The sequence below is a fragment of the Centroberyx affinis genome, unplaced genomic scaffold (assembly GCF_046629955.1).
Source record: "Centroberyx affinis isolate AG114_WGS23_722 - 3 ecotype Tasmania unplaced genomic scaffold, CSIRO-AGI_Caff_v1 ptg001333l_1, whole genome shotgun sequence".
NCBI lineage: Eukaryota > Metazoa > Chordata > Actinopteri > Beryciformes > Berycidae > Centroberyx > Centroberyx affinis.
This window is the reverse complement of record NW_027279830.1, coordinates 373763-517941: the sequence shown is the minus strand read 5'-3', so window position 1 is coordinate 517941 and position 144179 is coordinate 373763. Positions and strand designations below refer to the sequence as shown.

The 144179-nt window shown below is 41.8% G+C and overlaps 6 protein-coding genes across 9 annotated transcripts; 5 read left to right on the top strand and 1 right to left on the bottom strand.

The window, feature by feature from the left end:
* The first annotated feature begins 38755 nt into the window (after positions 1 to 38755).
* fam189a1 (family with sequence similarity 189 member A1) lies at positions 38756 to 60063 on the top strand. Its single transcript, XM_071525736.1, has 12 exons — positions 38756 to 38866; positions 41597 to 41728; positions 48841 to 48948; positions 52085 to 52245; positions 55219 to 55354; positions 56657 to 56735; positions 56831 to 57129; positions 57244 to 57616; positions 57826 to 57897; positions 58125 to 58139; positions 58550 to 58848; positions 59842 to 60063. Exons 1-12 carry the CDS (start codon positions 38768 to 38770, stop codon positions 60046 to 60048), a joined length of 1980 nt encoding a protein of 659 aa, XP_071381837.1. The 5' UTR covers positions 38756 to 38767; the 3' UTR covers positions 60049 to 60063.
* A 4052-nt stretch (positions 60064 to 64115) lies between these two features.
* On the top strand, positions 64116 to 77431 carry golm2 (golgi membrane protein 2). 4 transcript variants are annotated; one of them, XM_071525726.1, is made up of 10 exons: positions 64116 to 65155; positions 69059 to 69113; positions 69341 to 69443; positions 70153 to 70243; positions 70537 to 70660; positions 71787 to 71867; positions 72011 to 72307; positions 72817 to 72954; positions 74808 to 74975; positions 76327 to 77431. In XM_071525726.1, the coding sequence occupies exons 1-10, from the start codon at positions 64829 to 64831 to the stop codon at positions 76401 to 76403; spliced, it is 1461 nt and encodes a 486-aa protein (XP_071381827.1). In that variant the 5' UTR covers positions 64116 to 64828; the 3' UTR covers positions 76404 to 77431. The 4 variants fall into 4 exon arrangements, with proteins under 4 accessions (XP_071381827.1, XP_071381826.1, XP_071381829.1 ...); XM_071525725.1 differs by having other exon boundaries at positions 64117 to 65155; positions 71784 to 71867; XM_071525728.1 differs by lacking the exon at positions 74808 to 74975 and having other exon boundaries at positions 64119 to 65155.
* Positions 77432 to 77964: 533 nt separating this feature from the next.
* On the top strand, positions 77965 to 92820 carry ctdspl2b (CTD (carboxy-terminal domain, RNA polymerase II, polypeptide A) small phosphatase like 2b). The gene is made up of 13 exons (XM_071525733.1): positions 77965 to 78118; positions 80843 to 81034; positions 84297 to 84435; positions 84520 to 84669; positions 86885 to 87109; positions 87277 to 87373; positions 87825 to 87936; positions 88112 to 88198; positions 88511 to 88573; positions 88662 to 88741; positions 88968 to 89094; positions 89287 to 89382; positions 89561 to 92820. The coding sequence occupies exons 2-13, from the start codon at positions 80867 to 80869 to the stop codon at positions 89624 to 89626; spliced, it is 1410 nt and encodes a 469-aa protein (XP_071381834.1). The 5' UTR covers positions 77965 to 78118; positions 80843 to 80866; the 3' UTR covers positions 89627 to 92820.
* Positions 92821 to 94876: 2056 nt separating this feature from the next.
* On the top strand, positions 94877 to 113872 carry strc1 (stereocilin 1). Its single transcript, XM_071525720.1, has 28 exons — positions 94877 to 95591; positions 95702 to 95726; positions 95830 to 97192; positions 97349 to 98158; positions 98698 to 98763; positions 98872 to 98982; positions 99189 to 99343; positions 101726 to 101912; positions 102445 to 102560; positions 102844 to 102973; positions 103486 to 103668; positions 104230 to 104268; positions 104359 to 104529; positions 104943 to 105083; positions 105910 to 105971; positions 106440 to 106575; positions 106926 to 107014; positions 108911 to 109046; positions 109226 to 109422; positions 109756 to 109846; positions 110160 to 110340; positions 110900 to 111075; positions 111601 to 111756; positions 111951 to 112093; positions 112281 to 112429; positions 112787 to 112884; positions 113067 to 113217; positions 113775 to 113872. The coding sequence occupies exons 1-28, from the start codon at positions 94877 to 94879 to the stop codon at positions 113870 to 113872; spliced, it is 6075 nt and encodes a 2024-aa protein (XP_071381821.1).
* Positions 113873 to 115305: 1433 nt separating this feature from the next.
* eif3jb (eukaryotic translation initiation factor 3, subunit Jb) lies at positions 115306 to 119847 on the top strand. Its single transcript, XM_071525732.1, has 8 exons — positions 115306 to 115413; positions 115575 to 115684; positions 117024 to 117078; positions 117194 to 117285; positions 117407 to 117503; positions 117745 to 117924; positions 118044 to 118117; positions 118647 to 119847. Exons 1-8 carry the CDS (start codon positions 115401 to 115403, stop codon positions 118776 to 118778), a joined length of 753 nt encoding a protein of 250 aa, XP_071381833.1. The 5' UTR covers positions 115306 to 115400; the 3' UTR covers positions 118779 to 119847.
* A 151-nt stretch (positions 119848 to 119998) lies between these two features.
* Positions 119999 to 127749, bottom strand: cilp (cartilage intermediate layer protein, nucleotide pyrophosphohydrolase). The gene is made up of 9 exons (XM_071525730.1): positions 127686 to 127749; positions 126424 to 126586; positions 125095 to 125145; positions 124600 to 124866; positions 124207 to 124386; positions 123639 to 123944; positions 123304 to 123412; positions 123010 to 123158; positions 119999 to 122790 (listed from the first exon to the last, which is right to left on the bottom strand). The coding sequence occupies exons 2-9, from the start codon at positions 126485 to 126487 to the stop codon at positions 120422 to 120424; spliced, it is 3495 nt and encodes a 1164-aa protein (XP_071381831.1). The 5' UTR covers positions 126488 to 126586; positions 127686 to 127749; the 3' UTR covers positions 119999 to 120421.
* Between the last annotated feature and the right edge of the window lie 16430 nt (positions 127750 to 144179).

The following is a 144179-nucleotide window of genomic DNA, read 5'->3' as shown; positions in this document are numbered from 1 at the left end:
CGTATGTACTCTGTGTCTCAGGCTTGGTGGGGAAGACAGGTCACATACCCGTGCACATATACAGTACATGCACACACATACACACACACACACACACACACACACAAACTCGCGCATACAAGCACACACACACACATCTTTTACGGCATACTCATGGCCAAGAAAGGTGGTTTGAAGGTCACAGCAGAAATTGTCACGCAAGCATCAGGAGTGCAGCAGCTCCCCTGATGCTCCTGCTCACCTTCATCTCTCTTTCATTTGGGAACATCTACATGCGCACACACACACACACACACACACACACACACACACACACACACACACGCACACACACACACACACACACACACATATACATACACATTCACACACTAGCACAAAGAAATGTTCTACAAGGTGAAACACAAGGTGACGTATCAAATTCCATCATATCCATGTTAAGGTTTTCATTTTCTGCCCTTCTCTGAACTTGCCTGTTATGCCAATGGTGGAGTATCATCATATTTTAGATTGTGTTTTTCAAGTGGAATGTGAATGTGATGGGGCCTCATGGAACCAGATACAAGGCAGGCCTTTTCCTTCTTATGAGCAATAGACACCTTATATATATATTTTTATTTTCAAGAATATTGTAACACATGAGCCAAAGTAAAAAAAAAAAAAAAAAAATGCATAGGAATATGCAAAAAGAAATGACCTGGCTGGACACATGTAGAAGGCAATTAAGGAAAGAGAGACAATAAAAAAGCAAATAAATAAACTAAACTAAATATATAAATAAAAAAATAAAATACAACGCAGCCAGACTAAACCACAACTAAGATGTCAGCCCACATCATACCATGAGGAATATGAGAAATAAGTTCAATCATTATAGCAGATCATAGCAGGGAGGCAACCTTTTACTCTGCTCTATTTATGTGATTAATAATTGGGCACCAGATCTTCTGAAATGTTTTATCAGTGCCTGACTTGCTACAGCGTATTCTCTCAAGCTGTATAGAGAAGACCATTTTGCTGATCCAAGACTTAGACACCTTGAATGACAATCTCAATCAGCGCTGGTCTCACTAAAAGCTGGCTTGATATTTTGCCATATTTTGCGAATGACCTCTCTGCAGCTGACTGAGCAGGCGATACAGTAAAAGATCTTCCGCCATACACTCACATGGAGCAGACGTCAATTCCAGTGTCAGCCCCTTTTAAAAGAGAGCTCCCTTTTAGACACCCATTTAATCAGCAGCGCTCCATTTCATTAAAGGCCAGGACAGTAAGTTTCCCCTGACACACTCTATTCAGCTCAGGATAGTGGCTCAGCTATATTCTGCAGATTTACACATGCCAGCACTTAGAGGCAGGAACACACACGCACACACACACACACACAGAGCTTGAAACATAGAACCACACACACGCACACACACACACACACAGAGCTTGAAACATAGAACCACACACATGCACACACACACACACACGTATGCTTTGACACACTGTGAGATTACGGTGTGCTAAGAGACTGAAGAGGAGAAGGCGCTTTGGGAGAGAGAGGCTGTCTCTGTAGGAAGACTTTTTTCTCTTGTCCAACATAAACGAAGAGTGAAAGGAAATGAAAGGAACGGTTTCACTTGAAAGAGAACAGAGCAGCAGAGGAACTGACTGAGAGAGGTTTTACAGACAGTTTGTGCATTATGTGTCTGTGTGTGTATGATGGGGGGTCTTTATCTTATTGTGTGTATCTGTTATAGTCAAGGAGATGTGAAAGGAATATCTGCATCACATGGAAATAGCTATTTTTAGGCTCCAATGTTAGGTTTTACCATGGAATTTATTACAAGACAGGGACTCTGTATAAGTGTGTGATGTCTACAAAAGTGTGTGTGAGTGTGTAATATCTACAGAAGTGTGTGTGCATGCATGCATGTGTGCTGTTGTGTGATGAGGTTACAGAAGGTTCTTGTGTCATATACAAGCGTCTGAACCAGTGAGGGTCCCTGCTCCTCTCGGTGCAGCAGCTGATGGGAAATCATTATGGGTCTTGGCAAATGGCCAGTTCGTGGTTACCACGGCAACCGCACTGGCTCCATCCATCTTGGCTGTGATGATGTTTGAGAAACGGCCTGCTTTCTAAACCCTCACTCTCGGTAATGGCTTCTTTGATTGGCGCCATGCATAAATGAATAAGAATAGGTCAAGTCTGTAATTTAGGTAGAATCCATAGCAGTTTCAGCACTTGCGTATCTGTTTGGTTATCAGGTGTATGGAGTCATAAACACCTCCACTGCCTGGTTATTGTGGAGGTCTTTTCTATGGATATAGAGTAGGACCTTGTTTATCTGTTCCCCTTGGAAATGGAGTTTTCGGGGGGAAAATGATTTGTTTTTGAAATACAAAAAAATGCCAGGCCAAAGGTTGTAAATGTAATTTCCCCTTCAGTTTCATATTCAAAAGCTTCAATGGTGCTAAAAACACCTTAAACTGCATCACCGCACTGTCATTGCATATATTTCCCTTATTATCTACATTTCCCTCTTAGCTCAGATGACATTTGATATAATAGGAAACCTTAGAATCTCTACATTAATGTAAAAGTGAGAGCTGTGGATCTGGACAAAGTCTGGTTCTGCTAACGGTGTTGTGATGCTCATACCTTTTGAAAGGGTTAAAAAAGTACAAATGTCCAAAGACCCTACTGATCTGAATTTGAATGATTTTTATATTATAAATTAAGAAATTTCCACCAATTGAGTATATACAGTATACTGGCAGCATATTTTGTTCTCTATGCCTATGCAATGTAGATAAATCGCTCCACTGGTACAAATAATACACTGCGTGATTTTGAATTAGCTTAATTGGTATCACATCTGTCTGTCGGAGATCAGCACTAGAAAGAGTCGTGTGTGCATGAGTGGGGACATTTGTGTTATATGTGTAGTGAACGGTACAGAGGCCAAGTGACTGCAGGGTGCCTTCTCAGTGTGATAAGCCGATATCTGTAGGAAGCTAATGTAATCACCTCACACACACACACGCATGCATGCACATGCACATGCACATGTACACAAAGGGTGTGCACAGGGGTAACACTGGTGTTCAAGCTTCAAGACTATCACTGACAGAATACAAGAGGAGGTCCCATGTGGACTGTCTGCTTAATTGTAAATAAGTAATTCTCACTGTCAGTGAAAATCCGATTAGCCCAATGAATATTTAAAAAAAAAATAAAAAAATTAGACAGAACCAATGTTGCATCTGCCATTGACAGGAACATCAGCCTCAGGTTAGGATGCACAAACACATAAGCAATATTTGGGTTAATTGTTATTTGTGATTTGAAAATAACAACAACCAAAAAACAACAAGCTAATGCTATGGCTAAACCAATTGCTGGCTATATCGTGGGTGGGCACGTTTCACTGTCATACACCACTGAAAATAACCAGAGTGCAGACTCTAGCCTCACCACAACCTCCACTACAGCCATCGAGCCGCAGACATTACCATCAGTCATCAGCCATCAGCCATCGAGGGAACGCTTCCTTTGAAACTGATGAAAGCCGTTCCATGCTCAAAAATTGCTGAGGTTCAAACTCAATGGCTGCAAACTCATCTTCATATAGTCCATTGAAGTAATGGGAAATAAAGTTGATAGTGGTTGTTTTCTAGTGTATTGACTCAACAAATCATATCATACAATGAAAGGCAATTTTCATAGGCTATGATGTTCATTTAGAAAAAAGAATACAATATTTATTTTTCAAAGTGACAAGCATTTTCTAAAAAGCAGATAACTGTAACCTACTATGCTAGTGTCAGGTTGGAATTTCTGGCAGTAATCTAGTTTGTTTGATCGCAGCTTTTGTTTACATTGGTGCAATTTCAATAACAATTACAATTTCCCATTTGGCAGACACTTTTATCCAAAGTGACGTACATATGAGATTTTAATACAACACAAGCAATGATCTAGTCAGGAGAGAACAACGAGAGTAAGTGCCATAAAGCTAAGTTCTGGTCCAACAGGACATAGGTGCTACGAGGCAGTGCACAGTGCATAGAAGCAATGCATAGAGGCAGATAAAGATTTTTTTTTTTTTGGATTACACAGTCCATCAGGTGAGAAGGTGTTCACTAAAGAGCTGGGTCTTTAGTCTTTTCTTAAAGATTGAGAGGAACTCTGCGGATCGAATGGAGTTTGGTAACTCGTTCCACCACCGAGGAACCACAGAAGAGAAGAGTCTGGCTAGAGACTTAGGGCCTTGTTGAGGTGGCAGCACCAGGCGCCACTCCTTGGCAGAGCGTAGTGGGCGGGAGGGAGCGTAGACCTGAATGAGGTCTTGAGGACTTAAACTTGATGCGGGCAGCAACTGGGAGCCAGTGGAGGGACATGAACAGCAGAGTGACATGTGCTCTTTTGGGTTGGTTGAAGATCAGATGTGCCACCGCGTTCTGGATCATCTGCAGAGGTTTGAGCGTACATGCCGGGAGCCCTGCCAGTAGTTGCAGTAGTCAAGGCGTGATATTACAAGCGCCTGTACTAGGAGTTGTGCTGCATGCTCAGACAGGTAGGGTCTGACCTTCCTGATGTTGTACAGGGCAAATCAGCATGACATTGGTGACATGACATCGGCATTGGTGCACGTAACAAATAACCAGAGCTACCCTCTGCTCCTCTTTCAAAACAACGCTCTCTGTGGAACAACTAGAGTGTCACATTAACGTGATACTGACAGTGATTCAACACAGCGTGTTTAGTGGAATTGACTTCGCTTGCTTGCTTATTCAAAAATGCCACCTCACATTCCTGAAAGCTCTTTGAATAGATATTGTCATAACCCGGCCCATGACAAAAACGGGAAAAGACACCGAATGCCAATAAATACAAATTATTTATTGTAATAAAGAAAATAAACTGCAGGGTAACTTTGGATATGAGGTGTGTTAGTCAGTGACATCAGTAGTGTTCATGTGGGTGTGTGTGGATAGTGTAGTGTAGGGTGTTGTGGAATAAATGTAAAACAAAGGCTAAGTAAAACAAAAGGGTGCAGGCGTTGGCAGGGAAGAGAGAGTGAGCCCCGCTGGAAGCTGGGACTTTTATATCCTGTAGAGCACTAGGCCCAGGTGCTCCTGATCTGGTTGGACACAATCAGCTCCTGCAATCACCCACTGTAATCAGCTCTTCTGGCACCTCAAAAGCAACATGGGTAGACACAGTAACTGGCACAACACACACAAGCAGACAGGGGCTGTCACAAAAACAATGAAGTACATAAATAATGGGTAGTTTTGTCAAAAGACTTTTAACTTAGTCTGATAAGGGTATTCCTGCATTCTATATCAAATCAGTTGAGCTGCTAAAAACTCATATGTGCTCTCTGAAGCATGGAATACAGAGGTAAACAGTAAATCCTAAATAAGCATCTGGTTGTGTTCAAAACTCAGAGTAAAGGCTTCTCAAAGGGAATTTCATATCAACTGTAACATCTTCAATAAATCCAAAGTTTGAAATGTGTTGATAGATCCACCTATTTGAAAGGTGAAAATGCTAAAAATGTGGTGACAAAATTTGCAAACCATAATCTCAAAACTGAGGTATGCACTGAACATACCAAGTACTGTCAGACTCTCCTGTGTTTGTCTAATTAAAAAATGATTTAAAATGATTTAAATGATGTTACCTGAGCCATTTGAATTGCCATATTGGCATCATGAAGCTACCTAGCTAATGTCATTTAACAGAGCAAACCTACAGTACATGCATGCATGTTAGGCAGCCAAGTGGATGTGAATGTAAGCCAGTAGTCTACTATCTGATACTCTGTACCACTGAAATAATTTGTGCCTGTATGCAGAGAAAAGAGGCTCACAATGTTACCAAATAAATAGGATTTAAAATGTAATCCTGACTGTTGGATAAAGCTGGTAATGATCCTAAGGCAATAGCTTTTAAATGGCTTTTGTTTTTCCACTACTTTCCTGTCAATTATTTCAATTTTTAGGCAGCAATGAGGCTACATGTAGCAGCAGTAGAGCTCAGAGGGATTCACTGCAGCCAGAGTGCAAAATGTGAATCTCACCATAGCACAATTGATGCTGCAACATCCACCCAGCTTATGATAAAACACGCCAACCCTCTGCTGCTGTCAACTTTCATATGGATTTCTGACACTATTACTTACTTGCTATGAGTAATCTTCTTGGCAAACTATTTATAGTACAAGCAAAGCATGCATATAAGTTATTATACGAGATAAAGATAAAGAAAGAGAAAGACTGGGTTGCAACTTGAGTTACCAGTCGGGAACAAAAGCTCTTGATTTTTTAAGACAGTGCTCTCTGCAAAATTTATTTTAATGCTCTTATTGTTAAAGAGAATCAAAACAAGGAAACACAGTGAGAAAAAAAAGGAAAAAAAGGAAATGACTGGTTGCTCTATATTGTCAAACTAGGATAAAAAATGTGTCGGGTGCTCTTGGAAAACGGGGAAAAAAAGAGTGCTACAACAAACAAAAGGACAATCCAGGCACTCCAAAATATAACCACGAGGAAGGAAATATTTAAAGAGCCTTTATTGTAGTGGCTAAATCGTTAAAAAAGCCAACATGTTTCGACCACTGTAGGTCTTCTTCAGGGCTTTAAACACAAAGGAGACAAAATTTGTTTTGATGAAATCCTGCAATTAAGCCTGAGGAGGCGATAAACAATGAACATGTCAGCAGCAAATGGTCATACTGGTAATAGGTGGTAGAGCTATCTCAAAGTGTAAAGTATGTACACCCATATTAAAGAGGGAGAAAATATTTTCAAAAGGCCAAGAAGAAATCCTTATCGCTCCCCTCAGATACCAGCCTCCCCATTACCTTAGAACAATAAAATTAAAAAGTAACAATAAAAATAAAGAAAAATGGGCTAATTAGTTACATGAACTCATACCTTACCAAAGTCTTCAGCAAAATATGATGTTTGTTGGTTTACTGATATCTATTGTACATCGGTGGCTAATCTAGTACCATTTAAATACTCCCATTATTTAGTTTTTGTCCACAAATTGCACTTTTCAGAATGTTTGTCTTGTTTTATTTCCCTGATGACTTCCATAGTAAATTGTATTTTTTTTGGTCTATGATTGCAGTCATAACATAACTCTTCCTTATGGGCTGGTTGGGAATCTGTTCTAGTGAAGGTGTGTATTTGGTTGTGAATGTTTTTTTTTTTTTTTTGTGGGGTGTGTGTGGAATTTGCAGGGGCCACTAGACAGAACTGCCGCTTATGGGCTTCTGAGTAAATGACATTCCCATCAATGGATCTAGCAGGGTTTACTTGGCTTTGTCTGTCAAAAAGCAGTTTGAGTTTCGCCTTTTACCTTCTCACACTGCCTTTGAACTAAGTTGTTGAACTGTAAAAAGTGAATTGTAAATTGTTGCAATCTCAAATGTTTGCTTTGTGGTGGGCTTTATGCGGCATGTTGTCTCTGCAAGTCATTGAGTGTGTGAGTGAGTGTGTGTGTGTGTGTGTGTGTGTGTGTGTGGCTGTTAGTTGTCACTGTCAGAGTATCAGAATAATGCATTCTTTCATGTTTATGACACTGACCTGTCTGATCCATTCCTGTGAAAAGCCAGACCTTGCTTTTATCTCTCCATTTCATTAACAGATGTGTCATTGCTCTCTCTCTCTCTCTCTCTCTCTCTTTGTGTGTGTGTGTGTGTATGTGTGTGTGTGTGCGTGTGTGTGTGTAGGTGTGTGTGTGTGTGTGTGTGTATCAGAGACACAGAGAGAGTATCTTCATGGTTCCACATAACAATATGATGTTGAAGCATCTTTCATTATATTATGATATTCACTGCAAAAAAATCTCCTTTTTAACAAGTCCTTTAGTCTGTTATTGAGTCCTAAAAAAAATAAGTGAAAAAAATGTGCCAATGGGGTTTGATAATTTCACTTGTTTCCAATACAAATCAACTTGTTTCAAGTGTCATTTTCTTGATAGTAGTGCAGTGATCTGCCTTATTCTGAATTGTTTCAAGATATTGAGACTCATTTCTAGAATTATCTCATCTTAAAATCTTTGTCTAGTAATATTTGAAGGCTGAATATGAGACTACATGACTTGTTAAGATGGATGTTTGTATAACTTGCTCCTATAGAGTATAGTATTGGTTTGAGCTAATTGGGTGCGTACATCTGTGCGTACATGCATGCGTGTGTGTGTGTGTGTGTGTGTGTGTGTGTGTGTGGTTTACCAATACAATACTAACCATCAGTCTATAGGTCTGAAATGTCAGCTGATCAGCTACCCAGGTCTCGGTGACTAATGCTGCTAAGTGTTGCATGTTAACCTTGTTTGGAGAGCAGCCAAGAGGAAACGCCTCCACTGATTGACATAAAGCTTTCACATGGTTCCTGCCTTCATATCACTTCTCCTCAGAGCACAGACAGACATACACACACACCGGCGCTCACACACACACACACACACACAGACTTTCACATACACATGCATGGACACACAGACATGCGTTGCATAGTGGCAAAGCTGGCAGAAGTGGAGGAACAGGATGCTGTGAGGGAAAAGTCAGGAGAAGAGAGAGAGGTTCTTTGAAAAGTTCCCCGCCTTTCAGTTATAGTATCCTGCATCTGTCCTGCGTCTCTACTGCAGCAGCAATGATCATTCATCCGTCAATTGATTCATACAATATATGGCATGGCTGAAGGAAATGTACGCTTGAATGATGTATGTATCTCTTTCTTCAATCTTTGTCTCACTTTATGTTGCGACAGAATGCAGAGTCAAGTATTTAAAGCAGGAGAGACTAGGATGAATGCTCAAATGAAAAACTTTATTCATGACACGAAACATGATGGAAACTGGGAGGAGGGACGAAAGAAAGCACAGCGACTGGAATGACAGCAGCATACAGCACAGATCTGAGAGAAGCACAACAGCGTAGCAGGTGACGTGTTTATACTCCCGTCACTTAGATGATTGGCTCTTTGAAAAAGAGAGGGACGGCTAACTCTGATTGGTTCTATGGAAAAAGAGGGAAAGTGTTCGCCAACTCTGATTGGGTAAAGAGAAAGCATGAATGAATGAATGATTTAGGTAGTCTTCCTGATTAGAAATTGCATAATACTTCACTTGTATGACTAGTTGTGAAAAGTGAAGCACATTTTCTGGTCCATGCTTCAAAATGGAAGATAATAAGATAGGGCAGGACAAGACATGACATCTTGACAACTTTAGGCCTGATTTAGACATTGACTTAAGTTGTTACTACACTTCACAGATACATGTGGGGATATGATATGATATATGATGATGAATATGTAAAATGTGGCGTGTTCACAATCGCATACGCAGATCCTGACTCTGACTTAAGTCATGGTGTAGGTTCTCTTACTCACCTGAAACGCTAAAATCTAGTCTAGCGTCCCCATTGGTTTCATGCTTGCCAAGCAAGAAACCAGTTCCGTGAATTGGAATACACGTTGTCTTTGTAATATGGTTTTATTTTGCTTCTTTATTTTGGTGGGAGTTTGAGTGGAGATGCGGATTTACTGCAGCAGCAGCAAGGCAGCAGCTGATGCTAAACAAGTAAAAATTAGAAATTCTGGTTGTATATAAGTGTAAGTACATGTGCACAGTGTGTGTGTGTGTGTGTGTGTGTGTGTGTGTGCCTCCATGTGCCTGTCTCTATTTGGATCTGAGATTGAGCAAGGACTTGTTATGTGTGTTAATTTCTGCTGCTCTACTTTCCTTTGCTTCCTAATCTACCGTCACCGATCCTCTGAGCTAGTTTAGATAAAACAAAATAATATTAATCCTGTAGATCTGAATAGTAATTGATGTGCTAGTCTGCCTCGACTCAGCCTCTAATCTGAAATCAGGAACACAGTGTGAAATAAACTTATTTAATACACTTACCCACCATATTTCCATAGTTAATCCTGGTTTATATTTATTTGGCTTCCCAAACCTCTATCAAATAAAGTGTGTTAGTGTTTGTGTGTATATGCACAAGCATGTATCCATGCCTGTGTACTTGTGTACAGTGCATTTTTGTGTGTGTGTGTGTGTGTGTGTGTGTGTGTGTGTGTGTGTGTGTGTGTGTATGAGTGTGTGTGCTTAAATGAAATATTGACTTTTCTGTTCCTGTGGGTATCAGAGTGAGTGAAGAAGTGGGAAAATTGAGTGGCGAGTGGAAAGTGGAAAAAGAGGGAAAGGGAAAGAGAAACAAGAAGGAAAAGGAGAAGGATTGGAAAGAGAGTGAAAGCGAGTGTGAAAGTGCAGGAATATACTGAGACAGTGGCTGAGTGGGCGAGCAGAGTGGGAGCAAGAAACGGAGATAGAGACGGCGTGAGATATACAGGGGAGAGATTGGGAAAGGAAAGATGGCAAAACACAGAGAGAGAGAGAGAGAGAGAGAGAGAGAGAAGGTAGATATCAAGAAAGTCAGTGAAGAGAAGAGAGGGAAGGAGGGAGGCAAGATGGGGGAAATGGGGAGGGTTAGTGTTGGTGTTTAATGGAGGGTGAAGGAGGGTGAAAGGCAGAGAGAGACCATGGAGGAATAGAGCGCCGGAGGCTATGAGTACCCTTTGTTCACATGCATTCTGATGATACGTGAGTTCACACCAAGCAGACACTGTGAAAATGCAGCACCACGCCCCGGTGAGCCATGCTGAGAAAACCAATACATGTTTTCTGCCTGTGTGTGTTTTTTTTTTTTATCCTGCCAGGTATGTCAGGCAGGTCAATTAAAAAAACAACTGCTGTTTACAATGACATCCTGGCAAATATGCAAAAAAAGAAATACCTTTTGAGGTGGAGTTGTTTGGATTGAAATGAAATATCAATGCGGAGGCATTGATCAATAATAGATAGGAGTAAGAGTAACCACAGTTGGGAAACAACAGACGGTACAACAAGATAGAACCAAGCTGCAGGCAGCATGGCAAGTCCCGAGACGACGTGGGCACATCTGCAACACTAATGCACAGATACAGACATAATGAAGCCATAAAAATCCATGCACTGAGATTTTTCATTTTTTTATTTAATGTTATTTGATACTCAGAAAACACATAGAGGGATGGGGCCATCTTATGCCAGAGTTTACACACATAGAGAGAAACACGAAAAAGAGGAAGATGCAATCAATATTTACAATAATCAATTAAAACATTAAATGAATCAAAACAGTCACATTTGAAATGAATCAGGTTCTCCATCAGATTCCTGAATTGTCTCATCTCAACCAAAGCTTAAAGCTTCAGTGTATTCGGTTCCAGGTAAATGGAGCACAAAATCTAAAAGCAGTCTATCCCAGGTCAGCGCTAACGTGACAAACCTGGAGCACCAGGCAGTCCAGCTCTCCGGCCAATAAAGGACTTATGAGGGTATCTTTTACAGAAGAGCTTTATATTATGATATAAAGCAAAAACTAACCTAATCGCTTCTCACATAAAGAGATGACCAGCCCACTTTTTGATATAAAAAACTACCATACCATACCATACCATACTATAGGCAGAAACAAATGGTAGACAGAATCTAGCTTAAGAGTGGAGACCAGTGCATGTCTATAAATGACATCAACATACTCTAAAATACAATTCCCTGTCTACACTAGATGGGACATGTCTACAACAGGCCGTGTTATTATACAAAAACAAAGCTTCACTCATTGTTTTTAGATAGACAAAATACATAGAGTAACTATTCCATCATACAATGTACAGCTGCACTTATGATAATATCAGTTAATACCATTTATTTGCACACTGTGGAAACATTTTGATGTTGCATTTGCATTTCTATTCCTATTTTCTAGCAAGATAAAAAAAAACAACTCAGTTGTTGTTTTTATATTTTCACTTACCATCAGTTGTTGAAAAATGTTGTTTACTGGCGAAACTGGCATGTTAGTCACAGTTACTGCTGGCGGTCTTAGAAGAAGTATAAAACAGTATGTCCATGGACTTGACACTGAGATGAAAGTGCCCACTTTTCTGCAGCCTTTGCAGCTCATTTCAATCACTGGCAGCAGCCAAATGAAATGAGAAGTGACCTGAGAGGTTGTTCGCTTTGGGGATGTTGAACAGGATGTGTGCGGAAGATCAGGTAATGTAAGAGGTGAATGATGCTTATAAGAAGTTAGTGAAGTAATAAATGAGTGTGAATTATATTAGTGGATTATAAAGAGTGAGCCAGTGAATATTTCAGCAGGTAAGAAGAGCGAAGAGCCATTTTACAGAGAAATTATTTCCAGCGGTGAATCTTGTATGCAGCACTGGTGACAAACCTGATGGCGGAGTGGATTGAACCACTAAAGAAGGCCACAATTACCACCTGATCTGTATATTATGTCAACATAAACCATCATGCAGAGGATGATCCTTTGAATCAGGGTGTATTTGTCAGAGAAACCGAAAGAGAAGTGATCCCCATATTAAAAGCCAAGCCAGGTTTTGACAGCAGTTTTGCTATATTCGTGAGACAAAACTTTACGATTTTGGCACATGTCCATAACGTATACAAATATTTGATATTTGTGTGCTTTTTGTGTTGTGTTTGTGTGTATTAATGCAAACACAAGAACAGACTCTGTATGAACGTGTGCTTGTCTGTGTTTTCACACACTTGTCCGTATCACTCAACACTTACAGTATCTGTTATGTGTTTCCCCTCCCAGGTGCTGCTGTCTGGACTGATAGGGGTGGTGTCATGGAAAAGACCGCTCTCTCTTGTGGTGAGTATCCTCAGGCCACCCACTCTTCACTGCTAATCTGACAGCCCCAAAGATAGCAATGATACCCAAGAGGGCGTTCTTTATGATGATAATGGGTATGATGAAGTGACTACGTATGATCTTCAGAGTAGTATTCATACATGAGAAAGAAATAAAGATTGCTAACTAACTCCCTGATTACCACAACAGAGAAGCAATTCCATTTTTGATAAATATCAGCGCTATACAGGCATTAATAACATGACTGGAATGTGTCTTTAACCAATCAGATTGGTTGGAAACTATAGAGGAGTTTCAAACTATATTGTTTGAAACTATTTGCTGTATAGGATTGAAGTTTTAGGATCAGCGTTTCTTGTTATTCTTGCATTGTCCTCTTGTTAAGGCAAAACGTCAAACAATGTCCAAATTATTACTTATTTAATGATGAAAAAACGATCACTTACAGTACTTAGTGATATCTGCAACTTGTGTAAATGCTTAGGTCCCATCTCAGCATGCTAACATGATCTTACAATGTGCTGGTAAGTCCAAACCTTGTTGCCGGTCACACTTGTGGGTTGACAGGCCTGGAAACCGGAACTGTCTGTGAATGTCTTTTCAGCTTTGGGGCATGTTCAGAGTGTGATAAAACCACTGGATCACAACTCCAGCGTCTCGTGTTTTCACAGCCACTGACCTGGAAACTACAGGACCCAAAGTCAGTTAGAAGTCTTAGCAGTTTTCACTTTTCCTGTCTCTGTGTGAGCAGATGAAAACCCATTGAGCTGTTGCTCAGTTCAAACACACATAATAACACTCTGGGTAGAAACCTTTGGCTGTCATGTATGCAGCACTCTCTGAACTCAGATCACAGGATGTTAGACTTGGTCTTGCAGCGTTGTTTCACATCCCAGCGGTGGAATGTCTCTCTTCTTCCCAAGGGTTGCAGGCAGTAATCGTCCTCCATAATAAAGCCTGAAAACCTTAAATCGACTGTCATGTAGCGCATGGTGTATAGCTCATACTCCCCTTACGTGTGTCTATTTGTGTGTGTGTGTGTGCGGCCCCGCTGCCAACGCATTGGGAAGTGTAGCATAGATAGAGGTAGACAAAAGTGTTCAGCCATGCATCGTCCTCATACATAACAGCAGCAGCATGACCTTAGAGTCACTGTTTGAATTTGTGATTCCTCTTGCTCTGCGAGGTTCAGTGGGACTCGACGGAGGATAGATGACAGCATATCACTTATTTATATCTCTTATTTATTTTTACCTTATTCCTTATTTTTTTTCCTCCTTTGTACTATGAAAAGAAATCCAGAGACACATGTCATGACATGACATGACACAGGTCTCTCTCTCCCGCTCTCCCTCTCTCTCTCTCTCTCTCTCTCTCTCTCACACACACACACTCTCTCTCTCTCTCTCCCTCTCTGTCTCTCTCTCTCTCTGGTTGTGGTTTCGTTTTGCTTTTTACTTATGGGTGGAGGAAGTGCCAATCTAAATGCTGCTTACAGTGACTAATGCACTGGTTTCTGAATGGATTTGTAAGATGAAGAGGTCAATAAATGAGCTTTTTAAAATTCAATTCTCTCTCTCTCTCTCTCTCTCTCTCTCGCTCTCTCTTTTTTTTTTCTCTCTCTCACTGTTTCTCTCTCTTTCTCTCTGTCATTGTTGGAGGGAGAGAAGAGCAGGGGATGGTAGTGGATTATTAACCCGTACCCCTCTATGGATTTGGGTGGGGGGGTCCCATGTTAATTTCTGCTGAGAAAGGAGACATCATGCTAACTATCACCACTGCCCCTCCCCGCCCCCCTCCAATCCATTTCATGCTCTCTTAATGTCATAAATAATCCTGCCTCATTTCTACTGCTTTTACCACAGTGTGTACCCCCTTCTCCTCTCACTGTGTATCACTCATCGTCTCACTTTAACGCCTTGCCACCTGCTACACGTATCTCCATCCTCTCCCTTCGCATCCCTATTCTCTATAATCTCTCCTTTTTCCCCGTTCTCCGTTACCAGAAAAGGAGATCCGAGTCATTCATGTTCTTGGGGATCAAAGGAAATATTCCATCATTTAGGTATGAGGAGAAATTGGTCATACATTGTGCACTGTATAAGAGTTAAATCCTCTTACTTCTATCTCTCCTTAATAAGCATGACTAATTCACGGGAATAGTCTATGCCTACTAGTGTGCAGAGACGTTTGTGTCAGTCCATTGCAGGGTTGGGGTCGTGACTGGAAAAAAAGTAATAAAATACATATTACTCATTACTTTTCTTAAAAGTAATGAATTACTTTACTTATTACTCCCCAAGTAAAGTAATTAGTTACACTACTCATTACATTACTTTTGCGTTACACCCTAAAAGGATTGTGCTAGGTTACTTGCGTTAATTGGGCCAATAGATATTGCAGACCTAAGCCCACATTACCAGTAGAAGTATCCAAATAATGACAGAAACAAAACCTTTGTTTTAAGGTTTAATAAAGATAGAGCCTACAGCATTAAATTCCAACTTTTGCTGCCTTGTTCATGTGCACTCTACTATTCTGATATTTCCAACATGACATGAAGGCAGGATAAGATGAGGGGAATCTTTTGATAGATACCACACCAGCAAAGAGGTTAAAGAGGATAAAAAATGTGACAAATGCAAGTAAGATCAGTGGTTCTCAACATGGGATCCGGGGACCACCAGAGGTCCTTGAGGGGGTTCCAGGGGGTCTCCAGCAAACTGATGAATTGTTAAACTTCAGCATTATTTCATTTACAAGAAGTTAACACAATTAGAGAATGTAGAAGAATTACTATTTAGATCATAGTTTCACTGTTATCTCTCTACCTACAATACAGATAGTCATGGAGTTCTAGACAAAATCATATCTAACAATAAAAATATTCTCAGATTTGGGTCAGAGAGACAAAATCTCATCAAATGGGGGTCTGTGGCTGGGATGTGGACTACATTAGGGTCCTTGACATGAAAAAGGTTGAAAATCACTGTGTTATATCAGTAACTGTAATGTGATTACTGAAACAACTGGAACAGTAATGCCTTACTTTACTCCATTACAGGAAAAAGTAATGCAGTAACACATTACTTTGTAACACATTACCCCCAATACGGGGTCTGTGGCCCCTGTTTCCAGGCTTCAGTGAGATCCAAGAGATAATATCTGATACAGTTTGTGCTGCTGCTACTGTAGCATGCAGCGTTCTGTCCTGACAAGCAAGCTTTCTGTCTCTGGCCTCGACCCAGCACTGACTGGCAGGTGACTAATACACCAGCTGGACTCTTTCAGGCCTGGCACCACTGTACCGACCCATCTGCCAACTGTGGGTGGCCACGCACTGTGTCGTGATTCATAATAATTGGGGTTTGCATTATTTCAAACGGTTTAACTAAGTGTATTCGGCTGAAAGACTAGATGTTTAGTTCTCTTGGCTGACTTAATCGGGAGGGGTCTCTTGATGTGTTTAATAGAGAGCCGAGGGGCTAATCTTAAATGCTGGACAGTTAGCGATTAACAAACTGTAACATATTAAAATAAACCACGGCCTGTCATTTTAACGATCTTTCAATATTTTGAGATTTTTTTGAATACGAGTGAGAAGGATAGAAGGTATAAATAGAAAAGGCTATAGACTGTGCAGCATCTTTGGCTCTGGCGCAGTGGAGTGAAGTCAGCCCTCGACACGGAGTGCAGTGTGTGGATGGTAGGAGATTTGATGTGAGTTTTCATGCCAGGGTGGAAAAATAGGTTTGGGGAGCTGTGGTTAAAAGTGTGCACCATTGTGAGGAGAGTAGATGTGTAGAATATGAACTTCTCTCCACCCCAAACTTTCCTTGTAAACTCCCCCAAAAAAGATGTATTGATGTGTAGCAGGTGCTCACTGCAATGAGAAAATACACTGTGACAGTGTTTGAAGTAAATCCTCCTCCTCCACCCTGTCTGAAATAACAATGTAATTTTGTATCCAGTCCAGTCTGCTGTGTTAATACTATAGCAAATTTACCCTTATCAGCTCTAATACTCGGAGCTGGGGAAAGACAAGACAGGCTGCAATGTTATGCTGTTTGTGACTGTGATGGATTATGTGTTCAGAGAAAGAGAGGGAGAGAGCGAGAGAGAGACAGTGAGAGAGAGACAGTGACACACACAGAGCAGTAAGTCCTTGGTTGACCTGTCAGGAGACACCAAAACGTCTGGTAGTCGGCAGTATGTCTGGCACAGGATGCCTGGACTGTTTGCTGCTGTGTTGTTTGTTGTTGTTCCTAACAAGACAAACTTCAACAGACGAATTTCGTTAAAAGTCAAGTCATTGTACTCACTGGCACAATAACATCAGCTGTAGTTCTACATTCTTCACTGCAAAAAATCTTCATCTTAACAAGTCATTTAGTCTATTATTGAGTCCTAAAGTGAAAAGATCTGCCAATAGGGTTAGATAATTTCGCTTGTTCCCAATACAAATCAACTTGTTTCAAGAATTTTGTAGAATCAAGTGTCATTTTCTTGATTTTACTCTTGGTAAGGAAAATAAGATCTGAAGGTTAAATATGAGACTTTTTTGCAGTGTTTTTGTGTCATTTATTGACATATTTGTCTATTCTTTCATTTATAAACAGAATACACTATTTATGCCATACTGAATTAACAATTCAGGGGATTGAAGTACAGCATGAGCAGATCTGAAGAAGGGAGAGGGATGGCAGTCTTGACTTAGGTGGAACAAGCCGCACTCCTGCAGTGTCAGGAGGCAGGAGAGTCTACAACAGGTGAAGCTATGGTCATATTTCCAGAGGGAGACGAGTGGAGGTTGTGCAGTAGCGTTAGAGCGCAGGGCGGGCGCGAGGATGTACAGCTGAACCACGGTCCTCCTGAATGATGCAGGGTGCGCTTCCCTGTATCCTTGAAGTTCAGCACTGCAGTGGGGAACTGGATGCAGGCGGCCGCTTGGAGCGTGTGGAACAAGCAGAGCGGGGGAAATATTTTTCTTCGAGTGAGTTGTTTATCATACTCTCCATAACCTAGGACTCTTTCATTGTGCATTAAATTACTGTCAGTAATGTCAGTAAATGAATTCAAGTCCATGGCTGCTCTTGCCTTCCACCTTGATGCATTAATCAACCGAGCCACGGAGGATAGGTTTATCTCAGTGCCAGCTCGTGCTTGACCTATACTGTACGCCTTGAGAATACTAAGGCTGCCGGGAAGCTCTCTTTTCAGAGCTGGAGTTCTTTTTCTTATTGTTTTCAATGGAAATGAGACACGGTTGTATGTTCCCAAGAGTGCTTAAAGGGGAATGCCGCCCATTTTCAGAAATAAAATGTGTCTTTCTCTCTCTGTTTCACTGCTACGCTGTACAGTTGAGGATGGAAATGACATCGACTGCGAGAACAACAACAAACCGACTGTCAAAAGTTTAAGGCAGAGGGAGTTCAGTTTCACAGATTTCCAAATTCAGACATTGAAAGATTCAAAAAGGTGGGGTGAAAAAGTAAATATAAAAAATAAATAAATGAACATTACCTTAGTGGCGGCGAGATGTGCACGGCTGTCTGCCTCGGCACATAAAGCATTGGATCTTCATGAGACATAATTGCTTTTTCTTTTGCAAAACAAATAGCACTTACTGTAAGAAATATTTGCCTCAATTGTACACACTCAATTAAGTTCTTACTTTGCTTTCAAATCTCAGGTTCATGTCTTACAGTAGATCACATAGATAGATAGATAGATAGATAGATAGATAGATAGATAGATAGATAGATAGATGATTATAATACTCTCTGAAGGATAGAGAAAGACATATTTTATGAGGCGGCATTCCCCTTTAAAGCTTAGTATGTTTTCACCAAGCACTAGCTCACAATAAATCAACTTTCAGAAACAATATCCATGACCAGAGCTTCCTAAATGCATCTGTTTTGCACTGTTAGCTAAAAAAAAAGTGGACAGAGAGGGCTGGTGCAGCATCTCCACCATCACAGTCTCCTCTCTCTCAGTCAGCAGCGATGTGGTGCCACTCCCCGCTGCATCCATTAACATTTGCGGTGACAAGTCGGACCCAGAGCGTGTTCCTGGCCTGATCCGAGGGATGCGCTCATCTCTCTGGCCCGGCTGGGACACTCCTCTGTAAATACAATATTTCAAGTCTGATCCATAAAGATAATGCTCTTCTGGTTAGAGCTTGGCATCGTGTTCTATTGCCCTCTGTCATTGCCCTCGTATTCCTCTACAGTGACCATTATCACCGTCTCTACAGCTATCTCCTACTGTATAGGTGCTCTAGACAGGTGCATACATACACATACACTGACACACACACACACAAACACACACACACACACACACACACACATAAAAAAACAAACAGATAACATGACTGTCTTTCTATGCAGTGACAGTCATAATGCTTAGAATGCTTCAGTATTTGTGTGTGTGTGTGTGTGTGTGTGTGCGTCTGCCTTTGTGATACGGTGGACCTGACTTCCACTTGGCACGGTGAATTCGATACAAAGAGCCACTGAGTCTACTCGTTCTTTTCTATCCATCTGCTTTTATTCGAGCCCATTTGCTTCAGAATCACTACTTTATTTGCTATAATGTTTGCTCAGCAACTTTCTCTGAGGGTCCTTGACTGCACTGTACTCAATCTAGTGATTCCATTTATCAAATTAATGCGTACACCAGGGTATTTAGCAGGCAGAAAAGCTTTTTGTGGCACCAGTAAAATGGCTGCAGTGTCTGTCAAATAATAGTCCGTAGTCACCAAGGCAACCCTGAGACATAAAGTTATGTAGGCAAGCTAAGATTTTTGATTCTGGAGTGAAGCATCCAAACACTGCCTGACTCTTTCACTAGACTGCTTGAAAAGGCAATATGGAGTAATATAAGGAGTAGTGACCAGCATATTTTATGACAAGTTAGTCAAAACAAGGCTAGTGACTGTGTGTGTGTGTGTGTGTGTGTGTGTGTGTGTGTGTGTGTGTGTCTGTGATTTACAATAACATTTCAGCGACATGCTGATGGCTTCCTGGGGATAAATCTCCCCGAGCCCCGGGGCAGATCTGTTCACAGCTCTACACTGATGCCTGCTTATCAGACACACACACACTGTCCACTGTGCGGTCATGAGGGCAGCTGCTGCCCCTTTTAACTGCAGGCCTCCTGTGCCCTATCACACACACATACACACACACACACACACACACACACACACACACACACACACACACCTAACTAACAATGCACAGCAACAGTACATTCACATCATACCCCAGGACTTTCCATTAGGATGAGAGAGGACAGCAGGACAGCAGAGAAAGGGTTTATGAGGCCCTCTGTGTGACAATCCTGTGACCCTGACAAGCCGTAAATATTACTGTAGCAGATGAGAGAGAGAGAGAGAGAGAGAGAGAGAGACAGAGAGAGAGAGAGAGAGAGAGAGAGAGATGACTCACTGGCTGATTGAGACAGAGAAACAGACATCTGAGAGATGCAAGAACAGAGATTGATAGTCAAACACCACAACAACAACAAAAATCTAAATTGTGTTTGTGTGTTTGTTTGGGAGTGCCATTTTTTTTATCGTTTATATAATTAAAAGTGGTTTAAAGCCGGTGAATCGGACCAGCACAGAGGCAGGGTGTTGGCTGCACCCAGCCCAGTTTTGCCCTCTGCTAGTTGAGCAGTTCTCATACAGACCTAAATGGACAAATTAATCCTCTAATTAGGAGTGAAATTATCCCATTAGCAGCCTCAGTTCCTTGCTCTGTGGCCAGTGTTTCAGCAGGGATTGGTGTGTGTGTGTGTGTTGTGTGTGTCTGTGTCTGTGTGTGTGCGTGCACATGTGTGCGTGTGTTTACACACTGTAGTTCAGAGCCTGGCTCAGCTATAAGTGGCATATCTTATTGCTTTGGGCCCCTGACTGCTGACCCAAGAGAACGTTGGATTCAGTGCCTCCTAATTTTAAATCATTTTTGAAGTCCATCCCCCATTCCCTTGGTTATTTCCATGTATCCTCATCAAACCATATACTCTTTTTAATGTTTTATTTATGACTTCTAGGAATCTCCAACCTAGCCACAACATTATAATTGTGCAATGTGGTGTTAGATTTAACACAAACAGGTACCAGTGCGGTACAAAGTACATTTTAGGGAATATTTAAGAATCCTTCTGGGGTCACAAAAAGCTTGGCCTGTGTGGATATTTGTGAACATGACAAGGGAATATCCTCTGCTCTCCACTCCCACCACCATCATGCCCTCTGAGGCTGAAATCTTTAATTCATGACTAGGTAATAGGAAACAAAGCACAATGATGAGAAACTGCAGCTTTTAGGCGTCAGTGTTTTGGTGGTCTTTTGATCATAATGGTCCCAGAGCGGATAATTTATAGTGTTGTTCATAAATATGCCGTGTGTTGTGGAGGAGGTGGTAGGAGGGGTGACATGGGGCATAAGGCAGTGCACATGTAAGAAGATTTTTTTGCCTCTGTATTTCCATTTTCTGTGTGCATGCATGTTTATATGTGTGTGTATAATGCAAAGATGATCATTACTGCTGCTGTATTTTCTTTGGAAGATTTAACGCAGGGTGTGTCTTGACGGAAAGTAAGTAAAGAAATTTTCCATCCTCCATCATTAGCAAATATCAGCTCCCCCAAGACGATAAGCCACACATCCACACATAAGACTGCAGAAACCACCGCCATCTGGTAGGGCGCATATATCACAACCAGCACATGTGCTAACCACCTTAACACACACACACACACACACACACACAAACTGAGATATCAGCTTTCTGCTATGCATGTAACAACAGACAAACAAACAAACAAAGTTATTGTTTTTGTACAAATATGATAATCTAGAATTTATTAATGCCGTTATTTATATGCCCATCATCTGTAAACAAGTTTTATACGTCAGGCTGATGAGCTGCATTTTGCCAGTTCCCAGAATGAGCAAGATAATTTCCAGACAGGGAGAAAGTCCGGTCCCAGCCCTGATGAACACAATGATCAAGCCGATGAATCTGTCCCTCTAGTCTCTTCTGTTGTTCTCAGTGTTGCCTGTGCTCATAGCCACTAGTTAAATATTAATTTTAGCTTTGAGCCTTTCATAACGCATGGGGCTCAAAATTCAGACCTTTTACTTCATTCATTTATTCATTCATTCATAACCGCCTGTTCCTGTGCTTGGGGCAGTCTGGAGGCTCAGTTCTGGGTCCGAATCCAGCCTGGGACCTTTGTTGCATGTCATCCTTCCTCTTTCTCCCAAATCCTTCCTGTTCCTCTTCAGTTTAAACTAGCGCAAAAATGGTACAGTAAAATTATACAATAAAAATTATATGAAAGGCTCACGTTAAGCTGTCACATATTGTCTCTCCCTGTGTTAAAAGCTTCATTTTGAGAGTAAAAGAATTCTTCAAACAAAGCAAGAAGGAGGTGCAAGCAGTTTTTTTTTATGAGAAAGTACCATAATCCAATTAAAGATTGAGGCCACTGTGTGGGGAAAATCTACTCTAAGCAAAAACGGTTCACCCGTGGCCAGTAGCTACAGCACTGAATACAGGTAGGTGCAAATCTAACCATTAAAATATATGATTTAGCATAATGACAGAATATTTTGTCCTGAAGCTATAACATGATGGAATAATGTAGCAACTCCCGGTGAATCCAACCCCAATCAACCATGATGTGAATTCACCCACATTATCTGTGATTTACCTGCACACACACACAAACACACACACACACACACACACACACACACACACACACACACACACACGTGTCTTGAATGGAGAAAAACATTTTCCTATTTCTTATCCTGTTTAGTACCATAATGCTCTCAAAAAATAAACTCTCCCAAAGTTTTAGGTGCCACAGTAATAGCACATACAATAATAATGAATAATGAAAACATAGCTGCAGAGAAATGTAGGCATTCAAACCACAAGCGAAATGGTGCTGTACATTTCCCCTCATTTCCTGCTTTTCCCGGAGCTGTTCTCCAGTTATTGTTAACAACACAAATAGGCTCCGCTCTGCCTCTGTCACATTGATGCCAATCTCTTTCTATAGCAAGCAGTTAGAACTATGTGTGACACTGCAGTGATTGTGTTTTGCGCAAATAGGGGCATTACATGCAGGGTTCACCAGTTCATATTCCATAGTTGACTGAACAACTAGTGCTCTGTGGTCTCTTGTCAGGGACTTTAGCAGTAATTGTGGTTTGCACACAATCATGTCAGCCATATTTCACAGCTGAGTGAGTTGATACTGCAGCGTGACTGCTGCCACTGCCTCACAGCACCAACAGGCCCGGCTGGGCTGCGGAAAAATCACCCAGTGCGGGACGGCCTGCTCACCTTGAGCAGACTTCTGACTTTCCCTTTGCCTTCAGGAGGAAACACATGGAGCACAGTTATGAGGAATGTGGCTGTCCTGGGATTCTCTGCTCCCTCTGTTATTAAGATGGGAAATGGGGAGGTGAAGTTTGGAGAGTAGCTAGCCTGCTGCTATTGACTGAAGGTGTGCCTAGGGAAGTGTGGGTGTGTTTGTGTGTATGTGTGGATATGTTTGTGCTCATGAATGTGTGAGTTTGAGTGTGTGCATGCATGCGTTCGTGTCTGCATGCTTTTTTTTTGTGAGTGTATGGATGTTTGAATCAGCGTCCTGCCTCTATTGGGGATAGATGCCGGATGCTGATTCATCCATCCTCACAAAAAGGCGATGGATACACAGGCGAATATCTCAGATGAACATGCAGGTAGTACAATACACCAGTTACATGATCAGCAACATCGCCTTTCAATACAGTATGTCTTTATCATCAAAAGGAGGAAATGTGAGGCTTAAGGCTGTAAGAGTGAATGAACTAGAGCTCAGGTTGTTTTTTATTTTCCTTGAATTGATTGTTCATGGTGATGAATAAAGGAGAGCTCCCTTGAGATTAATGTGCCAGCTGTGACTGGTAGTAAACAAAGTAGTCCAACAAATCTACAAAGGGTTTTTCTTGAAGCCATTGGCTCTTTTGAAAACTCAAGATGAGCATTGACATCACAGCAACTCATACATTCAAGTGACTTTTTCTTGAACTATTAGATGTCATGCATATCATTGTAATGTGTATCTAAAGTGATATACCCACAAGTGTTTCTCACTAGTGTCCTATCATGTCAGAGTAGAAATCACACACTTGTTTAAAACTCCCTGACATAAGCTTTTACCTTCTTGTCAATGCAAAGCTCCCTGGCATCCTCTCTGTATGTGTATTTTTTCTCTCTATCCTTAAAACCAATCTGCTGGATTCGGAGTGGGTGTAAAATAAATGATGGTGAATTTGAAGACTTGTGTTTACTGAGGATGTATCTAACGACCGTCCACTAATCGCTCCCAGAAGGGCTCCATGAAAAAGCCCAAAGCAGCATTTGGCTGGCAGATGGCTGAACTTAGGAACATGGGCAGAATCTGCCACAATAAAACTCAGATGCCCTCCGGGGTCAGATGGAGAGGTACAAGGAACCTATTCATGTGACATGGTGAAAGTGTAAGCGCTGGGATGCTTTGGCAAGTTGTCTCAGTGCTACATTCAAGTTTCAGGCTTCATCCAATTAGTTTTATGGCAGAACCCAAGGCTCTATCCCAGTTCTCAGTAATATGTCCAGCACAGGCTTCTTTCCCTGAAATCAAAATTAACATCTCATCAGGGTCTTTTTTCAGAGGGCTTTAGACAACTTTTTTTGTCATTTAAAAACTTTCAGTTTGCCTAGTATAAAAGGAATTTTTGAGTAATATGTTTTGATGGTCTAAATAGTTAAATAAAATCCAAATTAAAATGCACTCACCCTCACTCACTCAATCATTCACTCACTCAGATGCACACACGCACATACACACACACACACACACACACACACACACAGTTTCATCTTATCCACAAGGGCTTCCTGTGTTTTTTTGATAGAGTGGTTACTATTCACCACTTTCTCCTACGGTGCATTAGTATAGCTCTATTAATTCAAACTGACTCTAAATTGGAGCGAGGCAAGGGAGGGAAGACAGTGTGCAACATTTCAGGGGAACCATTTAGTGTATTAGAACGGTCTAAATGCTGCCACCGCTGCCTGCCATCCTGTGTAATTAGGGAGCTGTGAAGAGACTCTGTTATGGCTTAGGGCTCTGGGTTTTTATAACACTGTCAGTACTACAATATGAGCACATGTAGACACACACAGATGCACAACGCACACACACACACACACACACACACAGGATTCTTAATACATGCACATTCATCAAGAACACCACACACAAAGCTGTAGGAATACTGACATACACAATTCCAGATTAGCCTCCATGTTTGCATTGTGTGTGTGTGTGTGTGTGTGTGTGTATGTGTGTGTGTGTGTGTGTGTGTGTGTGTGTGTGTTGCCTCTGTCTCCCTCTTCCTCAGAGGCCTGTTATTCTCTGACTTGACCCAGATGGAGAGGCTTTAGTGGGAGATGTAGCCTACTGCCGACTGAGATGGGCCCCGCAGGACCACCTGTCAGGAGCTGCTAAAGGAAAACAGAGAGAGAGGCAGCGTGTGTCAGACAGACAGAGAGAGAGAGAGAGAGAGATAGAGAACAGGGGGAAGAAATGCATGTACGTATGTGTGCATGTGCATGTCAGCTAAGGAAGACTGAGCTGAGGTGGTGTTTCGGGGTGGAGGCGAGATGCGCTTCTCCGACATCAGTGGAGAGGCAGGGTACAAAGAACAAATCTGCAGGAAATGTCGAGCCGCTTCAAACGGAAGGAAAGCACTCAAAAATAGCTTTGGGAGGTGATTACTCCCATTCACTCGCTTTTCCCAGTTCTCTGTAGGATTTTGGATTAGATTTTGTTTCCTGTTCTTTTAAGTTGGTAGGGGACCAGGAGGAAGAGAAGCCCCTGAAATGAGGGTTAGTCTGATGTAAAATATTATGACATAGCATCTCATTGCAGCAGTACTATGGAGATATACACACACACACAGGAATGCAGGTGTAGGAGAGAGTTCAACCAGAGCATCTTTTATCATTAAACCTTAGTGGTAACATAGTCCACTTGTAGATAAAAGTACGTTTCTGTCCTCTCAGGTCAGGAACACACTTCCAATAACACAAACAATCAAGACGGCTTCTTTGGACACGCCTGTCTCTGCTGTCACATGGGCTCTGGTCTCGTTCTCCAGGCTCCAGCACCTGTTGACAGAACAGGGAATTAATGAGAATCAGGAGCCCTCCTTCACCTCTGTTTGTCTCCTGAACAATGCTCAACCTCGCCGCTTTCTTGCCACACTCATTGAGATAAAATTTTCTGTTTGTTTCAATCCTTGTTCTGTATATTGCAATTCTACACAAGTGATGTACCAGTGCCATTAAAATGATGGATGCAACTCCCTTAACCAGCACACTCACCTCCCTCCAGATAAACCTCCCTTTTTTACTCCAGCAAACATGCCCAAAAAGCGTGACTGGTGTATCAGACACTCATTTACTACGGGTCCTATCACATTTTTAAATGTTTTAGGAAAATTACATCAGCTACCAATGTGAGCTATGTTGACCTGGTGTAAATATCTGCAGGGATTTGACTGGGGTTTTGTCCAGTTGGCTTTGATGAGGACAGCAGACAAAACCAGCAGACAAACAGAGGTGGTGTTCGCTTAGAAAAAGGGAGACAATATGTTGAATGTGTTACGAATGCTGCGTTCATGTCATATGAGAAAAAGGCGTAAGAATGGGATGACATCTTGTTGCTACAACTTGGAAGCGTCCACATGTTTAACTCATTGGAAAGGCCACATTCAAAATATATATTTTTTTATTAATTTAAAATCAACCATAAATGAAGTGCAGCAGTCATTACTCACTTTTTGTACGTATACTTGATTGTATTACTGTGACAATAACTGATCATTTTGATTTTTATTGTCTTAGACTGCCAAAATAGGTGGATTCCCTGCTATGTTTACCACTTGTGTTGACAACACTTCCGCAATTCATGACGCCAAGCGGGAGAAGTCAGAGACATCAAAAAAGTCCTATTTATCCTACTTGTAATTACCACTAGGAGGTTGACGTGAACGTTTTTTCCCAGTCAGCGGGTCGTATTTATTTAAATCCGATATGACATGAACACAGCATTAATTGATCCCCACAGGGAGATTCTCTCTTTGCTCGCTTCACTACACAGGGAGGTCAGAGTGCAGGTTCAGCTGCAGTGCAGCACTCACAGAGCTGGTAGGGATTCAGTGTCTTGCTCAGGGACAGGACAGTTCAGTGGGGTGGATGCTTGCCAACATGGAGGCTTGAACCTGGACACTCCTGTTGAAGGATGGCTAACCACAAAGTGATAGAGAGAGAGAGAGAGAGAGAGAGAGAGAGAGAGAATTATTTCCTTTTACACTAGGCAAACTGAAAGAGACAGAACAAAGAGAGAGATAATACTGTAGTGTGTGTGTGTGTGTGTGTGTGTGTGTGTGTGTGTGTGTGTGTGTGTGTGTGTGTGTGTGTGTGTGTGTGTGTGTGTGTTTCAGGAGTCAGTTCCCTCAGGTCACAGTTTGCTTGCCACCTCTGGTCAGTCTGCATTAGCACTGCCACTCTCTATCTCCCTTGGGCCACACACACTGTTCCCCAGATCTCCTCCCCTCTCCTCCGCCTCATGTACCTACTGCATATCTACCCAGTATTCATTCAAATTACCAGGTCTGTCATATTACTATATATTGGTATTATTGAAAATATGCAGAAGAAATACAGCCGATCTGAAATACAGAATAAATGTGTAGGGTATCTTTGCTCCACAAACCAAATTGATTTTTTAGCTGGAAGTGGGAAGAAGAAGAGACAGAGTGATTAAAGAAACTACTTGTGATCACCACCCATGGGAGCATGTTCACCCCCCCCATCCCCCACCCCCCCACCCCCCAGCAGTATGACTCTATAGTGTGAGCTGTGTCAGCTAAGTGGCTCAGCCCCAGGCAATGTGGTGCTTAGTCTTTCTGAGAGACTGCTGTCTCGCTTTTGCAGTAAGCTGTCCAAAAATTGTCTTTCTCTGTCTATCTGGCTCTCTGTCTCTCTCTCTATTTGACAGTTTTTTATTACATGAAAAATGCTTAATCAGTGGAGAATTTAATGAAGTTTACCTTAAAAATACCTGAAGAAAGCACAGCAGCAAGGGGGTCTGGTTGAGTTACAGGCTGATACTTATACTGAGTTTGGCTGGACCTCTACCTTGCTGTGTTCATGTTGCGTAACAGAGTGATGCTGAGGATAGGCCAGAGATTTATAGGCCTATATATATAAAGAGAACGAAACAGATATGAGACACGATTTGCTCCGCATGGTGAAGAAAGAGAAGATCCAGTCTGCTGTTTCCCACACAAACTCAAAGATGTCCTCCTCCAGGCAATTTGGGAAGCTTTCTGAATCTCACTGTATCCTTCTTCCTCTTGATTCCTCTCCCTCGCACTTCTATTGTTTTTTTTCTCCTGACATACAGGCACACACACACACACACACACGCAAGCACACCTACCTGTCTTTGTTGCTTTACTTCTGTCTTTCACATAACGCTTATATTGTGTAAAATGAGAGGAAGTGAAAGCCAGGAGGGCAGACAAAGAGAAGGGCAGAGTGTGAGAGAGCAGCGCTGGCTGGCTGCAGGGCAGAACGGGAAGCTTTCGGCTCTGAGATAATGCCTGATGAATGATGTCCTCCCCTAGAGCCCTCTGAAGCAGGAAGTGTGGCTCCATATTAATTAGAATATGAATTAGATAGACCTCCTTATCTGATGGCTCATAGGAGAGAGAGCGGCATGATCCAGGCCCTAGCAGCAGCAGCAGCAGCAGTGTTTCAGCAAATAGTTTCAGCTGGGGTCACATTGCTCTCTTTCAGTCATTATGACTATTGTCAGATGAAGTTGAAGATGAAATAGAAGTTGGATGTCGTTATTTTGTTCCTTTTAAACCAAAGTCTAATGGCTGGCTTGTTTGGGGATGGTTGATGGCTGAAGTCACAATGAAACAGAATTTTGAGAGCATCTTGAGTCCTTAATGTGATTTATTTCCAGTTGAAACAGGATATTAGAGCGGGGCATAATGCAGGGAGACATCATTCAAAAGTGTAAACCAATGGGATATCAGTTAGGGAGAGAGAGGCAGTTTTATTTGATGAGCGGGGCAGAGGGGCGGGATTGTTCAAAAATCTGTGATGGTTTTATTGGTTGGAATTTTTATGTACACCTCCTGGTACACGATGAAGTCACCAATAAAGTGTTTCTGTTTTCTAGGAAGTAAAAGTAATGAGATTTTGATATAAAAATACAATAAAATGAAATTTTTGCCTTTTTGTGGCATGAATTGTCAAATAAGTGTATGGTATGATAGTTAGAATGAGCTAAAAGGGAGAAAAAAAATTAACTTCAGTATGACTTTAATGTAAGCGATTTGACAGTGTTTTACATCATATCAGAAAGTTCTGGCTATTCCCCCGTGTGATGTGAGTACCTACTGGGACCAGGTTCATTATAGACCTGTCTCATTACAGCAGCCCCCCCACCACGGGCCCAAGAGGAGCAGAGAAGAAGGCAGAGCCTCCTTGTTTTAGCTCTTAGAGGTCAGTGGCTGATTAAAATGTTGAGAAGTGGAGGTTAATCAGGTACTGACCCCCGGGGTGATATTGCCTTTCATGGTCTGTTTTAATCAATAAGTGTGAACACTGGCTCAGGGATGAACTCCTCTACCTCCTTACCCACACATACTTCCCTCGTTACCTTGCACACCTAAGTACCATCTGTCTACTTGCCTATCTATCTCTTCCTCTCCCTCTCCTTCTCTATGAGGCTGTTGGGAAGTAGCGGGCTGTACTTCCAGCGAGAGTGCACGATATTAAAATGTCAGAAGGTTAAAATGTGAAAAGTACTCCAAGTGTAAGATGTAATTTATCACTGTTGATGCCCGGGTTTCATGTCTCATCTGCCAATAAAAGGTGTTGGATTGCAACTTCCACATGACGCCCCTAACCCCAGGAGCTAACCATTCACATCCTGTAGAGATGCAGTCTGACATGCTGTCACCATGACTGCACATCAAGGCCTGGAAAGGCAAGATGCAAGGTCTTTTCCACTCTACCAGTCAACAACTAAAACCTGCATGACTGGTGCGCTTATCTGGCTACTTAAGACACGGAGATATAGCCAGCAGGAGGCTCAGGTGTGCCGACCCACCACAGCCTCCTTCCTTACTTCTAGTTTTAACGCTGTGAATAAAGAACAGACTATATCATAGAAAAATGAGCTGAGTGTGTGGGTTTCTAACCTCTGCTGCAAGTAAAAGCTACAATATGCTTGATGCGGAAGCAAATTTCGAGAGGTTCATACAGACAATAGGACATGTTTGCTTCAGACCCTGAAAGACCATCTGCAATCGGTGTAAACTATCACAGAATTTGTTGTGTTGCCTTGTGGAAAAGCATCTCCATTTCCTATTCCAGCTCATTGCCTCTGTTTACATCTCTGTGCTAACAGCTCCTGTTCGGAGTGAATTGTTTTGAGGCTAGTTTTGCTGAGCTTGTTAGAGGATTTCTGCACCTTTACAACTTTTCAGTGCAAGATATATTAAAACGGCTTCTGAATCCTCAGTCCTGTTCCCTCAGCCGCATTTGTTGTTCTCCCACCAATGTTGTAATTGTGGTGAGTTTTTGTCACCGCTGCTCCTGGTTTCCCAGGTTACAGTTACCTCTTTAATCTTCATGCACTCCCACTGCGTTGGAGTGTAAATACACAAACAATATGACGCCTCAGCGAGTATACACAAATTTGTATGCGGCGCCGTGTTCAACTGTGTTTCTATTTCGGGTAAGTTCGACTTTGTTGTTAGTGTACTGCCACCTTTAGCATTTGTCTCTATTGGGAAAGGCGTGTTTTATAGTGTTGAGTTGACCTCCATGCTCAAAACTGAACTGCATTTACTTGGATCCTCATCAGCATCTCTGTCTTTCTGTTGATTTATGTGCATCCAAGTCTCGCTAAACACATATCGATACATGAATGAGGGTAAAAGTGATATGAGCTCATGTGATGAAGCTATTCCCCAGCAGGATTAAGGGTCTGAGGAAGTCGTTACGTCTGGTTTAGTGTGATGTCCCGCGGGTTCTGCTGCTGAGATTTAGTATCAACACCTCCTCTGTTTGTTTGGACCAGCGCTGTGCTCAGGGTCACACCACTCCTATCAAAGCTAATCCTGGTGACGAAGCACGAACACATGAACACACACACAAATACACGCACATGCACGTACACAAATATACACCCGAGCCCTCAGGGGGCAAAGTGAGCAAGGCAGAAAGGTATAGAGTGAACTCAGTTAGCTTCCATCACCTGCTATATGTGAAATGTGAAGCAGCTGTTGTAGCCCTGGGCTCCCCCGGTTAGCCACACCTTTATAAATCTACCCTAAACGCTTTGTCTCCTGTGTTTATCAAGTCAGTAGGAGAAACAGAGTGGAAAACAGAGGGAGAAATTCTGTTTTCTTTCCTGATTCGAGGTTAGGTTGTGTGTATTTTGACATTTTCTCCATGAGTAGTCATAGCAACTAGTCTTAGCAACAAAGCCTGTTACTTTTCAAGAGTCAAAAAGTCGAACATAACTGAAAGTTTATAATACTGATATTGGAACACCTATACCACAGTCAGAGCATCGTCTTCCTTTAGCCAATATTCAATAAAATATAAGCTCTCTTCGTCCTTGAAGTCCTTAATGTGTCGTGGTTAGAGGTGTTTCTAGGCGCTGCAGAGGCCTGAGGATGGATTTATCAGAAGGAAACCAAATCAGACGGTTTGTGATCTGCTGGGCAAGAAGAAAAACAAAACAACATTGCCCCCATCTCTCTCAGCTAAGGGATAATTGAAAATAAATAGTGTCTTGTCGCAGTGCTGCTGCAGACTAAATACTAATTTGTACTGCAGTCAGAGGATGCAAACTGTGTTTTAAAGTCTCCTTTTACACTCCTGATAAAACAGCAAATTCCCCAGCCGTTCCAAGCTCCCCTGTCCCTAGCCCCTCTACCCCCCAGGCACATGCCAAGGGGCTGTTATTTTATGACTTAACCCCAGTTTTAGGCAATTACGCCTTTTCTTGGCTTACTTGAACCTTGTCGTATCCGCTAACTGTGGGGTCATAGTTGACGGTGAGGATTGCAGCAGGCTGTCTGCAGTCTCGTCATCGCGCCATATTAATATGCTGTGCTGAATAAATCATGTACACTATATACTTTTGTGGTCCTTTATAATTCAACAGGTACAGCAGGGTGCTAACATTGCCAGGTTTAGGTGTTCATTTCCCACCCATGCTAAAATTGTACACATTCATGATACTGTGAGGTGAATTAGATAAAACTGTTCACTAAATAGCATGGGTGTTACATCCTGCATTTTTTATACATCTTGATAAGCATCTTTAATGCATGTGTGAATTTCAGCCATCTGCCTTAAGAAAGGAGATAATTTGGGGAACTGATAAACATCATACGCATCAAGGTTATTTTAATACATCTGTATTTCAATGAGCGTTTGTGTTTGTCTGCCATACAGTCTGCATGTAGCCTACTAATGAATGTGATGGGCTGCTGTACGTGTATGTAAACAGTGTGCAATGCTAATGCTCCCTCATCAGTGTAATTACTATGGTCTGTGACACAGAGCAGAGCTTGTGTCAAATAATGGGCAACCGCAAGGCTTTTTGTACCCTACACCATTAACATGGAGAGAAAAAAGCTTTCCCAGCTTCTTGTATGCAATGTTCATATGTTTATGTGTTTCAGTATATATATGTATTTAACAGTATATATTTCACACTATACATGCTGGTGCATTCTCTGCATGTGAGTCAGTAGATGTCTTGGGTGCTTTTTCTGTACATGTGCTACATCCATCTGGGGTTCTTGATAAGTTGAACAGCTAATGCACATATCCAAATCTGCACATTCTATACATGTACATCTGCAAGTGAATATATTTGAAATGTGTGTAGTTTCTTGTTACAACACACTTCTACACACCTAGACACCTCTGTACTTATGTAGGACTGCTGTAGACCTGTTAATGTGAATATTAGAACATTTGTACACATCCTGTGTATTTACTGCAATTTTCATGTAATGTTTTTCTTTATATTCTCTTGTTCCATATTCTATAATCAATGCATATTGCATATTTTCATATTTTTTATTTTTTTATCTCAGTATTTTCTACTGTTACTGCTGCTGTTATTTTCTACACCCTCTTAAAGCTGTAATCCATACATACTTAATACTTTTACTCATGCTTTTTTTTACTTCAAGTATGTGCATAATATATAACACTCCATTTCCTCTGTTCTTATTTCTGTTCTGTTTTTCTTTGCTGTTTCCTATTCCTACTTGCTGCTGCATCAGCCCAATTTTTCCTACTGGGATCATTAAAGTTTCATCTTATCTTATCTTATCCCCTGACTGGTGCTTCTTCAAATAAACAGAGGTGACGAATGAGCTTGTTTTTGGTTTGTTTTTGGTTTGTGGCATTGACAGATGGCTAGAGTTATAAAATAGAAACATGTTATGCATTTGAATTAAAGGCATCTAGGCATTGTTATTACAAGTTGGACAATAATTAGTCTGCCAGCTGCCCAAACAGGAAACATTCTTTGTTCAGAAGTCCATTTTAAGCAGCTATTGTTGCCTTGGAGCTGTGTGTTTGTTTAGACAAATTTGTTGAAGGCAAGCCGTAAACATTTTGTTTTGTGTTTAATTTATGATTAGTTAGATCTAGGTAGGCTCGTTCTTTGTAAAGTCCTTCGAGACATGCTTGTGATGAAGTTATTAATAAACTTGACTTGAAACATAATTAATGGATATTTTGTGTTACTGTGAAGGAGATTATTTCACAGAGAGAATTAAATCTGATCTCTAGATAGACATCCCTACTGTACCTCGGCCCGAGCCTCTCACTCTGGTCCAACCCCTGCCTGATTCTAACTGCCTGCATACGGCTCATTCAAAACATCTGCTTTTTCTGGGGAGCTGGATGAAGGATAGGAAGTGGCAATGCCAAAGCCAAATGATTTTCACCTCAACGACTGTTATGGAGAATAACAATGACACACATGAACCTTGGGTCTTATACTGTGATCTATGAATGTGTCTCGTGGAGATTGATGGTCATGGTATCGCGGTGTATTGTCCTCCACAGCGAGTGCTAAACTGTGATGATGACATGCAGTGTAAATCTGCCCTGCCTGCTACAGCAACTGAGTGGCGTATGTGTGGCTTTGTGTGTGTGTGTGTGTGTGTGTGTGTGAGTGTGTGTGTGTGTGTGTGTTCCTCTTTGGCATGCAGAGGGCAGCGCAGCAGTAATTAATGACTAGCTGTTAAATGGCGCTATGTGATCCTACATGGTAATGAGAACGCATTGGTGTGGGGCCAGGCATGACAATCAGCTCAGCAGACAGAAAGCGCGGGACGCCGAGGTGACACACGGGGCGCGCGGGCCTACAGGGGACAGTCTGGATATCAAAAGGATTTATTGTGGGACTTTTTCACCATTGTTGAATAAAAACGAGATTTGATTCATGTGTCTGAATCAGCCGAATAGTAATTCAGAACCAATAAGGTTGGTGGCGCGGCTTTGATGGCTTCATGGTTGTATGCTCTTTATTGTATCCGTTGATTAGAATAAAGGGAAATTGTAAGATCTGACACCGATTTCAGTAACAGTTATGCAAATACACACAACAAAAGGTTGAATGTGCTTTTATAGCAGCATCATTCTGTGGCAAATTACTCCAGCAGTCATTGTAGCTTTGATTAAGAGAGATTGTGTTTTCTCCCCAGTTGGAGTTGCAGCTGGTTATTGTTTGGGATAGAGCATTGTGTCTGACTGGCTGTGCTCAGCTGGCAATGAGGCAAACCCAGAGAGGTTTCATTAAAATACAACTTATGGCTGGTGTGATGGGAAAGGGCCGTTCACGGTCTTTGTTTTCTACATTCCTCACCATTATACTCATTGTCCTGGTATCATTCAAGCCTAAGTTAAACAGTTCTGTGCTCTCATGCAAACTAATAAAGATATTTTTCTTTCAGCTTGCTGTTCACTTCTGTGGCATGGTGTTGGATGAATGTGTAGAATAGCACACTGAAAATGTTGACTGTCACTGCCACACTTGGTAATTAATAACATCTAAGGTAGGCTGGATTTTTTCCAGCATATGGCAGCAAGCTGCCATAAACTTGTGGTGAGGCACACACAAACACACACACACGTACACGCATACAAACACATACACACACACACACACACACACACACACACACACACACACTCTCTCTCTCTCTCTCTCTCTCTCTCTCTCTCTCTCTCTCTCTCTCTTTCTCTCTCTCTCCCTCTCTCTTTCTCTCTCTCTCTCTCTAGGTACATATTGCATTATGGGATCAGTGGTATTCTTTTGCACCACCAGATTGATTTACATAATATTATTGAAGTGCATTCAGGTGTGCTGAATATATATTGCATACAAACAAACAAATCCAGGTTGGCAGGAGAAACCTATTTGAATATTTTTTATGTGTGAAGACATCCTTTCCTTAGCAATATTTCACGCCTCTTGATTTTCATGAATCTCAATTATATTTTGCCCATATAATCATCATGGACCTGTTTTCATCAGTTAAGCATCAAAAACATCTGTCACCATAAATGAATGTCAATTATGTTATCTCTGTTAGATTTCACCATAGTACCGTCAGTCAGGGACAGAGAATTCAGTCCTCAATACCTAGGTGCTACTTCATCACAGTTTACAGAGAATAATTTTCTACAAAAATGTCCTTTTCCGCAGTAGCTAATTAAGAAAATGAAGTAAAAGTTGTATTATTGTGATTTTCGCTTTAGCTAATCTGCACCTTAGCAGCAAGTTTTCACACAACTCCCTTAATCCTGTTTTCATATGCAAATGACATTCACATGATGTGGTGCGACGCAAGAGATACAGCGATATATGGCTATATATTTGTACCTAAATCTTTTAATAAGAAAGCACATTATTGTATGTTGTAAGCAATGCCTCTGTGTATACTGTAGGCTATATGTAATATGTAGGGCTGTCCCGAATACCATTTTTTGGGCTTCGGAGCTTCGGGGGCGGGGGGGTTAAGAGTCACGCACCTTCAAACTGCTTGGCTTTCCATACACAGTTCACCCAACAAAGTTCACACACAGTCACAGTTCCTCCTCACAAAAACACAGTCGAGCGAGCTAGGGAGAGAGAGAGATGGCCGAGCGAGCTAGAAAGTGAATGAAGAGAGGGAGCGGTAGTAGCGGAAAGCCGGTGAATCAGAGAAATAAAACGTTATTTTCTGATTGTTTCACAGCGGTTACTTCTAAAGTGCAGAGAGCAGAGAGAGAGAGAGAGCCCCGTATCAAAATACCGGTAGCCTACCTTAGAAAAAAGATTTAAAAAAAAAAAGATCAACGGAGAAATGTCTTGCTGCTGCTTCTCCTGAGTTTTGTTCAGCAAATTTGACAACTGACAGCTTGAATTTCAGGTCGTACTTTTTTCTCTGTGCCACCATGGCGATCAGCAAATGTGACTGACATTTGAATGCAAGTAAAAAAAAAAAAAAAAGAAACTGCTTCGCAGCGTCAATGGCAACCAGCTTACGGATTCATATAAAATTACATTTAAAAAAACGAATATCCGAATCCCGAAATTGAAAACCGAATACCTACCCAACGAATATCCGAATAGTCGAATATTCGGGTCCAGCCCTAGTAATATGTTTAAAGCTGCATTAGACAACTTCACACATTGGCAGCTCTAAATGGCAGCAAGAGGCAACTGCTTGAAATTGTTGAACTTAAGCGAACAACACACATCATGCTCTTATGTACCAAGGGACAGGCAAAAGATCTAACCTTGCTGAGTCCAGCTTGCTCTGTACACTCACTGTTGTTTAGGAGACAGTTCGCATTTTGCTCTTAAGTATTGATTTATCACTTTCTGTTGGTGGAGTAGTGCACATATCCAACACCAGAATCTAATTTGGGTAAATAGGGTGAATCTACTGGTTCTCATTTAGTGGGGATGGGACACTCTATTCTCTATTGCAGCCTCACTTTGTGATTTAAACTGATAAGACGGGTGTATTTTCACATAAAAATCTTGCCTAGTGAAGCTTTATGCTATGTTTACTAGCATTAACTAGCAAGCCAAGTAGCCTGACGTTATTGTATTCTCCATATTAAAGCAGCTGATCAACTAGGGAACCAGACAGCTGAGATCATATTCAAATTAGGTGCTAATTAATCAGGTTTACACGTCATCACAATAAATGCACCATGGGACTGTGCACAGCTTGTCCTTGTTCTGTCTCTCTGGCTGCCTGTCTCGGTTTCTGCCCATTTCTGTCGCTGTCTGCTAATTTGATTGTCTGTCTCCCTTTTTGTCTTTCTTGTCCACATCTCTCCTCTTTCTCTTTCTTGCCGACTCTCCCCCTTGCCCTCCAACGGGGTTCTCCTCAAGCCCACCCATCGGCCTCTCAATCTTTCAATTTTCTACCACGGTGAAAAGCACTTAAACTTATCGCTCCATCTGTTTATTGCATCCCACCTCCAGTTCCTTCCCTACTCCGCCCCCTTGTCCCTCTCTCCTCCTCTCCATCTGTGTGTGTGTGTGTGTGTGTCTGTCTGTGTGTGTGTGTGTGTGTGTGTGTGTCTGTCTGTCTGTCTGTCTGTGTGTGTGTGTGTGTGTGTGTGTGTGTGCTCGGCAACCTTTATATCAGTGAAGACTCCTGCTCGTGCCCTTGGTGTCCTCCACCCAGTGTTCCAGTGTTTTTATCTAACGATTCGTAATGGGCGGGTTAAAGAGATCGGTCACACAAACGGCTAATTACAGTGATCCATGCTTTTAATTTCCGCTGGTCAAGATGAATTCCGAACTTGAAAACTTGACAAAAAGAAAGGTAGAAATCAAGCTGAACTATTCCGCTTGCCAGGTGCAGCCATTATGTGTCCATAAAGCCAAGAGCTGTGGAGATACAGACAGAGACAGTATTATATTGTACTGTTACATATTATATTAAAGGGTTTTTGGTATAGAGTCAGTTCTGATATACAACTCTGGGGCCTGCCTTGCAGTCTACAGGAGAGGGAAGGCTGGTTGTCCACAGTCAGCTTTAATACTCTTCCCGTTACACTTGACCAGTAATTTAAAGCTCCTGATATGGTATGATCCATATTTCTGCCGACAGGATTGATATACACTGGACTGTCAGGTAGGAAATATAGAAAATACTTCACCCTCAGGACTGGGGGGCCAAGGGGATATTTGGAGTGAAAGCACATTACAAGACACCAGAGACCTGAACCATCAGTTCTATCAGCTTGGAGGTCTAGAGAAAGATTGGAGTTGTGTAGAGATTGGTGTGTGTATGTGTGTGCGTGTGTGTGTGTGTGTGTGTGTATGTGTTTCATACTGGCCATCACTCTATAGGTCTGAAAATGACATTAACTGCTACAGGAGCGCTATAATGTCAAGGAAAGCGTTGTAAGTACTGCGAAGATAGAAAAAGGTCACCATGAGTAGAGAATTTTCGTCTGCCAATAAGTCTCTCTGTTGTTTCTTGTGTTGTTCTTGGAAAGCTCGGCCGTAATTATGATTTCATTTGCCCTCAGGCCTGGGTGGCATGAAAAGAAACAGGTTATTGATCTCTGCTGATGTCCGTGCTGGTTTCCTCTCTGGTGATCTTGTGAAATCAGTCAGTGACTATTGATTAGTAAAGTACTCTGTCTCTGGTAATGCAATTGCTATCAAACACAATAAAAATATCAACAAGATAAAAGTTGCTGAGCGCTGAATGAACGGTAGCAAGCAACAACATTTTGATATTATGGCTGATGTTCTCTCTCTCGCTCTCTCTCTCTCTTTCTCCCTGTCTGTCACAGATCACATTCTTCATGCTGCTGTCGGCAGTGTGTGTGATGCTGAACCTGGCCGGCTCTATCCTGTCCTGCCAGAACGCTCAGCTGGTCAACTCCCTGGAAGACTGTCAGCTGGTGAGACCGCCAGGACCTCAACCCTCTTAACCCTCATCCCCTCTCCTACTTTAACCTCTACGCTGCAAAAAAGTTCATCATGGGTTCTAAAATCTCATACAGACCCCATGAAATGGCATCTTTGCTTGATTGATTACCTTGATTTTATGCATTTCCAGGATGTTGGGGCGGGACATAATGCAGTGAGGGATCATTCAAAAGTCTAAACCAGTGGAATACGAGTCAAGGAGAGAAAGGCAATTTTATTTGATGGGAGGGGTGCGGAGGAACGGGGTTGTTTAAAAATCTGATGGTTTTATTGGTTAGAAATTTATATTTACGTCTACTGGTGCAGCATGAGGTCACCATGAAAGATACTCTGTTTTCCAGGAAGTAAAAGTAATGGAAGTTCATTTCATGGGGACTTTAAATCCTTCTGCCAGTTTCCAATGCAGTTTGACTTCTTTCATAATCAAGTTACAATGTCTTGAAATAAGGTGGATTGTTTCATTAGTATTATGATGATCCAGGACTGCTCAGTCTCTTAAAATCACTATTATCCCTCCAAAAAAGGAGTTTGTTCCACCCCTTAATCTGTGATGGTGCACTTATGCACAACTCTTTAGAGAATGAAATGCAAAAGATGGGAATGGTAAATGTGACACTACATATGAAGATTTTCTGGGCACAGTGGTACATCCCCTGGTTTGTAATTGCTGGCACCATCTTAAAGACAAACCAACAAACATCACATCATATGAGTCCGTAAAGCTAATCTCTTGCTCATTGTCAGTGGAGTAGCTCCAGGATTTATATTGATACGACAGATTAAAGTTTGGAATAGAGTTCCCACTTTACACAGACAAAAAACACAAGTGAATTCTTAAATTGAATGGTATTCCTTTTTAATAATTATCTGCTACTTTAGACTAATGCCACCTATCATTTTCTTGAGCTTTATGGGGATAGATATCCTGATAAAGTTGTATGTAAAATGTTCATCCTGAGGCATTTGCTAACCCTATCGTGTGTAAAATCTCTCCGTCTAGTAGAGTGCCTCACAGATCAAATAAATATCCAGCCACTCTGCCACAGTCCTATTAATATTGGGGCTCACTGCCTGTCTGTCTGACTGATTACCCACTGGAGCTCATGCTTTAATTATTAAGAAAAACATATTCATCCTCCATCTGGAGAGAGAGCTTGCTGGTTCCATTTGTCTGGTTTAGTAGTAGTTTTTTTTTCAACGCTGCTTTTATTCTGTTCATGTCATGTCAATGTCTGTGTCAAAATGTTTCATACAGCGGTGTCTGCCTGTTAGTTCACTTTGGGAAGGTTTTACATGAAAATACTACACACTTGTCTTGCCTACTTAGAATTTCATAGTAATAGTAATTCCCTGTGAACTCAGGGTGAAATAGATTAATACCAAATCAAGCTCCGGAAGTATCTTGCCTCCCTAAAAAGCCTGTTTTCCATTCATTAAGGACAAGCTTTTAATGTACTGGCCTCTTACACTTTTTCTGTCTTACATTTTTTTGTCCATGTAGGCTATTTATGTGTTTTTGTGTGTGTAGTGCAGGCGTGTGCATTTCTGAGTCCATGTGTATCCATGTCTGCATGTGCATGTGTGTGTTTATGTAAATGTGTGTAATGCATGCATGTAGCCACATGGCAGGCTGACAGGCAACACAGGCTGTAGAATTGAGTCAGCATCAAATGTTAACTGAACTAATGGGCCGTGAGTGACTGCTGATGATTCATGAGTATCACTACCATCCCAGTCAAAATCAAAGATGGCTAAAACACAGATTAACAAGTTTATTAGCTGAAGTTTGATTTTTTTTTTTAAATGTTTTTCACCAGTGGTTTTCACCAGATTTGAGAGACTGTACTCCCGGGTGTTTTCAACAGCATTTTAATGCTGTTGAGAAAAAAGGGAGGGATCCAGCACACTTCAAAATGAGCTTATAAAGCTGATGATCATGAATAGTTAGACATAGAAAAGTCTTCACGTTCTCATAATGATATACTAAGCTGATTTTTTAAACCCCGAATTTACAGTGCCAAGGGTTCCTATCTTTTTCATGACTCAAGAAGCCTCTTCTTATTCACAGAGTATCCGACCCTACCATTTACACATTAGAAGCAGCTTTTCAGCATCCTATCGACTTTCTTGACATAAGTGAGACCAGCCGAGTCGACCAACTTCACTGCTTTATGTGGCTCCCCGGAGACCCTCCCCTAGTCGTGACTGAAATATTAATGTGCCTCATCTCCTCTCCCCAATGTAATTAACCCATACTTGTTGGGTTCACGTCCTGCTTTCTCTCAATCTGGGTCGCACAGTAGAGGTATCCTCTACCTCAATCTCTCCCTTGGTAGCTCCTCACATCTCACAGCCTCTCTCTTGTTGTACGCTTTTGATCAGCCATGTGCTACTGCCTCTCTCATCCCCTAATATGGTGAGACATATCTCAGGTGTCATACCATCATATATCTGTCTTTCATCTTATGATTAAGCATTGTCTCTTCTTGCATTTGAAATATGTTTCATGTCAGGAGTAGATATATCCGGCACCACATTGTCTTTCAGGGAAAAAAAACATCAGAACACCAAGCTAGAGGCCCAGGTCTGATTTGTGTGTGTGCGTGTGTGTGTATGTGTGCTATATGTGTGTGTGTGTGTGTTTTGTGTATGTGGCGTGCATGCATGAGTGTGGATGTGTGTTCTCCCCTGCTCTCCCCCAGCTCAAGTTTGACAGCGATGGAGTGTGTGTGTGCTGTGAGCTGCAGCAGCAGAGCTCTAGCTGCAACAACCTGGGAGAGACGCTGAAACTGAATCCGCTGAGGGACTGCAACACCATACGCCTGCGCCTCAAGGTGAGTGGGAGCGAGCATGTGTTTGTATGACAAGATTACTGTTTCCACTTACAAAATACAAAACTCATTCTTCCCCAAAATAAAAATCATTTTGTTACCAAAGTAAGTGCCTTACAGTAAATGGATGGAAAGTGTTATTTGATCAACTGAGCAATGGATATTCATGTCTTGCTGTGGTGGAGTGAGACATTAGCCGACATTTAAAATCAATGTAAATATTGTAAAAACAGGCCCACATTTATGATGTAAAAATTTAAAAAGCTTTCTTTGCATCTTAACTTTCAAGATTTTACTTGATGTGCATGATATACATGATCACATTGACTTTAATAGTAGCTAATAGTCAATAATAGTCCTTCCAAAATAATTTTCTTTAAACTGTTCAAATCATCAGTTAAAATCTAAACTGATGTCCCTATGTTTCTTCTCCTGTAGTGTAGCATATCCGATCTGAGAGCTGATGTGCAGCCAGACGAGGTAAAATGCAAAAGCAATGCGAGTGTTCAGGCTCAGATTAATTGGACAGGAATTGGAGAATGGAGATAGCATTTGTCTTTCCCTAAGAGAAAGACCTTTTAGTATGCAGCGTGTATCTAGCCTGGGTTGGCTGTAGTTTGCTAGTGCATGATCTCCGTAGATTATCTTGACTCACAGTGTCTGCCAAAATGATATACAGTATATGCTACTGTGTCTTTATTGGATAACGGCAATCAAATGCATTCATTTCATGTCCCTGATTGATTATAAAACATTGATAACCAAATAAAAGACTTCTTAGGGTGAAGCATGGTTATGAAAAGAGGAAAGATCAAGCACATTTGTCATTGTGATCATAGCTCATTAAAGAGATATGGGAATTGGTGCTATAAAACTTTATTAAGTGCCAAGGAAGTCAGATGTGTTGAATTATGTCTGATGTTAAAGAGAAAAAGGTGTCATATCTCAGTCCCCAGAGTCCACGGCCATTTCAGACGGCTGTTAGGTTGTCGCTGGATCCTAATGAACTCATGATGCAGCTGCCATATAGTTCCTCTGGCACTAAAATGCCGAGCATATGGGGAATGGGGAATAATCAGTCAGAAGCAGGCCATTAAGACATCTACTAGGTAATAGTCCAGTTAGTTTCTACTTCACTCACTTCACAACAGCCGCTCTTTTCCATTTGGAACTTTTGTTTTCATGATAGCTTTCAGCACTATCCACATTTTCCTGCTCGATAGTTGCAGTTCATTCTTTTCAGACACATTTAATTTCCATACCTTTTTCTTTTCCTTTTATTGCCGTGGGGCATGTACAATAGGTGTCAAGGAGTATTGAGATAATTTGTGATTTCCTGTGAGGAGGCGGATGTGTAACCTTGGCGGCGTAACGCGCCATAATACTATGAGCGGCCCGGGGCAAGGTATCGTTTGGAGGTTAAATATCCAGTGAAAAAGCATGTTAAACAGTTTCCTTAGAGGTGTTATTACATTTGTTAGCCTGGCAGGATTTATTATGCCATTATGAACATGGTAGTCACCAGAGAAATCACATAAATGTGCCCTCTCACATCTGCAAGGCAGATGCATTACCACAACAAAAATGAGCTCAGATGTAGCCTTTATTAAAGTTCCTATTCTTAAGTCATGTTTGCCACTTAACAATTAGTGATCACAAACTTCTTCACTGGAGAAGAATTGTTTGGAAAATTCTCCTTTTACTTTTGTCAGCCACCAGTAGTCACAAGGAATGATACAGTCGTTTGACAAACACAAGTTTGTTTCAATATGTACAGTATATTCAGTTTTAGTCCACTACATTCACTAAAGAATAGAATAGAAACTTATGCAGCATAGATACATGCACGATCTACAGTGGCTTCCGTCTCTATATTGCATGCATATGAGAGGAATATGAAATACATTTCTATGAAACATTCCTCATAGCACTTGCTTTAAAGATTGGATAGACTTTTCATACATTCACACTGTTTATGGAGTAAAGTTTCACCAAGAATCAAAAACATAACAATAAAACATCTTCTATCTGGATTCAACTTGCCCTGCTTGACTTTAAAAAACATCAGTTCTAAGCTCGACTTGTTTATATATACTTTTGCTGCGACTGGAAAATGAGGAGTTGTTATTCAAAGGCTAGGACTTTTGGATTGTGACAGTTTGTCCCTCCTTTGAAATCATAGATGGAATCATTCACACTGAATCCTCAATCTGTTACACTCTCAGAGAGCATGCCGTTGATGCTGAGGCTTTTATCTTTTTTACATTTCATGCACGAGATGATGCAACAGGACTGCCGATGCAAATGCAAAGAAAAATTAATAATGAAAGAGTGTGAATAAGGACACAGGTCTCTTGTGTGGAGTGTGTTTTTCATGAAAACATCAAACACATCCTAAAAAGATGTGTCTCTGCTTTGTAGACTGCAAAGAGGCTATCAAGTTACTAAGAATGTGCGCTCCTGTTTGCATGCATTGTATATATTTTTATTTGGATGTTTTGGATACCTTTTAGACTTTGAAGTGAAAGAAGAGTGTGGGTAAGGAAAGAGATTAGTGCCAGTAGAGATTGTATTTGAATTGCATACATTTGAATGCCATGCTCATATTTAACCACTGTTTTCCAAAAAATCCATTTGTTGAATGAATTCAAAAATTGAATTTGTAATACACAATTTGAAATTGAATGCAATGGCTTAGAATCGTGATTAGTATTGAATTTAACTTTGAACAATTCTAATTCTTTTCCCAAATTTTTCCCAATGCAAATCCAGTTTTCTTAATTCAGTTTCAGCTTCCTGCGACACACATCCAGGCACAAGGGACTTTTGTTCCCTGAGTGTCGACAGGAAGGCAGCCGCCTCCTCAAAGGCTGCCAACAGTGGGCTAACACTCTTCACTTATCCAACCACAAGCCATGTGGCACTGTGCCTCGCTTTTCTGCTCAGCCAATGATCAAGCCTCATTCTCCCCACTTGGTGAAAGAGCTACAAATCATGTCCCAGCTACTAGTACCAGGCTGCATAGAAATCTCAGTACATCGGTTTGCTACCTTACAAACAGCTAGTATTGATGTATTGTGGCCTGGCAGGCCTATAGTTGTTTGCAGCATCATCATATTTGGATATTTAGCATTGAGTGTAGAATACCACTAAGGTATGTTTACATGCATAATCACTACAGTGAGGAATACAACACAGATTTCTTGGAAGGGATTATGAATCGTAAATTATCACTTTTTCCAAACATTTAGCTGCCCAGCAGTTTGCCATTAGCCTCTACCTAGCCAGCAGTTAGCATCTCACTATAGGACACATATTCACGTTTTTAGAAAACAGTCAGTTTTAGCTTGATTTGCAAGGTGATATGATGTTCACTTACATATAACAAATTACATGATTGGCAACTCTTATTGTTCCAGTGAGAACTAAAACACTTTCCTTGATCCTGAAAATCATTAGACAGGAATGTGATGCTGGTAGCATGGAAGATAGAGTGGTGACAAAAGAACAAATCCACTGCTTTTCTGACCTCCTGCTATATCAGATCGTCACAACTCTTTCTCTTTCTCTCTGTGTTTAGTGCAAGTGTGTTGAGGTGGGGGAGCTTGTGCTAAGCTGATGGTGGGAAGCACTGTCTGAAGGCCTGTAGCTCTACTGGTTGTGGACAATAAACTTCTTGGCAGTCATCTTGCTAATAGGCTTAACAGGCACATTGATCATTATCATCATCGTTCTTCGCGGCTACCAGGTGGTCTGCAGTGGAGAGAGACAGGTGTTATATTGCTCGGGCTGTAGCTGAGATGAGAGGGACAGGTCTAACTGGGAGGGGTTATCTTGGAAAACCGAAGGCAGTCTCTCTAATGCCAGGCTCAGACTACATGATATTGGCCCAATTTTGCCACGTTTCTGCCATCGCAGTCAAATATTCTACATAGGTACAACTGAAGTGAGACTCCTAAATATCTCACTATGCCAACAGATCTGTGCAGCGTGTAGTCGTTATACTGTATAACCACCTCAAGTTCTCTTTGGAGGATAGACAGCCCGTATAGCGTCCTCTTCCTCGCATCCAACAGCGGGTCCATACTCGCTTTTTCTTGCCAACAGTGCCAACAGTGCCAACAGCACACACAGCACATCTTGAGAGGTCATGATAGAAAATATTTTGATTGACAGCAGAGACCCCTCCTCCTCCCCGTTCCCTGGCAAACCTGCCGCTTGGTCTTAACAAACAGACTGCGTCGCCACCCGGAGAACTAGTGTGTCCAGCCCTTCAACTGGCACGGCGACATTTCACAAATCTGTGTGCTCTGACATAATCTAACATACATAAAAGACAAATTCTTCAAGTGGAAGTGGCTCGTCTCTCAGCTCTCATACAGCGTCAGAGTGCTAAAAGCAAAGAACTTACTGGCTTCATCCCTGTGGCGTTGCCTGACTGTACCAACCCCCCCTGGCGACTTTCTGACAGAGATCCAGAAGAAACTTGTGGACTTCTTTTGGTCAGGACATCGTTGGCTCAGGACATCGTTGGCTGAGGGCTGCTGTCCTTTGTAGGCCTCTCTAGGAGGGCGGTCAGGGCTTTGATTGACCTGGAGAGCAGAGTGGCAGCTTTCCGGCTCCAGGCAGCAAAGAAGCTGTTCTATAAAATTGTCATCTGCTGGAGAGAACCGGTGTATGCACTGCTGCAGACCGTCAGCTTCATGAAGTAGGTGGAGATGAACACTGCAGGTCTCTCAGGAGTATATACATCTGTCTTGAAGGCCTGGTGCCTGCTGAGGAGAACATGTGTGGAGGGTGTAGGGCCGGGACTGTGGATATGGCAGGAGTTTATCTTCCATAACACAGTATTTCCATTGGAGTCGGTGTATTCCGCCACCCTAAGGCAGTGCCTCATGAGAGGTGGCATCACCAAGCTGCAGCATCTGCTATTTTGTGTCATGGGAGGTTGGAAAACCCCCCCAGGAGCTCGGCCAACAGACTGGACCTGCCGGATGCTGTCAGAGGCTGCTGGGCGATGCCGCAGCGGGGGGGAGTGTCCTGAGTTCCCTGTACTGAGGGTATCAGCAGAAACTGGGGGCTGGCTGGAGGAAGGGGGGCTGCTGTCCTTCGCTACTCCGAGCCTGTGGCAGTTTGGGCGGGCAGGGAGTAAGGCCGTGTACTTAGGCTGTGCTTGGTCTGGAACCTCAGGGTTTGAGAGACAACACTGAATACGAGTGGCAAGTACTGAGTGAGGAGGGAACTACAAGGTGAAGAGCCACTAAGGCGTCAAGATACCTGCAGTAGAGAGTAGTGCACATGTGTTTTTTCAATGTCAGTGGTTTACATGGGTTCTGTACGACTAGGTTAAGAGAAAGTGTCTGTGCAGCAAGCTTTATTCTATTCATGTCCGCAGGAAAAAGATGAGTGGAGTGGGTCCTATAGACTCTGTAGCAATGCTGAAAGGTCTCTGCACGCCTAAGGGTGGACTGCAGTACATGTATTTGCCTTTAAGGAATGATATTTATGAATGTTTGGCAGCTGCAGAATATGTATGGTGGAGTCTGTTTTTATTTCAATGTTGACTGTACCTGTGAGGGCTGCCTGCACTGTGAATATTGTTATTGTTGTGTGCCTGTGTGTAGGTGTGTGAGCTTGTGTGTGTGTGTGTGTGTGTGTGTGTGTGTTGGCATGGGAGTTGGTGAGTTATTAAAGTGATTTTAGTTACTTCCTGTAGTTTTGTTGTGAGATGTTTCATTAAAGAACATCAACAGTCAAAGTATCTGCCACAAACAAACACTTCAGTTCCTCTTACCTCTCTCTCTCTCTCTCTCTCTCTCTCTTTCCCTCAACGTCTTTTCACATTGTCAGACTGTTATCAGAATGATTGTGTAAGTAAATGTGGAGTGACAGTGGCAGGCCGCACTACTTGTGTACTTATGTCAATGAGAATGTGAACAGATGGCGAACCCCATGGAAGACAACAGCAAATACCTTGTGCTTGTTATTTTTAATATGTGAGAGAGCTGTTATGAATGCTGAACTAGATTACCTAGACCTATATGTTGCACCTATATCAATAATATATTATATTGCTCATCCTGAGACGGCCATACAGGCTGTTCTCTCTCACACGTCCTGCGTGCCAGATTGTCGCTATTCCGAGAGTCAATTTCTAGGAAGTTAGTGCTACCCATCCTGTGATGTTCTTCACTGGCCCAGAAAATTAATTCATCCGGTACCGTTATTATAGGTTCATTTGGTAACAGATATAAACTTAATGTGGAGGCACTTGAAGATTATTATTTTCCGCCTTCATGGTGGAATAACAAAAACAGCAGCATAATTGGAATGCAGTCATAAGTCTATTTTCCTGATTCAGAGCACTGGGCTAGTATTTCACCAGCATGCACATTTATTTTTGCTGACAAATTCAATACTGGTTTGTCCCCTCGCTGTTAACTGCTTTGCCACAGTGTGATGCTGTATAACGATGCTTGTACTTAACCTTGGATGTTTATGAGGTTGTTTTCCCTCTTGAGTGATGGTATTATACCTATTCATATTCATGAAGAGTGAAATGTTTTGCTATCATGTGAACAGACGTTACATTATCACATTTTTGTACATTTGCAAACTAAACTTAAGATTGCTTTATTTTCAGAAATGTTAATGAAATGGCAAGGGAATGCCAACACTGCAGATCTGATTCTCACTGAGACCAGAATGAGTGTTGTATGATGCTCCTCCTAAAGCAGCCACATATAGGAGTGTTCTCCCTCTGCAGTGCCACCCTGCTGTGCTTTTTTTTAACTTGGTTACCTTACTGATGACGTCAGTGCTGTTTGTGTCACCTTCAGTCCTTTTCTTTGTTTTCTCCTTCTGTTCCGCTCTTCCCTCTCTTTGTTGTAGTCTGGCTGAAGTAATTGCTTATATCCCTCATCTTTGCTGTTCATAATATTAAACCCTCTTCCCCTCCTCTCTCCTTGCCACCCTCTCTCCTACACTCTTGTGCTTGTTTCTCTCCATTCTCCTTCTTTTTCACAATCTCTTTTTTTATCCTTCATCTTCTCTCCCTTCTTTTGTTCATCACCCTGTTCCTCTAACAGTCTCCTCCTCTCTCCTCTGTCCTATAGGAGCTGCTCTTCAGTGTGTGCGCCCTCAATGTCATCTCCACCATCGTGTGTGCTCTAGCCACTGCCATGTGCTGTATGCAGATGGTCTCAACCGATGTGCTGCAGATGGTGAGTGTGACGGAAGGACTGAGAACAACAATGGCCGACTTTGTTTTTCTTGCAGTGACCACCCTGCGGTGGAAACAGCTAAGAAGCATTTTCTAGTCTTTATTTACAGAGAGAAGATCATGACCATCAGGAAAGGTAAACACATGTGGCTCGGTAATGATGTCTCACTCATTCTCCAAGATAATGCGGAGTTATGTTTGAGTTTTTTGTTGCATCCTTGTAAATATAAGTTAACGTCAACACAAACAGTGAAGGATAGTAGCCGCAGAACCTCTCTCTGTGTCCTCCTGCATTTCAAAAAATATGTTGGATTTGTGGCAAACAGCACAAGGTCTCACTGGATTTTTCCTGCGAAAAGGAACACTGTCCTCAAAATGACCCTCTATTTATTTTATGTGAAACAATGAATCTGTGTCCAAAAGCTAAATGTTTCCAGCCATGAGGGAAATTAACATGGCCACGCACCCTTTGTTCTTCACATCAACAATGGTCTCCCAGTATAATAATTTATGCTTCTGAATAGATAACAACTGGAACGGTACAGTAACACTGCCAACTTGTCACCAAACATGAAATAAAGTTGCAGTAGATAAAGTTTGTAATATTGGATACAAGTAGCTCTTACATGTTTTATGAGCTGTGCTGTAAATTTTGTGGACCCCAAAGCGAGGAAAGGAAAGGAATAGGGAATTGCAATAGCCTGTATACTAGAACTGGAGGTCTTCTCCCGGGGCATGCTTGTGGAAATTTGATAGGAACTGATTGAAATTTGGAGCCGGAACAGCAGTCAGAGGTAGATATCATCAGGTTAAGGACTGAGAACTCGGTTTAGACCGAGCAAAACTTGGGCAGGTAGAGGCAGGACTTGGCAATAAGACAGTGGTTTCAGGACTAAGGTTATTGTTACATCAGATTAATGTCTGATCCTTCAGAGAGGGGGATTAGCTTCATTTTAGACAACAGAGTGGAAAGGCAGGAAGTCACTGATGATCACAGCTATACAGTAACTGCTCATACACAAAGAGCCACATGGCTCAGACAGACATTGCATTAGTTTCAGCACTTGGTTCAGTTGCCACAGCATTCTCTAGGCAATAAAGAGTCATGGATGTAAAGCGGACATGCCCAAATGACTGCTGCAAATTTATCTTCAATCACTCGTTAATCTTTGAGTCAACAGGAAATGTAATTTTAAAGCATCCTGCACAATTATGATCTGATCATAATTATGGAAAACACAATCAATGATCTTATCTAATCCCTATGTTCAGTCAGTTAGTTATGTTCTGTTATTTCTTAAACAGGGATAACTTGATAGATGCATGAATACTTTATTGATCCCTGGGGACAATTAGGGTGTCGGGAGCATACATTATAAGACACATCTTAACAACAATAAAGAGATAACAAAACTGCATCAATGAAGATTAATATTTGAACATTTAATCAATATTATTACAAGAAATATTAAGTAAGATTCATGTTTTAAAAAATATAAAGGAGCCATACAGAAAATTTAAAGAAGAAAATAAATTAGAATCTAGAAGCAGTCAAAAATTGTAACTGAAAGAGTATGCACATATTGACATAAAGACTCAATACACAGCAGTCTTCCCAGGCTTTCAGATGATCAAAGTTGTGGACAGACAGCGCTCAGCGCCTCCTCACAGGCTAAACCGGCAGAGAGGACCGGAGAGATATGGGTCGATTTTGTGTACAATCCAAAACAGTTCTCAGCAGCCTCCCACTCGGCTAAGACTAATGCTGTTGCTGTTGCGGGAGGAGGCAGATGAAGACCTGAAGCGCTCCTCGGTGGAATGAGACACTAACTGAAGTTGCATTGACAGCAGGTCAGGGAGAGGGTGGAGGTCGTTGTGTACAGTAGCAGATACATTTTGCTAGCATCCTTTTCACCCAAACTAGTGACTTTTAGATATTTTAGATTTATCATACTACTTATAAATCTTTAATCTTGGATTTTTTGAACCACAGAGATGGTGATGCTATAGGAATGCATCTGGATCAATTAATGACTCTCTGTTTGAGGCTTTTGACTGAGCAATGAACTGAGGTCAGTTTTCACCTCATTTTATCACAGCCAGCACAAATTTCTTTATATGTCTTTATGTCTTTGTAAATGTCGTACAGACACTTAGTGATTGTATAAAAGTGGGGAATTACTTTATTTGAAAAAAACAACACATGCACACCAGCAGGAAGACATGTTTAAATCAGTAACTGAGCACGGCGGTGTCTAAGTATTGATTCACAGTGAGGTAAAGGACAAAGGAACCGTGTCTTATCTCCAACAGTCTCGTAGAGTTTCCAGGAGTGGCCTCATCTCCCATTTACCACAGGAGGCATTAACCTTTTATTAAGCCCAGCAAATTTAGCCAAGTCAATAACAGCAGTGGTAGCCTAGAGATTAGAGAAGCAGGCTGGTGGTGATAGGAAGGTTGCACCGCTTGGGAAAATTTGGGTGAGGAAAGTGAATGAGAAACAATCTAGCCTCACTCAAAAACTACTGTTGAGGTGCCCATTAGCAAGGCACTCCCAGAACAAGACTGGATAACCCTTTAAATTACAGGCCATAAATTACACGTATAAATGACTGGTAATTACAAGTAATATACAAGTAAAATAGTTAAATTAGTTCTGGGGTTTCTGTTGTTTCTGTTGTTATTTGAGTAGAGTTACTATGGAGTACGTACTGTATGTATACTTGTGAATATTGTACATCAGTACAGTCAGTAGTTATATATATTTTCTAAAATATATAATGTATTATTGTATGTATTCTATATTATAAGCAAATGAAAACCTAATGAAAAAAGATGGATTGTTTCTGTAGTGTCGTCACTTTATGTAATAAATGGAAGAGAAATCAATGGAGACAGTGTGCTTCTAACTTTTTCAACTAGTTTTTGCGGGGAAAAAAAGTGTGTGATAGTGCCACTTATCTAATACAATAACTGGTAAAAGCAGGAACAGTAAAGCAGGACAATGCTAAAAGAAAGAGTATATGAGCTTAGTCAACTGTTCCTGGATAAATAATGGTTAAAATAATGACTAAATAACTGAGAGCTAAGTACCATGTGTAATAATGGCTTGATAATGTTTTTTTTTTTTGTTTCAGTTCATGCCTCACAGAGCGCGAGCGCTGAATGCTGACTGTATGACCCCCCATGGTACCATCCTGCACCAGACGCTGGACTTTGATGAGTTCATCCCTCCCATTCCACCACCGCCCTACTACCCTCCAGAATACACCTGTACCCCCTCAATGGATGGACAGAGGTGAGTGGGAAAAACACACGCACAACATCTTTTGTCGCTGCTAAGAAAAAGCCTTTGATATTGTAGACTTGCTGTTCCCAAACTGGAGTACAGATATATCTCATGGGTTATGTGGAAAGCATTGAATACACAATTTGAGCTTAGAAATTGTGTTTTACAACACCCTGAAACCACACATCAAATGTGTGTACTGGTTAGACAAATCCACCTTTAAAATATGTCTAAATATCATCTAATGTTAGAATAGATTGAGAATTATTTGTTACTCTCTCATTGATGGTCTAAAATGAGCAACTTAGATTGTTGCTGCTTATTCCATGAACTGAGGAATTTATTGAAGAATCCAAAGGAGCATTATTGAGCAAGGTTATTTAAAATCCTTCAACATTGAAACTATGATTCTGCTAGTTGGTGCAAGTGATGAGTTGACGCTCAGTGCCCCTTCCTTGAACCGCATGCATCTGTGCGAGTGAAAGGGACAACTGAGGAGCAATAATCAGAATTATGTACCCACATTTCCTAAATATGATGTAGATATTTGGGTTAATTTTTCTGTAGTCTATAACTCTTGCTTGCTTACTTTCTGCCAGCCCCTCCCATGTTCTTTCACTCAAACACATAAAGTAAGTCAGATAGGCCTATAAGATCTGTGTCATAAAACTGGACTTCATTTCAGAAAATCTTATTAACAAACTGTAATCAACCAGTATTGTTGAATCATATTTCCCAAACTATTTCAAATGGCTCCCAGTATTTTTTATCATCCTTTTCTCCTTCCTTCATGGCCCTGCAGCAGATAAATCATGTGACTATAAAACCTTTTGGTTCTGGTAAAACTGGTAAAATGCATAAACCAAGCAAATCAAAATGTTTGAAAAGGGTATTATCCTTGAAACGTTTATGAACCACTGGCAATATTTTGACTATGGGTTTCCAACTCAGTGAATTGAGTGACCTAAACTGAGTCTTGCTTTGACGGCCACACCCATGACCCAAGTTTAATTAATAAAATTCTAATTAACCATCTTGAATTGTTATTTTGGTGGTATACTTAAGATGGTAGGCATAAAATGTATACTCATGTTGTCATGGAAATAGATGTGGCTTATTTCCATGACATTATAAAAATTCAACCATCAACCACCATATTTGGCACACTGAAGGAGTTTACCATGATGCACTGGGAATAGGTCCTTTCTATTCTAATCCTCTGGCTTTCTCGGAGCTTCCCAGCTCTTCATTCCTGGCCTAACCTTGGCCATCCACAAAGCTCTTTAGTCATGGGGTAATACCCTGGAATTTGACACAAGACAAATTGAGAAGGGACATGCTGACTGAAGAAGCAAACACATCTGAAGCTGTTGGTGAGGACTCGAATGCTTGAGTGACTAACTGCAGAATCTCCTTTGTCACCTGTCACTCCGTGTTTAATCCACCCACCATGGGCATTTTCTACATTCCCTTATCCAGTGTTTTTATTAAACATCAGTCCTACGGAGACTTTGTAGCCGATGAAGCAGCTGCAAAACATTACTGAAAATGTTAACTGAAGGCAGTGCATTAATATATTTCCCTGTCATCTTGGAGCATGAGATAATCCAGGGCTGAAGGAATCAAATCAAGTGTATTTTGCAACACATTTTAGACAGAAAAACAGGAGAGATGAGGAATGGGACAGGAGCTGCAGTGATTGCAGTGCCAGGGGAGGGATGGAGCGTAAAACCAAACAGACTAGGAGCAGGACAAACGCAGGGATGGAGCACAGGACCAATAGGCTGGGCACTGGAAGACAGTTTGGAGGCACAAGCCCCCCAGGAGGACATGCAGCGATGAAAAGAACGAGGCCATTTAGTTAGTGGAGGGAATAAAATGAAGAGGTCACAGATGAGGATATGAACCATGGTAAGGATAGAGGTTAATGTCTAAAAATCTGGCTGCATAGCAAGTTACTTAAGTTGATTTTTGACAGAGAACAATTGATTGGCTAATCCGGTCTTTCAGACTTCACTGAGAGATTCATATTTGAACCTTTGCCTGTGTGAAAACACATCACTTAGATGCATTACTTCTTGTCATTGGTATGGCTACTTGTCACTGGTGGGGGCTTTATCAGATTCAATACAGCTTGACAATTTTTATGTGGTAGAGTGCAGTCAACCACTAGGCATTTCCTATGAGATAGCAAATGGGCTGCTGCCGAAAGCAGAATTGCCATCCAAGGGAAAAATCAAAATCCATCACATTAAGCAGTAATGGCAAGTGTCTGATTGGGCAGAATAATCTGACTGTGATCAACACATGCAGTATTATCATCCATGGCCAGCTCAGAGTATTTTGCTCTGTTAAGCAGCTGTGACATCCATGATTCTCCGTTGTTGTTAAAGATCTGTTGAGCCCTCCTTCCGTGAAGAGCATCTCGTCCATTTTCTCAGCCTTGCGACAGAGAGTGCTGCTGATGAAGCCATTTGGCAGGAAGCCACATCTGTTTGTCAATTATGCCATAAATATAAACAAGCCTGAAGAAGCATTTATAGAGTGTCCCTGCCCAGGGCCAGGGATGTGTCATGACATCATCATGCCCGGGATGATTGGTGGAAGCTCGCAGGTTATGTTTCATGCTCTGCCACTTTAGAGGCGAATGGGGTTGTAATTAAAAGATACGACCGTTCGCATGACTGCTTATTCTTAATTGGCACCGTATGAAACGGCAGTAGCGCACATAGCATAATACAGTGTGTGTCTGAGACTGGATTGGAGCATTGGGAATATTATGGGACAAAAGGATATTTCTGGTCCTTAGTGTCTCTGAATATAGAATTATATAGAATTGAATATGCTGTGCCAGTCCCTAAAACACAGGACTCTGCACCGTTTGCTTTGTGCTCTCTCTGCTTTCTGTGTCCCAATTGTTCTAGATATGACTTGTATTGTTTTTCTTATTTGGGTGAACCTCTGTTGTTTTGTCTCTGACAGAGGTCTGCACCTGGACTTCCCCCATTCTCCATTCAGTGCCATCTATGGGGTGCCTATTAACAGCCCAGGGACTCTGTACCCAACTGACCTGCCCCCTCCATATGAGTCTGTGGTGGGACAGACCCCTGCCAGCCAGGTGAGTAACACCAGCCTGCTCTGTCTTCAAAACAGCACTGTACAGGCAACTGAGCACAGGACGCGACATTAATTCAATATGGAGGTCAGATACCTTCATCGACCTTGAAACATACATTTTACATACATTTAATGTGACTTCATAGCTTCCTAACAGCTTGCCATCACAGTGCTTCCTGTTCAAATCTCTTAATCATTAGTCTCCTGCTGTAAATTGCAGCATTTTCATGTTTGTTTTCAGCAAGTTTTATGTTTTGAGAAGTTAATCAGTCAATCATTCAAACAATTCCAACAGCTTTCATCTAATCTGAGAGTCATCTGTTCAAGGAGGTCTCCTTTGACTGTCATGTTGAATTGATCAGAGTTTTTCTCCGGCTGAAGAGAGGCTCAGATTATCACTCAATCTCATTGTTCACAGCTAGAAATAACTGGATGACTGGCTGAGGGAAAGTCTTGATCTTCAAGTGTATTTTTAATCATGTAACACCTATTAATCATGAACACCTTTGGACTCTTTCCCCCATATTTCCATAAAACATGATAACATGATTCATAGTTCCCATTACATACACTTTAAACAGCATCCTCCTGCAAGGAGCTATGATAGAGGTCAAATCAATAGAGGGTTTTCTCACCTGCGATGGATTTGAAGTGTCGATGGTTCTGCTGGTGGATGGCTGATGGAGGCAGGCAGTGCAGATGGAGAGATTGATTGATTGACTGAAGGAACAGCCAGAGGGTAGATGCATCTTTGAAAGTTCAGTTGATTATTTCAGGCCATAGGCATCGCATGACATTACATTTGAAAACGACAGTAATATGTATTCGGTCATACACTGTGAAAGGCATGGTATTAAATCTAATTAAAGCTTCTCATTCACCTCGAGATGATCCAGCAGTGTACCTGCCCCTTAAACTGAGGAATTGTTATTTGTTTGGGTGCTGTGGTCTTACAGAGCCCTCTACAGACCTAACTGTGGTATTGAGGGTGAGGTGCCAGACGTGAATTGTTAGCGCAAGAGTAGTGACAGAGGATATAGTGGAACTCCAGCATCTATAATTCAGATGATAGATTGGTTTACTATCATGCCCAAGAGAGAGAGGTTTGTACACTCTGTATACCTGCATTTGCCCTCAACTACACCACTAATGCCAGATGTGTGCCATAACAGCATAATCAGCAAACAAGTGGTGTGAGACCTAAACAAACTCCTCTCCATCCTGTTCCTCCGTTTCTCACAGTCACTTCTTTTTACTCACTCTAAGCTATTGGTGTGTCCTGTAAAATGTTTCTTTTTCACAGGTAACTACCAGCATAGAACAGCAGGCCACCGAGTCCAGTCTGTGTGAGAGGAACACCACTGCAGGACTCAGCACTCAGGGTAAAGTCCACTTCCTTTGTGCCCAACGAACGTTGCAGAGGTTTGTTCCCTTTGTCTACTGCTCTTGCTGATGTTACTTCAATCTCTGTTCGCAGCCTCAGTGGACAGTGCATCCCTGATCGTGTCAGAGGTGGCCGACCTGCAGGACCACAGCTGCTCCTCGGAGGACTTGTGCTCCCTGGAGGTCCAGGGCTCGGACTCCTCTCCCTACGGCACGCTCCACACTGCCCCCACTGATGGTAGCTGCACCAGCCTGGAGCTTTGTACGCGTGGCTCCTCACGTTGCCATCGTGGCCTACGTAGCTCTGCTGCTCGCCCCAGTGACACGGGGTACAGCGAGTCCTCCCACACCCACGAGTCTCTCGCACGCTCCCCGGACTGGTCCTCGGAAAACGTCAGCAATCTGGACCATGAGGATTCCACAGACATCACGCACGCATGCGAGGAGCTCAGGGCTGCCATGCACATGTGTGAGGAGCTTGCATCAGCCAAACATGTGCCGGAGGAGCCGCCTAAAGCATCAACACACTCCCTCATTAAAGCGAGAGCGGTGAGCCGGAAGCTCACACTCCCTGTCACTATCCCCCCACCACCTCAACCCTGCTCCCCCACCTCTGTCGCCTCCTCTGGGGGAACTTCAGCCCTCAGCCCTTTGGCCCCTTCCCCTTCCCCATCCCCTCCTGCCAGGCCACGTGGCCCCAGGCTGTGTTTCAGTGTTTGGTCACCCTCCTCCACCTCACAACCCCCCTCTACCTCAGCCAGAAGTGGCTACTCACCCTCAGAGAGACCTCGGGGGCTCCGTGCAGCCAGGAGATACCGCAAGCTGGCACGCATCGTCCGCTCCACCAGTGACCCGATCTCCTGTTCCTCCACATCAGGAAGTAAGTGTTGCAAGAATATTGTTCTGAAAAGGTGTTTGTACTACAGCTTACATACCCCATCTAAATGTTACCAATGTGATCAACCTTTCATTGTCCATATAACAAAATAGTAGGTTCAAGGTTTCTAGCTAGTAAGAGGCAGTGTCATCATTTGCTGTCTGTAAGTTGGCTCTCTTGGCCCACATGAAGGTTCTTGTCTCCCTCTGCAGGTGAAAGTTGTGGCTGCGCCTCTGCAAGTAACCCTCCTGCTGAAGACTCAGCTCATACGTCACCAGAGCAAGGTAGTGTTGAACAAATTGTGTATTCATGTGCTGGTAGGAAGGTCTGAAGTCAGCTGCTGAACAGCATTGCATTCACATGCTATTTTGTCTGAAAATCAAACCCAAAAGACAAACTATAAGCAAACATGGACATTCTGCAGCTTAACAAGCCAATTTAATGAACTTCATTTAAACAAATGTTAGGTTATGATGATGATGGTTAGTCTGGCAAACATGTAATAAAGGAGCATGTGTATATAAGTGTTTTCTTACTGTTGGCTGACAACTGGATTTTTTCACCATGTTGAGAAGGTTAGAGGTTAATATTGCATCATAACTCAGAAACTTGGCTAGCAAAAATTTCTCAGACTTTCGGACTTAATCATCCAACTTTGAATGGTGTTCATGTGAAATGGGAATTCATTTTTCCGACATATCCAATAGCACATGAATGCAGGGAAAGATTCCACAGCCATAGGTTATTGTGCAGTTTTAAATTGAGTTAGGACGTAGCTGATCTTGAGAGTGAGACCATGCTTAACTTGACTGGTTATTTTACTTTACTCAAAACACTTCAGCTATGGGACTGTTGTGTGATAATGTGTTTTGATCTAACAGACTGTTCTTTGTTTGTTCCTGGTGTGTCCAGACCCAACAGACATTTCAGCAGAAGCAGGCGGAGCTAAACCCAGTCACGTAGGTGTCAGGAAACAGCAAAAGGAGGGCAGGAAAGTGGATATACACCTCAAATCCCGAGCCCTGCACACACACTCCTCCCATGAGCGCCCACACTCCCTGGCTGACCTTAAGACATACAAAGACACCAAAATATTGGTGGCTAAGTTCCTGGAGCATTCAAGCTGCAGTCTACCTCCTGAAGTCCAGCAGGTTGTCAACAGCATTAAGTGTGTCATCAAGTCAGATGAGAAACACATGGAGGAGGCCATTTTCAGTGCCAATGTTATAGATCAGGTAATGCAGTTGGTAATGTTGGTAATGGAGACGTGTTTAATAGCCAATTTTGGGGAAAGTGGAATTATAGCTTATTGCAGACGATCAATGTGTATTCTGGTTTTCACAGAAATATATTCATATAAATTGGAACTAATGATGCTGATAGGAATATGGTTAAAGATCTACAAAGTAATTTTCTGTAACACTTTTTGTCAAAGCAAAACAAATGAAAATCTGGCTTGACCTCTCCTGTGATAAACCTATTCTGCTATTGGGCACTTGTGAAGCAGTTAGGGGGTACAAATGAAATGCGCTTATGTAGATCTTTGGATTTTCCCTAATCATTAGCATAACATTCATATCATAGCTAGTTCCAGTCATGAAAAACAAATTATGGGTGCAGCCTTATACTGATTTTTCATGTGAGAGAACAGCATCAAAACTACAGTAGCTGTGGATTATTATGGTGATTACTATAATCCTCCATGTGTAACAAGTGACTGCCAGTGAAATTTAGAATTACATCATTTTACAAAGGCCAATACTTCCATACAGTACTGTGCAAAGGTCTTAGGCACCTTAGATTTTTTATATAAATTTTGTCTTAGATTGTCCTAGATGTTTATTTGTTTTCTGGATTAGTGTGTCAGTAGACCGCTCTTTATAGTAATTTTTTTTTATATTTAGAAACATTTCATTTCATTATTTTTGAAAGCATTTTCACTTCACAGAATTTTTGTGCCTCAGACTTTTGCACAGTATATGGTAAAATACAACTGATTTCCATATTGATTCTTCCATGTTAGTGGTGCTTGTTGGTGAATTGTACTGATTTCTCTCTCTCTCTCTCTCTCTCTCTCTCTCTTTCTCTCTCTCTCTCACACACAATGTAATTCAGTTCAGTTCACTCACATTCAATTCACAATGGTAAACAATCCTGTAAACAATCCTGCCAAAGCATCTAAATACTGTTTTTTTTCTCTGCCTCTCTTTCTTTCTTTTCCTGCACAGGTGATGACCCAGTCACAGCGCATCATCGGCAGTCCCAGGAAGCGCGGGCACGAGGATCTTCACCTCCAGAGCTGCGGTGCTTTGAGTTCTTCCCCTGCGTCCCTGCGCCGTCCCAAACACCCCCCACAAACAACCAGCACCTCTACCAACCCACTGGACTCCCCCTCCTCTGAACACAGCCTTGTGTGTAGAGAGACCATTCTCTGACCACTCTCCCAACAAGGACTCCAGTCAAACCTCTGAGGGCATTCCAGGGTGCCGCTGTTGCAGCCACGCTGTGCCGAGCTGCGCTGCGCCGCGAGGGGCAGCAGATTTCTGTACAGCGATTAATAGATATTCAGGCATCGTGAGATCGTTTATCTGCACAACGTGACTGCAGTAAAGGCAATCTGAAATGGCCTCATATCTCATAGTGCCCTGTGAGACCGTGCCAAGACATCAGCAGAAATGGTAGCAAACTCAGACTGAGCCTGCCAGTGTCTGTAGTGGCTTCTTTCTCATCAGAAAAACAACAGAATGTTCTCCCTCAGGGGATCTTTTCTACTTACTTTCATCTCTTTAAAAAGAAAAAACAAAAAAAACACAGCTGGTAATGAAGTTAGGACCTGGTGACTGGAAGACAAAGGAGACTGTGTTGTCAGTGTTCGACTTGTCCTCATCATAAACGGGAAGAAAAATGTTTGTATTAAACTGTGAACTGGACTGACTGAGTGACTGGGTGCTACTAGCCATCTTTTGCAGACTTTGTGGAATTGTTACTGATAGGGTGGTGAATATTTTGTGGTGCCGCTGGTTCAAGAACTTCACAGACGTGGATTATTTAACTTACCTCAGTGTGTTACAATTCTTATCAGTGTTACAATAAAGTATGAGTTTGTATCTTGTGGTTTGTTTTCTTTTCTTCAATGAACAGTCTGCAACATTTACGTCAATCTGCATGCAGTGGTGTTGTGAATATCTAGTCAACTCATCACTACGATAATGAAGGAGAAACATATAACCTGACAGAAAGACAAAACCTACTGCATTCAGCTCTGTTGTTGCTGTTATCACAGAACACGGACTGGGCAGTTAACACATTAAGGAATGTGTTAACTCTGTTCTTTGCCTCCAGAGATTAAGTGTGAATAAATATAGAGTAGATAGTATTAGTGGATCTCACACTCTAATTATAATAATAATCATAATCATCATCTTTATTATACAACAGTAAGGTGCTACACAAACAACAAATGATTTAAAAAATACATCAAGACAGAAAAAAAGTTAAATAAAACAATAGGTAAAAACAAATTTAAAGACCAGTGATTTTAAGCAGTTATTTTAAAGATGACAATGATTTTGCCAGTCTAAACTCCTCTGGTAGGAGTTCCCAAGCTTCAAAGCTGAGCAGGATCTGAGATGTACTATAGCTAGACTTGGCTGATCAGTAAAATCTTAAAATCAAATACAAACTCAACAGGCAACCATTGCATTTAAAGTTTATGTTTGTTGGCATTTCTGCTTTATTAGACATTTGCAGAAGAGAGAAACAGGAAATAGAGAGGAGATGACATGCAGCAAAGGGCACAGACCGGACTCGAACCTATGCCGCTGCAATTAGGACTTGAAAATGAAAATTCCCTGTAATATTCATGTAATAATTCTGTAAGACTTATTGGCTGTGTTACTTAGTAGTGACATGCACAGGTGCTGAAAGAGCAAGGGCAAAATTGTGGACTGGTGGAATGGAAACTGATCCTCTTGGGTCAGTTGACTTAAGTGCCTATATCATATAACATCTGCAACATCTTGGGTTCGAAATTGGCCTGGAACCCATGTTGCTTCTCACATCTCCCTCTCTTCCACCTTTTGTCTGTTCTTGCTGTGCACCCTCTGATACAACAAAAATGCCACAAAAATAATCTTTACAAGGACACTTCCCCGGACATGCTAGAGGGGCATGCAAAGGAATTAAAAAAAATCTCCTTTTAAAAATGTATTTCTGAGTTTTGCATAGTGGCACGCACATACCCTTTCAAGAGAGAAAATGCAATATATTTGCATCTCTAACCTCTCACAGAGATAAATGTAATCCAATCTAAAAATTACAGGTATGAAATGAAATGTAAAATAGGAAATCAAACACCTTCGAAATATCAAACAGAACCAACCAAAGTAGTTTCTTTGTTTAGCAAGATAGTTTCCATTTTCATTTTCCAGCAACTAAAAATTTTTTTCCCATTCAAGTTCATCAAAGTATTCAACCAGAATTCGTATTTATGAATGTCACTTGATTTATTAAAAGTTGCTTACGTTATTCAGTACTTCCACTTTCATTTATTTATTTTGTTTTTAATCTAAAAAAAAAAAGCAACAGCTATTTTATCTTCACACACTGGATAAGAGGAGGCAAGTGTCTTATGATTTTATGGAGAGGATGAAAACATTCATGTACATGCTCTCTGCTGACCAATGTAAGCTCTTAGTAAGGTGTGGTATAGAATGGTCTGGTATGTTATGGTAATGGCATGGTATTCAACATCAGGGTTGAATAGTCTACATATAGTGGAAATACTGTGCTATAGGCCCCTTTTAGCTCCTCAGCTGATCAGTGTTCACAATGCCCCTTAACCCCTATCTCAGTTTTTCAATCTGAAAAGCATTTGCCCCCGTGTACGCTTACAGAGCAGGCATGGGCATGGAGGGCTGAGAGTAGGTTGGTCATTCCAACCAAAGACTACACCAACTGATTACACTGCACACTCTAGCAATCACCTATACACCCTAGCAACCGCCTAGTAACACCTTAGCAACCACCTATTAATACCATAGCAACCACCTTGTACACCCTAGGTACCACACTAACACCCTGGCAACCAGCTGCTGTAGTGTTTGGTTGGAATGAAAATCTGCAGACTCTCTCCCTCCACTCTCCATGGCACCTTGCCCATCCCTGATTTAGAGTGACCTTATCTTACTTTGTGGTATTTTATCTCCTATGGTATCACTATTGTATTAGGGACGCATAGTTTTGCGCTGATATTTGTGTTGTAGGCTTACACTGCTATAGTGTAAGCCTACTACACAATTGTAAGGGGATTTTTTGTAAGGGGAACACAAATTAGAATCAAATGACTGTGTTCATGAATATATTTTACGGCGAGGAAAATTATCTTATGTGTCATCTGCAGTAGGCCTAAAGATAAGATAATGCAAAAACAAGCCAATAGGCTGCAGCCAGCTGTAGGCTAATGTGTTCATAGTAAAATAACAGTAGGCTAGATAACAAAGCCACAAAAAATGGGCATGCTCGATTTAATTCACTTCATCATTTGATGAGCACATCACGATCCCGTGCCCTCTCTGTGTCTCTCTCTCCCTCTGTTATTTGTGTATGCAGCTATGTACAGTTTGCAGTCTGATTTTGTCTCTGTTCTTTTTTTTTGTTATAGGGCCTAATTGGATGTCTTTGAAAGTGGTAAGCAATGCATAATAATAATAATAATAATAATAATAAATTATTATTATTATTATTATTATAAATGGATCATAATGGAGTATTATAACCTACTGATATTGTAGTAGAAAAAAAATACCATGAAGCACAATACTACACTTCTCTATGGATTACCACAGACCCACTGTATGTGATATAATGTCTCTAAATGGGAATATTAAAGCCTAATGATTTTTCGTTTGGGTATATACACTGAGTTATTTCGTAGGCAACTTGTGCACGGCTGTGTCTTCACGTCAGGTGTTCAGTAGCTTACAGTCAATCCGAAAGCCATCAAAAGAATTTTAGACTAAATATCACAATTAGGCTACTACTCATTCCCCTTAGCTATTTCAATTTCCACACTCCACTGATAATGGTTCTTGGTTACCCACCCACCAGTATCTTACACTGTGCAGAGACCTCGCGATATTTGAGTCGCCATCTTGCAATATTGATTTTTAGTGTTGATCTTTACGCCTCATTGAACATTTTGGATACATAAAGGTCCATCACCTGTCACCGTCGTCAACCCACCGGCATGCAAACGGGCACAGTTTTATAGGTTACATGTTTTACAGCAGATCCACATCCACGTCAACCCTACACGAGCCCCGCCGAGCTTGGGTGTTCCCATTCCCATTGAAGGAAAACAAAACCACATGCAGCCAACCACTGCCACCAAGGAGCTTTTGACTGCCACGCTTGCTTTGTGCTGCAAGACGCTCGATTGGACTTTTATTTTGAAGGATATCTGCTTTTTATCAGCAAAGATCGGAAATAATGTGGACTGTTGCGGTTAGCTTCACAGCACAGACATCAGGCTGGGCTACGAATCAAGGAGGAGAGTGGAATAACGGGAAAATCGTGTCTTTATAATTGGTGTTTGACAGGGCTGGGATTGGTTTCATTTCAACAGAATGAAATCCGCCCTCCGCAAGAAGAGATCAGCCTTTTCTGTGTTAAAGGAAATGTGTCTCCTCTCATCTACCTAGCTAACAAGTACAGTAGTGTGTTAGTAACGTTAGCTTTCCAATGTACTAGCTAACGTTAGCTCGGATATCATCAACGTTGCTTTGACGGTGATTCTGTAATTAATCCAACGTCAGTGTAGACCGACAGGGTTTGCTAGAGAACCCGGAAATATATATTTTTTTTGCATTTGCACTTCTGACTGCCAAGGCTGCCTTCGGCTGTCCACGTCCAGTGTGTTTAACGTTGCCAGATGAGCTAGGCCACGTCCCTGCGGGTGTATTTCATCTATTGACATTGGATGAATGCAGAGAGGATGACCAGTGTGCGGATGGAGGAAGGAGCGTAAAGAACAGAAGAAACAGAGAAGAATGTGAGAAATATTGAACATTCGTGACTGTCTGTCTAGGTGTTTTTACATTACCGAGCGCTTGCCGCATATAAACGGCATGTCACGTAGACGGATGTGTTTTGTACTGGGAGAATACTCGTACCGAGCTCAGTAGGTTGCGGTTACAACCTTAACTACTTTCTGAAATGGTTGGTTTTGGTGCAAACCGGCGGGGAGGCCGCCTCCCGTCCTTCATTCTCATTGCCTTGATGGTGATCATCGCCATACTGTCTTTCAACTACTGGACAGTGTCCAACAAGCACGGCCGCTTGCTGGATGAGCTGGCGGAGGTTCAGACGCAGGTGAAGCGCACGGACGCGGCGCGGAGCCGGTTGGAGAAGCGGAACTCGGAGCTGATGGTGCAGGTGGACACGCACAGGAAACAGATCGACCAGAAGGATGGAGACTACAGCGTCCTGGAGGGCAAGCTGCAGGCCCGCGAAGCACTCATCAAAAAGTGCACTGATGATAAGGTATGTTAGAGCAGTGGGCCCCAGGCTGGGGTCCATGAGAGGCCCCGAGCAAAATGTGAAAGAGTTTAATTTCACTGTTCATTCACTAGAAGTTAGCACTAGGGGGGATTTATAAGAATGACTGCTCTGATCAGAGGCTGCCCTGCCTACAATATTGACAGAAAATGAAAGTTTTCTCAGATGGGGGTCCTGGTTACAAAACCTTTGCCAAAAGGTCTGTGGTGTAAAGCATTTCTATCTGGCGGGGAAGATGTTTGGGAGCCTATGTTAATGGGAGATGTGGTTTGAACTATTTTGCAGTCATCAAATGTGACTGTATCCAGTTAATATTCATCCACTTAATCCGTCACTGTCATCCAGTTGCACCCTTGCTCCCACCCATGACTCCCTTGACTAGAATTCATCCCTTTATCCCACATTGGCCACTATCACCTGTATTCTGCTCCATCACTCCTTGCCATCTGCTCCTGCCTGTTGAATGGTTTAACTGACCTCTTTAAAGCATAACTACACATTGAAGCAACTTTTTCATAGTAATATTTTTTAGGAGAAAATCGCAGCTCAAGGCTCCCTTAAGTGTTTTCAATATCCCTTTTAATTTTGAAGGAAATTCTGTTCTTTCTATACAAATTACATCTTAGATATTGGCTGCTCTAGTCTAGACTGCTCTAGTCTTTAATAACAAGCCCCCTGCTTCTACTGCCTTCATGCCACTGTTGCATATTTCAAAATGGCCTAGAGGGTTGAGGCCAGATAAAACTGAAGGTGGCATTGTGCTTTGATTTATGTATCTATGGGTACATTGGTCAATGGTATGCGTTATACATGGAGGACCTGCAAAACTTAGCTATAAGGCTACAATTTTGGCTGCATGTGCTGTCAAACTCACATGCTGAATTCTGTGATGGGCTGAGGTGTAGTGTCCATTCATTCACTTAACACAATACTTAAACTAGTCAGACTAATAGTGAGTCAGTTTGTTAGTTTGGTGCACTTTTCACTCCATTGTAGATTGTGGGTTTAGTTGTTGTCAAGCGCCATGCCGCTACATTACTGCCACCTCCTTCCCATAACTTCGAGTGAATAGAAAATATGGTCTCAGCACTTTAAGCATTTGTTGGGCTTTATGTCAAGGCTGAGAGGGGGGCCTCTGTAGGAACCAGAAGGCTATCTTTATTCCCTTGTGTCGTTCTGCCCAATGGCCCAGCCAGCAGTTCGCTGTCCGTCTGCTTCCCCTCTTTTGTGTCCCAACACCGTCTGATGAACACTGGTGTGTGTCCAACTGCCCTGGGAGACGTTTAGAGAACAGATGAAGGGGAGGGTTCCTCTAATTTGCATCCAGTCTGCCTGACTGACTTCTCATGGACATGCATACATGCATGTTTATCCTGTGTGTGTGTGTGTGTGTGTGTGTGTGTGTGTGTGTGTGTGTGTGTGTGTGTGTGTGTGTGTGTGTGTGTGTGTCTGTCTGTCTGTGTGTGTGTGGTTTGGCCTTATAGTCAATCCACATCTGAGCTGCAAAGAAATCAGGAAGTCCATCCAAGGGTGCTAAACTTGCACAGTACACATATGAGAGACATCCAGTATAGCATAGCAGTAGCCTAAATGCCTAAATCAGGATGGAAAAAGGTGACCAGTAGCAATCTCCTCTCCCTCAACAATTGCTGACAAGCTGCCCTTGAGCAAGGCGCTTCAAACTCCTTCCAAACTTCTGGCCTGGATGAGTGGAGTTACTTACGGCCAGCAGTATAAGATTGTTTATAAGATTGTTTATACTGGGCACTCCCAGATGTGGATGTGTGTTACTGTATGAATGCAAAGCAGGGCGTTGCTGGAGAAGGGCATATATGCTCAGCAAACAAGGTCTGAAATTAACACCCGCCAAGTGCCAAATGCTGGGAAAATTTGTCTTGGGTGGAAAAATCAATAAGGGTCACCCGCCACACTGGCCGGTGGCTTTTGCAACAACCAAGGCGTTTGACTGCCTTGGTTGTATACAGGCTTTGATCTTGGCCTGTTCTCAGTCTTTCTCCCTGCTGACCACCGAACACTCTGACCATGAGCCAGATCAAAGCAAATCACTCTGTGTTAAACAGCCTCCTAATTTGTTGCCTGTTAGACTGGCTGTATGCAAAGCTTCAGCATCTACTAGCAAACCTTCTTTGGATAAATAAAGGTTAAAGAAAATGTAACCAATGCTTAAATATTTTAATGAAGATGGAAGGTATTGTGTGGAATAGAAAGAGTGCACACTTTCCTGCTGTTAACATCAGCAGTATCCGGCTCCCTGTTCCCGTCTTAAAGATCAAGGCAGGTGTTGAATAGCAATGGTTCCACTCCTTTCTTTGTCAACAGCCCAACCCTGTTTCAACAGAAATGCATACTGCATACACACAGTGGCCTGCACTGCAGTGAAAATAGTGACAGATCAAATGTACATGGCTTTCATACATCATAGACTTGTGCCCATTGGGTGCAGAGGATTAAACATACTAGATCACAGGTGGAAAGGGAGACTGAACTGTGTTTAGGCCCTGGCCCATAGTCTATCCCAGTAGTTCTTGGATCTTTGTGGCTGTGTTGTCATCCTTCTCCATATAGTCAATCTCAGCAGGCTGCAGGGAGAGGCTGTCCCACCTCTGAGCTTCTCTCTTCAAGGAGGGTAACGGGGTGAAGCTTTGGTCTTCACAATGTTTGACATTGATGCTGTAATTATTGTCCCCTCTCTCCTCAGTGCATTCTGCCTCATTAAAGTCCAGGATCTATGTCTCCCTCCCTCCCTATGAGTTTTATTAAAGCCCCTGATTTTCCCCAGAGATTCTGAGGCTGCCTGATTTGATTTTGCTCTTGTCCAGGAGTTTGGGCTGCTGATGAAGACAGCATGAGTCTGCATTTAGCACTGAAACGACATTGGGTGGAAAATTCCGGCCCCGATTTGTTTCAACTTCTCTGATCTGTCTGTAGCTTGTCACAGAGAATCTGGTGTTGAAGAGTCATGATGATGATGAAAATAATTGTATGTACAGTAGGACTTTGTCAAGTGCTTTACAACAAAAAGGACAAACAATAATGATTGTTACCCCATGGTCTAGTTGAATACTTGATTTTCGATTGCGTGGAGGAGTTTGCAGTGATTTCCACTAAATGCATGGCTTTTATTATTTAAGTGGTTCCAAATTAGCTGGCATATGATGGCTCAAATATGTGTTTTCAAGTTGCCTACAAAATGCTTATGTTGACTAAAAATTAAGTTAGCAGCTTAACAAAAAACTTTCTTTTTTCTTCAGCACATATTTGAGTAATGGCAAGATAGAGCTTGCAAAGCAGGTTTGTTTGTATTTGTGCGGTATTCATTCAGCATTGGAATGAACAAAGGTGAACTTACATAAGCTCATCAGCCGGTTAGAAGGCTGAATTAGAAAAGGGGTTGCATTCATTGCAAAGTGACTAACTAATAACATTTACTCTAATATTTAAACATGTGAATGTTTTATTCCTAGAAAAGAATGAGAATTTGGTAAAGATGACATCACATTTGGAAGGCAAGATATTACAGTTTCAGATCTATTGTCATTCATTTAACTGAAGTTATGAAACGCCAAACATTCCTGTTTGACGTTTCATAACTTCATAACTAGTTCAGTGGATTGCCAAACGCTGCACTTCTACAGTAATTACAAATGGACTAACTAATAACATTTACTCTAATATTAACACATGAATGTTTTATTCATACACATTCGGAAGGCAATATATTACAGTCTCAGTGTCATTAATTTAACAGAAATTTTGAAACACCAGACATTTCAGCTACATTCTGCAAGACTGGCTAACTTTGGCTAAATTCTGCAAGACTGTCAATGATAAGTTATTTCTGAACCCCTTTTTTTCTTCTCCTGTTAGATGAAGCTGCAGGGTGACGTCACAGCCCAGATGACAGAGATCCAGAGGCTGAAAGGTAAGGTGTGGAGGTGTGGAGTTCAGCCTGGCCAGCAGAGGGCACTCTCAACCAGACTGCCAGAGTCTTTCAGTAGAGAATCAGAAATTTACTTCAGGAAGAATTATTGACCATGCAATAAACCTCAAGAACTAAATCACCCCACAATTGTGTGTGTGTGTGTGTGTGTGTGTGTGTGTGTGTGTGTGTGTGTGTGTGTGTGTGTGTGTTTGCGCTACTGTGAGCAGAGCAGCTAAGGGAGCTGAAGCAGGAGTTCATGAAGCAGGAGGAGCAGCTGAGGGAGGTGAAGAAGAATAGCACCACCTTGGAGAGAAGACTGGAGTATGAGAGGTAAGGCAGATCCTCACCCCTTCCCTTTCATCCTTTGAGACAGAGAGGCTAGTCTAGTCCCTGAGTTAAAGAATAATATCGCCATTTTCTCTCATCTCAAGAGACTAGTGATCATTTTACATCTACCTGGTACAAGTTAAATTATATCCATTGCCTCTACAGAAGTTGAAACTTAGCTTGTTGCTCTTGCCTACAGAGACTAAAACACTTTCCCAAAAATTGAATTTGTGCTTGTCTAATCATCGTGACAATGATTTGTTCTAATTGTTGGAAATTGTTACTTGAATTAGGTTCATGGGTGGAAGTGCCCCTAAATGCTGACATTGGGTCAACAATATGAATGATCATTTTTTGCCTATTCTGTTTTCTAAATGTGAGGAGATGCTGATCTAACAGCAACCTTAAAGTGATATTTTTTAGACATTTTCAGTTTTAAGTGTACATACCTCTATAGAGGTTTGTGACGCCAATAGTGACTTACTTTGGGGACCTGTTGCCACCACCGCTCACGATCGGTTTGAAAACCTGGTTTAAAAATTATACTTCTGACAAAAACAACAATAGACCCTGGTAAATTATTTAGTCCTCTGTCCAGGGTCATAGTTTCAATAATTCAATTTTGTTGTTTGTAATAATCAATTTTAATAGTAGAGATTAAAACGGTCCAAATTCTGGGGGTGACACTTACGGCTGTGTATAATAATTGTAGTTTACAGTGTGGACGTCAAATTGCACAACTGAAAGAAGAGTATGAAGAAACAAAAAAGACCCTGGAGGAAGAAGCATCAAAGCTAAGACAGGTTAGTATTGATAACATTTTTATGACAAAGGTAATGATCATGCTTAGGCTCCTAAACCTGCCACAACCCGATAGCCTCCTGCCCTCTGGTATACATCACAATCAGCAATGTAGCATTTCCTCATTACTGTCATTGAGACATTTTTGTCAGTCCAGCTCTACTGGTAATGCCACCCAATCTCTGTGAAATCCCTTCTACATACCTCTATTCCTCATTTCTTAAACCCTGTCTCTTCCTCTCTCTGCCTTTCTGTATCCTCCTCTCTGTCTGACTCACCTTTGATCATTCTTCAGAGTGTTCTGGACAGCAGAAAGGCTGCAGTGGTGGGTGGACATGCAGAGGGAGCGACTGGTGTGGAGGCGGTAGGAGAGCGCCACACAGTGGCCACTCACCAGCGTGACAGTCCAGATCTGAAAGGTACAGCAGCTATCACAGTGACAACCAAGGCTTGTACTGTCTTGAGTGTTCTCCCTTCTACTACACTCGGACCCTACATTGTAGCGTGTGATTAGTTACAACATTACCAGAGAAACTATGAGAAACTGCACATAGTCAATATAAATCTTGGGGAGGTTTCCATTATGTGGTTATTACTTTCTCTTTATGTACTGTACCAGTCAAAAGTTTGGACACAAGTTTGTTTTTCTTTATTTTTTAGTTTTTTTCTCATTTTAGAATAATAGTAAAGACATCAAAACTATGAAATACCACAAATGAATTATGCAGTGACCAAAAAAGTATTAAACAAATCAAAACTAACTTCTATTTTAGATTCTTTAAAGGAGCCACCCTTTGCCTTGATGGAAAGGCAAAGGCTTTGGAAAGAAATTCATACATAGGTCTTCACAGGTCCAAAATGATGGACCCGAACCTTAATGGACCCGGGAAATTCGTTCCAAGATCCGATTGGACCCGATAATTTTAAAAAAATATATATATATATACCGACCCGTTTTTGCCCGAGATATTACAGACCCGACCCGGTGCATGTCCAAGAGGAGAGAGACCCAAGACGGGTCTCGGGTCTATTTTATGGACCCGACAAACCCTGTAATTAAAATTGCTACTAAAAATGCCGTTCTACTGCTAAAAACGTTTATCATGTCGGATACAACATATGGTAGCCTAATAAAAGGAGATCAAAATAACAGAAAGACTTGCCAAGTTGTGCCGTTCTACAGTTTGTCCAGTAGAGGACAGTGAGACTCCATAATGGATCACGGGTCTTCTCGGATCCACTCGGGTATTACACATAATGATAAACAGTCCCGGGACCCGCGGTAATAGAATGGGACCCGACCCGGTCCCGATTGACCATAATAAAACGTGGACCCGAACCCATACGGGTCCCGGGTGGGGTCTCGGATCCTAGGGTCCGGGTAGACCCGTGAAGACCTCTAGTCCAAACTTTTGACTGATAGTGCATCATGTGTATGTTTCTCAAGAACTGCACCCTCAACTGTCTAACAGGGAATTCATGCATCCATACTAACGTCAGCTTATCATTTATCTACCTCAAATTCCCTCTCCTCTTTTACAGAAGAGATGGGCAAGCCAGGCAGTGATGCTGGCATGCCTGGTATTGAGGACAGTGAGGTGGGAAAAATAGATGATGTACAATTTGGTAAGTATTGCACTTTCACTGTCATTATTGACATTACCAATAAATTGCTGCACTGGAATGTCTTGGTTGTGCTGTACATCCACCGAAGCTGTCTTGCTCTCTAAGCTCTGCTCTCTTACTTCTGCCTCCTCCTTTATCTACAGCCCTTAAGAAACCGTCCATCACTCAGAAGCACATGGACGCTCCTGATGTGGTAGTGGGGGCCGGTGCCGGGCCCGGCGTGGGGGCAGCTGACGGCCCTGGGGGCCGGGGCCTGTCTCTGGACCAGCCCAGGCTCCAGCAGGACAGAGTGGATGGCCGAGCAGCAGTGGTCCCACCTCCGGGTCTCCTCCAACAGCCGCTCCCCCAGGCAGTGGCAGACAAACCGATTCTCATTGATGAGGACAACAAGGCTGGCATCCAGGCAGACGAGTTTGGAGAACAGCACAGACAACTCCGAGGTACATGATGCACCTCCCCATGCAATTATAAAAAAATGTTTCTTAGCCTTTGGTCATATACACTCAAGCTTCCTTGAAACATTAGCTATGCTGATTTTCTACTTTCAGTGAGGTTTCTCTCACTAAACATTTAGTGATTGAGGGTAAGGGAAGAGGATCGTAATCTTGGCATAGGACTCCTTGGCAGCTTCTCAATTTTTTTGGGGGGGGGATTTCCCTCTTGGGTGGATACTGAAGACGTACTCCGTCAAAACTGGTGGTGCCACATTAAAGACCACACCCAGTACGGCTACCACACTGTACTTTATGAATGTTAGTTTCAACTGGGAATGCAAAAGTTCAAAAGGTATTCACCAGACTTTGGTTGAAATGTAGGAGTCCATGCTGTGGCTGATTGCCTTTTTTTTCCCAGCAGGGGTGGAGGGAGTTTGGTAATTGTGCCACAGACTTCTGGTATTTGGGTGTAAGCCACACATCCAACAGAACTTAAGTCTCTTTCTCATTCTCAGCTCCTGATAATGTGAAAGGAGATGGTGGACAGATGAAGGGGCTTCCTCTGCCCCCCAACCCCGCCCAGGTGCCCAACCCCATCCAGCCTCACCATGCCAAAGACCAAGTTCCAGCCGAGCCACTACACCACCGCCAGAGTGAGTGCATCCAAGACACTTAGAAGAGGGAATAATTGGCGAGGGAGGTTGTGGGTGGAGGGGCATTTGTTGGTAACTGGTTCGCTGGTGGTTGATTTGGAAGGGGTGGGGAAACAGAAGATCTTACATTACACGTGTCAACTGAAAAAGAGCTTTAAGCACACGTATACTTCCTTTTAGGACTGTCTTTGTGCTTAGCTGCTGCCTCCCAGTGCTCTGTGATGTGTATCAATCCCAAGCAGAGAGTAATACACAATGTGGTGTGGTGCCATCTGGTTGAATTTTGTTTGGTTTTCCCCATTCCTAATCAGTTACCTCCCTGCTCCTGTATAACACATTTCCATGAGAGTGAGAATTTCTAACCGAGGATTTGTTTGAATGTGAGGCTGAATGTCTGAATACGGGTAGAAGCACTGCCAGAGAGTAGAGAGAGGGCTCAGTTGCAGAGGAGAGGAGACAAACGACACGCTCCTGGCTCCCAGATGATCCTGTCCTGCTGCCTGGCTTCTGCTCTGCTCTGCTACCTTTCTCTCCCTCCTTCTCTTCTGTTTTTAAATCTTCTGTTCTTCCCTCTCCGGTTACACATCCATCCCACCCTCTTCAGCTCTGCTGCTTAAAACATTGGTTATACCCAGTTTGGTCTGTTGCGTTTTTCCTCAAATTTCCTGTCTCTGCTTTGTTTTATACTTACACTCGGTGGGAAATTAACACCCGTCAAATACATCTGAGTTTTGGCAGTGGCTGGTAAATTTGTTAGGTCCACCAGCCACTGTGATGGGTAAACAAAGTTTGCCCAAACTGGGGGGGGGGAAAGTGTGCTCCCACAGTGACACTGATGCACTGTGAACGTCTGCTAAGTGTGATATGCCTTCATCTTTCCTATAACCACTCCCGGGCACCATACTTAGCAACGTAGTTTCAAAACAAATTGTTTTGATATGAATTCTCGTTATGAAGGATTGCATTAAATTGGGCAGCCTCACGCCCACTATGTCAGTTTAGCTTGTCCACCCTGAGGCTAAATAAAACTGTCAAACTGGAAACAGGATGTGGCGGCGACATATTGTTGGAATTAAGCAGACACGGATAATAAGACAGGTGGTGCACTGCAGTAAGTGAAGGAGGAGATTTTGGAGTCAAAGAAAAAACAGCGATGTTTCAATAAGAAGTGGCGACACGACGAGCAAGGCAAGATGTGCGACTGGCTGGTTCAGTTCTGCTCTCTGTGCTCTCTTGAATGTCTTAATTTTAGATTTACGTAGCTTCTTTTAGTCATATTGTCAATATTATCTGCTTTAGGCGTTCCATCATTATCAGCATACTTGATTAATACATGAATTATATCCTATGACATGCGCGGCTTGTGTTTTGATCATATTCAGCTTTTTAGCATTGATCTTAAAAAGTGGCTGTTAGAAAATGTGAGCGGCTGGTCGAATCTGGGAATCTGCCAGACACAGTGGCTAGTGGATCATAAAGTTAATTTCCCACCCTGCTCACACTGAAGGATGTGAGGGGAATCACTATGCTTGAGGAGGATGAGGAAATGTGCTTTTAAATCTCAAGCAAAGACTTTCACAGTCCCTCATAATCACCTTGACTGTCCGTATCGAAGTCCATGGTTGACTTTGCTTCCCTCATCAGAAACACTCTTGCATTACTCTTATGCCAAACTCAACCACCTTCTTAATACATCCATTCACCCATCTTCCTCATCTTTCGTCATCCTCTTTCACTCGATCAGTCATTCCTTCATGCATTCGTTATGCAGTATTCACCCATTCCTCCCTCTCTCCCTACAACTGCCTCCGCTTCCCTCCCTTCCTGATGAGGCCCTTCTCTGCCTCCTGCAGGCCGGTTCTTTGATGAGAACGAGTCCCCAGTAGATCCGCAGCACGGCTCTAAGCTGGCGGACTACAATGGGGATGATGGGAACGTGGGTGAGTATGAGGCCGACAAGCAGGCCGAACTGGCCTACAATGAGGAAGAGGATGGTGATGGTGGGGAGGAAGACGTCCAAGGTGAGCCAGGCCAGCGGACTGGACTGCCTGTCCAGATGTTTATCCACCATTCCTCCCATGCTCCCTCCCTCCACTCCTGTCCCGCTGCTGCCCCCCTGCATTTGTCCCAGCAGTTCCCACATTAGAGTAGCTCACAGCACCCTGAGTTTCGTTCTTGAATCCACTCTTAAGAACAGAAACTACAGATATCTATAGACTTCCAAGCATTGTGACTTAAAAACACCTACAGGGTCAAAGCAGGACTGCTACGTATGCAATTCAAGATGAGTAACTGTGTTAGGCATTCATCACTGTGTAGGCACAGTAAAAAATCTTAGGACCCTGTTCTTCCATGTATGGGGGAAACCTGACCCAGGAACTTACGGTTCTGTGAGTGTAACTTCATTTTCCATCCAGCGTTTTCTCTCCTGCCTGTGCTTCCCTTTAGCTATGCCACCTGTCTGTGCCCACCAAACATCTCTGACCCACATCTAGACCAGTAGATAAATATAGCCTACTGTGTTTGTGAATGTGTCCGTGTTCTCCTTGAAAGATTGAAATGCATGCACGTGACTTTTTTGTGATCATGTGTTATTGTTTCCTGCCATTAATTTCTAATTGCCTATTAGATTAGAATTTTAATATTTGTTTTGAGTGCTACCATGCCATGTTTTAGAGAATATTATTTGTGTGTTTTCATCCATTCAAAAACGTAATTTTAGTAATTTCAGCCCAGTGATTACAGAATGCAACTGTGATTGGTTTTGTTGCAGAAAAGCGCAGTCATGTCCATGTATTACATCGGTGTTGATTGTTCAGTCTGTATACAATGGAATTGGATTCTCTGGTTTAAATGACTAAACTCAATCAAGGATTACCTTGTGTAGGTCATATATTGATGGCCAACAGGGACGTAAATATTATGCATAAATATATTTAAGAGTTTCATCCCAAAATGAAATATCCACCATTTGAAAAATATGGCATTGTTGCTGTTTAAATTGACTGTGGAATATTATTAATATATCGACAAGATATTAAGTTACTTGCTGCCTTAAAACCTGTGCTTGCAAAATAGTAACATTTAGAGGGTATGGTGTTTTTGGAAATCCTGGTTAATAAATATCAGAAAAAATGTTCTTCCCCTTACGGATGAAAAATGTTTTGGAATGAAGCTCTTCATGTCTTTGGAGTTCCACTGTGATTGTGTTTGGTCAGCTAGCAACAGTTGTACATAGTTAAGACGATCGATATCTAATAACGTTTTTTAATAATAGCAAGCTTACTTATGTTCAAACTGAGTAGTGTTACAGTTGTTAAGAGTTTTGTCAAATAGCAAATCTCTAATGTTCTGCTTGCTTTCTTTTTCCAGATGATGAGGATCGAGACATGCAAGGCGATCGAGCCGTGGATTATGGGAAACGACATCAAGCCATTGACATTCTCTGAATAGGAACTCATACACTTGTATCTCACTTTATATTCAGACCTTCCTCTATATTGGGACAGCCGGTTCTGACAACCAAGGTCTTTCTTGGCAAAATAGTTTGGACATCAATATGCTTAAGAATTTATAGGATGCATCCTTAATGGTCATGGACTATTTTGAAAAATAGACAATGCAACTAATGAATCAGTCAGTGCAGAGTAACCTAACATCACAGAATATAAGAAACAATTCATGATGGCAATGTCCTGAGCTGCTGTTAATTTGCAAATGTGGATTTAAGTTATGACATTCAACAGTAATAATGATATACTGTACATTGACTGTTCAGTTTTGTTCTTTGTTTACTGCCTCTGAATGAACATGAAGGTGGCAGACGGTTCACAATGGAGTGTCTGAAAGAGCCCTGTTGACTCTCATCCATCTGAACCTCAAAGTCAACCTGTGTTTTGTTTTGTTTTTGCTCTTTCTTTTCAGGTTGCTGTTGCTTGATAAAAACAAACTTTTTACCTGAGAAGCTTGTCAAAGAGACTGATTAGGCACTCTTCCTCTCTCATACAATTTTGGGACTTTATATGGATGCCCATTCTGCGTTTAGAGCAATGGGAAAACGTTACTGATGCCAAGGACTTTGCTTATGGCCTATTAAACCATTTTCTTTTTTTTCTGACAGACACTAAAAAGTGCTCCTCATTCTGTTTTTTAAAGGATGCCATTGCATGCATTTGGAAATCTTTATTAATAATCAAACTGAGCAAAATACTGATGCTTAAGCAATATTTAGACCAACGTTAGTATCCTCCATCATGTGCAAAGATGAAGCAAGCACATATGAAACTAACTGACAGACACCTGCTTCCATTAATTAGGTCTCTTGTACATATGTAGTTGAACTGTTACCATTTGTACTGAGGAGACTTAATTCTTTACATTTAGGGAAATCGCTGAACATGAAATCAATTCTGTTTGTGTAGCCAGGAAAATTGATTTCTCATGGAAAGGCATATTGAATGTAATTTAATTTTATTAAAGGTGATGCTTCATGTCATTTGTCAATTGTGATACAGTGCATTGTAATCCATACAGATGTAGAAATGAGACAGGTTTCCTCCTTATTCAATCGTGTTACCAGGAATCTTATCAACTACAAAGTGAAGCATCCAGGCAACATTTCTTTCTTTTTTTTTTTTTGCAATAAGCGCAATTTACATGGCTACTGATGCTTGCAGATTGTTAGGTTGTTTAGATTTTTAATTCGTTTTTTTTTTTTTTTTATATGTACTTTTCTCTTTAAATAGTGATAAAAACATGTATGTTGAGTATATGCCGCATGCAGTAAGAACTATCTTTTTAGATTTTATCACAATCATTCGTTGACATTTTGTCTAAAAAATGACACCTGTATGTTCAGTCATTATGAATCACTCGTAACGTTACAAAAGACCAAACACGAGCAAGAAGCTCTTGGCTGCAGACTGTGGCTTGTGTTTTTGAGAGGCAAGGGGGTGTGTCTGTGTCCCATACGGGTATCTGCCTTGGAGAGAGTGAGCAGAGGCGGGAAATGGCGCCTGGTATCACAACGGAGTGTCATTTCGGAGACGGCCCTTGAGTAGCTACACAGGAAAGTCGGATCAGATCACGAAAACAACCGCTGCCTATGTTGTGGTGGTTAGTCGCTCTTGAATCGTTATCTTCAGACACTGCGGATCACTGTAAAGTAAGTGGGTAACTAACGTTATTCGTGCAAATGGTCTTCGGCGTGCGGTCGATGTAATGTTAGCTAACGACAGAATAAATATTTTCCTTTCTTGCCTATGCACATCTGTTAGCCCGAAGCTGTTTTGCAAGAAAGCTAGGTATGCTTCATGCTAGTTGCTAAGCTAACGTTAGCTAAAACATCATGGCCTATGACGGACCTGGCTAATCCCCGGAATATTTGGTTGGCTCGTCAATCTTAACGTTAGCTAATTTTAGCTTGCTGCTACGATATGTTATTTAGTAGTATGCGTACCACATAACTACTTATTAGATTGTTAATCATTCGTCCACTGTTCACGTCGTGTTTGAACGCACAGTTACCAGTGTACATCGAGTCTTTTGGCTAGCGTTAAGGCTAACATCCTCCATTGGCATTCCATAACTTTCCAACTTTGCTAGATTAGCTAGCTAACGTTGGCTATCGTTTTCCATCAAATATCGATGTCCCAGTGGCTAGTTAGACAGACATGTCCAGAAATCGCGCCATTAGCGGTAGGTAGCGATAACTAGATTATCAGATAAAATGGGCATCATGCTAATTTGATTAATAACTGACGTGAGGTTCACGTTCAGCTAGCGTAGTTGACTTAACGTTAACGTTAACTTGGTCAGTGATCCAAGACAGCAAAGTCAAACTGCTCAGTACAGTGTAGCCAGTCAACGCTAGTTAACGTTACGCTGGTTTCGTTTAATCTCATTGTTATTTTGCTAACTAAACTAGTTAGCTATCGTAGTGGGCTTGTCTTGTTAAAACGCTAAACGACGGCAAACGTTGCTAACATCTCGTTCCAGTGCCGAGTTGTCTTGACGATGTATAAATGCCACTCATACAGCCTGAAAGTTGCTATGCTGCATAGCTAGCTACATAAACTCCCGGCAGCTAAAGACTTACACGACCTCCTCGTAGTTCCTTCACGTAGCGCTAGCTAACTAGTAATGCGAGCTGGTAGAGATTACTCAGCTCCGTAGTCGTGGTTTAAGTTGCATAATAAGATAACTCGCGTTGAAGCAATACAACTTTTACAAACGTTAGTGTGAAGACGGTGGGGGCAATTGGCTAGATGCGCCAGCTGGCTAGGTTGTAATGTTTGGTTAATTTTTAATTACGTACTAGAACCACAGTTAAAACCAGCTAACGTTGGCTAAGGAGTAAATTTTACAAACTCGACAGGCTTCGACAGGGCCTTGTTTCCCTCAGATGTGTTGCCATGGCTAACGTTTGCTAGCCCGCTAATAGTCGTAGTGGCATGCATGTTCTTATTTCCCGCTCACTTGTTCGTACCTAGCTATGTGCATGATCCTTGGTTGCTGCTGATTGCAAATAAAGATGGATATTCTTCGGTAATGATGTTGCTGTCATGCCAACTTTTGCAAGGTGTGATCATATGTTTTAGTACCTTTTTGTTTGACAATTCTGAACTTGCATTTATGAACACACCGACTTTCACAGAGAGACACTGCTTTGAAATTGTAGTTATGCTGGCTGTCTTGCTAACTAACCAAGTTAATAAACGTTAGCAATTGGCTAAGCATAAATTGCAAACCATAAACTCTGACTTTGAAGATGTCATACGTCGCAATATCTGTCACATAACTTGTTAGGATGACAATATTCTTTAAACCAATGCTTTCAGGTAACAATGACTGACACTGTTACATGATTTATTAACAGCTCTGAAGTGGAGTTTTATGCCACTGTTACTGTTATTTGGCCTCTTCACCACAAAGGTGTATATTTAATACATTTAACAAGCCCCAGTTTAAAACTTTCCCCTGTTCGTGCCTGCCTTTTACTTTTATGCTCACGTTCACTCAGGCTGTTGAGGTGCCTCTTTAAAAGTGTGTGTGTGTGTTTGTGATCGAGCAAGAGCATGCACACCTCCTGTGTGTTCATGGGTACACGCCTATGGAAATGTAAAGCAGATGTAAAGTTAGTGGATGAGATGTATGTGAGATCTGTGGATTGAGAGGGTGCAGTTGTGAGTTTGTGGTTCCTGACAGGTCCTGGATATGTCCAGACACATTTTCAGCCAGTTGTTGTTACGTAAGCACAAGGGGCTGGTATGCTTGACTGAAGATTTGCGCTTACTGTGAATAGTTTTTAGTTTTTTCTGTTCATGCACCAGGACAGCACTGACCACTTATTTCCCTTGCTGCTAGAGCATAATGGGTGTATTTCCCTCAGATATATTTCAGTTCAGTTCAGCCAAATTTCAAAATCTTTGTCAACGGCTGTCATTTTTTCAGATGTTGTATTTTGTTGTCTCAAATTTACCACTGATCTTGCATGTAACTACAGGGAGTATTTCTGTGATATGTGTAGAATAAGATGTTGGGTAGATTTTTTTAGTGTACAAATGGGACTGAAGCCAGCTGTGGCTGCCATGATCCGCTGTGATGTAAGTGAAATGGGATCCTGAATGCAACCAGATGTTGGCAGCAATTTGTGTGCTAGTATTGCCCCACCACACATCCATACACCACACCAACTTCGCCATTTTAAAACAATTGAGGCCTTTAGAATAACCCGTTTGTCCACCTTGAATGTACATGTATGTATTGCTTCAAAACTCGTCAACACCAAATTAATTTGTTTCCTTGACTTATTGCTTACAATTGTAACATTTTCTTCTCTTCTCTCCCATGCTCCTTACGTCTCCCTATATGTAATTTTCTACAACAGCCTTACATGTGACTGCTAAAAACAATGAGGCTGAGAATGCGTAAGGCGTCTCAGCAGCCAAACCCCAGCCTGGCAGCCCGCCCATCCCGGACCAAGCGGAGGCATTCAGAGGTAGAAGAGGACACTCCTACTAGCGGTGGGAGGGGCTTGCTTTCCACCATCAAGAAGTTCATCAGAGGAAATGCTGTTAAGGTAACTACTTCTGCGATCACCTCAATTGACTCTGCTTTTGAATGGGGTCAATTAGAAGGCGGAGTGTCGTGCCACTTCTACAATGACTGCCACTCAAGTCGTTTTGGGAGAGGAGTATTGTAGCTGAAGAAGCACTCTTTCAGCTCCCCATGTGTGTTAGTTTAACATTAATTCATGTAAGCTTTCCTTTGGTCAGCCACTTCTTCTTTTTAGCGCTATGTTCTCCCGGTCTCAGATGTAAATCCAGTGTTTGTCAGTGCCGAGTGTCATGTTTCCCTAGAAATGTCTGGTGGAATGCTGCAGCTTGTCTGAGAACTCGGGCTTCGTTCTAATTTTAGCCACTGGCTCACAGAGTGGGTGTGCAGGGACAGGAGGTAGTAACTAGTGGAAAAGTCTAACTCAGCTGAAAGAACATTTTCCTCTCGCAAAGATTGGGGGGGGGGGGGGGGGGGTTCTTTTGTCATTCTTTTTAACTTACTAAATATTGTCATTGAATGTGCTGTAAGGGACTACAAGCAGGGATGGAAAGTTTTACCGGAACGCAAATATTTCTCAGCTGTGGCTACTGTGAAATAAATTTTGCTGGACAGAATTTAGGATCTAATGGATGCTGGTCTAGCGCACAAACTTCTTGGCTCCATTCCTGGCTGCAACTAACCCATACACAGATAGGATTTTGATTGTATTTTAATTTAGATTGTATTTTAAAGAAGTAGCCTGATTGTCTGCTACTGTCACAATACAGGGGAAAAGGGCAAACAAGGCCAATTAATCAAATGTGGCTGATGAAATTACAGGACAAAAAGGTTTTGTGGCCAGAAGGTCGGCTGGTTTGAATCCCTGAGTCAGCTAGGAAAATCTGGGTTGGGAAAGTGAATAAGTAATGATCTCCCTTCCCTAAACAACTACTTGTGGTGCCCTTGAGCAAGGCACTTAACCCCCAGCTCTTCCAGTGGAGCGGCTCAATCACCAACAACAGAAGATGATGTTTATACTGGGAGGTTCCCATGTCTGAATGCGTGTAACTGTATGAATATGAAGCAGGATGTTTCTGGAAAAGAGTGTGCATGCTCAGTCGACTGTCCCTGGATAAATACGTTTTAACAAAGGAATTTGGGGTTGTGTTTCATGTTTGTTATGCTGTTGTCTTTTTCCATTCTTGGTGGCTTTCTTTAAATAATTCTTGCCTCTTTTTGTTAAATGAGAGTTGCCAGATTTGAATGCCTCGGCCCAAGTCGTTATGAAGGTGTAACTCGTTTGATCAATCCAGGGTTTCTGGTTAGGACAACAGGGCATTGTTTTTGTAATTATGTGGTCTTCCCTGTATTTCCTCATGAAGTCTGTGACCACTGTTGCATTCTTCTTCAGGTTAGATGAGTCTTTGATCATGCTTTAGTCTAGAGACCTTATGCAGTCTCACAGTAGTTGTTCTGTCATCCTGGGACAGCAATGTACCATTCTAGTCACTTGTTCCTCACATTTCAACTTTTGTTTGTAAACAGGAGGAAGCCACATGGAGAGTTTATGTGATTGGCTAAGAATCAGGTGGTAGGTTATAGATGTCCTTGATGGGAAAAGTACATGTAGCAATAGTCAAGAGTGTTGGCACCTCTAATATAGCATTAAATTTACTGGTAGGATTTTGGCTGTGTCTTCCTGAGGTTTGTTTGATTAAAATCTCCAACTACAAAAACTCTAGCCACAGGACGGTGGTTTAGTATTTGATGATAATGTTGTATAATTTATTGTGTGCTCTTGGTGTCTGCATGTACAGACAAGCGCACACACACACACACCATACACATAAACTATGCATGCAACATCTCACAAACACACGTAAGTCTAGGGATGGGAGTGGTAGAATCCTCAATTCCCCCAAAATTGACAATGAAATTGACTTTTGACATCTGGATACTATTTTTTTTTAAAGAAAGGTAATGCATAATGATTACTTCAGTTATTTGTTAACTTCAGTTAGAAAAGCAAAGTTGTTTTTTTTCCCCTACTCATTGGCTTTACTCACTTTTTCCTTCTCACGGGTCACGGGGGCTAGAGCATATCCCATCATTCATTGGATGGAAGGCAGGGAAACACCCTGGACAGGTCGCCAGTCTATCACTGGGCTAACATACGGATTCAGAGCAAAATCATGAACTTTACTTAAACATGTATCCCACCCAACCAAAAGCCAGAGGAACAAAAAGCATTTCCAGAGTTTTTGTGTTCTTGCCAAGCAGTACCTGCCTTCCTTTTCCTGTAACCTTAATGCCTGCTGAGGGAGTGTTTTCCACTGCATAGCAAGTGTTAACAGACTGTACACGCATCACCCCATTACATAGGCTTGTTTTCCTTCACAAAAACTAGGCTCAAAGATGGTAGGGTTGTGATTTTTTCCCCCTGTGTCTTTTAAATGATTAAATAAATAAAAAAAGATTTGGCCTGTCTGTGTAATTGGGTAGTGACAGCATATAACTCACTCACATAGGTATATTCAGAGGCGTCTGTGACTGTTCGCAACTATTTGCTATTTGAACTATTCAATTTGACTCTAAACTTCATTCAATTTCAATTTATGAAAATCATTTAATTGATTCTCTATGGTTTTCTTTGCAATAATAGTTTGTTAATGTTTAGTGAATTTGGATCCTTAAGTCACTTGATGTTGGTGGCTGACTATTCATGAACTTAAACAGAGCTGTTAATAATAGAAAGTGAAAATGTCCTACCAATGTGAAATATCCCTTTAAATTTAATGCAAGGGCATTTAGCTTTAGATTTAAGTTTGTACACAAAGCTTCTGCAATGAGTCAGAATGTACAAAGAATAATGTAAATCCAATAATGAATGTGTGCTGTTAGAAGTGCTTGCATGTACATTCATTTTTTATTTCTCAAATTGGTACAGTGATAGTTAAAAAACAGCTAGCATAGAATCCCGCCTGGGCTACAAGGCCCACAACTTTTATGTAACCTACTGTACAAGTTATTTTTATTTGCTCTGAGATATGGATACAAGTCGTTGTTATGAACATAACAAAAGTGCTTCAGAATTTTACAACGACAAGAGGCATCAGGGACAATTTCGCCCCAAGGAAATTTTCTTTGTTCTTTTGACTGTTTAGCTCTCTGCTAATTAGAATGTTACAAATTATCAAGTAATTACGTGAAGTTTGTGTCCAGCTTACTTAATTGTCTTTCTCTGCTTGCCACAATGCCATCCTTATTTTTTTATAAATGTGGCCCCTGATGTCTGTTTCCTTAAGGTGCAACAGGAGAACCCAGCCAAGAAGACACGCCTCCACTGTGATGTGGACAACAACCTGATCACCTCCACACCCCACGGCACCAACAACCCCCGCAGGACTATCAACAGGGTCAGCAGGAGAGGCTCTGTCAATGGACGTGAGTGGCACATGAGAAAGATGAATCACTAGTCTTTATTTTACATTGTGCTCTAAGTTTAACCCTGTTAACTCTTCCCTACAGAGGCAACCAATCATGACAGGAGTAAGGAGAAGCCCAATGGGAGCCTGGAGGAGACGACAGCTGTTGAGGTGCCCACCAGCCCTCCCAGGACTACTCTTCTTGGGACCATCTTCTCCCCCGTCTTCAACTTCTTCTCACCAGCTAAAAATGGTAAACAAACCCTATGTGAAAGTGTGGCCTTAATCTTGCTTCCTGTACACAATAAATCATGGAAGGGTTTGGTCATCAGCTCCCCCTTTTTCTACTTTTGTTAGGGATGTACCCATTGGTTGACTACTTTTCATTCTTAATTACTTGATTGATAGTCTCTAAATTGGCTGATCAGAAGAGCAGATGTGGCGACGCAGACTTGGCCAAGTTACTGATTTACACTGAGGTAGCCTATCTCACTCCTAGGTAGGGTTGGTAACAGAGACCCAGTTCCATCGAGGAACTGGTTACAATGTTGCAGAATCAGCTGGATTGAAGCAAGTTTGCCATATTGATTCCCAGATTTTTTTCCCCTGCTCTTTTTAAAGAGCAGACATGTGACAAGATGCACCGTTTTCTTGAATTGTTTCACTCTCGATTGACACAGTTCGTATTCAGCTCAATTCTCTGCACCACAGGGGCAGGTGTCATGTAGATGAAGCATGTAGGATGGCCCTACAGCAATTCTGTGGCCAATCAGAATAGCTTAAAACATCCTTTTGCCCCCTTCTTTTTTCTGGTGATCTTATGTCATCATATAAACCTCACAGTGTGTGGTTCCCAGAGAGTTTACTGAATCTACTGAATTTCATTTGTTGAAAGTTGGTATGCCACTAGACCTGATATGTGACATTGTGCTAAACTCCTCTTGTTAAGTGGCTTTTTTTAAATTGGCAAACATCCTTTTCTGAATGGATAGGATCCACTAGTAAATTCGACATACAAGTGATATACCAAGCATCAAGTCATATTTTAATATAATCTCAACTTTCTAGCCCCAATACTTGCTGTGCTATGCCACAGCAAACTCCATTCAAAAATCAGTATGTTGCCTCGCTTATTGGCAAAGAACTGGAAGAACATATTTTAAGAGCTTTTACACATCGTGTCTTCTGGTTAAATCGACATTCATCTAATCCGCCAAAAGCACTTTATTCCAGTAAAGTATCAAATTTTAGTTCACAGTGCTTGCTACCGCCCACCACAGTGTATGTTGGAGGGAGATGACTGTGGAAATAACACGTGAACCAAATGTAAAAGTTGAGATTAAGTTCTGTTTGGGGAATCACTTGTATGCTGAATTTTCCAGTGGCTCCTAGTGATGCATAAAAGGTCTTAAATAATTTTCTTTGATGTTTGTATCTTTTACTCATAAGTATGGCAACATTAAATTACAAGATTTTTAAATGGGGCAAGATGTTCTTTCCAAGAGAATGAAACATCTGGTTTAGTTGCCTGCCAATGTTTAACTTGCCTAATCCAATGTGACTATTTTATTATAAATACTGAAAGGTGATAAAACATAATTTGCTGTGAGCCATGTTTTATGTGATGAACTCTGTATGTTTTAGAACTACAGGAAATGGCTGCTTTAAACTGCTCTCTTCTCATGATTTGACCACACAATCGCTGTAGGGTGGTCAAGTTTTGCTTTGATGCAAATATTAACTTGCACATTTGTTTATCACATGTTTTTTGTGACTTCAAATTTAGTCAAATTAAGTTTTGTGAATATATTCGGAGTGTAAATTACACCATGTAAGTCCTCAGGTGTTTTGCAAAAAATACCATATCTTTCCATTCTGTCACTCTGCTACTACAGTACACACTTCAACTACAAGAAAACTCCTGTGTGACAGAGAACTGACTTGAGAACACACTCCTCCCTGAGCTCATTATGTCATGTCACAACCTCATAGTCGCATACACATAGTTTACAGTTGTGTGCCTGTTTTTTTTTTCTTGGAGAATCATATGTTTCACTGCTGAATTTGTTAAGTCTTATGTGCATTACATTCTAATCTGGAACATCTGGCCAGCCAAGTGTAGAGGGCTGAAGTTTGGACAGAAATGTGCTGCCATGCAGGCTTCTCGAAATGACTACGACCAAAGCTATAATGTTTTGTCTGTCCTCATAAAATCTGAAGTCAGTCTGGTGGTGGCGTGTGTATGTGTCTAGACACATTTTTGTGAACACAACATCTCAAGAACAATGCATGATAGAAACTTCATATTTACACCACATGTACCCCCTATAGAGTAGATCTGATTGGAGCACCTTGCTGCATAGCTTTGCATATTAATGAGGAAAAATGGTGGTACATGTTGGCAGCTCAACTGCATCTTGTCTTTATTTGTTTTTTTGTTCCAACCTCTTCTGGCTCGGATTCTCCAGACCAGGCGTTGGAAGCAGAGGAGATAGTCAAGCAGCTGGACATGGAGCAGGTCGTGGAGACGCCCACCAGCACGGCCACATCCACGCAGGATTTGTGTACCGCCACTAACCTCTACTCTAGTGCATCCCAGCTCCCGCCCCTGCGACCTCCCCACATGCCTGAGGTTCCCCCCACAGCGGAGGAGGGAGAACTAGAGGCTGATGCTGACCTTCCACCCCTCACAGGTAGATGGTGTAGCAAAGGAAATAAGGCTCTGAATTGTTTGGAATTGTATGTTACGTTGGGTTAGTAATAAAGTATGTGAGAATTGCTTGCCATGCTCATCTTGATATTTTGTGTTCCCCTGTCTCATTTTGTTCTCCATATCAATCTCTCCTTGTTGTGGTGCAAGCTCCAGGCTCCAGTCCAGATATGGCGTATGTGGACGCTCCTCCCACTGCAGTACCAGCAGAGGCAACCTATGAGGAAGACTGGGAAGTCTTTGACCCGTCAGTATAACATTTTGGTTATAAAATGCATAGTTTCAGTCTCTTGCACTGAGTGGCCGAGTCACATTTGAAGCCCTTGCACACCTGTAATCGCATTATTGTTCATTTGAATGATTTCAGAAGAGTTAAGAGGGTTTTAGGCACTCTGCTTTATTTCATGCCGAACAAATCTTCTTAGCTATTCTGGAGGCAATGTAAAGAACAACCTCTTGTGGCTTATTGCTTAAACTGCACCCTTTATGAATTTACTGTAAGGGTGCTAACAAACTAAATTTGAAAATCAGGATTTCCCTTTAGTGGTGTGTCAGTCTACTGGATTCAGAATGAATCCATGTTGCATAAGATTTTGTTTATAGGATCTGTGTGAGAACATATTTCAGTCTGCAAAGAATAATGTGGTTTAAGTAGCTTTTTTAATTTGACAAAATGCACGTGATTTTTCTATCCATAGGTATTTCTTCATCAAGCATGTCCCTCCGCTGACAGAAGAGCAGCTCACTCGTAAGCCGGCCCTGCCTCTGAAGACACGCAGCACGCCCGAGTTCTCTCTGGTCCTAGACCTGGTCAGTTACCACAGACACGGTGGCCTCACACCTCATTCCATATCATAAGATTTTGATTTGTTTGTCTGTCCATTTGTTTTTGTTTATTTAAAGTCTGTTGTAAAAAGATGACTTCATACAGAGGATCCTTGTATTGTTTCTTCTACCAACTGTTTTCTCCCTTCTGTCCATTCAGGATGAGACATTGGTTCACTGCAGTTTAAATGAGCTGGAAGATGCAGCACTTACCTTCCCTGTCCTCTTTCAGGATGTCATTTACCAGGTAAATGCTGCCTCACAGGCATATTGCCCCTCTTCAGTTTTAGGTTTTCCATGTTACCACTAGAGAGGGCTAAAGTAACATTTGTGAAATGGTGTGGAGCCCAACCAGATTCATGTAACTGATCCAAAGATCTCAAAATTTGCCCTACAGCAGTGATATGTATCCGATATAACAATCAGAACCAAATTTAATATTACATATGCATGTTGCTGTACCTTGTTTTAGCTCCATTCACTCACAATGATATTATGTGCAGTAAACCTTATATAGATCAGAAATGTGTGGTTACCAATGGTCTGTCTTCTTCTCCAGGTCTATGTGCGCCTGAGGCCATTTTTCAGAGAGTTCCTGGAACGCATGTCTCAAATCTATGAGGTAAATACAAGTTCTCTGCTATTGTTCTAATATTGAACTTAATTGTGTCAAATCTGACTATTTTAATGCTGTTTTTTTCCCCTTCTAGATTATCCTCTTCACAGCCTCTAAAAAGGTGTATGCAGACAAACTGCTGAACATCTTGGATCCTAAGAAACAGCTAGTGAGGTAAGCTCTTTTTTATTAGTGGGTCATATTTACACAACAAACCCCAAAGGCTATGCAAGCGTGAATGGAAAAAGAGGAAGAGCTTAAAAAAGCTGACTAGCACCGGTGTGAGCAACGAGGTGTCAGTGTTGTGGTTTTGTTGAATTATTGATTACCTAGACCTGGTCATTGATTTTTTTTTTCTCCTCTGTTTTTCTTTCCCCTCCCCTCCCCACTGTAACTGTAGACATAGGTTGTTCCGGGAGCATTGTGTCTGTGTCCAGGGAAATTACATCAAGGACCTCAACATCTTAGGCAGAGACCTGTCAAAGACCATCATCATTGACAATTCACCACAAGCCTTCGCATATCAGGTGAACACTTAAACTAAACATTAACACTATGGAAGGTTTAAATCTTCTGGTCATTGACAGTAACAGTAGTTGTCACCAAATTCAGGCAAAGGTAGAAATGTTTTAGAAGATAAAAAAATTGATGGAAAATATACATATAGTAGACAGTTACTCACATATGTCGTCGCAACTGACAATTTTCTGCCCCAACAGCTTTCCAATGGGATTCCCATAGAGAGTTGGTTTATGGACAAGAATGACAATGAGTTGCTGAAGCTGGTCCCTTTCCTGGAGAACTTGGTTGAGATGGTAAGATGTCTTACTCACTAATGACTGATTTAGCTGTTGTAAGAGGCAGTAAAACTGCTCTGCAATATTGACAATGTTAACATCAAGTAAGATCTTAGCATTTCAAGTCATTGATAAAGCTTGGTCTCTAATCTCCTTCTCTCTTGCTGTTGATTCTCACGCCTGCTGGACTTTTCAGAACGAGGATGTGCGTCCGCACGTTCGAGACAGGTTCCGCCTGCACGACCTGTTGCCCCCTGATTGAGCTTGAGTATGGACTCTCATAACGGGACAACAGGAAAAAAAAAGACTGAAAACAACGAACGTGTAAAAAGCCCCTCTTCGGATTACAAACTACAACATTGCCATTACTGTTAAAATTTTAGCCTTTTTTCCTCTTTTTTTAAACCCACGTTGCTTTTAAAACTACAACAACTTCAAAAGAAAAAGGTTTTTGAAGCAAGATCTGGGTGAAATTTTCTAAATATCCACATGTATAGATGAAATCGCATTTACTATGGACAAGCCCAGGTAGACTCCTCTTTTTGACTGACTCTCCAGTTGTGGAGCTGGATTTTGTCTCCATGCTAATATAAAGAGGTCTTGGTGCTGGCTGAGTGGATATGAACATGCCACCTGGTAAAGAGGATCTCCAACCTACCTAGTCCCGAAAACCCAAACCAACCCCTGGTGCTCACGCTGTTGAGACTGACTAATAATGACACTCTTTGGCTACAGACCAATTTCAACAGGAATGACTGGCCTGTAAAATAATATCTGTGTGTGTTTACTCCTGCCCCCCCCCCCCCCCCCCCCCCTCCTCACACACACACACCGATTTTGTGTTTGTCAAATTTATAATCTGTAGCCTTTAAAATCATTATGCATTCCTCTGTAGCTGAGTCAAGTTTCTATTGTTGGGCTGTTTTTTTTTCTGGTAAAACTGGTGTTTCATTCTTTTTAAACCCATAGTGTTTCAAATTGTTTTTTCTTCTGTTTGTAAGATGTGATATTTAAAAGAGGTCATCTAAGTTTATCCTAAGCCTTTTTCCGAGTCTGAGAACATGGATGGTTTTAATGGCGATAGTCCACTACATAGTCAAGTCAAATGGAATGAATCCAGGACTTAAAATCTTGTTTGTTCTTGGTCATATATCGGTTTAAAACAATGTGGTGGCTTCACTGTGGACAGAAGATGGCTTTTTAATTATACATGATAGGACTGAAAATCTGCTTACCTGTAATTTGACATATTGTAAAGGTTTGAGGGCATTCATTTTCAAAGTGGTATGTGTCAAAGTTAACCTTTTTTTTTAATAGTAGTATTTGATTTGTCATTTGTAATCAGTATTGTCTTTACTCCTAATCAAGTATTCTGGCTAAATCAGAGCTCTGTTTCTTTTTGTTGTAATGTGTGATTTGATGGCTATGTCGGTAGCATTGGAGTATGACTAATGTAGCACATCTCTGCCAGTGTGTCATGAAGTCTACCCAGGGTAGAAATCTATGGCCAGACCCTGTACCAGCCATATCTGGCACCAGCAACATACTGTTTCAAGTCAGCCTCACTACTGTGGTGTACATCCTGACTCCCCCTCTACCTGTCTGTTTTTGTTTTATATTTTTACTCTGTACTTTTAAGCCTTTTTTTCCTTTTTAATGCAGTTTAAAGCATTGCTTTTAAGAATGGTAACTATATGAATGTGTTTCTGCCCTACTTCAGCCTGGACGCCCATGCCAAATTGACATTTTACTCCTCTGGTGTTTCAACTTAATTTATTCAAGTTGTGAAAACAAACAATAGGCAGCAGTGTGAATTTAGTGTTGGTCTCCTTACAGGCCTAACTCTTGGAGGTGTAGACTAAAACCCAACCATCTGTCGTCACAGAAGTCTGTTTTCTGTCATGGGCCCAACTCTACCCAATACACTGTTGAAACGGTTCTTAAGAAAGTTGAGAACAACCAGGAGTTATTTTAGCCTCCTCGTAACCATTTTGCCTTTTTGGCTCCGTGTTCATTGTTGAACTGTATTTCAGGTCCTGTTCGGTTAGGATCAAATTGTGTTTTGAAGTTCTAGCAAATGTGAGTGTTTGGGTCTGCCTGGGCTGCCTGCACGGTGCCATACGATTCCTCTCCTTAGGTTTTTTCGCTGTGGCATTTCCAATGCTCTCGCCCCCAGTGTTTAGATAGAGACAATCAGGCCTCAAAGCTCAGCAGATACTGAAATGTGGAGATAATCCAGATTATTTTGGTCTGTGTGCAGTATATGTTGCAGTTGTACTGTGATTCCATTTAGTTGTGCCCCATGAATAAATTTTGTCAGGTGTTTCCTGCTGTGCCCTGCCCAAACCTCCCCTGCTACTCCTGCCGGTTGTATTCAAGAGATGCTTTGCAGCTGTTCAATGCCCTCCTGTCTTGCCTTTCTCACCAGAAACCAGTAGCTCTCCAGAAACTATAATTCGTTTGTACTCAAGTTAAATTGTTACAGGGCACAGTGTTGTTTATTCAGACATAATGTTATGAGTAGACATGTCCAGACTATGAATGTAAATTATTCATGGGGGTAAAGTCTTAAGTGTTTTTCCTGAATTCCCTGTATCTTCTCTCCTTGCCACCTAAAACAAATTGAGGATCAGAGTTTCCTCTGGTAAATAAAAAAAAAAAAAAAATAGTCTTCACATTTTGAAGAGGAGGCAAGAAAGGATGTGCATGGAAGAGGAAAAATGTCTTGAGGCCCCACCATGGTAGCCCCCCCTTTCCCCCACGCCCTCTCACCATCCTAACTGCCATACCATCTCTAAGTATGCAAGCCTCACCTACACAGACTGCGGTGTGTGAGTTGGCCTATGCAGCCCATGTGTGGTCATGTCCTCAGCTGGCTTACTACTCGATATGATTGTGAAATATCAGTCAGGGCTTGTTTTTGAAGGATTGGTGGGAGGTATTTGATATTTTGAATCCAGCTCATTTTTTATGTGCATTACCAGTTTATTGTACAATGAGTGTTGTACAATACATGCAGCTTCATGTTAAAAAAAATCCTTAAAGTAAGGAAAATCTTTTGTATTTTTGATTTCAAAAGGCATGTCATATCTACTTTTTAAATGTATTAATGAAGATTTAACTTTACATCAGATGGAGTGTTTTTTTTTTCTTACAAATATCTGTATGTATGTTTAGTTTAGCGCAATGTCACTGAACTGTTAAACTTAGCATGTAGAGAATACAGCTTGCTTTGTGGGAAAGTCCTGAATTAAATTTTAATCATGGCACTTTTTCTGCATAAAAGAGCAATCGTGTTAATGAATTATTATTTTTTTCCAATATCTGTTAAGCCATTTTACTTGCAGGAATTGCTATTTGTGCTGAAGATGTATTTAAAAATGCTTTAAGACATCTTTGTTAGCCAACGGGCTATGCTATTGTAAAGTGTACATACAGTTACAATGAATTTCTGAAACAAAGTTTTAAAGTTAAAACCCTGTTGCATGCCCCTTGTTTTCATTTCTTTCTTGACTGTGACACTGAGATGAGGGAAGAGATGCTGGAGATGTGTGACATAAGCTATTTAATGCAAAGGGAAAAAAGACAAGTTACCTAATGTCTTATATTTATGCTATTTTGAAAGGCCCAATAAGAAATTTTGATTGGAATTGGAATTTCCTTTATTCGCCTCTTTCAAAAGCTGCTGTCCAGTTCTATTCACATATCCATAATTGCCATCTTAAAAAAAACAGAATTTCGGGCCTATGTTTTTCATTGTTTTAATTAAGTAAGAATAATTTCACTTTATTATTTGTGGACTATGGTTTCTTGAATATCTCGAATGTCAACTCCCATTTCAGGCTGATTCCAGTTTACAGGGTTCCTACACAGGTCTGCAAAGTTTGGAAATGTGTGGGACATTTTATTTTGTAATTTCCAGGTCTTGATAAGTTTGGAAATTGCACCAAAAAATTGGAAAAGTATGGAAAAATATTGTACTACTAGGCTACATACGACTACAACTTCTCACACATTCTGATATGTGTCGATGTGAAGATTAACGTTCATCTAGAGTTAGTCTGTGTACACTAGACGCCAAAATCTTAAAATCACAAAGTCAAGGTCTGGAAAAAATTGCAATGCAATTTTGAAATCCAGACTGTGTAGGAACTCTGTGTTCAGGTCTTCTCAGGCTGTTCTGAGATCCATCACATCCCCTGAGTGTCCCTCCAGCATCTAAAGATAGGATCTTGTGGTAACAATATTACATCTTCATTTAATTAACCCTGAATGGGGGCTAAGACTCTTGACCAGATGTCATGTAAAAGCAGCAGCAGTCTGCCGGGTGTCTCTGGCTCTCTGGAGGCCGGGCTCAGGTTTCAGACGGAGCACTGAGAGGAGTTAATCAACACGCTCAATTAATATTTCAGCACTAATGGCCGTGCTTGTTTGCGAAATCCGTTCTGCGTTTCACAGCCCTCATTTCGCACCTACTTTTTTTACCGGTGGCCTTAATTACGCTACTTTAGACCCGGTATTGCGTTGCAGGTGGACACTGGAGTTGCAGCGCCGCCTTGCTCAGAGTGGCATGTAAGTGGGATCGGCCCGGCCTATTTGGCAAAGAGGAAAACGAGTTACAAGAGTGGGAGATAGTTTGTCACTGGGGTAGTGGGAGATCGTCGGACAGATATAGGCTATTGTTGAATGTGTTTTCCTGGGAGAGGGGGAGAGGAAGCCTGTCCCAGTAGCCTACTCTTCAATATGAAAGTCGTTATTCTCAGCCCGGTTCCTCTGCCTGAACTGATTATTTGCTCTAAATCAACCGGATAAGCAAAGCGGACATTTATTTTGAATTTTGAGTTTTTTAAGTGGGGTTTTGCCTGCTGGAACGACATTCAGGAGAGTCAAGAAAATGTGGTCGACACCAGCTATTTTCCTGGTGTGCATCCTTTTTGGTAAGTACAAAATACGAGAGGTGTCCTGTAACTTGAACTTGTCTGAATCAAAGCTATAATCATATAGACCCATATAGAAATTAGAAATGACATGACAAATGATACAGAACATTTCCATGGCGTTAACAGAATTTGATCAATCATATAGCCTATATGCGTATTTATTGAGTAAAAAGTGGTTCCTAATGAAGCTGTATTAACTCTTCATGATGAGTAAGGACTGCTTGTTGCAACCTTTAAACCCTGAGACAATATTTTTGGTTATAAAAACAATGCGACTATATTAATTTATATTAATTTTAGTTGTGACATAAATTTGAGTTCATTTTTTTTAAGCCTACATTTTTATTTTCTGACTATAAACAATAGGAAAAAAAGTAACTTCTGTTTGTCATATCACATCATTGAGCCTGTAATTTTAAACAATTTCAAAAATTTCAAAATAGGACCAATATGCAGATGTACAAAGTTTCTCACCAATGTCATAGTGATGGTGGGCCTATACTAATATTTCCTTTTTTGTATTATCCACAGGGATTGTATGTGATGTCAAGCAGGTGTGCTCGCAAACCCAAATGATACAGAGAACTTCTGATGAGTCCAACAAATTAGACGAAGACATCCAGAAACTTATTGATCAAATTCATTCATTATCCAATGAGAATAAAAGTACACATCCAAGGGCAAAGAGTGGCACGAACCTGAAGCCAGAGCCCGGTTCAGAGGAGGCCACTTCCCAGGCCGGTCCCTTTTCCATATTGGAGAGTGTTGACTTGACTGCATATTATGGTGTTCTGAGCAAATTGTATGCAGTCTTCAGGCCGATGCTTAGAGAGAGATTCATGGAGAACCTTCCTAAGACATTAGTTTGTATTTCATCTGGGAGAGAGGACTGCGGACTGGAGGCAGAACTGACAAAGACAGTGTCTTTGGAATTGGGTAAACCGTTTCTGACTTTCCTGTCATCTCTGAGATCCCAGACATGTGCTCCACTGAAGACAGGCAGCAGTGATGAAGAGCCAGTTAGCTTCCTGAGATCCTATCTCAGGATGGAGGAACTGCCAATGGTGGACCTAAGTGGTTTCCAGGAGATGTTTGTGACTGCGTTGTCAAGTCTCTCTCTGTCTGGGAATCTGTTGTCTACTCTGAATAGCCTTGCGGATGTGGCTGTGACATATTTGTCAAAGATCTTGGTGAAGTTACTCCAAGCACCAATGGACTATGTAAAAATAGGGTTACAGTTTGGAATTAAAATTCCATCCTTAGATGGAAGCGAGCACTGCAACCAAGGTAACAGTTTATTTTTCAGTAATATGATATTTTGTGTGTTTTGTTATGCCATATAATATATACTACAATTTTGTGCTGCAAATGAAATTGTTTCCTCACTTGTTCTGTAGGGGATCTCAAGCAGCTCCTAATGTGGTAAGCCATCACATGCAATCCAGCAAGGCATTTTTGTAAATGTCAGTGTTATTCAAAGAGCGCTTAATCATTTCCATATTTATTGAACATCTATTTTGTATAGGGGATTGAACCACAACGTGAGCTGGTCCTTTGGTAACTCAATAGTCGACATCTTCCTGGCTCCAGAAGAGTCTCTGTGCAGCTACCCGGGTCCAGACTGCCAGAGCCCACACAGCGTCTCCTTCAGCCGCACCTTCGAAGGGGGGAATAAAGACAGCGACGACGCCCAAGACATCCTGTTTAAGTGCGATCACCACAATCTGGCCGTGCTCAATGACACGCTGTGTGCTGACATCATTACGAGTTCTCGAGAGGGATCCTCCACATCTCTTCTCGCCTTCTGCCAGGCGCTGAGCTCCCTCACCCCTACGCAGTTAGAGCGGGTGTGGAGCAACACCTGTTATGCTATTCAAGCTCTGGCGTCTCCGCTCCTCAGCAGCAGGTCGTCGGACTGCAGTTTTGGGGACCCAACACCTTCCCCTGCTGTCCCCCCTCCCTCAGAGACTCGTCCCCTCCCTCCTCCTGCTCCTCTCCGGGTGGCCAGGTTGGCCCTTAACCTCAACCAGCTCCTCTGTAACTACGTCAACTGGTCAGGAGGCGGTGAGGTGGATGCGGGCCTGGTGACGCTGTGCAGCGATAATGACCGTGAGGAGTTTGTGAGGCAGGTGTGTAACAATGGTGAGCTGATGAAGAACCTGGTGTCAGACAAGAAGAACAGCTGGCTATGGGGATATTGTGCCAACTCCTCTGCAGACCCTGGGTATATGGTGAGTCAGTTGTGCCGCTATGAGAGCTGGATGGCCCAGCCCATGGTGCTGGTGGACTCCTCCCTACTGGCCTTCTGCTGGAGCCTGGACGGTGACAGGCTGAAGATGCTGGTGTGTGAGAACGTGGGTTTCTTCACCCTCTTATTCTCCAACCCTGAAAATGCAGCACTGATTCCTAACTGTACAGAGGTCCCACCACCCACACACACCAACATCAATACCCTTGTGGCTGACTCTTGTCGCTACTCGCAGTGGCACGACGTGATGCTCATTACCATTGATGTCATGTCGCTGTGTATCCGCCTCGATCCTCACAGTTTCGCTACTGAGGTTTGCTCTAACACAACCTTTCTAAAAGAGCTGCTGCGTAACGATGCGAATGCCTGGCTTGAAGAGCACTGCGCCACCTCACTCAGCGCCCTACCCACAGACCCGCCCTTGGTCTTCAACATCACAGATTGGTGTGACTACCACACGTGGGGGGAGCGGCAGATGGACCCTTCAGTGGTCGGCCTGTGTTGGCAGCATGATCAGCTTGCTTTCCAGAAGAATGTCTGCTGCAACTTGCCTCTGTTTGAGAAGCTGACGGTGGACCTCCAGAACGCGTGGATGATGTCAGCCTGCACAGACAAGGAATCCATAGAGGTGATACCACAGGTTGGTATTTTAGCTGGATCACATGGATCTATGGACCTGAGCCCTATGCGTCCTGTATGCACAATAATGCACAATAATTACATAATGTTATTTTACAATCCACAACAGCATTGAATTTGTATTCTGATCTTGTATTCATAATTGCCTCTGCCTTAGGTGTGCAAGTACTCAGACTGGACCAGGCCCATCATTGTGGACATGACTGAGCTAGCTCTATGCGCTGAGCTCGACCCACTCAACTTCACCTCCAAGGTCTGCTCCAATGCCACAGTTCTCCAGAACCTCCTGGCCAATCTGGACAACACCTGGCTGCTCCAGCACTGCGCCAACCTTTCCAGTGCTGGGGGAACTTCTGCCACTAATGGGTCAGAAGGAGACAGCCTGATGGGATTCAAGCCTTCAGAGCAGTGCCAGTACTCCAGCTGGGGTGTAGCCCTTCCAGATGTAGCACTCATGGCTCTCTGCTGGGATTATGACCGGGTCAATTTTGTCTCCTCTATCTGCCCTAATGCTAGACTTCTCTCTTTGCTGGCCCGTGAGCCCTCTAGTGTGTGGGTGAGCACATTGTGTGTCACCTACACCAACACTACCAACAGCACTGTTCCAAAGTCTCGGCCCTGCCTGGCTAGAGAGCTGGTGAGGCGATTCAACTGGACCTGCTCTGCTGACTTCACCTCAGTCTGCCGGCCGGGGGTCGCTCCGCATAAGGCCCTACAGGTGATTCTGCGCTGTTGGTTGGAGGCTATGAGGCCCAGGGTGGAGGAGCTGCTGACTCAGCGTATGGCTACAGTTTTGGAGCAGGCCGCCAGCATTACTGTGGTGTTCTTGGTGGCCTTGGAGGAGAGCCAGATGACCTCACTGCGCATCACTGAGAACATTAGACTCAGCGTGCTAGAGTCTGTTGTTGTCTATCTTGAAAAGGAGACCAACTTTGACAACAAGAGGGTCTTGCTGCAGTGCTTTGGGGTAGGCATTTGGATTGTACAGCCATGCTTTGAAAAAAGATAACAAATCAATCAAAATGTCAATATGTTATTTTTACAATTTTTGCCTTTGGATGATTGAATTAATGAATGAACAGGGAAATCTGTTGGGGAATGAAGACCAATGAAGTAGGTTGCAGTGGTTTCTTAGAATCAGATTAATTCAGTCTGAGTAGAATTTCTTCCTCATCTTTTATTCAGAGATGGGCTTACCCAGTCTCTCTGGAGAACAATTCATGGACTTTATATTTTTATCTAATTAATCATCCATATCAGTTCCCAATAGTGCTATTGTCTTGTAATTGACCTCTGGTCTGCGGCCAAGCTGCTGCTGGTGTACAGTTACACTCCTGCCATCGATATCGACATAATAAATCTCTTTCTCTGGGTGTAATCTCAACTGGCTGACACTGGATTTGACAATTAGAATAACATGTCAACATTGACTTCCAGATGATATGGCTTCCTTGTATGATTAATAGTGTCACAACTGTCTTTGTGTGTGTGTTTTCCCTACTACAGAAACTGCTAACCAGCTTAATGCAGACAGGAAGGGATGTAACCAGTGATGGATTCTTCCTAATCAAGGTGACATATACCACACCCTTAATGATGACTACATAATTGTGTCTTCAAGATCTGTACATGTTTGGTCTAACATATGCATTCATGTTTTCATGTTATCCGTGTTTCCAGGAGTATTTTCGTATCCCGCTGGGCAGCTTAAGGCCAGTGCTCAGTGCAGTTGACATCACCACTGTCAGGCAGATCCTTCAGTACTACAGCAGAAACAAGAATACTCTGCAGGTGAAGCAGCTGGCTCCATATGCAATTTATTTAGTTTTATCAGTGTTGCAGTCTGCTTCTGTTTCTTCCTGGTCTTTTTTTTTTTAGCACTGTGTCTCTGTGCTGTAGCCTCTGTTTAGTCTCAGTTGATTACACAGTACACAGTAACAGTAACAGTGTGTCCCACTCTTATTGAGACAGGACTTGTGTTTGCTTCTGTTTCCCAGCTGTCAGATGAGTACTTGTCCACCATGGTGTCAGTGCTGTTCCAGACCCACCTGGTGAAGGATGGTAATCTCTTCCCTGAGCTGGCTCCCCTGCTGTCCAAGGCTAGTCCTGCCGACATCCAAGCTTTGCCTCCACTGCAGAACAACATCAATGTGTGAGTGACAGTGCTGTTGTGTGTCAGCTAATCCTTAGCAGTGTTGGGCTTAGCACTCAAAAGAGTACTGTGTCACTCATTTCAAAAGCAATATAATTACTCCTGTGCACTGCTGTGTGAATGATCAGGATAGTCAAATAGCATAGCGCGGCAGACAGCAGCACAGTCAGAAGAAAGAATTTATGTATCTAAATTACACATATCTGCATACATTTGCACACTTAATAATACTTAAGAATTTGGGGTGCTGTTTGAATGGTATTTGAAGTACAATGATTTTTTTGTACCTACATACAATTTAAAATTGACAGCAATGTTCTTGTCATCCTTTTGCACAACAAAATCAAGGTAGATACTTCCACCTGGGAAAAGTAAAAGTTTCTGCCATTTGCATCTGAGCTACCTCAGTATGTGCCAACATCCTAGTATGTGCCAGTATGTCAACTGAGAGGAAAACTAATTGGTATATAAGTGGTATATAGCTTTTGGAAAACTCAACTTTCAGAGGCAATGATAGCAAAAGTAACCACTTTAATTGTAATTGTAATTTTCTTACTGAAATCAAAATAATTAGTTACACTACTTACACTACTAAGAAAAGCAATATACAGTTCGTTTCCACTTTATGTACACCTCCCCATTTATGCACAGCTTTGACAGTGTGCCGCCTATGAATAAAGAATTAGTATAAAGCATGTAGTCAGGGTCAAGAGGTTCAATTAAATGTAACAATGTGCAAGATGTGTGATTTAAATTACTTTGAATGTGGTATGATAGTTGAGGCCAGATGCGCTGGTTCCAGCATTTCAGAAACAGATGTGCTCCTGGGATTTTTGTGCACTACAGTATCTAGAATTGACAGAGAATGATGTGATAAACAAAACACATCCAGTCAGTGGAAGTCCTGTGTGGAGGAAAAAACATTATTCATGAGGCAGGTCAGAGGAGAATGGAGAGCCACAAGTATGCAATTAACAGCTCAGTACAACAGTGATGAGCAGAAAGGCATCTCAGAACACAACAATTTGTCTAATCTTGAAGAAGAGGGGCTGCAGCGGCAGATGACCTTGCCTGGTTGCACTTCTGTTGGGTAGGAACAAGAATGGTGGAGGGGTGGAAAAACACTGCCTGGTCCAACAAATCCTGGTGTGTGGTTGTGACATGCCAATAACACGGTCAGAATTTGCCGTAAGCAACATGAACCCATGGATCATCCTTCCTGGTGTCAATAGTACAGGCTTCTTGAATCCATGCCTGGAAGAATTCAGACTGTTCTGGATTCAAAAAGTCCTGCCCAGTACTAGATAGGTGCACCTAAGAAAGTAGATACTGAGTGTGTACCACTCAACTTTGATCTTTAAGCTGCATTTGCCAAGAGAATGTAGTGAACAATATGATTTATTCCAATAGTATACAATCATGCTCTCTCACTTTTCTACACTTGCGTCCATCTGAACACACCCCTGGTGTCAGGCTTCTGCAAGAAGTGATGTGTCATTGTGCCCTTAGGTGTTAGGAGCATGCATTATAGATACAAAGTCAAGGAAACTAGCTGGCTGGCTACATTTAAATCTAGAAAAGCCATAATTTGTGTGCAAGTATTTGCTGTTGAGTCAACATGAATGAATCACAAAATATAGGTAACAGATGCCCACTATTTCCATAAGAAACAGAACATAAAGTCTATATTTCAGTTTGATTCAGGTATGCTATTACAGCAATCTCTAGAGCAGTGCAGATGCATTCTCATCCCAGTCCAGTTTAGGTCTTTACCATCTGCTTCTAACAGAGTACAGTTCAATTTACAGATTTACAGTAAAAGCACACGAAAATAACACATAATAAAATTACAACACATAACAGCACAATAAAACATAAAAATATCCACAACATATTCCATACAGCTATCAGCTGATATGACTGGACAGGGAGTCAGCAGCTCAAAACAGTGCAATAAAAACTAAATTAATAATAATAAATACATTTCTTATTTATACATGAGATGCTACATCAATTCCTGTGCAAATTAAGCAATCTATTTGCAGTAGCGATAAATGAGTCCCTGGTTCCTTTACTCTTAAGTTTAGATACTATGAAGCGGTGCCCAGAGTGTGACTGGGACAGTGGGGAATGGCATTGACCTTACTCATCACTTGTCTCTCAAAGATTTAATTTGTGCCTGGCTCACACCAGTAACCTTACTGGTTATTTTCACCAAGCTCCCCAGTCTTTTTATTGTTTAAACTTAAGCTGCCAAAGTAGGCTATAATACAAAAGGTTAAAACACATTCAATAAAACTCTGATAAGATCATAATTTTATCAATATATGAGACCATTGCGTCCAATTGACATCTGTTTGTGTGTGTTTTGTTTTCCTCTAGGAGGGAGGCCATTAACAGGAACCTGCTGCTCATGTCTGTGGAGCAGCGGCAGGCGTTTGGCCAGTGGTACGCCGAGGCTATAAGCCCCCTCAACATAACCAGAGGTGGTCCATCAGTCATCAGGGACACCGGTAACCTGATCGGCTACCTGCCCTTCCACAACTTCCAACACCTCTCACCTGCTCAGGTATCAGCCCTCTGAGCTCTGACACCTGGCTGGGAAACCCGAGAAGCCGGCGCTCTGTCAGTTCGATTAGCCCCGGGGCACAGCAAAGATACTTGTCACACACTGGTCAAAAGCATAGCCAGCCACCTCCTTCCCCGTCACCACCATTGTGTCTTATATGCTTGAGCATGTAACTGACGTTCAATAAGTAAAGATAGGAACACATGAATTAAGAATGGCCCAGGGATACAATGGTGACTGACCTGTCAGTGCTCGCATATGAATACAAAAGAAGGTTTTAAGAATGCATCGTTCATATGATAACGCTCAAGGATGTGAAGCAGCAGACAGCTGAATTATTTCTTATCTCTTACATTTTGACCACCGGTGAACTTGAATCTGTGACCTTGTTATTGCCATGTTCAAATAGCACATACTTACTTATTTCCAAAATGTGTTCAACGTCACATTATATTTAGACAAAATTACTACAATTGTATTTCTGCCTCAGGATGATTTAATGGCAGTGTTTTGTGTTGTCATGTATCCCCAGCTGTTGCAGGGGCTGGATGTGCTGCAGATCAACTCCCTGACTCCCCTCCAGCAGCAGTTTATAGCTCACAGCCTCATAGGCACCTACAGTAACCTGACAGCTGAGCACTTCACCAGGTCAGGAGCTACTGAGACACCTCAAACTCTTCTGTCCATGTTAACAGCTTATAACAGATTAGCTCAATAGTTATGGCCTTTCGTAAATGCTTTAACACCAAGACAACCCACTGGAAAACATATTGTTATATATTTAGATTTTACATTTCTGAGTACATTCTTAGTGTATAAGATGAAAGTATTAAAGTTGTTATATACATAGCATTAGCATTTAGTGTTTTTCGAAGGAAACCCCTCATCTGCAGCCAGGTGTGTGTTGTTGAACTAGTGCTTATACTTTTAGGCTGGGTAAACTGACCTGCCTGGCAGAGCCAGAGGACCTGCTGGTTTACAAAGACACTGAGGCCTTCTCAGTCATCCAGGAGAACATCTTGACCTGTGTCCACCAGGGCCTCAGCCTGCCCAGCCACATGGTAGGACCAGCCAAGTTAATATGTGGTCTCATTGTTTTTGTGTGTGTGTGTGTGTGTGTATTAGGGATGGGACAATATATCGAAATTCAGTATATCACAATACAAAAAAAACAATACGGATCGTGGGGCAGAAAAATGAATCACGATATTAGCAACATTTTATTTTTCTGTACTTGCCCATCACAATTTTACAAGCTCTCCATCAAAATTATGTTATTTGCACTTTGTAATGACATTTTAAATTGTACATCCTAGCAAGCCAATGCCATTCCAAGAAAGATTTATGGCTAAGAAATAAAAATAATTCTGCACAGACAGACTTTGTTGTCACTGAGCTTTTATTTTTTACATTGTATCATGGTTGTATCGAATCATGAACCCCATATTGCATATCAAATTGTGTCGCAAGATAAGCATATTGTCCCATCCGTGATATACAGTATATATGTGTTGGTGGGTGTGTGGATGTGTTACATTATTCTCTTCATGCTTATTCCTATCCTTCTACGCAGATCTTCAGTTTGTTCCTGAACAGCACAGAGTTCAGGTTCCAATCCCCAATCACTTCGGACCGGCTGGCGGAGCTGGCCCCCTTCCTGCCCTGGCTGGGTGTGCATTTCCTGCGGGGGCTCAGCCAATCACAGCTGCGCCCTGCCCTCCATGCCCTTTCCTCTGTGTCTTTCACTCCCGCACAGGTACAGCAGCATGCTCGACCTGTGATGTACACCTACATGTACAACATCTAGGAAATGGCAAGCACAAGCATCACCTAGCTGTCAGTAGGACCAGGTCCCATTGCCAACACTCCTATTGTCTATTTGACAAGTGAATTGATACGACTCAGATGAGAAATGTCTGGTGTCAGTAAGCTTTGGTCTAGTCAATCCCTTTCACTGCACAAGCCCTAATTTGTCATACATGGCTGGGTTTGCTGGCAGCTGGTGGGGGTTGTAGGCTGGAAGAACAGCTGACAGGCAGCCAGTCCTCAAGACACTGACCTGAGGTGAGGCGGTGCATGAGGCCAGGACCTGCGCTTTACTTCACCCTCAGCTAACATCTGAACTAGAGCCTCTTACTTTTACCTCAGCCTCACAGCTGCTGTCTTGCCTTCATATGCCATAAGGAGTCTTGAATAGATTAAAAGAGAGGGGAGACAGCAGGATTGGAGAGGAACAGGAAACAAAACCTTCTTTTTTTTTCACCATTTGAAAGGTTAACCACAATCATTTTTACTTACCCTTCTAAATGTTTTTCAGGCTGCAATAATTGTAGACGAGTTGACTTCAGGTGACACAGTGAGTACTTTTCTAAACATATGAGAATGTGAGTTTCGTGTGGAGATGCTCCCTACTTCTTTGTCCAACATCTTCCTCCTTTCTGCCCAGCTGAGTGCTCCAGGTGTGCTGCAGGGGCTCGGCTCCCTCGTCATTGGGGTGAAGGTAGAGACCTTGTGGACCCTGACTGCCGACACCCTGCTGTCGGCTTTACCTGCCATGGCCCAAATCAAACCAGGCCTCAGCCCTCCACAAGCCAATGCTATTGCCACCAAACTATGGGTACAACACACACACACGGACACACACAAAGAGTGGTGGGAGTTAAATGCATTCATATATCGATTCAAGGGTTTTTACACAGAAATTTATCTTGTTTTGAAATTTTATTGGCCTAAGGGATATTTAATGGGCTTTTACTGTACTCAAATGAAAGAAAATTAGAATGAGTTACGATAAATTGCAATATTGAATACCAAATTATTATTATTATTTTTATTAATAGTATTAGTAGTAGTAGTAGTGGTACTGAGGCCAAAGTATCTTATTACTGTCATAACTATCACTATTATCATTCTCACTCCTAACACACACACACACACTGACTACACACTGTCCATTTTTTAACTTGAATTTGACAAATATTCCCTTGTTGAAGATAGCTGTGACACGTTGTCTTGTGTTGTTTTGTGCAGGGTTCTCCATCTGTGATCGGCTGGTTGAATAACGTGGAGCCTCTTCTCTCCAGCACACCGCTGCTCAGTGTAATGTCCAGGACTCGTCAGCTGGTGGCCAACAGCACCTCCGTCTTTACACGACCCTGGAACACACAGCAGGTGCAGCCCCGCCTTCCCACACACACACCATAGGAGTACAACTTCACTTGTCCACATGGCCCGACAAACAATCCAACAGCTATGAATCTGTCTTCCCCCACAAATGATGCAGGCACCCTTTGGGCCAAGCAGTAACAAGATGCAAGTTTCATCAAAATTGGACCAGTTTTGTAGTAGTTATGGCCTTTCAAAGTTTGAAATTTTGACCTTCAACTATAGCGCCCCCATTATGCCAGTTAAATAAAAGGGCAAATGCACACATTAATTAAAACAAGAACAAATTAAAGTTTGCCCAGAGGTTTTGCCAAATTATAGAGTAGTCCATTGGTTTTAAGTCCATATACAAATGCGCGCACACACACACACACAGACAGACAGACACACACACACAGTTTGTATTCCGAGACTGTGAGTGTTATGAATGAAATGATGTCACTTCATGCTTCACACTCTACATTGTGTGTTTCCTCTGTTGTCATGTGAAGGTGTGTATGACACTGTCTTGATTAGATGCTGAATTATTAAGCCAAGAGAAGCAAAGGCTGCGTCACCAGTGACAGTATGAATAGACTTGTCTGTGAATACACAAGGTGCACACATCTTTACATGCAAACAACACAGACAAAAACTATCCTCATATCAGATTTCCATTGTCTCTGACCCCATAAAACATCTGTGCATAAACCATACAGGAGAAGAAAAGCTGCTCTGAACCAGCAAGTTACAAACTACATGATGAACCACAGCTCACACAACATGCGTAATATAATGTAGCAGGGGAAATGATAAATATACTAACTATGTTTTTTCCTGATTTCCTTCCCAGGCTAAAGCTATATTCACAGAAGTGGATAATGCTAAACCAAAAGTAATTAAAGAAGACTTCCTGTAAGTGCAATTAATGTGTGTGTGTGTGTGTGTGTGTGTGGTGTGCACATTTGAGATGAATGAGCATCCTTTCTGTGCTCATTCCTATCGTCCTAGATCCAGAGGCTCTGAATGCATCACTGTTAGTCTCACATGGCTGTTGTCATGTGAAAACCCTGTAACTCCAATTTTAGCGATTTTCATTTTTCTACTTCAACTGAAGGATTACGTGCTTCTCCATAGGATGAGAAGATTCTCTGACCTCTTGGTCTAATGAAACCCTTTCAAAACCCATTGGATAATGTCAAAAATCCAATGCCATCAAGCAAAAAACAAGGCTATTTTTCTTAGTTCCTGAAAAGTTGATATTTTGGAGGTACAAGGCTTTTCAGAGTCTCCGTTGACTATGTTGGTCCTTCATGGTGTATCAGTCTTTTACAGCATTATATGTACATGCTATGTGTATTCACTGACACTTTGTGTAACCAGGACTCTTGGGACGGTGGGTCAGGGTGTGAGCTGCAACGTCTTACTGCAGCTCTTCCAGGCCAATCCCTCGTTTTCAGCGGTGAAAGGAATCCTGGCCTTCCTCAGAAAGCAGCCTGTTCACCTCCACACCTCACTGGTAAATAACACTCAACTTTTTTAAAATATATTTTTATCTATCTGTTCTTTCTTTATTTAGACAGAGCGAAAGTAGCAAGGGAGACAGAGTAGAGAAAGTTCTGGTGGGATTTGATCCAAGGCCAGCAGGGTCACATGTGGTTCCAGAGGTGCTGCACTCAACAGCTTGTTTTAAGAAAAAATTAAAACCTTTATAGCAGCTATCATGTTACATGACAGTGAGTTTCACACTAGGTTAATAGCAGATACCAAAGCCTCATCTATAACATATTTTTTTCTACTAGAATAAGTGTGATTTTGACTCCATTGTCATTGACAGCATTTGTGGGGTTTTTTTGTTCCTCTGGACAGAAAAATTGTGTGATCGATGAGGTGTATAACTTTGAGTTCCTCTCTGAACTGCTTGGAGAACTTGGAGCTGAGATCGCCCTGGCCCTGCCGTGAGTCTGTAGCTGTCATCGATTAGTGCACTACACATATTTACATGTTTCATGTTACATGTTACACGTTTTTCAGGCATGTCATCATGATCACAAAAAAAGACAAGGAAATGGTAATCTCACTAGAGATGATCAAGAATTATATGTCAAAAATCTTCCCTAAAAAATCACTCCACTCACTCAAATATGGGAACTTCCTGTGTATTTGTTTTTGGTCTATTAAAGAAGACAATATACAGATAAAATACAGCTCTGGAATAAATTAAGAGACCACTGCAAAATTATTAGTTTCTCTGGTTTTACTATTTATAGGTATGTGTTTGAGTAAAATGAACATTTTTGTTTTATTCTATAAACTACTGACAACATTTATCCCAAATTCCAAATAAAAATATTGTCATTTAGAGCATTTATTTGCAGAAAATGACAACTGGTCAGAATAACAAAAAAGGTGCAGTGTTTTCAGACCTCGAATAATGCAAAGAAAACAAGTTCATATTCATTTTTAAACAACACAATACTAATGTTTTAACTTAGGTAGAGTTCAGAAATCAATATTTGGTGGAATAACCCTGATTTTCAATCACAGCTTTCATGCGTCTTGGCATGCTCTCCACCAGTCTTTCACATTGCTGTTGGGTGACTTTATGCCACTCCTGGCGCAAAAATTCAAGCAGCTTGGCTTTGTTTGATGGCTTGTGACCATTCATCTTCCTCTTGATCACATTCCAGAGGTTTTCAATGGGGTTCCGGTCTGGAGATTGGGCTGGCCATGACAGGGTCTTGATCTGGTGGTCCTCCATCCACACCTTGATTGACCTGGCTGTGTGGCATGGAGCATTGTCTTGCTGGAAAAACCAATCCTCAGAGTTGGGGAACATTGTCAGAGCAGAAGGAAGCAAGTTTTCTTCCAGGACAACCTTGTGCGTGGCTTGAGTCATGCGTCCTTCACACAGACAAATCTGCCCGATTCCAGCCTTGCTGAAGCACCCCCAGATCATCACCGATCCTCCACCAAATTTCACAGTGGGTGCGAGGCACTGTGGCTTGTAAGCCTCTCCAGGTCTCCGTCTAACCATGAGACGACCAGGTGTTGGGCAAAGCTGAAAATTGGACTCATCAGAGAAGATGACCTGACTCCAGTCCTCTACGGTCCAGTCCTTGTGGTCTTTTGCAAACCTCAGCCTGGCTCTTCTTTGCTTCTGAACTCTTCCTAAGTTAAAACATTAGTATTGTGTTGTCTAAAAATGAATATGAACTTGTTTTCTTTGCATTATTCGAGGTCTGAAAACACTGCATCTTTTTTGTTATTTTGACCGTTGTCACAGTTGTCATTTTCTGCAAATAAATGCTCTAAATGACAATATTTTTATTTGGAATTTGGGAGAAATGTTGTCAGTAGTTCATAGAATAAAACAAAAATGTTAATTTTACTCATTTTACTCAAACACATACCTATAAATACTAAAACCAGAGAAACTGATAATTTTGCAGTGGTCTCTTAATTTTTTCTAGAGCTGTAGATAGCTGTAGCTGTAGAAAAATACTATAGCTGAGTGAACTGCTCACTCTCCTTGTAAAAAGAAGATATTTGATCAACTTAACCAAAATTGGCTCAGTGATAAAACAGCCCATAACTATCACCCTGGTAAGATCACACTTCATATTCATGAGGGGTCTAAATTATATTTTATGAATAGAGATTTACTGATTTCTTAGGTACTTAATGACAAGAAGTAACCTTTATATAATTTTTATGTTACATCATGCTATCTTCTTATATATTTGTTATTTAAATGTCCCAAAAACAAGTAGTTTGCTCATGGTTCCTATATTATTTAACACCAGTGTATTCTTGGTTTTCATGCGATTGTTTTTTTGTGCGTTTGCTCGCAGGGTGAGCAGCATCAAGAAGTTCCCTGTGAACATGATGGATACTCTAAGGAAGATGATTGTCCAGGACCCGCATCACTTCCTTTTGCTCTCTAGAACCAAACAGGAGCTCCTGGTGGACAAGATAGTGCAGAGGCTGGTCAGTGGAACAGCATATGTGTTACTACACTGCTGCCTGCTTTTATAAAGTTAAAAGGAATGGAAAGGAAGGAGTGTGAATGAATGAGGAAAGGTTGATCAATGTTCAGGTATTACTGGTTTGGTCTGTGGTGTTGTGTGGTCGACGGTACTTGTGTTGAAGCGTTCCCTTTCCCCCAGGGCATGTACACAGGCGAGTTCACCGAGGAGGAGTTCCGTTCATTGGGCATTATGGCGACTTTTGTGGTGGATGAGGTGTTTGTGCAGCTGGACCAAAGCTTCTTTGTCTACAATCTGGACTTGCTCCGGGGGCTCTGCTACACCTCCACCAAGAGGGACCTGGTGGCTCGCATCCTAGAAGAACCTGGCACCTTCGGGTAATGCAGTTATCCAAAGAAAACCGTGCGTCTCCAAAATGACGACTTCTCAGGAACTAAGTAAAACAGCCTTGTTTTTTTTTGGCTTGATTGCAATGCATTTTTGAGTTTGTCCAATGGAAATGATTCCATAAGCCCAAGAGGTTGTAGAATTTTCTCAACCCATAGAGGAAACATGTAATCAGTTACATCAGTTGAAGTGAAAACATGAAAATCAAAATTGGAGATGTACGGTTTTCACACGACAACGATGTGCAAACAGAGAGCAAATACCTACTATTCACACACTATGGCTGTCTTTGCATGATGATGAAATGTTTTGTTCCCTCACAGCCCAGTCCAGAACTGGAACCACGTAACACTCAGTCAGGTGGACAGGTTTCTCTTCTTCTTGCCCAAAGACAAGCTGCAGCAGATTTCCCCAGTGAGTCTTTTGCACTACTTTTTTTCAGTCTACTCTATTCATTTAGCGTCATATTCAAATTGCCTCTGACATTGGACAGTTTGCCCCTGAGAATAGTTAAAACATATTGTTACGACAGATTCATTGCACGTCCAGAAATCCACAGTGCGGTGTCGGGATTGTTACTTGATGCCAGGGCAAGAGAGGCTGTAAATGAATCCCTGAGGTGTCACATCTCCAATAGGTGTCAGGATCAGGTGGTGGAGTTCCTGTTGTCCACCTGACCATTCATTTGTGTGTGTGTGTGTGTGTGTGTGTGTGCGTGCGCGCAAAGGATTTGATGACCCTGGGCCGTATAGAGCGGTTGTTCCTGAGCCAGAGTCAGTGGGAACATGGGGACGTGGGAGTCCACTGTATGAAGGGCAGAGACCTGGAGGAGAGGAGGAGTTTGTTTGAAAAGCAACAGTTCGTTCTTCAGTTTTTCCTTGGCTTCCTCAAAGTGGGTCGTCTCTCATGTGAGCATCACATTTGTTCTTAAATCTCTGGAAGAACACCAATGCCGATACTCAACTTTCTATCAAGCAACTATAATGTGTCACTTAAAAGTCTACTCAGTTTCAAGTGATGCACATAATTGTGTGAAAAGCAGATAGATATTCAGTGTCTGGGCTAGGGTTAATCTTAGGGTTAGGGTTAATGTTAGAAACAGGGTCAGGGTAGGGTTGGGTTTAGGTTTAAAAATGGGGTCAGGGTTACAGTTACATAGTAACAGTTACAGTCTATGGAGATGCACCAAATAGGCAAGTGACACTGTTGAACATCTACTTTTTGTCACCTGATAGTTAGTTGAGTACATTGGCCTATCCAAACAAAGTGCTACCAAATTATCACTACAGAATAACGACAAATATTTTCACTCAACACCCTAACACCTAACCCCTAACCCTAACCCTGTAATCAACACAACAAAGTAAGATAAAAAATAACAATAAATGAATGATACAGCCTGCGCTATATGCTAGATGTCTGCAGCATCCCCTGATCAGATCCATCTCCCTATTTGTCCTTGGCCAGCTCCTGCTTTGATTCCTAGCTGTTCGCTTCTGCACACGACAGCTCCCTCTGCCTGGCCCACTAACAGTCTGACAAGCATGTCTTCATCGGCCTTCTCCAACTGTTTGGAGTTGATGGGCCAGGACCCGTTCCTTACACCCTACCAACGCACCCTACTCCTCAAGAAAGTCAAAGAGGTGAGATTCTGTTCCATCCATCCGTCATGCAAGAACTGCCACAGCGAGGAACATCACCGATGTTCGTCACAGATGCATTTAATTCAAGGCTCCTACGGTACTGGGGAATTTCCATACATCCTGTTTATTAAACCCCTCCTTAATCCAGGTGTTAATATGTCCGCCCTGTCTTTTTTTTTTTTTTACTGCAAAACATGTGGTACAAATGCACAAAGGTGATACTTAAGTAATAACAATCTTCTACATATTTGTGAAGAAACAGAGCAAGGGGATGATAATTACATAATATCAGCACATTCACAAACATATATTTAAAAAGTGCAAAAAGTCACTGTCTTAATTGCTTTTTTACTGTTTGAAGATGATACTGTTTTAATATATCGTTTGGTACTGTTTTCAAAAACAGTAAATAACAGCTTTGAGTTGGTGAATTTGATTTTATGGATGTGAAGTTTTGTTAAAATAATGATGTCTGCCCTGTTTTAACTGGGGTCCCTCTGGGATGGCGTGTTTGTGTATATGAAGGTGTATGGCCCCATCTACTCCATGTCCCCGTCCCTGATTGCTCAGCTGGGCGGACTAGCGGTGCAGCTGTCAGTAGAGGAGCTGGGCACCCTCCGTCTGTCCGAGCTGAGGAGTATCTACGCCATGGGAGCAGTCAACACCTGGAGAGACAGACAGGTAGCAGCTTTGGTCATAGCCATAGACATATTACATACGCTGCATTCACTAGCTTTCCGAAACAAATTGTACAAGTAGCACTGGCATACATCACAATACAGGGTGAAGATACAGTACATGTTAATACGTCCACCATACAATCCTGTTTTACGGTATTTTACGGTCACTCGTTCTCTCCGTCTCTTTCATCCTAGCTGGCTGTGCTGTTCACCACATTGTTAAACTCGACCAAGCAGAGTCCTACCCAGCTAGACTCCAGCACACTGGTGGCAATGGGATACATTGTGTGTGGAGCTAAAACAACAGAGATGCGCGTTTTCAATGCTGTGGAGTTCAGGTGAGACAAAACAAATAAAATATATAGTAATCTCTTTGAGCCCCGGAGTATAGGCCACATTTCAGGTTCAATCATAGTATTGTAAAAGAACAGGAGGAGGAAGCCTGTCCAGACTAATTTCTACCTTCCCTTTGTTCTGTTCCCTGTACTTACTGTGACCTGTTGTGTCTCCCCCTGGTGGCTGCAGTAAGGCCGCATTGTGGCTGGGTCAGCTGAGGCTGTCCTGCTCAGAGGAGCAGCTGCTGGCTCTTGTTAGCCTTCTGACCCACAGCCTTGCTTTTGGACCCACAAGTTCATGGGGGACTGATGTCTTCATTGAGATTGGAGCTCTGGCAGGTATGGCACATTCACTCTCCTCATGTTGAGGGTGTGACATTCACTTTCTGCATCACTCACTGATTTGTTGAGATCAGAATTCTGGCTGGTATACAATTCAAATGGTTTGAATCTTTGACAGAAAGTTGCCCTGGTTTCAGAGTTGCGATCACTTGTAGTCCTCTCTGTCTGAAAGTATGTTACTGTTTTATATCCTATTTCCGCATGCTGTATATGCTCGCAAGCTTAAGGTGAAGGCATCCTGATATGAACATCCTCACTCAGTTATGGTTGGATCCTTGTGTTAGTGGCTGTTTGGCTCTGGGAGCATTATTTTGTGCTAGTTCACTCTTTTTGAAACATTTCCACTTTGTGCAGCTGGTCTTCCAGATATGTCCATGTCAGCTTTGGTGAAAGAGCAAATTGAAGGAATCACGCCTCTGGCTATCTCACTGATACCACCTCAGAAGTTTGCTGTAAGTCTTAAATTACAATTAGTTTACACTGACCTGACTTCCCCAAAACAAGTCTATGAAATTTTATAAAGCTTTAAAGCTATAAAGATCTTGTCCTATGTCTATGCATTCATCTTGACAATTCCTAATCTTACCTCTCCCCATTTCTCTCATGTTTCCGTCCGTTGCATCACTTTTTCAAGGTGGTGTTTGACCAGAGCCAGATCAGCATGTTCTCCTATGAGCAGGCTGTTGCAGTAACAGCTGAACAGCGAGCGGCCTTGTCAGATGTCCAGCGGACAGCGCTGGCTATGGTGCTGACACCCTGGGAGAACAGGCCTGTAGACTTCAGAGGTAAATCACTGAAACTTGGACAGTTTTAAAAAGCAATCAGTAGTCTGTTGATAATTAGAAACATGTACTTATGTTCACAAAATCACATAATTTGTATGATCTTGGGACAATCCACCAAAATAAGTGAGCATGAACAAACTTCTCTCAAAGCTCAAAAACAAGACTCTTATCTGTGCTTGTCATTCACTTACATCGCATTTGTCAATGTCTGGGAGGTTGAATTTGTGGAGTCATAGCATTTGTAAGAGGTTTATTTCATAGAGGCCCTAACAGCTCTGAAAAGAGAAAATGTACCCATAATTGCTGGAACATCACCCCAGGTACTGTCACGTTGTTTACAAAGCAGCTCTCCCATTCATTCTTAATGGAGCAACTCCAGTGTGACGGCATAATCTAAACTGGCCGAGATCATGTGAAATTTTGTTTTACGTTGCCTTTTGTTTGCGACATGCCCAAATACAAAGATGTACAGTGTAACCAATGGGCATTATATTTTGCACAGCTCTCCATTTGTATTGGTTTGACCGCAGTGTCGTTGTGTGTGTGTGTGTGCCCAGGGAAGTCATCGGGGCTGGCAGTGAGCCCCAGTCCTCTGTGTCTCCTGATGGGACTGCTGATGCTGCTGATCCTGCTGCCCTGCCCCGCCATGCCCTGATCTGCCCCGTTCGGCCCTGGCGCACGACCTCGCTCACCCCTGCTGGACCAGGAGAAATCTCTTCCACCACACCACTAAGATGATCTGATCTATCTGTGCAATACTGTATCTCTTTGAAATGAGCAGCACTTCAGGATTTCTATTTGTTTATGGGTTTGTAATTTATTTTGTGTATCAGCCCTCAAGTGAGTTGTAATTTATTTGTGTAGCTATCTCTTTAACATATCAGCATACAGCACTGAAGAAACCAAAGGAATATTGTGTAACTTATACAAGAGATTAAAAAAAATAGATTTACACAGTATATATATATATACATTTAAATAAGCACCCACTGTATTTAACCCACACCTGCAGAATGAGTTTCATTACACTTAGGCCTCATTTTATTTTTGGGAACCTGAATGAAAACCAGCTGTACCCATGTAGCCTTCTCAGGGATGCGACGCCATACCCAGAACAGCAACCAAAATACTTTAAAGATTAAAACAGAGTTATTATGAGCAATTCCTTATGCAATACTGTTTTGTGAACCTGAAAATTTTATTTTTTTAGAAATGACAAAATGTTTTTGTCTGTGTGAGAGCTGTAACATTTGGTACATTTATAACTATCCTGAATGATCTTGTTTAGATATCTAAGTATATAAAGCTTAATAACAACTGATCCACTTGGACTAGTTTATAAACTACTGGTCTACTTGTTGCTGTGAGTTTTGTATTGTTGTGCAAACATTCTGGTATGATAAACATGGACCTAAATTAATAAACGGAACCATTCTGCCTATGTTTGAATCTTGTTTTCTATTTTTACTCTTATGAGCGCTCAATGCAGAGGTTCAAACTATTTTCACATTTCACATTAAAAGTTGACATCTGCAACAAAAGACAACCAAAAGATAATGAGAGAAACCTGTAATGGACATGCTGTAGTATAATTTACTAAAATGATCACCATCTAATTGTGAAAGGACTGAATAGGAATAAGCAAGAAGACACATCCTCTGCTTTGAGCTATAGCTAATTATCAGATTTTTGATTGCCCTGATCCACCCCATCTATCTGGGTGTCTTTCATTAAATGAAGCAAAATATGCCCATTGGTCTGGGTTGGCCAATTTTAACAACCCATATTGCTGAGATTGTAGGTACAACCCCATTCAATGTCAAACTCTTTCACATTACATACATCCCAAACCCAGATTTCCCAACACAAGATCAGAGCAACAACCTCTGCTTAACTATTAATAGAAAACACACCAAATGAAACACATCCACCACTCACTACTCTGTGCTACAACTCAAATTGCAGGGCAGGTGTTTGCATATTTATTTTACCATTTAATGAAATTCACCCAAATAGATAATAGATCAGTTTCCTGTCATATTGCTTGAAGCCATCCAGTGAAGTCAGGTCACCAGATCGGCATAAAGAGTGGAGTCTAGAAAGTAGGTGTTGTTTCTGAACGAGGCCAACGGGCTGCTGCACTGACTTCGATCCTGCTGTCAAACACTACCAACACAGCCAACATGGCGGACTGGGGTGAGAAACTAAGTTGGGAACGATACATATATATTCATCAACTGGATTTTACATTCACTGTTATACATGTATAACACAGCGATATTGTTAAATGAACACGTTAGCGAACGTTAAATGTGGATTGACTATGTACGATTTTGATTATTCCTGTTTTTCTATAGACGCTGACAACTTCGAACCGGAGGAGCCGATTAAAAAGGCGGCGGCGGCGGCGGCGGCAGTGGCAGTGCTGGACAAATGGGAAGGCGAAGACGAAGAAGAAGATATTAAGGTAATTACCTAACAAACGCTAAGTCCAATAAGAGCTGTCCTGAAACCAAACTACAGTTTTTCAGTGAGCTGTCGGCCCGGCTAAATAACGTTAGCAAGCTAGCTCCTAGCGTTGTCGCCTAGGTTTGATGCCATGCTTCGGCGCGGTCGCTTGCTGCCTGTCAATCGTAACACAGCCCATGTTAGCCTTATGCTAGCTAACGGTAAACTCATGTGGCTCTAGCAACCAGCAGCTGCGATAGCTGTGCTGCTAGTCGATTTAACATAGTCCTAACGATAGCTAAATCAATGTCACCATGACAACTGACGGCTGTAGATTAAAGTTAATTTCTAGCCGCTATGATTATTTACCTGTATTTAGAAGTTGTCGGTTAATTAGTCCTTGGATGGTTGGTTCAGCTAATGTTGGTTAACGTTAGCTCAAAGCTAACCACTTGTCGGGCCACTTGGCTAGCAAACTCGCAAGCTAAGTTAGCAAGTCAACAAGTAATTGGCTAATGTTACGTTAATGTCGACGATTATGTCATCACCTGAACTTGTCTGCATCAAGTGATTGTACGAGATTAGTATTTATATCATGTCCTGAATTATCTCTTAACTTGGTTAACGTTAGTATTGGAAACATGAGGCAGCGTTAGCTTGCTAACTAATTTTAGCCTCAGTCAGATGAAATCATGAGGTGGTGATGACTCAACTTAACTGGGCCTAGAACTTTCCAACTTTGACAGACATTTTGGAGGAAACTGGTGTTCGATTATTCCTCCATCACGCTTGGTTATTACCTGATTATTCTCATGGCTTCTGTCTAGAAACCTCAGATAATTCACCCATGGAAGGGGCTGGTAGAGGCCTCTTCAATTGTTCACCAGATTCTGTGGCATATGGTGCCCAAGCAAAAAAAGCTACTGTTGATTTTATGTCCACAGTACAAAACAGATTGTTTGTTTGTCCACATGGAGTTAAAATGTTAGTGGCTTGTAAGGGATACACTCTGGTCATTAACCACTGGCCAATTTTTAATTTGGTTTCAAGTCTAGGTAGTTGATAATTGCTTAATGTATGTTATGTCACTATAAATGCTGCTTCCCCCAGCTCCTTGTTTTCCTTGTACATGTATATTAAGTAAGCCCATTTAGTATGTCCATATTTGACACAACAATCTTTGTTTCCTTGCTATTCAAACTCATTAGGCCTTGTTGCCTTGGCACATTTCCATTCAACTGATTTATTATGTAATGATATTAAATTGAAATGTGCCTTTTTGAATAGTGATTTGTACCCCAGTTTACCAGTTAACTCTATGACTGACAATTGTCCCATCTTTCTCCTTTTCCCCACAGGACAATTGGGATGATGATGAGGAGGAGGAGAAAAAGGCGGAGGTGAAAAAAACAGGTGTGCAAGTAATTGCCTATTTCACAAGGACTTGTAATAGCTGCGTGTTAATCCATGGCTAAGCTATGTAACGCAATAGTTCACTTGTTTATTATGCCATTATTTTAATTTTCAGAGACAAAGGTATCTGTAAAGAAAAAGCTGAGTGAGAAAATCAAAGAGAAAGAAAACCTGTTAAAGAAAAAACAAGAGGAAATGCGTCAGAATGTGAGTATTATTTCCTCTTCTGGCTTTGACCAGTTCCTATACAATGCCACAGACATTGTGGCCCTCTCTGTCACCCGTACTGATGTTCTGCTTTTTCATTTTGTGGAATCTGTTACTAAAGGAAGAAGAGCTTACTCCTGAAGAACAACTAGCAGAGAAGTTAAGAGTGAAGAAGTTACAAGAGGACGCAGACTTGGAGCTAGCAAAAGATGCTTTTGGTAAGACCGGTTCAGATTGTGGAGGAGAATATGTAGTTAATATTCAAATAAGAATCTTATTCTGGGGCCTGGATTGTTAAAGTCTGTCCTTGATTCCTTATAATCTTACCCTTGTATTCCTCTATACATTCAAGACACATACTGTATATGCCAGTGTTTTAGAAGAAAGTGTGAGATCCAACTGACTGTCTTTCCTTTATTTTGACTAGAATCTATTACGTTTTTTTTTGCTTTTTTTCAGGTATCAGCAGCAGCACCCCCACCACAAACAATGTCACTGGAATTGATGCCATGTGTCCATCTTCCAAAGATGACTTCACAGAGTTTGAAAAATTGCTGAAAGAAAAGATATGCCAGTTTGAAAAATCTGTGCATTATTCAAATTTCTTGGATTCATTGTTTCGGGAACTCTGTATTTCATGTAAGCTCAACATTTCATATACGGGCATTTAATACTGAACAACGCTAATGATCACTGGTGGCCACTACCTTTGTACTTGCCACACCTGGCTTATACAAATTTGTCTTTTTTTCTTGCAGTGGAAGTAGAAGACTTGAAGAAAATCAGTAATTCCCTGACAGTCCTACTTAGTGAAAAACAGAAACAAGAAAAAGTAAGTGACTGCATGCTTGCCGATTTTTCCATAGATGGATCCTATGTGTAGTTTATTTTCAGTAGAGGGTGCTGTCTGCCTAGCTATTCCCCTGAAGCGTGTTTACAGTAGAAACTAACTGCAAAATCCTCATTCTGGTAATTTTGTGTTCTGAAATGGTCTCACATTTTTTTCCCCACATGTTTTTATACCAATTGCACCTGCATAATATTTATCTAAATATATAATTGTCAAATCACTGTCTGTAGCACCTACGCTATGCTTTCATTCAGCATATTCCTTTATGTCCCCTCCATGCTGCTTTTCATGTGCAACATACCAGTGTAACAGCTAACAGATTGCTTTATTTATTTAGTTTTGGTGGAGAATTGAGCCAGAGAACTCTCAATTAGGCCAAAGCAGGAAGCAGATAATGGGGGCTGCTATTTTTGTTACAGTGTGTAATGATAAATAATTTCAGAGTTGTACTTACATGAGAGAAACCTAAGTGTAACACCTTTTTGTTAATGTCTTTTATTTGTTTTCACAGCAAAACAAAGGAAAGAAGAAGAAGAAGACAGGAGTCCTAGCTGGTGGTGGATTGAAAGCAAAGATGAGAGATGACCTTGACTATGCAGAGTTTGATGGTGGCTACGCCCAAGACTATGAGGACTTCATGTGACATTGGCTCCATCACCACTGCCCTTTCCCCCTCCCACCCCTCAGAAACGCAGCTGTACCTTCTCATGCTGTCCAGTGCCATCCTGGAAAATCTGAACTATATGTTGCCCCCTTCATTTTGCTTCAATGACCAGAGGGACTATACCAGGGAGCATCCAGTCTCACCAACTCTTTATGTTCATACATATGGAATTGCCTTTTCTCCGTCTCATTCAGCCTCCAACACACTCACACACATCATTTACTATCTGTTGGGTAACCCAGCTTCAATGAAGAATACATTTTAACTGCTGTTGTCTGTTTTGTAGGGCTCATTTTGGATTAAATGTTGCTCCCATCAAAACAGCAAATGAAATACTGCAGTTATAAGTGTAGTGACATAGAAACATATGAGGTTCTATGCAAATTTCTTTACCCAGAATGTCTGTAAATATTATAGGTATCTCACTTTACCTGTGGATAGTTTTCTTACAGGAAAGTATATAGTATCTATAACTTTGGTTGCCAAATACTGAACAGTTATTCCATACATCTTTCATCTTTATCCTCGGGAAGTCACATTGTTGATACTTTGAAACTGACGCTACGTGTAAGTAGTAGTTGTAATTTTACAGAGAGCACATACATTCACTGTAAGATAAAAGGGATGGACAAGTGTAATAAATGTGACTTCAAACCTCACAGCCATTTTCTGGATACATCTCTGGAATATCCTTGAAAATTTGGAGCAAAGAGTGCTTATAGGTATTTTTTGTGCATGACAAAAATGTAATTTACTAATTTGATTTCTACTAATGCAGATAAAGTATGGATCAGGCAAGTTTATTAACTTGCTACAGCTGGTCTTCTAATCATTGCTTCTGCAGGCTTGTATCAAGTGTGATGAGGAGCGGGGGCTTATGGGCTTCACCCCACCATGTCTTCATATGGGCTACCAGTTAGTAGAAAGGGGCATATTTCTCCTTTTTTCTAGCAATTGACCAGTTTCAATGTTACATGGACAATTGGATAAGTACAATGTGGAAGATACCAGCATCTGCAGTGTTTTATATGCATCTAATTTAATAAATCACTGGTCAAAAGGATGAACTCTTGTGTTTCTGTTCTTGTTTAATACTCTTACGAAAGAAACCTGTAACTTACACAGGGACATGTCTAGGTAATATTTCATGGTGCTTAAACTTCATTATGTAATAACTGATACAACAGCTATCTCAAAATTAAAAGCAGCATTGCAGTATGCACAAAAGCAAAACGTGAATTATTAATGAAACATGAGACTTTTTTTTCTCATTTAATAGGGGTTACACCCAACTCGATGCTTACCAGCTTCTGAGATTTGTGTAATAAATATTCTATTTACAGTTTCAAGTAAATATTTACCACAGTACAGGTGAAGATGTATAGTAAGATAGAAAAAACAAGTCCTCAATTATTCCCTGGGAAGAAGCTGCAGTATAGCTTTTTCAGTTATGAACTTATATTTCAGAAAGTTATTCACTTAAATTGGGTAAAAAAAATCAGGACTAAGTTGATATATAAAACCCAGTTTGAAATCAAAACAAAGGGCTCAACACTATCCACTCTCCACTGTGACTTGATTTGTGTTGTAGTGTAGAGCCTTGACCTGCAGTATTGTTCTGTCTAGCTTGTGGTTTGTGTGCGTCTTCCCACAGGATTCCTGGTGCTGCGTCTACGACTGCTGCGGAGTGCATTCGCTCCTCCTGCCCTCTGCCGGCGTCGGTTCTGCCTGTTTTCTCCTCTCACCACGCTTGTTACTGTCTGACCTTGGGGATTCTGCAGGGCCTGGAACACACTCTGGCGTGTCACCTCACGATCTCCACATGTGAACGTCAGCGCCACACCCTCATTGCTCTTCATGACACGAGACGTACCATCAGAGGTGCCATCAAAGCAGCGTCCAAGTGCAATCTCTTTGGCTGTGCGGGGATCCTGGTCTGTCACTGTATAGATGCCGTAGTTATGGCCCAGAGGATCAAGGGGCGCCAGCATGGTGAATTCGTTGGTGTCGTTGTTGACTGCTAGGGGCAGGTGGTTGACCAGGTACTCCTGAAGCATGGCATTGACATTGTCTCTCTTACAGCTTCCCTGGGGAATCACCTTCACCAGGGAACGGTCTACACGATCCTGATCATACAGCATCCCGCTGCACTTGAACTCGAGGCACACAGCTGACACTGTTGGCTGGTCCATGTCACGGATGCTGCGGGTGTCACGGAGGCCATACAGTTGGCCCACTGTCTTGGGGTGGGTGCCGCCCATGTTGCGGGACCGCACATTGATCTCGTGTGGGCTGTTGATTTTGACTTTGATGTAGCAGGCTCGGTATTCCATGGGCTTGGGCCACCAGCTCAGGTAGTCCTCTGTCCAACTCATTGGGTCATCTTCATTAAACGGTACTGTGTTGTAATCGTAGCGGTCTCCTTCTACCCTTGAGAAGCGGAAGTGTGCTGCACTGAATGGGGCCTCCTCACATTCTTTCAAGTTCTCAAATGAGTACACTGGTCCATTGCCTTCCTCAGCAGTGTTTGGGCTTGGTTTTGCCACATTGATGCTGAACGCTGTCTTCTTCACTCTGGGGTCTTCATGGTCAGTCCGTCTATAGTTCAGCTTTCCCAGGTAGGGCTGAGGGACGCCGACAAGGTTGGGATTGAGTTTGGGAGAAGATGGGACAGCCTCTAACTCTTCTCCTCCCAGGTTGGCCATGACATATGCAGAGTAAGCATCAGCTTTCTGTTCATCACAGAAGGCAGGAAGACAGGCACCGTTAGGGCCAGTGATGACACTATCAAAACGGCCCCAGGCACGTGGGTTAGTGGAGTAGCCAGCAGTGGGCTCCATGTTTATAAGACTCACTACAACTCCCTCCACCTGCTCACTGGGCATGAAGCGTTCACTGCGGAAGGCCCTCACTTTCACATAACACCTCCGGTTCTCTGGGACATCCAGGTTAAATAGACGTCTCTCTCTGATCTCCATGTTACCAATCAGAAAGGTTCTCTCCTCCCTTTTCCCTCTTCTTTTCTTCTCCATCTGCAGACTTCCCTCCTCCTCCCAAAGGCCAGTGTCAGGGTTCAGTGACCAAAGCTTCATGGTATTGAGGTGCTCAGTCATCTTCACCTGGGCAGAGTCCAGGAACACCTTCACCTCACCTGCATTCAGAGGCTCACCGGCTTCCTCAGCACTGAAGTCGACTGAGAACATCCCATAGGTTCTCAGTGGAAGGGTATCACCCTCATTTCCCACAAAATTGAGATCGCTTTGAGCTGCTGCAGCTGTGGAGACATCTCTGGGGTCCAGAAAAGTTACACTTGCCTTGACATTACCTGTGAAGACTTCGCCATTCTGCTTGTAGAAGGAATGGGGAGGAATCTGGATTTGAACCATAGGGTCCTGGCCTTCTGCCTCCCCTAGCTCCAGAGTGTTGGTTTCTGTGGAGCTGATGGTAACTGGAGCTTTCTTCCTAAGAAGTTTGATCTCATGATAGACAGCACCTCCTCTGGTGTTAAATGGGAGTACCTTTGTGGTGTTGACAAATTTTTGCATGTTGTCCACAAATGTCAGGACCAGCCTCTCTGTGTCTGGAGGGACCTGGATGGAGAAGGTACCTTTGTAGCCTGTGCGGCTGACTCTCACTCCATTCATGAAGATATGACCGAACCTCATCGGCTCACCAGTGTCTGCAGCAATGGCTCTACCACGTACAATGGCTTTGGTGTCTACACATTTCTGGCAGCCACACTTAGTCACCACCATGGAGGGCAGTTGGTAGCCCTGGCATATCAGCTGCCTCTCCTCCATCTTTGCCACCCCACAGCAGTAAGCCACGCTGTCCTTACACCTGATGCCATTGTCCAGCTGTCCTGCACATGTGGCTGTGGGGCATTTGCCCACATCATAATAGAAAGAGTTGGTGCTGTTTTGATAGCAGTCATGAGGAAGACGGATTAGGTGGGATTCAGGCTTGGGGTTACATGAAGGCTCGTCTTTACCTGTGTAAGAAAGGTGGAAATCAAAATGGTTATAATTTTTTTTAATCATATTCCCATCCTGTATCTTGTTTAAGGATGATCAATGTTAAATATTGTTTACCTTACTGATACACTAATGCCCACTAAGGTTTGTTTTTACCAGATTTCTGGCCATTTAATCTATTCTGTGTTTTGTCCTGCTGTATGAGTTTGCTGAGGTTTTTTTTTGTGAGAACTGACCTATGACAGTGAGAGTGGCTGGTTTGGTCTTGATGGCCCCAGTTGGGCCACTTGCTCTGCAATAGTACTCCCCAGCCTGCTCAGGATGTAGATCTTTCAGAACCAAAGTGCTGTCAGACTGCTTCTCCAGGAGACTGTTGTTATGGAACCTGTTGTTTGACAGAGAAAAAACAGTTGAACCAAAGGTATCCATAATACTCTCTATTTCATCTTTTTGACTGATCCAATATCAATGGTTTGAGCTAAATGTGTCTATGTGATATATGGATATATTATTAATATAACGAGTCTTACCACTGGTACTGGTCTGGCTGTGGTGTTCCTGCCACTTTGCAGCAGAAGGCAGCAGTCTGTCCCTGCCTCCTGGCCTTGCTCTCAGGGTTGTTCAACACATGAAGCTTCTCTGAGAAATCACACAAATTGCAATTCAAAATAAGAAAAATAAATTACCCTTCAGCGTCCTTACATGCTTAACAAAACCCCTCTCAGTGAATATACAGCTTAAAATGAACTTTTTTTTTTAACTTATCTAAGACAACCGCAATGCAGTTTGCAATCAAACGCTTTGGTGAAAATCCAAATGATGCTTCAATCTCCCATCTGTTTTACCTTACAGACATCTACAGTACCTGCTCTTTCCAGCTGGACACTGAGGACCGAGGTTTGTTGAGCGCTGTGGGGCACGATGACGTTCAGGGGGGTGTGGCCCTGTAGGCTGACTGTCAGGGTGGTGTTGCCATCAGGGCAAACGCCAGGGATGCGGAAGTGTCCGTTGTGGTCGGTGAGGGTTAGGAGTTTACCAGAGCGGAGGATGGTTGCCCCTACAGCACTGAGACCCCCAGCGCTGCGGACAGAGCCCAGCAAGGTGTGTTCCTGACACATGCAGGCGTCACACTCAGCATTCACCCTTCCCATCACACACTCCAGGGTGCAATCTAAAGAGCAAAAAAACAAAACAACCACCACAACAATAATATGGCAGTTTAGTTAATTTATTTCTGCATGGGTTATCTATTCCTGTGCATTGATATGTTGCATATCTGATAAGGTCATATTATCGATTATCTGAAAATTTTAAATTAAGACTAATGGTTGTCACTGTCAGTTAATGATCCTGGTATGTTGTCTGAAGTCAGGACTATACTGAATGAATAGAAAATTGTAGAATACTGTATGACTAGGTCAAGGCGAGCCCACCTGTTCTAGGGCACTCAGGTCCGTTGCATGCCTTTCCCTCCACTTTAGGGCCACTGCAGGGCAGAGAATGGGATTGGCAGTTTCTGGAGCGCACCTGGACCCCCACCTGACCACAGAGGGCAGGGCATGTGCTCCAGTCTGACCACGGACCCCAGGTCCCCTGAATAGTCGCACTGTTATCTGATGAAAAATATATCATCTGTTATAATAGTTCTTATGTCTGCAATGCCAATTTGATACAGTCATTTGACTCACAATGTATAAGGTGTACTGATGATATAATGACAAATCAGCATCTTTGGTAGAGGGCTTGCAGTACGAGGTATTGCTTTTACAAAGAGACCAAATTTTGGAATAGAAAGATTATGAAACCCAAGGCGTTATTAGACCGACCTTTGGGACAGAGGAACCGGACTGCGTAGTTGGAGCAGTTACGTCCGGGACCCTGCTCTTCATTGAGGCACCAGAAGCCCACGGTGGGGTCAGCATGGACTTTCTCCCCCGTGTCCCGGGCTGGGATCCAGTCGGTGGTTCTGGCCTCGAGGGCCCGCGGAGTGTCACAGACTCGTGCACGGTAATAGAAGCGAATGGCGTCCAGCTGCTCATAGTCTCCACGGCCTCCAGGGTGATCAACATTGAACCATGTGGTCCAGTCATAGTCTAGACACAGAGGACAGAAAAAAACAAGGTCTAAATAACAGCTCACATTTTTTTTGTGTTGGTAATGTCTACTACATGTTAGAAATAAGACTCAAGCCACTGAAAACGAGCTAATGTACTATTAACTTGATATGAGCCACAGTGTATGTGGCTCATATCAAGTTAATAGTACATTAGCCAAAGATAGTTGTGTAAACTATCTTTGGTTTTTAATGCTTGGAAAGTTACCTTCAGAACTGTAAACAGCAGGGACTGACTCCCTGTCTCTTCTCCATGATCCTGTAAGAGACACACACCAATAAGATTAAATCCTTCACTATAACTTCCATGATTATTTTACAGTGTACTAGATTAATATCTGACAATATACTTATGTGTAAGTGTTGAAACACTTATTCCGCATGTTGTTCTCTTGAAAGCAATAAAGCCAGTGAATTGTTTTTTTACCTGAAAATCAAATCAAGCCATTCTATCACTGAAAAAATTATGTTAATCTTTGTGAAATCTATTATAAGTGTAGTTTTACTGTATTTGAAAGTTGTGGTCTTGAAAACAATTAAGCTAACAAATTATATTCTTTCCTGAAAGTCAAAGAGAGACATTTTAGAGTGAAATATTAATCTTTGTAACATATATGAGTGTAATTGTGCTGTATCTGTAAGATCTGCAGACTTTGCAACTGAAATTCAACTATATTCCAACAATAGCTTTCTGCTCAACTGCCATGTGGACTTTGGACGTAATAGCATAAAAATAACAGTCTTGACACTAATGGAGAATTCCTACTGGTTAGGTAAAAATACATTGTGGGGAAAGAGTGATTTAGAAAACATGAAAGGTCGCAACCAGGCTTGTTCAAATGATTATTTCTGTCCGTTAACACCCTGACAGTTACTTACTCTCCGCTGCCAGCTAACATTTGTAGGCATATTGACGCCAGAACACATTAACAGTCACAGTCTCATTTGTGTTTTCACATGTGTTTTCTTGCTAACTTGAATGTTTCTGGGGAAATTAAACAATTCATTGAACTCTTGCACTGGGAAAGTTACTGAAGGTTTCCACTGAGTCTCCTAAATCCCAATGAAGGCCACGAGCCGAAACGCGTTTTGCTAATAAACGTTTGTTCCCAGTACTGCAAGTGTTGCTGGAATCTATTCTTTTCCACTGAGTCTCATGTCCCATAGCATATCTATGTTTTTTTTTAATGTAATGAACTCTAATTTAATTGCGATCCAGAATTTGATTTTCACACCCAGAATATCATCCATTTAACAGAACACCATTTTGATATGTTGATGAAAAATTTCACTTTTCTCAGGCCAAGTAATGTGTATTGTAATGTGGAAATTGGTAGAGCTTCCCCTGTGTGTGTCTGTGTGTTTTCATGTGTGTAGGTATGTGCATGTGCTTATGTGTGCACAGGCATCTGCATATGTGTGTGTGTGTGTGTGTGTGAGAGAGAGAGAGAGAGGGAGGGGGAGGGCTGTGGTGCTTGTGCATATTTGCCAATAACAAGAAGGGAAAAAAGAATCCCAGCATCTTCTTGAGACCCACCTTGAGCTGTAACAGCAGTAGTTACGGTGCCTCCCAGCACCAGGAGGAGAGGCCACACTGACATTCTGGCACCCTGCTGCTGTTTCTGACCCTTGAACTTTCACCTCTAGTAATGACCGTTTGACACCAGGAACTCGGAGAAGATAAGAGTCCAGCAGCAGAGCTTCAGAGGCGGGAAGATGAAGACACAGAAAGATTCACCAAATGAAGCAACATAACAGAAGCCAATTCTTGACAGTATACTGATATACTATTCACAGTGTGGCTTTATTTTGTTTTATTCCACAATACAGTCCCCTTCAAAGCTTTTCTGTTAACTTTTTGAAGGTTTAACATAGACATTCTGCACTGTGGTTCCAACAAATGGATCTTAATTGTGCTATATCAGACCAATTAATTAACTAATATAGTATCAGTGATGATTAACACAGAATCCAAATAGTCAGCTATCTTAACACTCCTGTGTTAAAAATCTACTGATACTCACATGGAGTTTTAATATTGTAAGTAGGATCAATAAAACTAAATACAATAGTTTAAATCTAAAATAAAAATGTTTCAAAAACCAAATCAAAAGGATAGATTCCATCCTCAGAGCAGAAGAGGGGAGAGCCACACAGTGAAAGGACATTATGGCTGCACAGAGCCCCACTCAGATTACACATCTGTGTTAGTCATCACCATTTATCAGGGGAACACTAAAACATTTCTGCATCCACTGACGAAACACTGGGCTACACTGTCCAAACACCCACACACATCCATACACACACAGTTTGCACTTGTAGGCTTTGATAAAGTTTAAATATACTTATAAAATTGTGCATGCCGTGTTTTGAAATGAATGCATTATGATATATAGCGGAATTAACATTTATTCATTAAAGTTACTAAAATAGTAATCACATCATTGAGTGATGTGATGTGATGTGAAGATGATAGTGATTACTTGTGGATTACCCTCAAAGTTTTAAGGGAACAAAATCATTTCATTGTGAGTTCATAGACACATTTGATGTAACTTGAAATAATGGTTAATCAGATGTAGATTATGATAACACTATTCAAATTACAGTCTTTGAATTGGATCCATTTAACGTAATCAAAGGATTACTGTACTAATTACATTTTTAATCATGCAGGTAATCAGTATTGGATTACATTTAGAAAGTCATATTTCCAGCTATACCTTTATTGGTTAAAGTGCATTGATAGCAGATTGATATGAATACAGATAGACAGAATGATGTGAATGTTCTTACCTTTTTGCTGAGTGGAGTGGAGAATCTTGGATCTGAGCTCCTGGGTGCAGCTTTTTGTGTGGGAACCTCCTTCTCTCTCTCTCTCTGTCTCTCTCTCTCTGTCTGTCTCTCTCTCTCTCTCTCTCTCTCTCTGTTTCTTTCCTTATTTCTCTCTCACCTACTTCTCCTTCTCCCTCTCTTCTATACTGTGGTTGAACTTACTCCTCCACCGTCTCTTTTATGCCGCTCTGCCTCAAGCACCCCTCCCTCCTCTCTCGGCAGAGTGCCACAGGGACTTTAGATTACACTATTATCCTCATAATTTATCAAACTCATTGTACAACCATGACATCCAATGGTTATTAGATGGTGCTACATATGGAAGGAGGACATTCAGGTGATCTGAGTAACAAATGCTGATGTTAATAGTTTGACCCCATGTGTCTACAATCAATGCTGCTTGAGTCAAACTGGACATTTGTCTTCTACTCTGCTCTCAGCCTGTGTGTTGTGGTGCGTTACGTTATGTGCAGAATGTAAATCTTGATCACAATCAGGAGAAAAAGACATACAGTATGTGATGAAGAGACAAAAGCACTGACTTTGCTGTACTCACCTGTTGCCTGTAGCCAGAGTTAAGAGATGGGATAACAGTAATGTAACTGTAATGTTATGTATATGTATGTTATGTTGTCGTGTAAAAACCTTGTAACTCCAATCCTGGTGATTTTTATGTTTTAACTTAAGTTGAAGGATTTCATGCTTCTCTATGACTTGAGAAAATTCCAGTCTCATGAATCCCTTTCAAAAACCCATTGGATACACTCAAAAACGTATGGTGGTCAAGCTGAAAACAAGGCTGTTTTTCTTTGAAAAGTTGACATTTTGGAGAAATTAGGTTTTCACAGTGACAGTGACTCACCGCCTCTAAAAAGTTAAAGACACAGAATACAAGTGGAATTTGAGCATTTGTCCTGACTCCAATAACATTCTGTTCATGGTCATTTTCATCCTATGTGCTCCTATCTACATTTTGTAATGCAATGTTCATAGACCAAATACATTAGTCTAAAGGTGTCTTCATCAGCAGATTAGAGGCCATGCGGACCATTCTTGAGTAGTACAATCACATGGGAAATTGAACACACTGATTCACACTATCTACAAAACCTCATTCAACGTCACTATCTCAAATGTATACAAGCAGCGCCATTGTGATTTTTTCGGCTAAGGTGCTTCAATGGTAATACATGTGATCTCTACTGAAAGATGACAGAATTTTAAGTCCAAATAGGCAAGATCATAGTGTTTATTAGATAAATTAATTGACTTACTTGGGAAAAATAATAGAAAAAATATTGAATACTTCAAAAATGAATAAAATAAATCACAAAGACTTCATTCACCTGCACAGATGTAGGCTACAGTAAGTGTCAAGCAAAGCCCCAAGCGATATTTCAGTAATAGCATTACATCAGGGCTATTACATCTGCTTCCTACTGAAGTAAAGTAGGAGTGAGTGAGAGTGAGAGAAAGAGAGCGTGAGAGAGAGAGAAAGAGAGAGAGGGAGAGAGAGAGAGAGGTTGTCTAACAGTCTAAAAAACACACTAGTGTCAGTCTTGTCTCACGGAGATCCTGGAGAGTCGTCAGTGTCTGTTGTTTTTCCATGCAACATTCATTAGCTGACCTCATCGTGTAAATTACAAAGCAAGGAACACACAGCAGGGGGAGAGTACAGCCGGGCCATGCACCTCGTCTTTTCCAGGCATCATTCAATTCTCAGGCCAGAGCAAAGGATATATGAGTGCTAACAATATGCTTTGTGATGTGGTGAACTATTGGATCCATATGTCCTGCTTGTAATGCATAGATGCTGCTAACTACAGCGCACAAAGAGAAGCTCAGACCAGACCTTGAGGAAACTGGGACTGAGGGAAAAAAAAAACTCCTGTTCCATAAGCGCAACTTTTCTCCACGTTTACCTTGCACCAATTACTGCATTTCCCCTGCAGACGCAGTTTTGGTTTGGTGTGAGGTAATTAGTGCGGTGAAATCAGGAGGTAGTTTGGGAATGATGGAGACAACGCTCCAGGGAAGTCTTTCTAGGTGACGCTTGATGTCTTTTTGCCTCAACTGTGTTTCTGCTGACAGGGTTGTTTATTCAGTACAGCAGAAAAACAGCAGCCAGTGAAACGACAGCTTCTACTGCTATACTCACATTACAGACTTATCTACAGAGAACATGTCCAAAGATTGGTCGTGTGAATTTGGTAGACGTCTCGATTGAAAAACTAACAGATAGGATACTAATGTTCTTCCATTCTTGCAGGTTCAATCAATTGGTCTGTCTGTGAAATTCATTAATTAATTTATTCTTCTTGTTCTTGTTCTTGTTCTTGTTCTTGTTCTTGTTCTTGTTCTTGTTCTTGTTCTTATTATTCAGACATGTGCAAAAAAAGAATAAGATCGAATATTTATACATACATTGCAGAGATTTAAGACTTTGGACCCTTTGGAGCTTTTCATGCCACCTCAGTTCCAGACAGAACACACAGCACACAGCAGTTTTCTGCTGCAAAGGTGTATTTTACTAACATTTACAAGCAATTTAGAGGCGACAACTTTATGAGATTCTGTACGTCCTCAAAGGGACTTTACTTCTTCATAAACAAGGAGGACAGAAGTTGTGGGTAATGATGTGAGGCTGGGGAAGTGAGACAAGTGGGAGAACGGACACCACACACAAACACGCAAAGTTTGGTCTCTGGGCAACAGAGTAAAGCACAGCTGACGCTCTGCCACACAGGCCATAACTGGATTCCAGACAGGTAAATCATGTTGGGCAATGTCCCTGGAATTACATCAAACAAGACTCATAATTTTCTATGAATGTGAAAATGATGTAGAGTTTCATTAATTCCCTATTTTGGTGTACTTTTTGACAAACTGCCTTAGTCTGAATTATGTCATGCAGAAGGTGTAAGTTATTTCTCATCAGGCTGGTATTCAATAAATAGTTTTGACAAACTGAAATGTTTTTTTCTGTTTTTGTCGACTCGTTCCACTACTTTGGTTGGTTGTCATAGATTTCATCTTTCATTTTATTTTAGGCATTCACCGGACACTTAACCCGAGGTTCCAGTGTCTTGCTTCAACAGGACAGATGGCTGTTGCAGGAATTGAACCTGTGACCTCTCAGTTACAAAGTTGTCAACCATTTTTTGCATGAATGGAACATAATCACCACTTTATGTAGTGTAGGTGACTGAAGTTAGTTGCTCAAGCGGCTTACATCATAAGGTTAGTATACAGAAAAGTATAAAATTATAAATTAGCACTGTGCATTGAGGTTAATTCTTTATGAGACCATAAATTCCTACAATTTTTGTGGTTGACAGAACAGAATGTTTTATCACATACCCGCCAATCACGTTAACGGGGGAGGCGGGTGGTGTTCTTTCATGATAAATGTGTAGGTATGCCCTCACAGCTCTAAACCATTGTTACATGAGCTGAGGACAAAAACAAAAACAAAACCAATACTCTGACACACTATCAATTACCAGGATGGAGTCAATCCCAGGAGAGAGGTAATGTAACCCCAGCAGCAGTGGTAGGTCAGACCAGAACAAACAACACTAAACTACAACCACGGCTCAGATGAGACTTGACCAGAAATTATTAGACCACATCATATCTGATGGACCCAGAACCCAGACTAGATCCCATTAGAAGTCTAGATCTGGTCTAATTACAGGCTTAGGCTTGGCAGTTTAGACCAGTGAACATTCAGGATTAGGGTTAGGTATGTGAAATATCCCGAACTCTCCCCGCCCTGCCCGCTGACAGGGTTAGGGTTAGGGTTAGGGTTAGGTTTAGGTTTAGGTTTAGGTTTAGGGTTAGGGTTAGTTTCAGGGTTTCAGGGTTTCAGGTAAGAGCAGTCAAGTATCATACGGTCTTCCACCCTGGTTTCCAAAGATACCAAACATGTCATGCTGAATTACATGGACATGTATTTAAAATGATTCACAGGACATCACATGCTGTGGAGCAGAAATACAAAAGGCATAGCTCGGTGTACTGGTGACTGCTGATAAAACAGAGAAGGTTGCTGTAACGCAGGATAACAACCAGGAGACAGGGGCTGAGCTTCATGAAGTTTTATTCTAGAGCAGACAAGGACAGAGAGGAGACAGAGGTTAGGCACGGAGCGCTGGGGGTTGGTGTGGATCCTGCCTCTAATGACTCTACCAGTGAAGGTATGCAGAGCAGCTTCTGCTTCTGTCGTTAGGGGCCCAGCGTCACACAGAGGGAGAGAGACCCTCTGCTTCCTCTACGCTTGTTCAGAAAAACCACCATGATTCAGATTCGGGGAAATTAAAAGTCACCATATTTGACTTTTGGGGTAAGATGTCATGTTTCAGCGTACGAGAATTACATCACTTATGAAAAGAGACAACCTGTATGAGCAGGAGAGTGAAGTTTTAATGTTGAGAGGTTGCCCAGTGAGAAGAGCGGGAGGTCTAGCTCCACATCCCAGCACTAGCAGATTGTTGTTTGGTTGAGGAAAGCTCATGATATATATGGTTATTTTTATTTTTTATTTTATTTGTTTATGTTTATATTGTCATGCAATTATAGTATTAAGCTTAATGTCAAACCTATATAATCTCACTAATAGGACTTAGTGGCTCTGGATCAAGGTAACACTTAAATGTTTCACAACATACCAAATGAGTTTGATTGTGACACAAACCCCTTATTTTTAGGCTGGGTCGCATTACTCACAGTCAAAGACCAATAAAACAGAATTTGTTATGTCTGTGCCAATGGTAGGAATGTTAATGGAGATTAAAGATGGGACATTGTGTGTCTGGGAGAGGTGCCTATTTGAAGCAGTGGCAACACACAGTCATGTCTCCAACACAAACAAGGTGAAGATGGACGGACTGTTGTTTGACACCCAGACATGATGATTATAGAGTTTCAGATTGAACAGTGTATTTTATTTAAGTTAGGTAGAACAACTGCTCTGCACTTGAAGGCTATAATGATTTGAAGTTGTCATTAATCAGTGCATGCCTTCTATAGCAACATGTCAAAAACATTAAATATCCTAACCCTAACCCTAAACCTAACACTAAACCTAACCCTAACCATTTAATAATATTTTTGTATGTTTGTAAAGGCCCAAAACATAATAACTGACCAAAACGTAATCACTGCCTGTAATGTTCAATAAAATAAAAGTAAAATCAAATATAATAAAGCCCATAACGTAATGAAAATCCAATCACATAATAAAATCTTGAACCTGTAATGCAATAGCTTTTTTGCCCATTAGGTAATAACTTATTACTTTATTGACCATTTATTACATTTATATGAATACCAATTAATCAAGTAACTTATTTCTACTCACACTAAAGCATTACTAAAATTCAAAACAACAAAAAAAAAAAAGCTGCTACAAACACCATCATGTGATGCAATGTGAATGCATCTCATATGTACCACAAAATAGCACATGGTGTACCACAGATGATCTCAAAGTGCCACAAAGCATGTTACAAGAATCACAAAGCAACTCTCGGTCAGCCAATGGAAACCGCATTGGAAATAAGTGTTATCCTCAATGATTTTAATGAATGCATGTCTGATGGCTGTGCATTATTTTTGATTATCAAATAAACAAAGCATTCCTTAGCGTTTTGGGCTATGTAAAGCAACACACCCTATTCATACAGTACACACATAAAACAATCATATAAATTGACTTGGCATTTGAGCAAAAACTTGACAACATTGCATATAAATTTAGAGCCTGGAGGTGAAGATGACACATGCTTAGTTCTTTGGTGGGGCAAAGTGAAAGAGATAAGAAACATGCCATAGTTTCTGGATTCTGGCCACCATATGACCTACTCATTCTCATTCACACACACAATCAAATGCAAACCTATTTCCACTTACATAACTATAAACACACATGGATGCATGCGGAGCGGGCGGACATGTGGTTTCCAACATGAGTAACATTCATTTACACTGACACGTTATGGAGAGCACATGTAAAGGCTGTGGTACCTCCTTCATGTTTCTGGCCGGCAGCAGCCCAGTAAAGCATGAAGACATGCAGAAAGAAGGGCTAGATTGGAACCATGTGGGGCGGACCTGGAAGACAGATGATATGCCGCTCCAAAGATTCAGCAGAACGAGGTCGTCCATTTTCCTCCTGGACTGTGGTTTGGCTGGAGACCTCTGCAGACACCACTGCTGAAGGCCTGGAGGGGGGTGGGGGGTTGTTTGGGGGTGGGGGACTGTTGTGCAAGCTACCTCAGGTTTCCCATTCCACCAACTCTAACCTTAACCTACCATTAACCCTCATTTTAGTGTTCACTTACCTCTTTCAATCCATAAGTGGAAAAACAATCTCTTGAACAAGCCTCCAAACCCACTTTCCCGCTACAATCACTGCTCCAAAAATAACCCACTGTATGAATGTTGTCTGCTTTGTTTTCTTGTCCGTTCTGTTTTGCGCTTGTGTTATTTATTTTGTGTGCTACTAGGGTTTCAGAATTGTTTATACTTAAAACCATTTTCCTGCTTTATATACTGTTCTCAATGTCTGTGTAAAGTGTATTGCACTTTAACAACACTGACAGCAAAATACTATAAAGATGCTAGATTTCTGTTCTTTTTAAAGGGTAAAATTCATATGGAATAACAATAGGAAGACCCATATCATGCCAAACTCTGTAAAGACAAAATCTTTGTGAAGATAATCCTTTATCCATGCTCTCTGTCCCAACATAAGTAAAAGACAGGAAACCTTAGGCAGTTGGAAGATGCATGGTTGGAAGAGAGTGAGTGTTCGTTTCAAGCTATTCAAATAAGATCCAGTAACAGATTCAGCTGTGTCTCATCAGCGGAAGACAGGAAGAGGACTCACACAAGGAGTGTTAATGTATTCCCAAATCCGATGACTCATTCATAGGCGGCAGGTTTGAGCCAGACAAGAAAAGGCATGAGAAAGCTCCCAATTAAATCTTTGTCTCTCTATCTGTCTGTCCCATCTCCGGTCAGATTTGGCTACTGTGTGCTGAGATATGAACACACTGACATTGATTTCTCAAAATAAACAATTAGGAATATCCACCAGAGATAAGGAGATAAGCATTTTAAGTGAAATGAAATGATACACAGAAAAGTAAAGATGCTGGTTGCGCTCAGATGAAAATCAATTGTAATGCAGGTGCAAGAATCCAAGTATTGTAAACTAGAAAAATGGGAAAATAATTCTGCACACTGCAAACTGAGTGCAGAATTATTTTCCAATTTTTCCAGTTTTCTAGTAAAATGACCATGAAAAGAAAGAGAAATATGTACACTGTGCTCCCATTGAAAAGAAATGCCTTGAAAGTTGTTCCAAACATTTTTTCTAAGTTCATTCATTCATTTATTCATTTAGTTTACCTGCTTATTCCTTTTCAGTGTTATGGGGACCTGGAGCCTATCCCAGCATGCATTGGGCAGAAGGCAGGGAAACATCCTGGACACATCGCCGGTCCATCACAGTGTTATAAAGTTAAATCCTGCAAAATCACTTCCAGCTTTGTGACATGGTTCCCCAGCAAGGCTAAATGTTAAATGCTGTCAAAAGTGCAATCCAACATTGTATTTTTGTTACTTATATCATTGTCTTATGACATGATATAACTGTTGTGCACGCATTGGCAATTTGTGCATACAGGTGAGTGTTGCTGTAATGTAAACCCTACACTCAAGTAACTGGCTGTAACATAGTAGCTGAGTTCCAGTTATCACCTGATACATCAGTGAGAGAGGGGAAAAAAGGAATATGTTAGTAGCCAGGGCCACAAAACCCATCAACTTGGCACAAAAGAACAATAGCTATATTGGACAGGATTTCAACATCCCATCAGAGGGCTTAATGACTAAAACTGTTGCAGGTTGTAACACAGACAAAAAAAAGCATTTTTCCTCGTTCCAGCCAAGAACAACAGAGGATCGGACCCAGAGCCTCAGCCAGAGCAGAGCACTGCAAGTAGTCGAGGTACTGTGAACTTTGACTGAATGTGACTATTACTTGCTGAGTCTGTCATTTATACCCATCAAAATAGCCTACAACAAATGTCAAATAGCTTACAACAAATGTCAGAATTTAGTAGCTGGAAATGTTATTTAGGCTATGCTATATTCTGGATGCTTAGAATAGAGTGAATGTAGACTGGAGACGCAGGGTTCGGGAAAAACACATTACAGAATTGCTGTGATCCTTTACACTTACTGAAAAAATACAACAACACAGCATTCAGATTACAAATCTTTCATTCAAACCTCGTGCAAACCTTGCTTGTTAGATTACAACCAGAAACATGTTTGGAAGGCAAATCAGCAAACAAATCATGTCTCAGCACCATGTTTGATTGAACCTTTATTGAACCATTTGTCATGTTGAGATAACAAGATTTTTTCAAGAGAAACCTGGCCAAGAAAACAGCCTCAGAAACATAAGTTGCAGACAGACAACAATGTACATACAACCCAAATCAAAAGGCAGTAGTCCAGTAGTCACATACAGAAGAAGGGTTTGCCAGTATCCTGCAAAACTCCCAGTGACCCCAATGGGAAGGAGATGGTGCAATCACCTCTTGTGTATGTTTTTCTGAGACGCATGACATCACTGTCTAGGACCTCCTGGACAGCCTTGCTCTCAGTTCCTTCCCTCATCAAACTCAGCAGCTTATCAAGCCAGCTACAGCCACAGTGGAAAACTGGAAAACTGATATTTCCCACTGGGCAGTGATTATTCACTCTCACAAAATAAACAAGAGCTCAATCTCGGGTTCCCTCAACACGGGACATGGTGAGGTTTCGCAAAAGCTGCACTTCAATAAGAGAGATAGACCTGGTAATGGGGTATCATGCTAGGCTTTCAACTACTGAAGTCATAACATTTTATTCTATTCTATTCTTTATTCTGATAAACAGTTATGTCACACAATTTACTGCCTGCAATTACTGTGTAAAACCTGCTTTGAATTAAAGTTTTTGGTAAATTGTAGGCAACAAAATAAGTGTGCTGGTATGTATGTGCTTGTATGAAAAATTATCTTAGTGCTGCAAAGCGCAAAACTAATCACTGAAGGATAACATCAAACTAAAGATATAAAATCCATTGTTGTTTCCTCTTTGGACCAACATCTGTTACCAATCTGAGCAGCAGTCTTGGCTACTAGGCTGGGATCATGTCCGTTTCCCCGAAACATGTCCAGAATATGTTTGGAAACAAGCACAGTTTTAGAATCTTTGATCATTGATTTTCTCCATGTCTATTCAATACTACAACACCATCACTAATCTGTAGATAATTGTCAAAGTGTAATAGAGATTAATCTGTGTGGAGGCATGGTTGAGGCAGAAATGTGTTAATCCCCAATTGCAAATTCATCCTCAGCCCTTGGCTCAAATTTACACAGTCCATAATCTCCCTATTCAAAAGCTCAAAGCCTTCCTGTCCAGGTCCAAACACACAAAATCTTCCTTTCCAGCCGCTTATACTCTGCAAGCAGGAAACAGTGAGGCTGGGAAAGCCATCAGCGCCCCCTCCCATCCCCAACAAACACACACACCTGCACACACACTCTTCAGTCTTCTTCTGAAACTCACCTACTTCAGCAAAACAATTGTCAGACACTTTGTAAGAACAACTAATACTCTGTATGACCAGTACAATGCCAATTTGTATCCAGTTGACTGGACACTTCTCGTGCACCTGTTATTCATACAGGTGGTTGTGGTAATTGGTCTCCAGAGGAACAGTGATGAAAATCCTTTGCTTCAGATCAGCTCCAAGTCCCAAACATTTATTTGCAGCATTGTGGACAGTTGAAATAAAAATCTTGTCCTGGATAAAACATTTTGAATTAGTTGACTCATGACTGCTGGCCAGCACCATGTTTCACACAGCTGTGTAGTCACCTTCTCTCTTCTCTCTCTCTATTTCTCTCTCTCTCTCTCTCTCTCTCTCTCTTCATCTCTATTTCCCTTCACTGATGATCACTAAGGTTTGTTCTTCACTCAGATGGCTGCAGTACCATCCTTCCACTGTATACTGTGGTCGAAATCTACAGTATAAGTTCTGTAGGTAAGTTGTAAGGCTGCATGCATGACATGACCTTATAGAATTTCATGTTATGTTTTGTCTGAAATAGCAATTTAATTCACTTTCAACATTCATTTTTTTGGAGGGGGGTTCAAATTAGCAAAACAGCACTGCTGCTCTCTAGTGGCTGCCTGGTTTTCATCTCCATATTCAAAATGCCTACCAAAAGAAGAGACATTTACTGATATTTATAACACGTTGGTCAAGGCTCTTCTTTTTTCTTTTAGGCATTCTCTATTGAGTTGTTTCCATATAGTCGACTTGTATCCATTCTGTAATTAATGATTATCCCTCAGTGGTTGTGGCTAGATGTGAATGGACAAAGAGACAAGAGACTTGGTGCTGGCCACTTTAAGCCATGCTAGAAAGAAACAATTGGCAGTTGTACAGTAGAAATAGTGGAGGTACTCCAATGCTGTTTTCCTAACAAACTACATCAACCCATTTCCGTCATGACATCAGTATGTAACAGTATTATGTAACAGGTATGTTGTGCAAGTAATATTCCAACACAAATAATTCTTATATGGCTTAATATCAATACTTTCTATTGTTTTGTCAGTAGGTGTCACTGTTGTGCAGTGGATTTCTGCATTCATCACCAGAACACCTACTGTATGACTGATGAGAGCTGAGATGAGATCCATCATTCAAGCAAAAAATCATTTTCGCTCCCAGCAGAGCTCAAATACGGAGCTCTCAGAGGAAACAAAAGGTTGCACTGAGTGAACGTACATAGCCAGCTGGCCTCTTAGAAACCACATGCACATTAAATCATGATGGCTTTTAAAGGTTAGAATGGTCCACTTTAAAGGTCAAGGCTGGCATAACCTATAAATGGAAATGTTTTCAGGAGAAGAAATGTCTTTAAACATTCGGTAAAATGGTTTTACACAGTTAGAGTAAGCTTATGGAATCAATCAGTCCATTCTAAAATGGCTGCGATAATCAGTCTTTGACCAGCACTGGGAAATAAATAATGACTGGGAACAGCCACTTCCATATGTAAACATATGTAGACTATTTATCCTTGTGTGTGTGTGTGTGTGTGTGTATGCGTGTGCATGCATGTACATGTGAGCGCAAATGTGCACACATAGTACTTGTGTTTTTCTCTGTGCGTGTGTGTGTGTGCGTGTGTGCATGCATGCGTGCATGTGTGTGTTTCTCCAGGTGTGCACTTGCCACCCATCCCTGAATAATGGTTGTAATTAGCTGGTCACACTCGGTGCTTTGAGACCACTGTGCAGTGTAGAGCTTTTACATACCGTAAGTAATAGTCATGCTCAAGACAATCACTGGGTAATGGGCAATTCTCCCAATTGGGATGCTTAACGCCTCATCCCCACTTTCCCTAATTACCCAATTAAAGCTTATTCTGCAAATTTGTTTTTCCTTATCCTCTTCTCCTTTAGCTTGACAGTTTAAGGTCTTTTTAGCAGTAAAATGTCATGATCACAGCAGAGAAAGATTAAGAAGACAGAGAAAGAGCAGCACAATGTACAGACCACATACCATCATGTATATGCAGAAAAGCTACTTTCACATATATGGAGACAAGAAATCAAGCTATATCAATTATGTTGCATTTTTCTGTTCTTCGCTAAATATAAATTTTGGTACGTTTATTCAAATGCACTACAAAGTGCACAGTCTGTATCTGAATTTTTTTCTGGGCCCACGAAATAACATATATGATATATGTGCAGAGCAATATCAATAGGACAAGGATAACATACAAATTTTCTGTATAGTCCAGATGAAGACGACAACTTCAGTCAATCCCTGTGTTATTTTAGCAGAGAGAAGGAATGGAAAAGCAGAGATGCGAGACTGGATGGGAAAGAGGAGTGAGCGGCGAAGCATGGGCTGGGAAAGCAAATGGAAAAGTATATCTGAGAGGGGAAATGGGAAGTATATCTGAGCAGGAGAGTGGTGAAGCATGGCTGGGGAAAGGTGATGAGAGAACACAGAGGCTGGCTGAGAGGCTGAGGAGATCCCATATGTTGTTCGGGGCTTGTTACCGACTGTGTAGTGAAGTGTGGGGCCTGCGCGTCAGTGATAATAGACGAGTGGGGACTTGCAGGGCAGGAGGCCGGGCAGCGGGGGGGGGGTGAGGTGCACAGGGGGTTAGGTGGGCTGGAAGGAGGCCCTGGTATACCTGTGCAGGGTCTGGGGGAGAGGAGCAGCTGGCAGACAGGCAAACGCATCGGTTCGCGGTCAGAGGTTGCAATGATGGACCTCTCGTCTGCCTCGTCTGTTTGTCTGCCAGGACCGTTTCAGGCTCGTCCTTTCAAGATGTGGGTGGAAATCCTTCAAACAGCACTGGGAACAGACCAGAATGAAAGAGCTACGGAGCTTTAATCTGTACATAAATGTGACAATACGCGCACTCGGTTGCAGCATTCCCATAACTGGTTTGAAACACCTCCTGCCTGTCTGTCTGTCTGTCTTTCTATCCTCCCCACGGGCCGTTAGCTATGCTGTGCGTCTGTCACGGTCCCAGCAGTGTGTTGCAGAAACAGAGAAGAGGCCATCTGGACTGGGTCACAGTGTAGCAGCGACCACACGGGACGCAGCCAGAACTCCTCTCCAAATCACAATGACCGTCTGGGTGGGAAAAAATAACAACAGACAAACACAGAACGGCTATGGGAACGTTTCCCTCTCACACGACTACTTACTTTTTCTTTTCCCCTCTCTCGCTCTCACTCTCTGGATCTTACTCTTTCTCGCCACCTCTTGAGATAGTTCTGCTTACATGAGTTTATAAATCCTTTTTTGTGTTGCTCCATTTATTCACGCTTTGTCTTTGCACTACTGGCTTTGCCTCATTCAAAAGGAGAGCCGTGTATCTGCAGAGGGAACACTGGGAAAAGAGTCTTTTGTTGCTGATTTGAAAGAGCAGCTTCCAGTCTGACAAATGGCAGCATACCGATAGGGACAAACAGAGGTCTGTACACACGCACTTACACACAAGTCCTGGCAGATACGCATACTATAGCACTCATCACACACTCATACACACGCACATGCACACACACACACACACACACACACACGCACAGAGGGAGAGATCAACTTTGGTCCCGCTTAGCTAAAGTGTGTCTATGCAGGGAGGATAACAAAGCTCCACCACTCTTGTCAAAATCTAAATGAGAGCAGCGGGAAACACAAAACCCAAAATTCACCTTTTGAAACGTGCATTTCCATAACACTGGAACAGTTGCTGGTACAATAAAGTACACTTCTTTTTCCTCTCTGCCATTGTGAGAAGTGTCCGCCTGCTATGAATGCTGTGTTGTGTCGTGTGTCTGACACTCTTGACCTGTATTTTTTGGGCCAGTGTCCCCCCTGACCCTCTCCACAGCTCCGAGAATTGTCCAACCTGGATGGGATCCCTGGCGGGTCTGAGTCCCCATGAACATCTCTCTCTCTCTCTTTCTCTCTCTCTCTCTTTCCCGCCCTTAGTGTGTAGGATAATGAACTCTCAGAAGGGAGTGGATGACCCTCTTTTATACACTTTCCATCTATCTCTACTGTGTGTGAGAGAGAGAGAGAGAGAGAGAGAGAGAGAAGGAGGGTGGAGGAGAGTGAAAGAATGAACTACACACTGGCAGTAATATCATAGAGACAGAGATTGAAGCCCTTGGACTGCGCTGCCCTGTGCTAGTCTAGATAATGGACGAGGTTGAGGCGCGAGTGGCCCCGTCTCTAGCAGATGAAGAAGGAAAATGTCTCTCTTCTGGCCTGCAAGCTCCAACTCAGCATTGATCCCCACCAGCTTCACAGCTAAGGATACAGCAGGAGTCCATTATCTTAGAGATTACTTTCAAAGCTTTTCATTTTGTCCTCATGCCATCGGATCGGCCGAGGCGGTGAGGACTGATTGAGTGTCCTGCGGCCCCGCAGCCCCGACTCTGACCTGAATACAGACTGGACATCAGCCTAAACCAACCGCAGCTTCCAATTCTCAGTTATGTTCACCCCTCTGACCTCCATTCTCTCCTCTCTTTATCTCCTTCATAAAGCTGGCCTCCCCTCCTCTGTGTTCACCTCTCCAGTCTTCCATCAGTCTCCTTTAACCTCTCAGACTCCTTTTGTCTCCTTATAAACTCCATTTTCACTTGATGAAGGTCCCCGCTTCATGAGCCATCCCCTCCCTATGTTCTCTTCCCGAATACGTTTTTATTTTCCTTTTTTCTTCCTCTGTCCACTTGTTGTCTTGGTGTTTAATAGAAGTCAAAGCTGAGACTAAAGCACAAGGCATTACTAACTCAAAATCTTATGGTATATTGGGCGCAAAGTCAATTAAGAATAATTTTCGCTTTGTGTTGACATATGAAGCTCAAGGAAAATTTCATTAGTTTTCATAAAAATGAACATAAACATGGCTAAACTAAAAGTGGATGTCAGTGCTGTAATATAAGTACTGTATATTGTTCCTCCTCAGTGGATTATTTCAAACACTATTTATCTGACAGTCAAATTTATTGCCTGAAAAGGGAAAGAAGCTGTTTCTATAAAACAAAATATGCAAATGCTCAATTCATGTTTCAGTAGGCCTATTAATTTGTGGCAGAGTGTGTTATATCAGCAGTCCTTGACGACAGTTTTTCTGAGAAGGAGCTTTTACAGTGCTCATACTTTGACCACTTCACAGACATTAGTTGTGCTTAGTTAATCTACAAATGGCACAATGGCCTATTTAACACACAACACTGAGGAATGTGTTGAGGATGAGAGTGTGAAGTCCAACCATGGGAAACCACTAGGTCATACACAACAACAAGTAAACGACTATTGCCTTGCTTGGATCACAGAGACCTGGCTTACTAGGGCAAGAAAGCTATGAAAATGTATGTTTGTTCATTAATGATTATTAAGATATTATAAAATTCTGAAAGCAGAAAACAATCATCTACTGACAGTACAGTGTTTATCTTCATCAAAGCAAAAATATCATGCTCTAAAAGTAGTAATTCAGTTCAGTTCAGTTCAGTTCAGTTCAGTTCAGTCCAATTCAATTCGATACATTAATTAGGAAAGCAATTCCATGTATCCATAAAAGTATTCTTCACTAACTCAAACTGGACTCCATCAGATATAAATATATCTGAGTGATGAAGACAGACTCACTTAGTTACTCGTAAAATAAACGAAATAAATAGAAACTACACAGAATTCATTCTGTATCTATGCAACATTTTCACAGAAATACACAAATTTTAAAGATACTTTTCTACCACTCAGTACCACTCATATTAGTTCCAGAGGTTTAATGACTTATAGAACTGCAGCTAGTACAGTTTGTTCCACAGTGACCCTGGTTGCGCGTGCACACACACACACACACACACACACACACACACACACACACACACACACACACACACACACACACATAAACACACAATAGATAAGCTCACCTCAAACAGTCTTACCTCTATGAACCCATTACCCATTATTTTTGAACAATTCCTTTCCTTTCCTTTCCTTTCCTCATTCTCTCCTCCAATCCAAATGCGTTTGCTCTGGTTTTTCAGGCCATTTGTCCATCCATCAACCGTGTAGCTTAGATGGATCTTCCTCTCAGGAAGAACATTAGACGAGTATTCCTCTTGGCTGGGCAGATGGATGGATTGGTCCATCATCACAGGTGCAAGTGTCATGCAGCCAAGCACCATGATTACTTAACGAGGTTGCTGACTGACCTGCCATTACAGGCAGTCATGGAAATTGAGCATATAATTAATCTGTATGGCTCCCTTCCCTTCATTTTGTTGCCGTTTAATTTTTCTAATTGATTTAAAGTGGGTTTTGCAACTCAGCAGCCGAGGAAGCCAAAATTAGGTTGGTCAATTCCTGTCCTGCTCTGGTCTGGGCCAATTGATTCCACGGCAAGGTTATATTCCCTGGACCATATTGATCAATTAATCATGATGGATTTCCAATTGTCAGAGGCCGTGGTTTGTAAGGTCCTCCTTTAATACCGTAGAGACTGATGGAATGACCTCTGCTGGCCTTGACAAAGCCCAATACAATCAAGAATAAATATTTTTTTTTACACTGTCCACACAGTCAGAAATATTTAATAGGGGAGAAGGAATAAAATGTTGATCAGTTTTATAGCTCAGAAAATCTTGTTTCAAAAAGACTGACTGTGAAATGATAACATTGATGGCTGTTTCTATCCAGTTCCTCAGAGGATAGGTGTAAATTTAATGTGACTGAAAAATGATGAGTGAATGATGGGTTGTGACAGTGGCAGTGTGATCGGTCTCAGGTGCCACCTTAAAACGGCATGAAACGAAGAAGAGTCCCTG

Excerpts from the sequence above, each read along its gene's own strand:
- fam189a1 (XM_071525736.1), top strand. The coding sequence starts at position 38,768 with ATGCTGCTGTCGGCAGTGTGTGTGATGCTGAACCTGGCCGGCTCTATC. Across the intron at positions 57,617-57,825 it reads CTGTTCCTCCACATCAGGAA|GTGAAAGTTGTGGCTGCGCC; the intron begins GTAAGTGTTGCA and ends CTCCCTCTGCAG. Across the intron at positions 58,849-59,841 it reads GTGCCAATGTTATAGATCAG|GTGATGACCCAGTCACAGCG; the intron begins GTAATGCAGTTG and ends TTTCCTGCACAG.
- golm2 (XM_071525725.1), top strand. The coding sequence starts at position 64,829 with ATGGTTGGTTTTGGTGCAAACCGGCGGGGAGGCCGCCTCCCGTCCTTC. Across the intron at positions 65,156-69,058 it reads AAAAGTGCACTGATGATAAG|ATGAAGCTGCAGGGTGACGT; the intron begins GTATGTTAGAGC and ends TTCTCCTGTTAG. Across the intron at positions 71,868-72,010 it reads AATAGATGATGTACAATTTG|CCCTTAAGAAACCGTCCATC; the intron begins GTAAGTATTGCA and ends CTTTATCTACAG.
- ctdspl2b (XM_071525733.1), top strand. The coding sequence starts at position 80,867 with ATGAGGCTGAGAATGCGTAAGGCGTCTCAGCAGCCAAACCCCAGCCTG. Across the intron at positions 84,670-86,884 it reads CTTCTCACCAGCTAAAAATG|ACCAGGCGTTGGAAGCAGAG; the intron begins GTAAACAAACCC and ends CGGATTCTCCAG. Across the intron at positions 88,574-88,661 it reads GCATGTCTCAAATCTATGAG|ATTATCCTCTTCACAGCCTC; the intron begins GTAAATACAAGT and ends TTCCCCTTCTAG.
- strc1 (XM_071525720.1), top strand. The coding sequence starts at position 94,877 with ATGATACAGAGAACTTCTGATGAGTCCAACAAATTAGACGAAGACATC. Across the intron at positions 97,193-97,348 it reads CCATAGAGGTGATACCACAG|GTGTGCAAGTACTCAGACTG; the intron begins GTTGGTATTTTA and ends CCTCTGCCTTAG. Across the intron at positions 104,269-104,358 it reads AGTTGACTTCAGGTGACACA|CTGAGTGCTCCAGGTGTGCT; the intron begins GTGAGTACTTTT and ends CTTTCTGCCCAG.
- eif3jb (XM_071525732.1), top strand. Across the intron at positions 117,079-117,193 it reads GGCGGAGGTGAAAAAAACAG|AGACAAAGGTATCTGTAAAG; the intron begins GTGTGCAAGTAA and ends TTTAATTTTCAG. Across the intron at positions 117,286-117,406 it reads AAGAGGAAATGCGTCAGAAT|GAAGAAGAGCTTACTCCTGA; the intron begins GTGAGTATTATT and ends CTGTTACTAAAG.
- cilp (XM_071525730.1), bottom strand. The coding sequence starts at position 126,487 with ATGTCAGTGTGGCCTCTCCTCCTGGTGCTGGGAGGCACCGTAACTACT. Across the intron at positions 123,159-123,303 it reads CAGCCAGACCAGTACCAGTG|GTTCCATAACAACAGTCTCC; the intron begins GTAAGACTCGTT and ends GTCAAACAACAG. Across the intron at positions 122,791-123,009 it reads AGCCACTCTCACTGTCATAG|GTAAAGACGAGCCTTCATGT; the intron begins GTCAGTTCTCAC and ends TTTCTTACACAG.